Source organism: Pseudonaja textilis, chromosome 3 (genome assembly GCF_049901715.1).
Source record: "Pseudonaja textilis isolate UNSWEBS1 chromosome 3, rPseTex1.2, whole genome shotgun sequence".
Lineage (NCBI taxonomy): Eukaryota > Metazoa > Chordata > Lepidosauria > Squamata > Elapidae > Pseudonaja > Pseudonaja textilis.
The window spans coordinates 73818092-73940517 of record NC_141992.1 but is presented as its reverse complement, the minus strand read 5'-3'; the positions used below and the strand labels follow the sequence as shown (position 1 = coordinate 73940517).

The 122426-nt window shown below is 37.3% G+C and overlaps 3 protein-coding genes and 1 pseudogene across 3 annotated transcripts; 1 reads left to right on the top strand and 3 right to left on the bottom strand.

Annotated features, from left to right (window-relative positions):
- Positions 1–874: 874 nt before the first annotated feature.
- RPF1 (ribosome production factor 1 homolog) lies at positions 875–6662 on the bottom strand. Its single transcript, XM_026700239.2, has 9 exons — positions 6137–6662; positions 5743–5799; positions 4894–4974; positions 4290–4385; positions 3851–4004; positions 3501–3583; positions 3240–3421; positions 3033–3159; positions 875–1282 (listed from the first exon to the last, which is right to left on the bottom strand). The coding sequence occupies exons 1-9, from the start codon at positions 6341–6343 to the stop codon at positions 1241–1243; spliced, it is 1029 nt and encodes a 342-aa protein (XP_026556024.1). The 5' UTR covers positions 6344–6662; the 3' UTR covers positions 875–1240.
- Positions 6663–38449: 31787 nt separating this feature from the next.
- Positions 38450–80923, top strand: LOC113435963 (uricase-like). Its single transcript, XM_087930097.1, has 8 exons — positions 38450–38518; positions 70345–70563; positions 72490–72606; positions 72839–72917; positions 74497–74686; positions 76850–76973; positions 77906–77989; positions 78566–80923. The coding sequence occupies exons 1-8, from the start codon at positions 38489–38491 to the stop codon at positions 78707–78709; spliced, it is 987 nt and encodes a 328-aa protein (XP_087786223.1). The 5' UTR covers positions 38450–38488; the 3' UTR covers positions 78710–80923.
- A 7524-nt stretch (positions 80924–88447) lies between these two features.
- On the bottom strand, positions 88448–121181 carry SAMD13 (sterile alpha motif domain containing 13). Its single transcript, XM_026700117.2, has 4 exons — positions 120962–121181; positions 110492–110576; positions 104475–104586; positions 88448–89669 (listed from the first exon to the last, which is right to left on the bottom strand). Exons 1-4 carry the CDS (start codon positions 121092–121094, stop codon positions 89526–89528), a joined length of 474 nt encoding a protein of 157 aa, XP_026555902.2. The 5' UTR covers positions 121095–121181; the 3' UTR covers positions 88448–89525.
- LOC113435997 (dnaJ homolog subfamily B member 6 pseudogene) lies at positions 100895–101593 on the bottom strand (annotated as a pseudogene).
- Positions 121182–122426: the final 1245 nt, after the last annotated feature.

Here is a 122426-nt window from a genome sequence, read left to right as displayed (position 1 = left end):
GTCATTAGACGTTGGCAATCCTATTTTTATCAACAGCTGCACAAAAAAGTGTAGAGCAGGATAGAAAAGATGTAGCATCTGATAAGCCTGTTTTTCAATTTTAGGCTTATGTCATGACTGCAGACCTTTTTCATTTTGAAGAATGCTGTTCAAGCTTTCTTTATCCTTGTTTTTACTTCAGTGGTTACATTCCAGCTTTCATGTAAATTAGAATTGAGGTATGTGGTATTCCTTGCGAAGTTATCAGTGGTAAATTAATGAGTAGTTTGCTGACAACCATGATTTTGGTTTTTTTTAGTGTTAAGCTTCAAGCCGTATTTTTCAGATATTTCTGTGATATTGATGAGGAACTGAAGTGTTATATATAAAATCTTTTTTCTTTATATATCTGGGGGTCAATTAGTGAAAAAATGGAGAGTATAGTTTACCATTGTGTCCAAACTAGAAACGGCTTTGTTGTATCTACGTGTGTAAACAAATATTAATGCATATAAGATTAATCTGTAGATTAGAATTGTATATGAACTGAGTAATATTGGTCAGATTACATTCAAGAGAACTTTGGTTTTCTTTCACTCCTTAAGGAAGCCCTGTAATTATAGATGGCAGAATTTCCATTATCTCAAGTTTCATTAAGATGGACAAAAAAACCGGGGTATTTTTTATCCCTTTAAAAAATAAGATTTCCCATTTATTTCTTGTATAGGCACTTGTCAGAATATTTCAGTTCCTTATCTAATTTTAAAATAACACTCATTTAGCTTACTGAAGGTCAAATAAACAATAGTTTGTATAGCCACTACATCTGAAATTGTAGTTATTTTTCTACATTAATCAACTATGCTTGAATACTTACCAATATATGGTAATAGTATTTGACATGTAAAATGTTTATTTTTGGCAAATAATATATTCAACACAAAACCTTATTTTAAGATCCAGAACTAGATACTTTAATTCAGAATAAGATATGAAAGAATTAAATTACGAAGCATTATTTCTAAGAAGGATCCATGACTTCTTAATAAAAGGAGATAGTGGCTGATGCAGTCTCTTTCCTCTTACTTGAAGTCTTCTGTTATTATAAAAAGTAACTGAATTTTCAGTCCTGAAAAGAATACGGTCATGGCCATGTTCGCAGGGGTGGGGTGTTCCATGTGTAACCTGAATATCTTCAAGGGTATTCCAGAAGCTTTGTGTTGATGTGATAAATACAAAAATGGCATTTCTGTGTTCATTCTTATAAATGAAATTTTCTTCGGCTTGTGTCCATTTCACGGCGCTGAAAAACAGCAATGTTCATTATAGTTTGCTACAAAAATATAAATATGTGTAAATTACTGTAATATAATTCAGATTATGGAGCAATAAGCTAATACCAAATTATAAGGTTTTTAAGGCATGCCTGGAATGAAAGTAATTACAAGTTAATATATCACAGCAAGCTTAAATCAGCCTAGGATCCTTACACTTCTTACTGCCAATCAAGAACATCTGTTAATAAAGATTTATTGGACATGATCTTAAGCACACAGGCAGTCATCAGACTTAAACACCCCTTCATCTAGGGATATTCCCGTTTTCTGACAATCTTAAAGCCTTGAGCTCAAATAGAAATCTTTTTAGTATGTAAGTGCAAAAGCTTCATTTCTCTCTCCCTCCACACCAGCTTGCATATTTACACAGAATTCTTATTTGATCTGGTTTGATAACCTGTTTTGAAATCTTATTTTTCCAAGTAATTTTAAATAAGTAATTTTAAAATGCACTGTGTGGATACAATACTCCCTTGAAAACAGTATTATTGTAAATAGGCAAGGCTCTCTGACTATATTAAAGGCTGTCTGAACGTTCACAGCACTCTGTCCTCTGTTCATTTTCAATTATATTTTGAATATTTTTCTTTTGACATCTGACTGCATTGTGGCACAACAAAACTATTTTTGAAGGCTAGTGTCTCTAATATAGGTGGGGCATGTGCCAAAAATAACTTATACTGGTAACAAAATTATGCTATTCTTTAGATGCAATTACTGTATCTAAGGTTACCATTTTTGAGTGACTTTATTAATAAAATCATTATGGAAATGTTGATGTGTCAAGTATTTAAAAAATCTCAATTATAATAATAGGTAGTGAGAACATGAGAATAATTCTACTGGATCAGACTGAAGGCCAGCTAGTCAATATTACATTTCACTGAATGCCCACCAAATAAAATTCTAGGCAGTACTTGATTTACAGCCATTTGTTTAGTGAGAGTTTGTGAAGTTAAGACACTGCAAAAAGTGACATGACTGGTTCTCACATTAACTATTGCAATATTCCCAAACTCACAGGATCAAAATGTGTTTATGGCAGTTGCAGTGTACTGTTGTCCAGTGACTGCTATTTATGGCCTTCCCAGCCAGCTTCCAACAAGCAGTGTCAATGGGGGAAGATGGATTCACTTAACAATTATGTTAATGACCATAGCAAAAAAAAAAAAAAGACTGTAAAACTGGATGCAACTTTTTTAATGACCACCTTGCTTAGCAACAAAATTTCTGATTCCAATTGTCATCATAAGTCGAGGACTACCTTGGAATGGAATGTATTGCCTTTGGAGAATGAGAAGAGTTTCTGCCTAGAAAATAACCAGACGAGATACAGGAGCTCTCAATGACTTAATGGTCATAGAATGACATTTAAGGACCCGCCCTACTTGATCAAGTAAAACTGGTGGTACACTAACAGAATTAGAAAGGTTCTGTTAATGTAATCTTAAAATAAAGTAGAATCAGTTCATCTAGTTGTGTTTCCTATGTGGTTTACTTGAGAGGGCTGACAGTAGATTACCTTGCAAAGAGGAAATCAAACAGCCTTCAACTGCCACTCATCTCCACCAAATAATGTATATAGGCAAGACTGCCCTACAAGCAGCATCCGCTATTGGTCACACGTATAAGAAATTTGTAAGGAATTATTTAACTGCAAAATTTAGCCAAATAGCAGAATATAAAATTATGCAATGCTTTGTTGAGAGATAATACCTTGTGAATCCATTCATATTCCCCAAACTTGGAGTCAAAAGTTCCTTTTTGAAGAGACCTTAATTTTAGAGTAAAACGTGGGCCTAGTTCTTGAATGGCCACTTTTTTCTCATTTTTGAAGATGTATCTGTTAAAGATAATACACAACATTAGCAAAGCTGTCGTGCAAAAATCACTTTTAGTATAAATGTTCAAATACTTGCTTACCTATGAAATCTGAAAAAGACATAATCACGCTGATTGTGAAATGTAGCTACTTGTCTGCCAACAAAGTGAGGATCATGAGGAAAGAGAGAAGCCAGCATGCGGCCAATGGAATGGCCCAATCGTGTTGTAAAGTTATTCAGGATTATTTCAGGCTGATGTTCTGTGGGATTTTTCCCTTTTCGCTAAAAGTTAAATGATAAAAACATTGTATTAAATGTTAACATTAACAAGCAGAGAAATTGATTATTGGAGTAAACTCACCTTTATTTCTTTTCGTAAACGAACACTGCTCATCCTAAAGTGAGCAGTTGGACCTTCAGGCAAATGACTTAATACAAGCCCATCTATTTCAAGTATGTTAAGATATAATTAAAGATGTGAATTATAATTAATGCAATTTATGCAGAAAACATTTTCCAGAAAATCCATACTGTAAAACAATTTTTGTACTTTGTACTTCATGTCCAGCTTCAGGTTTAATAAACATGCCATATAAAACATGCCATACAAAAACAAGTACTAAATCCCTTCTCTTCTAATCCAACTGTAAATTTGCTGCTCTAATAGAGATGTGCATACAAATAGCACTACATACTGTTCTTGAAGGATACTTGGTATTTTACGATCTTCATTGATAACAATCAAATCTGTAAAATCCCTTGAAATACACTGTGGAATAATCTTTTTTAAAGCCAGTCCTCTTCTATAGTAAACATGTGAATTTGGAATACACGTGGATAACTGTTCACAGAATCTCACAGTTCTCTGCAAAAACAGAAAAAAGTTCAAGTATAATTAATATCATAATTCATAAGTTTACCAATGACTATCTCAAACAATTTTGGCCATAATACAGCATCCAGACAATTTAAAGCAATGGTGACTGATTGCTATATAATTATTAAATGTTTACTTTTCATTGTATCTTACCCACACACAATCTATTTTACAAAACAGTATATTATAGCTAATATATTCCACAATCCATATTTTAAATATATTTATATTCCTCAATCAAAGCAAATTATCAACCTTAAAAAGTTAATTTACCCCACGAGGTCTGTCAGATGTAGTGATAAGAATTTTTGGAACAGTTTGCCTGTTGAAGTAAGGAGCAAATTCATCTGTAGCGTCATCTAAAGTAACCTGGGAATATATAATAATGATACTTGTATGAAATTGAGGGGATATAGTCAATTTGCAGGAATCAGAGCCCTCCATCTAATGAAAATAAAAATCAATAGCTCTGTCATCATTTATAGTGTACTTGTTACAATATCTAAGTACAGTATAACCCCTAGACTTAAATACAATCTTGCATCAAGCCCTCAAAAAATGAAATTTACATTTGTCTAGGGCAGCATCTTCTGTCAGCAAGTTCCTCAACTTCCACATCAACTAATTAGAATTACATATGCAAGATTTTAAATATGGCTCATTTGCAAGAAATGTTTCAGATAGAAAAAATGTCAGACAAAAGGTTTTTGGAAAGAAGAGTCTGAAGAATTAAATGAAGAAATGGATGCATGAACTTCAAATAACCATCCTGCCGACTGTTACAATATATTACAGAAAGGTGAAAACGTGCACCCAAATTCATTGACTAATTATTTATCTGGCATTTGTTTCCTTTAATATGCTTACAGAAAACTACCTCTTCATCATTTGGATCAACTGTGGTTTCATCATATACACGCTGGTTTTCAATGGTTTTTGGTTCTGGTTTTGGTGGTGCCTATAAAACAGAAGTTGAAATCTGAAATTGATAAATTTCATATTGAACAACTATTCCATTTAAAGAATATTGATATAGTTTAGTAATAACATCAAAAATGCTAGAAAAGGGTAGGCAATTTGAGCTATCAGCTGAAAGATGTATGAATTACAGAACAAAATAAATGGAAGACAGCAGATTACTCAACTAGTAGCCAAACTTTCAGAGTGGTAGTGCAGTACAAATATTAAGTTCTTGAAAAGGGCAAAATCCTTGTTAGGGATCATTAAAGGAACTGAAAATAAAAGTATCACTATTATTAATGCCTTTAAAGAAATCAATATTGCAACCATAGTTAATCTTACAATTCTAATGACATCACAAAGAATACTGTAAACCAGAGAATGCTGCAAAAAGCTGGATTTTGGTCTTATTAAAAAAAATTGAGCAACATTCATATCTTAAAGTGGATTAGAAAAAAAATCTGTCTTTTAAATTACAGATAAAGATATAACTGGGTTCAAAAGAAAAACTAACTGACATCGTCAAACATAAAATGGAATTTATAATTACAGCATACAGAGACAAAGGTGGAAGAGCAGGCTATCATTGATTACCAATCATGATAGTTATACATACATTTAGTACTAGATGAATCAATTCACAGGAAACCTGAAATTGTGTTGTTTGTGGACTCCCCCCACCCCACTAACATAATGAAGTGCCAGAGCAAGTTACAATTGATCTGATTAAGTATCTCTTTCTCAGTCACTCACTCCTCCTTTTTACCTTATCTCCAAGGGCTTCCCGCTCCTTCTTCTTCTTTTTCTTAAGGGCTAATTTTTCCTGCAGGAGTAAGAAAGTTGTACAAAAGAAATTAGATAGGTTATAAAAAAATTAGTCATATGTCACCATACAGAAGAAAACCCATTATGCTCTAAGTCTGGGTGCTAAATATCTATGTCGAATTCTTTCTTCTCAGGACAACAATTTTCTTATAAATCTCTGAGACCCCACCGAGCAACTTAAGAGTCGAAGGGCTCCGTTTCTCTTATTTTAATAACCTCTACTCTCCCTTCCCAATTAATTATACGACTATCACCCATCGTCCCTCCTTACTAATGAACAAGATCGTGCTTAAACGTGAAAGCGACTCAAAGCTCTGCGACCCCTTCCTTCGTACCTTCTTCTGCTGCTGCTTCCAGCGCAGGAACATGAAGTGGCGCCGCTGCTTGTTCTTAATTTCGGAGACGCTAAAAGTCGGCGGGAACGCGGCCTGGTTGGGTTCCGCGGGGTTTCCATGAGCCTTCTCGCCATAAGCTACCTCACTCGTTGCGTCAGCATTAGGTCGCCCCTGAATAGGCTTTCCCTCCTCAGGGCCGGCCGCCATGCCGTCGCTTCTATAGTTGATCTTTCACTTCTTCGTTCTCTTCCGGGTTATCCAGCGTTCCGCCGTTTGCCTACTGCGCATGTACAAGCTTTCCTCTCTCTCTCTCTCTCTCTCTCTCTCTCTCTCATTTATTTAGTTTATTTAACCAAACACTCCTAGCATAATATTATCTCGATATTGGTTTGTATATGCCTTCTTTTTAAATTACAACAACCTTTTTTTATCCAGTCTTTCAGGCAACTCGCCAAAACAAAACAAAAACTACCAGCCAGACGATCGAGAGGTGCACGTGTACACCTCATATATTTGCCGAAAATGGACAAGACAGGCTTGGAGGATAATTTGCGCATGTGCGAAATCACGAAGAGAAGAAACTGGATGTTAAAAGGGAATTCGGGTTTTTGTGTACCTGAATTTCTGTTGCATGGGAAATGAGCCCTGATGTTGAGAGTTATATTTTTCGCTGCCTTGGGAATGGTTTTAAGGATGATCTATTAAATGTTGTACCATTTCGGTTATTATTGACTCTTGGTGACCACGTAGATTTTCTTCATGATAATCTGTCCCCAACTTTTCTCTCTTCCAATGCTGCACCCATAAGCCCCCATAACTGAGTCTACCCACCTTGCTGCTGGTCATCCTTTCTTTCATCTTCCCAGTATTAAAGCTTGCTATAGGGATAAAGCTGAGGGATGTGATGGCTCAGTGGCTAAAAAAGGTCAGCGGTTCAAATCCCCTAGTGCCATGTAAGGGAGTGAGCTCCCATTACTTGTTCCAGCTTCTGCCAATCTAGCAGTTCAAAAGCATGTAAAAATGCAAGTAGAAAAATAGGGACCCACCTAGGTGGGAAGGTAACAGCGTTCAGTAGGCCTTCGGAGTTTAGTCATGCTGGCCACATGACCACGGAGACGTCTTCGGACAGCCCTGGCTCTTTAGCTTTGTAATGGAGATTAGCACTGCCCCCTAGAGCAGGAAACGACTAGCAAGGGGAACCTTTACCTTTATAGAAAGGTGGGTGTTCAGATAATGTGTCTAAAACAGGGTGATTTGAGCCTGGTTGTGCCTTGAGTGAGAACTGGGAGCAGGATCGCCGTCCACAGTATTCTCAAGAGTCTGGAAAGAAAGTGTATCAGTTTGGTGAGATAATTTTCTACTTATTTTTTTCTGGAGAGAACACCCTAAAAGACTAAAAATTAAATTTAAAAGTAAGATGAAAGTGCTTAAGCGGTGAGATTAAGCACAAATTAAACCTGAAGGTTTTGTCTTTCTTTTTATTGGAACTTTGGATTTTGTAAAAAGTTTTCAATTTTTCAACTGGACTGGTCTTTCCTTTTTAATTTTAATTTTTTCCTTTTAAAATAACTCTTTGGAAAAGTTTTTTTCTCTTGTTTTTTCTTTTTAATAATTTTTAGATTCTTTTTATTTTTTCTATTCTTGTTTTTAACATTAGAGGGGAAGGGAAAGGAAAGGGAAATAAGTAGCGCTGCCACCTGGAGGCTTGGATACATTGTTTTCCTTTCTTTCTTGTTGATGCATTTGGTGTTACATTCAAGGACTGCTTTTCATTGAAAAGATACTGGGAAGAGCATGTAGATTGTTTGCAGGTGCTCTTCTGTGGAACTACTGATAGCTGGAGTCTGGATTTGAAATTGAAGAAAGAAGATTGAAGTGACCTTGAAAAGAGAACTGGTAATCTTGTCTTTTTATTTAGTAAAGAGCCTCGAACATATAGTGGCAGTGCTTTGCTTATTGACAGAATTGCATTCTCCCTTTCCTTTTTTTTTCTATTCCCCCCAGTTGGATTTTTATATTTGGACTTGAGTCCTTTGATGCAAGAATAAGACTACTTTTTCCCCCTCCCTCTTCCCTTTGTTTTACCTTTTTAGCAAGGGGAATATACAGATTTCTGTCTTTTTAATTTTTTTCCTAATTTTTTTTAATTTTTTCATCCTTCACCCTCCATTTTATATTTTTTCTTCTTTTCCTTTCTTCCTACATAATTGGAATCAATTCGACTAAGGTATTCAAGTGCCTGAAGATTTTTTCCCTTCCCTTTTTTATTTTTATCTTTTGCTTTTTTTTTTTTACTGGAGTGGCAACTGGCTGCTCTTGCTTTTTCTTTTTAATTTTTCTATTAAGTAATTTAAGATGAGCAGAAAGATACCAGCCTCAGCTTCTTCAATCCCAACTTCTTCTTCCTCACCATCTGGAGGACAACGATCAACACAGGTGATGTTATAACAAGAGAAGGAGAAAGAAGTGACACTGCACATGATTATGCAAGGAATTCAAAGGATACAAGTAAAAACAGATAATATTGAAAAGAGAACAGAGAATATTGAGCAAAGAACGGAAAAGACAGATGAGAAAATTGAAAATATTCAACAAATGATGATGCAATACGAGGACAGAATTAAGAAAATTGAAGAACAAGATGTACAAAGAGATAAGAAGATTGGAGATATGGATACCTGATTGAGTAAAGTGGAAAGAGACAAGGGCAGATCTCTGCGATCATTGGGATGGAAATTGATAGATCAGAATTCTATCTTAGATTTCAAAATATAGAAGAAAAGGGTGAAAACTTTGCTCAAATGATGACAGAAATCCTAGCAGAAGCATTAGAGGTAACTAAAGAGAAGATGATGGATGGAATGGATGATGTTTTTTGTGTCTATACAAGATATGCGATGAGAAATAAATTGCCAAGACAAGTTCATACCATATTTACTAAGAAAATAATTAAATCACAAATACTGCAGGCGGCAAGAGAAAAAACACTAAAGTACAAAGATAAAGAAATAGTGGTACTGAAACAGGTACCGAGAAGAGTGAGAGAGATAAGAAGAGACTATTTATTCTTGACCAAAGAGTTACTTAAGAGAGAAATAAATTACAGATGGCTGATGCCCGAAGGTCTCATGTTTACCTGGCAGGAACAAAGACACAGAATTGATACAGTTGAAAAAGCAGAGTTATTCTATCTGGAATATTTTAGAGGAAGGGAGGAAGATACAAGAAAAGAAGAGTCGTTAATTGAATTTCAAGAGGAATGTATAGCAGTAATTGAAAAAGAAGATGGAGCCGTAGGTGATGTACCCAGAGAACAATTAGAACCAAGATCTACTGGAGCAACAAATCCTTGTTATAAAGTCTAAAATGGATGAGAAAAAACTGATTACAATTAATATAAATGGGCTTAATTCATCTATTAAAAGAAGAAAAAGATTTCACAAGTTAGAGAAATTAAAATTTGATATAATCTGCCTACAAGAAGTACATATTAAAAAACAACATGATTATATATTGAAACAACAAAAATTAGGGAAATTATTTACAGCGTTGACACACTGTAAAAAGAGAGGAGTGGTGTTATATATTAGAGATACAATCCCTGCGGAACAAATATATACAAATGATGATGGAAGGATTTTGATGATGGAGATAATGGACAATAATCTAAAGACACCTTTAATAGCAATTTATGCCCCAAATGATAATCAAGAAGATTTTTACAGGAAATTACATAAGAAAATAATTGAACTGGACTATGCTAATATCTGTCTGATAGGAGATTTTAATGGAATAATAAATGACAAATTGGACTATAAAACACACACACAAAAAAAACAGCAAACTAGAAAGACATTGCCAAAATCCTTTTTTCAAATGGTAGATGAGATAATCTAAAAAGATGGAGAGAGAGAAATGCGGAAAATAAACAATATACCTTTTATTCAAATAGACATGCATCATGGTCTAGAATAGATATGATATGGATGTCAACAGAATTGCTTTCTAACATACAAGACATTGAAATAGAAGCAAGTACCTGGGCAGATCACAATCCAATAACACTTCTATGGAAAGGACAAAAAAAGAGATCTAGATGGACTTTAAATAATATGATATTAAAGGAAAAAGACTTGAAACTGAAAATTGAGAGATAATTGACATTTTTCTTTAAAGAAAATACAAAAGAGGATACATCATTACAGAACCTCTGAGACACAAAGCCTTATACAAGAGGCTTGATAATGGACTATACAAGGAAAAGAAATATAAAACAGAAAAAAATCTTTAAAACATTAGAAGGTGACTACAAGAAGCTGGAAAAAGAACTACAGAAATTTCCACAAAAAAGGACATTAAAATTAAAATGGACATAACTAAACATAAAATGGGGCTAATGGAAAAAGAAGAAATAGCACAAAAAATTAAAAATGCTAGGCAGAACTATTTTGAAGATGCAAACAAGCCATGGCTAGCATATAAATTGAGAAAGGAAAGAGACTCAAGAAGAATAAATCAATTGATAAATGAACAAGGACATGTATACTATGGAAATGCAGAGAAGAAAAAAATTATTCAAGATTACTATGGAAAACTGTACCATCAAGAGAATGTTAAAAAAAAAAAATTCAACAATACTTACAGGAAGCAAATTTGCCCCTGTTACCCAAAGATATTGAAACAATGTTAGAAAGTAACATAACAATGATGGAATTAACAGGAGCTTTTAAAAAGCAAAACATTGGGAAAGCACCAGGTCCAGACGGTTTGCCAGTGGAATTTTATAAGACATTCCAGGAAACATTGAATCTTCACTTATTAGAAATTATGAAGTTATGACAAAGAAGAGAATACCCAAAACGTGGTCAGAAGCATATATCACACTTGTACCGAAGGAGGACACAGACCCACAGCAAGTTAAAAAATACAGACCTATATCACTGTTAAATTCAGATTATAAAATCTTTGCTTCAGTTCTGGCAGAAAGACTGAAAAGATACTTAAACAATTTTATTCATCCTGATCAAAATGGATTTCTGCCAAAGAGACAGATTAAAGATAATATGAGAGTAATCTTGGACACCTTGGAATACTACGAGGCACATCCTGAAAAACAAATGGCTCTGATGTTTATAGATGTACAAAAAGCCTTTGATAAAGTGAATTGGCATTTTATGCTGTTACAATTGGACCAAATGGGCTTTGGTAAAAAATGTACTCAAGTCATAGAAACGATATATCACAAACATACTGCAAAGGTTATGATAAATGGAGAGTTAACAGACTCTATAGATATAAGAAAAGGAACCAGACAAGGCTGTCCACTCTTGCCTCTGTTGTTTGTGTTAACACTGGAAGTGCTGAATAGGAACATCAGAGAAGAAAAAGAAATAAAAGGAATGAAAATTTAAAAAGAAGAGTATAAACTACAAGCTTTTGCAGATGACCTGGTATTTATATTAGAGGATCCATTGGAGTCTGCATCTAAACTGATAGAAAAGATAGAAGAGTATGGGAAAGTAGCAGGTTTGAAAATAAATAAAGATAAAACAAAGATTTTAGCAAAGAACATGTTAGTAAGACGAAAGAAAGAATTGAAGGAAGTTTTGGGGATCCAGGCCACAAACAAGGTTAAGTATTTAGGGATATATATAACGCTAAGATGTAGCACACTTAAGGAGGACAATTATTTCAAACTTAAACAACAGATTGTGACAGATTTGATAAAATGAGAAAATTTACAACTATCACTGATTGGGAGAATATCTACAATTAAGATGAATGTATTGCCTAGAATCTTATACTTATTCCAGACAATTCCAATCAGATTAGGGAAAGAATTTTTTGAAGATTTAAACAAAATAGTGCTAAAATACATTTGGCAGGGGAAGAAAGTGAGAATAAAACTTAAATTGCTACAAGATGCAAGAATAAGAGGAGGATTTGCTTTGCCTAATTGGGAATTATACTACCAAGTGACGAGTCTGATGTGGGTAAAGGAGTGGATAACACTAAGGAATACTAGACTTTTGAATTTAGAAGGACATGACCTGCTGTTAGGGTGGCATGCCTTCCTCTGGTATAAGGGAACTAAAATGCAGGGGTATTTTAGAAGACATATTCGAGAAGCATTGTTTCTAAACTGGGAGAAGATAAGCAATATTTAAAAATTCTGCTATGGTTATCTACTATTGAAGCTTTTTCTTATCCAATAATATATCGAAAGGAACAAACAGATATGGTGAGATATTGAATGAAAAGGCGGAACTTAAATCTATGCAAGCATTGGAAGAACAAGGTGTAAAAATGAATTGGTTTTCATATTTGCAAATACAATCTAGATTTGATAAACGTGTTAAAACAGAAGGTATCTATGATAAGTTGACTGATTTAGATAAAATTTTGACAGGTACTGATGAAAAACTGTATGGACATTTGCTAGAGTTTAAATTAGAGGAAGAACAAGTACAAGAAACAATGATTGTGTGTGGGAAAAATTTTGGATATGGGATTGACTTAGATAAATGGCAAAAACTGTGGTCTCAAAATTATAAAATGACAATGTCAACTGCATATAAAGAAAATTTATATAAGATGTTTTACAGGTGGCACTTACCCCTGACGAGAATTGCGAGGATGTTCAAGAATAAATTGGGTAAATGTTGGAAATGTCATCAGATACCTGGTTCATATTACCACGTGTGGTGAACATGCTCGGATGCAAAAAGATATTGGACTATAAACCACACATGGTTGGAAAAAATGACAAAACAACACATAGACTTTAAACCTGAGATATTTTTATTGGGAATTATACCAGAAATATATTGTAAAGAATTGAAATATTTGATTGTAAATGTTTTAACAGCGGCTAGAATTGTATTTGCTAAGAATTGGAAAAATGAAAAAATATCTATGTGGGAGGAAATTATTAAGAAAATCATGGACTGTGCCAAAATGAGTAAATTGACATTTGAAATTAGAGAACAAGAGGATAAACAATTTTATATGATATGGGATTTATTTTATCAATGGTTAGATAAAAAGACATGGTAAAGAAATAGATCAGTAAGCCTTACAATAAAAGTTAATAGATTGATAAAGAATACAATATAAAATATATAACCTTTGGATGAATGTATAAGATTAAATCATAATGAAAATTAGAATAGCTATATATTCTAATCCATATAAAATGATGGAAAAATAGTTAAATGAATGTTTAATAATTGATATTATATAAGCACAAGCTAGACCGATGAGGTGAGAACTTATATAACTTCTGAGTAATGGTAAAAAAAGGATAGCACAAAAGATTGTAACCAACTGACATAGTATGTATATAATTGAAAGAGGGTTTTATGTTTTTATGTTTTTGTATGTTTGTTGTAAAAAATAAAAACTTTTTTTTTTAAAAAAGAGTCTTCTCCAACACCAAAGTTCAAAACAGTGTGCTGCAATATTTAAATTCAGAATGAAATAAGACATCAATCAAAACACGTTTAATGTTATTTTTCAAAATCTTGCTAATGCAGTACCAGCCACGTTGTAGCAATAGCATTTAGACATATATAGTGCTTTAAGTGCTATATATAGTGCTCTCTAAGTAGCTTACAGAGTCAGCATATTGCCCCCAACCGTCTGGGTCCTCATTTTACCCACCTCAGAAGGATGGAAGGCTGAGTCAACCTTGAGCCTGGTGAGATTCGAACTGTCAAATTGCAGGCAGCTGACAGGCAGCAAAAGTAGCTTGCAGTACTACATTCTAACCACTGCATCACCACGACTCTTATCACAGTTTCTCCTAATGAAATGGTTCCTCAATGGGAATCGTGTCTTCTCATTTGCAAAGTAGGGAGATATCATATATTTAAAAGTAGGGAGATATATTTGGAAATTTTATCACTCAAAAGCCATTATCTTATGTCAGTATTGATGTCTGTAGATGTTTTTTAGGCAGCAGATATTTGAATTGCACTCAGTAACTCAGCCATGAGAAAGTATTCCCACAGCCAAAATTGTTTAATACCTTGTCTCTCAGTCAGCATTTTCTTACCAGAAGAACAGCCCACCTGCATATCTGGGAAATGAATTTAGTCCTGGCGTCCTATCAGCTGATTGACTTGTACGATAAAGGCGTTTAAATCTTCTCAGGAACTAATGTATCTTAAGCAGAGCATCAAATTAAAGGCAATAAAAGAAACATAATATTGTTTTGCAAAATGAGGCATGGTTTTGAAGCATGCTTTATCTGAACAGAAGCTCAGTCTCAAAACCATAAATGCTAATTTTCAAACCAGAAACACGTCAGGTAGGAATGGAAGGTCATTTGAGAGCATCTACAGACTGACTGACTCATCTGAACTGAAATCCATAACCAGCATCTTTAAGCATTTAGCTAATACGATTCTGAAACATTCTAAAACATGTTAACTTTAAACATGTTTAATCCCGGACCATGTTTCTTCCATTATTTGGGTTTTTCTTTAAGGTTTGTGTTTAGACAGGGAGCCAAAATACATGAAATCCCTATACTTATACTACTACTCTTTTATGAAGGGATCCTCAAAAATATACTTCAGTGAGAGGATGGACAAAGATTACTAAAAAAATTGCTCAGCATCCCTGTCAAGCTACAGTTTCTTCTCAATCTTTGGAATATGCCAGCTGTACTCTAAAAGATGAAACACAAACATTATTTGGAGGTATGTTACTTTTCATAAACCTTTATGAAAATGATAAAATACAAATAAAAATGAAGAGGATAGGAAAATAAGAAAAGGAAAAAAAAGGTGTAAGTAAAGAATTTGTTATTTTCAATAGATCAAAAATGGCCCAGATATTAATTTTGATCTTGAAACAACCCGATATTCTCTCAATCTGTTTTATCTACAAACTCCAACCAGATTGTTCAGTTATCTTTATACTTAGCAACAGAACAAAGTCCTGTTATCCTGGGGGGCAGCAAATTAGCTTTAAGGTTGCAGAATTTTAAGATGGCAGAGCATAGAGTTTATTTACCAACCAGCTCGATACCTGTGCTTCACTACGAAACTATGTAGTCGGGCTTAGTTTTTGGGGAGGAAAATAAGGGGAAAAAATTTCTGGCTCTGCCTACCAGCATCCATCAGTATTCATCTGGCTAGCGTCCTGTCAGTGTGTGAGGCTGTTTGGAAACTGAAATGGTGAGCAAGAAGGAGACAGTAAGGAGCCTGGGCGTGGCTTAGCTCAACTGTTCTATACTAGAATGCTGCTTGATGCTGTGAAATTGAAACTGAAACTCCTCTGCTTGTGTTTTGCATTTGGAAGAGATTGCTTTTCAGGTGGGGAGGGGGAGTAGAACTCCTTAGCATCAGAGCGTGTTAATAATAATATAGAAAATACTAATGCTCTGGTGGTCATTTTGAAAAATCCTTTCTTTAGTGATCTCCTAGAAGCCAAGAGGAATATACATACCAAATTTCAAGTTTGGAGTGTTTACAGTTCTGGAGATTTTGTGATGATGCGTGAGTGGTATTTTGCTTTATACGTATATATAGATTGCTTATTGCCAAAATAGACATCTTGTATTGCTGGCACCATAAATTAGGTGGGATATCATTTTGATACAGTAGTCAGCCTGTGTGTACTTGAACATTCCTGGTCCTACTTTTAGGATTGGGAGAGAGCAAGCTAACAGGCTGTGAGCAAAAAGAATTTTACTATAGGAGATTTTTCTGTTTTTATGCAAGCTTGCCTGGACTATCAAAACATCACAGAAGGCATTTCATTGTTACCAAGACAACTTATTTTACATAACAAGGAAGTCACCAGGAACAACTTTAAAAGAGAACAAAACAAAACAAAGCCCTTTATTTATCTGCATGTTAGTACTAGTTTTTCTATATTGTTATCACCAAGATGAAGTCACGAAACGTTTGCAATGTGCATTTCAGGAAAAGCCAGAAGTATTAATAAATTTAATGGTTGCAAATTGGTCTGTCATCAGAGTCCTGAGGTAGAAAAGTGTGGAATTGCTAACAATTATGCTAATTATGACTATAAACTCGGGATGACTTGAAAAGTGCATTATGTGAAATTGTCAGTGTCTCTCTTTTCACATATGATTGGCTATTCTGATTATGCCTAATTTATTCTTTAGAGAACAAAAGGAACATTCAACAAAGCTTCTGAAAACAAATTATTGTTATTAAGATTGACTAAAAATTGTACCACCACTCCCAAATTTGTCACCTGCTTTATAGGCAATGTGATTTGGAGAGATATAACGTGCAATTCAGCAGTGGGATCCTACCCGTTCCACTACTGGTTCGGTGATCATGTGCGCGTGCACATGCATCTAATGTGTGCATGCACCTAATGCATGCATGCAGCTTTCTCCATACCAGCGGAGGCCTGCAGCGCCAATCAGCTGAGAGAATAAAGAAAAGAAATGTGCAGGGGTGGTTGGGCGGGCTTATCCTGTGCGTTTCTCTTCTTTTTCCTCTCAGCTGATCGGAGGCTTTTTCTCGTCCTCTCAGCTGATCATAGGAGGCTTTTTTTTTTTTTTTACTACATGTTCGGCTGAACCGGTCTGAACTGGTAGCATGTCACCACTAGTGGAATTCCTCCCTAGTTTGCAGATCTTCCTCTATTGTGGCAATGGTTGGAGGGCTGATGCAGGCAGTACAGCCAGCCATGTGAGGAGTGGTGGGGAGTGGCAGGGTGGGGGACAGAGCTGAATCACCACTGCGTGCAAGCTGGATACATTGCATCGGCGGGCCGTATCAATCCTGAGGGCCGTAGTTTGAGGGCCCCTGCTGTACATTTTCCCGTTGTAATACATGAGAAAATCTGCAGTGTTTGCTGCTCTCCAAGTTACTCCTGTTATCTGTATTTAAAATTCCACATTCATTGCATCGGAGCAACATGTGGATGATTAGACCTTAACACTTTTTGATGTGACTTCATGTATTCATAGTTACTTTTCTTTCTATTAAATTTTTTCTTTTGCCTTCCTTGTATCATACAAAACGCAGAGCACGTCTAGAACGTGAAATGTAAATTCTGTTAAATGATTGTAGTAATTTATGAACTTGGGCGTCAACAGTAGATGAATTCGTGAGTATCTGCTATTAATTCCAACCCTCTTTTGTTGTTCAAGAAGCACCCTTGAATAGGATAATTGCAGGAATCTTTTCATGTTGAAAGCAATGCAAACTCATGAACATCATTTGATGACACAACAATGAGGCTACTAAAGACTCCTTGCCATAATAGAAATACACAGAGATAAAATTAGCCATCCCATTCAGGGAACTTACATAATAAGGAATTAAAGGAAATGAGAACTAAATTAAAGCTGAATAGAGGACTGGTGTGTCTCCTAGTAATTCAGATAGAATGCTCCGTCTTTGAAGTTACAGTCAGGGGTGGGTTTCTACTGGTTCTGTCCACCTCTGTAGAACTCTGGTAGCTCTGAAGAGCAGCAGACATAGAACCGGTTCTATGTCTGCTGATGTTTTTGCCCGCCCGCCCACCTGGGCTTTTACCTGATCTTTATTTCCTGATTTTTCAACTTCAGCTGCCAAACTAGGCACAGCTGCAGTTAAAAAAACAAGAAAAGAGGGCTGTTTCAAAGGCTGCTTCTCCGCAGGCAGTGTGTTAATGACGTGCTAATGACGATTTACAGGTGCGGGGCTCACAGCAGGCAGGGAAGCTCGTAAATTCCGAACTGGTAGTTAACTCTGTCATATCCCACCCCTGGTTACAGTCCTGAGTAGAAAAAGCAAAACCTTTGCAGCAAATGAACCTCCCAGCAGGAAACAGCTAGTATATAAATAACATGAATTCAGGGATAATTTGAGTCTGGGAAAGGCCCTATTCTCCTCCTTCAGTGATATGGAATTAAGAAAAATTGTCTGCAATATATGACAAAAGGAAGTTCCAAGGAGAAAGGGAAATTAATGTGCAACTATATATTTAGGCTTCCACCTTGTTTGTTTACCAGTGTTTAACTTTGTAGGGCTTACTGCGAATGCAAATGCAAATGACATTATCTGGACTACCCATCACATTAATTGAATAAGTCAGTGGTTCTCAACCTATGGTCTGCGGATGCCTGGCGGGATGCCACAATGTCATTGCAGGGAGCCTGCGATGGCTGGAAGAAAGGTTATAATTTAAATCTTGAATTAAGTCTTGGTGGTCTGTGGCCATGGTCCATGGTCACAAAAGATACTTTAGTCCATGGTGAAGAAAAGGTTGAGAATTGCTTGAATAAGGCAATGTAATTGCAGGAGAAAAGTTTTCTGTGGAACTACTCCAAACTTTTATTCCCTTAAAAACTCTTGGAATAAACATTAGTTAGATATTCCATTTGCCCTCTTAGATATCCTCCACACCGTGTGAACATAATTGAGACTACTTTAGATATAAAGAGTTGCTCCCAGAATTCCACTGTTCCCTATTCAAGTTAGAAGTTATTTCTCCATTTTCCTTTCATTGATCATGGTGAAGAGTCCCACAAGAAGGTTGTTTCCAAAATCACCCTGTTCTTTATAAAAAAGAACCCTTCATCTCACACCTTCTGTCTATGCATTTTGCATCATTTTGGGGGATGTTTACATTTGACATTTTTTGTCAGCACAGTAGATAGGACATGATGCAATGGACCATCCCTGACCCTGTCTGACTTTTCCTCCCCCAGCCTGTTTCTTCTCCAGATCTTTTGAAGTTGCTAATTTTTCAGCATTCTGCTTCTTCAAAACACTTTCAGTTTTTCAGTGGTGTGCTCCTAAGTACCAAAGCAAATAAAAGCCCCGCTTTTGCAAAACGATTACGTGAACTAATCCATGATTTCCACCTTTCAGAATGTGTTTTCAATATATTTATTTTGAAAAAGTGCCTACAAAACAGTGGCAGTAGATCACAGATAACTTTATTTTCTTTTTCAACAGTTGCTGCCTGTTGTTTCTAGTTCTTTCCCAACCCTTCTTGTCCAAATGATTAACTTAGACAAATTTATAAACTTGTCTATAAAGCAGATTGGATGCTGAAAATTATCTGTTCAAATTTGATTTGAAATTGTAAAATGATTGTATGAAATAAGAATGAATATTTCAAGGAGAGGGCTGAGAAAGACAGGATGGAACATCTTCAGAAAGAGAGGTAAGAAGTTTAAAAGAGAAGAGATGGAGCAGAGATATGGTGGAAGCAAGACTAGTTTACAAGAATAGAAAAATATGGAGAGGAGAGATGCTGGTTTAGCTATATTTTTTCTTAAATAATGCCTTTAATTTCTTTGACTTACTTATATTTTTACTCCATTTCTGTGCCCTCTATAAGGTAGGCATGGTAGTTTGATGTAAAATTGAACAATCAACTTTAATAATAATTTTGCCAAGTTCAGAGAATGAGTGACACAAGATCTGGGAGTTAATCAGCTTGTGTGTTTCACTATCCTTGTCCCAATGCTGAACTTGTGGATTCCATGTAAAGTTCTATGTTCTATTTACTTATTTATTAAATTTTTATGCTGTCTATTTCCCTTGTATTTCCCCTGGCGGCTTGCAAGTTATAAAATAAGTAATAACTTCATGGATTGATAAAATTATACTGAAACCAGAACCAAGAGATGGATGGGATGGGGATGTGGCCTTCTTAGCCCATCAGCCACCTCTAGCAGTGAGTACCCCACCCTTGGGGCCCCAGGCCTACAGCCAGGTTTTGATACCCTAACAATTAATATGAGTTTACTTTATTGAGTAGCCCTTGGGCCATATCAAAGTGCAGCATTCCAGACACAAATTATTACTAAAATCTGATAAAAACAATTTAAAATGGAATTGGATAAAATTCAATTTAAAATGAAATTGGATAAAATTCAACTTAAAATGAAATTGGAATAAAATACAATAATGTAATATACAGATAAAATATGATACAATTATATTTCAGTGTCACCCTTACAATCTATCCCAATCAGTCCCACACATGCTGATCTCAACCAAATTATTTTGCTTAAGTACTGTGCTGTGTTAAATTTGTTTTCAGATTCTGGCCAGACATAAGGTAAGTTGTTTTGATATGAGGATCCCAATGGGTCATTCATTTGGTATATAGACCAAGGTACTTGTGTCTTATACAGGTAACCATCAAATAGGACGTAATAACAATTGAGTTAGTTTCAGTTGGTTCCACCAATTTTTCATCTCTTGACATTTTAAGAGATATACCTCAGATATATTGCTGAGGGTATGAAAGTATACATTTAATTTTTAGTACACTTCTCTTTGGAGTTTTGCTCTTTATTTCCAACAGTGTAAGAATACATACTGTACAACTAGTTCATTAATCAAGACAGAGATGCTGGTTGTACAGGTGCTGCTGGGTTCCATAAGCACCAGCCATCATAATCAGTTGCCAGGTGTGAAAGCAGCTGGCCTATAGAAAGCAAGATATTCCTCATCCCTGAATTAAAGTCCTTCTTACTATTAAAATGTAAATTTTAAAAGACTTTCAATTAATTATCGTATCACCTGCATACAGTTGATCCTTTTTGGATGTTATGTATAACTTCCACATATTAACTAATAAACATTTTTGGGGATAAACAACAAAAGGATGATTTAGAATGTTGACTTTGGAAAGTTACTAATGGACTAAAAGTCCAGATGGATTTGAAATAACATTTTAAAATTAATTATAATAATCCTTCCCACGGGAAACAGCTGTTGTTTTGAATTCTTAAAAATGTTTGGACACTAGAGGGAACCAGAAAGAACTAGAGATTGCAATTAAAAGAGTAGAACACTTCACATTTGACTTACTAATATGGAGTGCAACAAAATACTTTATTTTTACTTTACTTTATGTAAAATACTTTATTTTTACATTGGATATATTGAAGGTGATTTGTGAATGATGGATCCAGAAGTTAACTAGAGAGTATTTGCCATTATAGTGTGGAAAGGGAACTTCATGAAGACAGTAGTGTCACAAAAAACAGGAAAAGCCCAAGGGGAACATCAGGTCAGCCAGAAAACAAACTTACTTAGGAAAAGGAATCAAATAAAAAGTATTAAAGAATCCCTATAGACAAAAGCCTAAGTAATTAAGAAAACTAGACAAATAGGAAAAGGAAACAAAAGATAATTTAGAAAACCCTTACAAACACAGGACATACCAAATAAGCAAAACAAACAGACAAAAGACACAAAATATAAATTACAAAAGGGACAGACAGGAGATTGCCACAGAACAAATATGAAAAACGATCTTAAAGCTAAAAGAGATTACAGAAAACCAATAATACAATCTGGCCACCCCGCGGAGTTTGCCTTCCGCATCCTGCGGAGTTTGCCCTCCGGCGGGAATAAAGACAAACTCAAACAGGATTTGAAACATTAGGCACAAATACAAACACTCACACAAAATCAACTTACAAAGGGAAAAAAGGGTATAAAAAACCAGGGACTTACCATAAGAAGCTAGCTAGCCCAGGAACACAGACTTCTTGCTGTTCTCCACCTTCCTGAAAAATAAAAAGATCCAGCTTTCAAGCAGTTGTCCGTATCCTTGCTCCGGAGCTCTCCCAGCGGGAAAGTCGAATCCTCGAAAGAAAGGCATTTTGACACCTTTCAACAATAGATAGAATGTGTTTAAAGGATGTTATAGAAGACAAATAATTTTGATCAGACAAGACTGGTTTGAAAGTGGATTTAAAAATGATACAACTATAAGAATGATATAAAAAAAAGATGCTACACTGGATATACAAATCAAACCAGCTGATGTTTTAATAATTAAAAGGGATATCAAAATAATAAATGAAAGATTGACATGGATAATTTCCTATTGTGAATTTACAAAAGAAGCCTGTGAAAGAATTCATGAGAAGAAACAAAGAAAAAAAATGAAAACAGATCAAGTTGTAGCACATTATTTAAAGGGATTAAATACTTTTTTTTTTCTTTTAACAAAGGAAGGAATACAAAGTTTATTTATATGTTATGTTATCTTTGCTAACCCTTACCATACTGTTGCAATCAGAACTGAGTATAACAAAGCTTTAAGGATTTGTTTATACTTAAGATATAGGATATGGGAAAAGGAGATTATTCATTTTATTTTTTAGAGAAGGTAACAAATTACCAAAATAGCTTATACTTGTTCTTTTTTCCCCCCAAAGTTTTTTTATTTTTATTTTACATACATATCAATGTGTGAACAATATAACACCTTGGTGTTTTACATTTTATATCCAATAACATATTAATAATTATGTGAACTATTTTTCATAATATTATTTCACTCCATCCTTATACTTGTTATGATGAAAGTTATACTGGTTTTCCCTCCTTACTATATTCTAATTTTTCTTTCTTTTCTATTTTTCCTTATTTTCTGTCCTTTTAATTCATTTTATTCTTCTAATTTTTAGCTTTTATCCTTTTAATGGTGATGTTTAATAAAATTATTATTTAAAAAAAGGAAATAGCTGTATGTGAAGGTTTTCAGCCTGGTAATATGAGTTGTGAAAAAGATTCTTACAATAATAATTGATTAGATTAGATTAACAGAGTTGGAAGGGATCTTGTAGGTCGTCTAGTCCAACCCCCCACCCAAGCAGGAGACCCTGTCATTTTCTGAAATGACAGTCCAGTCTCTTCTTCTTGAAAGTCTCAAGTGATGACGCTCCCACAACTTCCAAAGGCAAGCTGTTCCATTGGTTGATTGTTCTGTCAGAAAATGTCTGCTTTTCAGGTTAAATCTCTCCTTGTTCAGTTTCCATCCATTATCCCTTGTCTGGCCTACAGGAGCTTTAGAAAATAGCTTGACCCCTTCCTCCCTGTGGCAGCCCCTCAAATATTGAAGCAATGCTATCATGTCTTCGCCGGTTCTTCTCTTCACTAGACTAGCCATGCCCAGTTCCTGCAACCGTTTATTGTACGTTTTAGTCTCCAGTCCCCTAATCACCCAGGTTGCTCTTCTCTGCACACTTTCTCGAGTCTCAACATCTTTTTTAGGGTATGGTGACCAAAACTGGATGCAGTACTCTAGGTGTGGTCTTACTTGTTGATACAAATAAGTAAGAATTAGCAGTGTGATATGGTTGAAAAATACCCCACAAATGTTATTTTAGGCTGTATTGACACAAATATGTTTACTAATCACAGCACGTATTCTTCTTTGGTCAGATCTCACCTCAAATCTTGTGTTCAGTTCATACTACTACATTTTAAGAAAAATTCAGAGAGACTGGAAAATGAATGAGAGAAAAATAAGGAGGAAGATTGGTAGATTAGGAACCAAGTCTTATAAAAGTAGATCAAGAGAACTGGCCCTGCTTTGCTTGAGAAGGGAAGATTGAATGGTGTTCTGATAGCACTTTTATTATTTATTTTCAAGTATTTAAATAATCTATAAGACAGCCCAAATCATAGTTTGTGTCTCTGGCCAATGTACATTGATTAAAAAATAAATAAAAACTACAAAAATACTAAAAATCAAAAAAATCAAAAATAAATACTAAAAATCAATATTGCAATTCCCAATAAAGATATGGTGATGTAGTCAAGAATGGTATCATAAGCACTGATTCTCACAACAGAGTGGACCCATCTTACTCTTATCATCTTAATCTGATTTATGGGTTAGAAAGGGCTGCACTTCCCAAGAGACTGGTTTTCTTTTTCCTTTTCTTTTTTGTGTCACTAGTGTAAATGATAAACATTAGCATCACTAGAGTTTATCATTTACATATAACCCTGCTTCTGCTAAAATTATATTTTTTTATTCGATTTAAGGATAGATTAGATTGGAGCTAAAGCAGATGTGGTATTCAGCAGGTTCTGACCAGTTCTGGAGAACCGGTAGCAGAAATTTTGAGTAGTTCGGAGAACCAGCAAATACCACCTCTGACTGGCTCTGCTCCCATCTATTCTCTGCTTCCTGGGTTCCAGCTGATTAGCTGGGTTTTCTTTTGTTGCCCTGCATAGGAGAATGGAGCTGGAAAGCAGGTTAGTGGGGTGGGATGGAAATGGGGATTTTGCAGTATCCTTCCCCCTGCCACGCCCCCCAAGCCACACTGCGCCCACCAAGCCACACCCACAGAACTGGTAGTAAAACATTTGGAATCCCACCACTGACCTAAAGAGGCTTTTGTTCCATACTAGCAGGCTTGTAGGCCTGCATTCCTATTGGTCCGGAGAAGCCGGGCCGTGATTGGACAAAACTAAGCGTTCTGATTGGTTTTTATTCGGCTGCCGCGATTGGGTAAAACCAAGTGCGGCAAGCTCAAATGCATGTCATAGGCTGCCTAGCCGCAGCCCGCTCTATAAAAGGAGCTGCCTTGGCTGGGAGTCTCGTCTCAGTATCTGGTTTCCTAATAAAGAGCTGCTGTCACTATTTTGAGCCTCGTCTCTCCTTGGGACCCACTGCCCAGACATAGCAGCTTTCTTCCTACTTTGCACTGGTAAATTTCTTAGAGCAGGGGTCCCCAACCACTGGGCCGTGGACCGGTACAGGTCCGTGGAACATTTGGTACCGGGCCACAAAGAAAATAAAAATAAAATAAAAATGGTGGCTTTCTTTGCCTTCGGTGAATGCTGCTGGGATCAGGGATCAAGGACACAAATGAAAGAAGGGGAGGGAGGAAGCAACCAAAGCCTGTCCTGCTCTCCGGCTCAGCGGCTTCGGTTTCCTCCTGCCTCGTTCCTCTCTCAGTCGCTCTCTCGCTCCTCCACCAGCCCAGGAAGAAACTGCTTCAAAGAAGCCGGCAGGGTGGCTTTTCCTGTTGGCGCAGCTCCTCGAGCGCCCATTCACCCCACCCAGCCACCCATGGTTCAATCCAGTGCTCCATTCTGCCTGCCTGCCTGCCTTCGTTTCTGGTTGTTTCGGAGTAGCTTTGGCTGAGAATAATAACTATTGCGCCTTTTTACTCAGCCGAAGCTGCTCCGAAACAACCAGAAACGAAGGCAGGCAGGCAGGCAGAATGGAGCACTGGATTGAACCGCGGGGCGGGGGGGGGTGAACAGGCGCTGGAGGAGCTGCGCTGACAGGAAAAGCCACCCTGCCGGCTTCTTTGAAGCAGTTTCTTCCTGGGATGGTGGAGGAGCGAGAGAGCGACTGAGAGAGGAACAGGCAGACACCTGAGGGATAAGGCTGAGGAGGCAGGGCTGAGAGGCGGGGCTTCTCAGCCATCCTGCAGGGACTTGTCCTGAGCCGTGGAGAGAGCCGCGGGCCGCTGCCACCCAGCGCTCAGTTTTGAAGGTGCTCCTCAGCCCGGCGCAGTTCCTGAATCTGCAGCTAAAACCCTCTGTTTTAAATGTCCCAATAGAAGAGAATATCTGTTGCTCAGGGTTGCAATGAGGAGGCATTAGCGCTCCCTGAACTTGGTGGTTTGCTGGCAGACGTTTTATTACCCGACTAGGTAACAACATCAGATGTTATCTAGTCAGGTAATGAAACGTCTGCAAGCAAACCACCAAACTCGGACTCCTCCCCTCCCCCCCTCCTTGAAAAAGTGTTGTGTCGTGTGTTCCCCCCCCCCGCCACCGGTCCTTGAAAAAGTGTTTCTGTGTGAAACTGGTCCCTGGTACAAAAAAGGTTGGGGACCACTGTCTTAGAGGACTTTATTACAAACATATGCACTGAGATGAAGCACATCAAAAGTACTTTTTGTACTTATTAGTGAAACCCAATCAGTACCCCTGCCAGGAAGTTATGTAATGCCCGCCAAGGCCCTGATCAGCCACTAACAGTTTCTTGGTGATGTAAGGTTTCCACCAAAATAACCTTACTAGGATTTGTGTGTAAACTGGTCCCACAAGCTTAAGAAAGCTGTGCTAAGATTATGCTATTATACAAAATTGACGCCAGCCTTCTAATTATTTCTTTCAAATGCAACCACTGTGTAGCATCACTGAGGATTTGTGTTTATACTTTTAATCTAGCCAGTAAGTGTTGCTGACTACGCCTACCACGTAGAAGGAAGCAGGGCCTTGATTATGCTAGAACTGAAATGAGCCACGATGACATGCTTTTTGGACCATCGTTTGCCCCGTAGGGAACGTAGTTAGAATGAAAAATGTGGGTGTGTTTTTCCTGTATTAATGGCAGTGGTTTTTTTTCCCTATAGCATTTTCCCATAAGTGCAGGATTTACTTTTTTTTTAAGTTCAAGTGTTGATCCAATAGTTGCAATAGGAATTGACCAACCCGCTTTGTTGACCAAACCTGATATTGTGAGCAATGAGTGACTGACCCAAAAGTCATCCAACAAGCTTTCATGACTAGGGTGGAACCAGAACTCACAGGCTCCTGGTTTCTTCTGGTGCCTTAACCATTACACCAAAGTGATATTTGCTTCCTACTCCCTTTAAAGTTCTTTTAAGCCAGCTCTGCACTTTTCTCCACTTCTGCCAACTTCAAAAGGCTGAAGACAGAGAACCAATATCTTTCAATCTGACCAATGAGAGAGACTCTTAAAGGAGGTGCCCTGATTTCACTGCAGTTTCAAATGCCAATTTTAGTTTCAACCCCTGAGTTTATTTATTTATTTAATTTATTTGATTTGTCAATCGCTTACAAGATAATAGGTATAAGTATAAACATGACTAAGAATACAGAAAATAGGTATGAATAAATGGGGATAATAGGACAGGGACGGTAGACATGATTGTGCATGCATAAGTGCACAATTGTGCCTACCGTCCCTGTCCTATTATCCCCATTTATTCATACCTATTTTCTCTATTCTTAAGGTTAAAAGAGTGGGGGTTAAAGAATATAACAACAGAGTCAGGTAGTGCATTCCAGGCATTGACCATTCTGTTGCTGAAGTCATACTTTCTGCAATCAAGTTTGGAGAGTTAACATTGAGTTTGTATCTGTTGTGTGCTCTTGTATGTTGTGGATGAAGCTGAAGTTATCATTGACTGGTAGGACATTGTAGCAGATAATTTTGTTTACTACGTTTAAGTCCAACTGTAGGCAGGGTAGTTCAAGATTGTCCAAGGCCAAAATTTCAAGCCTGGTGATATAGGGTATTCCCTTGTGAGCAGAGGAGTGTAGTACTCTTCTTGTGAAATACTACTGGATTTGCTCAATTGTATTAATGTCCGATATACAGTGCAGTTCCTGGTGTAATAAAAATCCTGCCTTCTTTGCAAATGGGAAGAAAAATGATCAGCTAGTACTCACCTCCATTCATGTTTTCAGTGCCCATTGGGTGCATTTGTCAGACCATTTGTTCCCCCCAAATCTGAATAACAATAATTTTTCATATAAAAAATAATAATCAAATCTTCACTGCAAGGAAATATCTTTAAACCCTAATACTTCTATTTCTCTCAAAAATCACTGCAAAGTGTGAAAACAAACAATTTCTAGCAAGGGGAAGAGAGTTTACTCCAATCTTGGCCAAATGCTAAGAACCCTATGGTTGGATGCTAAAGAAGAGAAAACAAGGGATTTTGCATGTATCACCACAGTTACAAATAGTAAACCAGCTCAGTCACCCAGTGGTGACAATGAACAAAGAACACAATGGTGCAGCACAGATCCAGGAAGACGTAGTGCCAAAGCCCCATCTGGAAATCATGTTACCAATATATTTTTTTGAACATTTTTTTATTTATTTAACTTATATGACACCCATCTCTCTTTCCAAAATAACTCTGAGCTCTGGATGACAGAAATCCTTTGTAGTGTGTACAGTATCAAATCCAGTATTCTCTATTTCTGATTATACCAATTTAGATGCATGCATAAACACATAAATATACATCAGGATAGAGAATGGGCTTTATTTGATTGCTTCCACTGGCTGTCTTTGATGGACTCAGCAATATAGCAATATATCCTTGTCAATTTGAATGTTTTGAATGCTTTTTTTTTGTGTGTGGTCCTGTAAGCTGTCAGGAGTCACTTGGATAATGAAAAGAGTAGCATTTATATTTAATAAATAGCCACCCATCACTACTATATCTATCTATCTATCTATCTATCTATCTATCTATCTATCTATCTATCTATCTTTCTTTCTTTCTTTCTTTCTTTCTTTCTTTCTTTCTTTCTTTCTTTCTTTCTTTCTTTCTGTCTTTCTGTCTTTCTGTCTTCTTTCTTCCTCCTTCCTTCCTTCCTTCCTTCCTTCCTTCCTTCCTCCCTCCCTCCCTCCCTCCCTCCCTTCCTTCCTTCCTTTGGAGAGATTGCTATTCCAGGATGGGTAAGCCAAGAGAGTTACCAAAAGAGGTCTCACATCAGAGGTATCGCGATGGGGGATGTTAGAAGAGAACAAATGACACAGGTAATGGCATGCTGTTACAATGAAAGCTCCTTCGGTATATGCATTGTGATGTTGCATGCACTTATTCAAAGGGTAGAACTTACATCTCAACTGAATAAGGTACTTTCATCATTTCAATTACATCCAAATGGACACCTCTACCTGAAGTTCCAAATCTGGGCCAACAGAGTGGCCAACTTGCTATCAGCAACTTGCTATCATACACAACTAAAGAAACAATAGCGCTCCCTCTCCCTCCCCCCGTCTCTCCCGTTGTATCTTTGCCATTAAATCTGCTAAAGCTAAATTAATCACTCCAGTGTCTGCTGCTCCCCCTGGGACTGTTTGCCCTTATTCCAGGAATACATTTTATTGTATGAATAAAGAAAATGTTGGTCTAAACAAATCCAATCATGCTCTGGCTCATAAGATGAGATGAATTAATTAATAATTTCCTTACCTCTTCAAAGAGACCTACAGAGGGTTGGTAAAAGTGAAGGTTCATTTCTATGGCTGGGTTGGTGTTCGGGCGCGCCTCCTGGAGACTGGAAAAAAATGAACAGACATGGGGGACAGATAGGAGAGACCTCCTTTCCATAGTTTTAAAGTCTCTGATTGCATCACTGTAGGTTTTCTTCATTAGCTTGGAGAATAAGTAGAAAAGAAATAGGAATAGAAAATGACAGTAAGAAATACATGCAAAGCCTGGTTTCTGGAATACTGTGCAACAGTTTTATCAATATTAGCCATAGCAAGAGACAATTTCTTATCTAATGTCTTAACTCTCTGTGTTCTGGTTTCTACTCTCCCCTTGTATGCATGTGTGTGCACTGGGTAGCATAACACCAGCTGCATATGCTTGGCTGAGGATCATATGACCAGAAAAAAAAGGGGGGGGCAGATATTCACATTTTGAGCTACTGCCCAATTGCAGTTCCCAAAAGGAAGGCTTTATTCTTTGTTGTTTAAACTGAGCTGGACATGGTTCATTTTGAAACCCACATTTTCTTTTGCCAGTTTGTTTCTCCCCTACCGTACGCTAAATTTGGTCTGCTTCGGTTCAGTTTTGGACAATTATCCTGCAGATGGATAATCAGACAAGAGTTTGAAGCCAATACAAAGAAAGATGATTACCCACCTAATCCAAAAAGAAACCCCAACCAAAATCCAAGACAGAGAACAAGAGAAGGGCAAAGCCCTCCTCCCATATATAAAAGGCACTGCAGACAAAATCAGCAAGATCCTCCAAAAACACAACATTAAGACAGCATTCTGCACAAGCAGAAAAATATCCACCATCCTAAGAAACCCTAAAGACAGAATCAAGTTAGAAAACCAAGGAGTATACGAAATCCCTTGCACCGCCTGTCCTACCACATACATTGGACAAACCAACAGAAGAATAAGTGCACACATTGAAGAACACAAGAACTCAGTCAAAAAAGAAGAACCGACCTCTTCCCTGGTCCAACACCTCAAAGCCACAGGACATGAAATTGACTTTAAAAATACCAGAACTATCACCAAAACCGAACACTTCAACAACAGAATAATCAGAGAAGCCATAGAGATAGAAAAACGCCTACACAGCATGAATAAACGAGATGATACCTCCCGCCTACCAGCCATTTGGAAACCCGCCCTCACTAACAAATGAGTACCTAACATGAAGAATGACACCAGACCCACACCCACGAGGGCCACACAAGATGCTACCAGCACACCTGCATGTAGAAAGCAGACTCACACCCACACAGAAGATGAGACATGACCACAGACCAGAAGCCATACCACAGCTGCATCACTACCCACTTCAAACCCCTCCGACCCATACATGAAGCAAATGGACACCCACCATGAAGATGCAGCACGACCACGAACGTGAAGCCAAACAACAGGATCACAGCTCACCAGCTCAAATCCCCCGACAACTAAGACTAACCTGAGCACAACCAAGCCCCCACCTGAACAGAACACAACCCCCACTCAATCAGAATACAGCCAAGCCCTCACCCAACCAAGTCACACCCCCACTAGCAGTTAAAAGGAAGAAGCAGCTGCAAGCTCACTTTACTCTGAAAAGCACAAAGCTGAAGACACAAGCCTGAAGATGACGAATGAGATTTCGTTGAAACGCTGCCAAGATACTTCCAATTTTACGCGGGAGAAAACCCAAATAACCAAAGATCCATATATATGTGTGTGTGTGTGTGTGTGTGTGTGTGTCTTTCAGCTTTGTTCGGGTATTCTCCCACGTCATTATAGCTGTGCTGTGCTGTGCTTTTAAAGTTGTAGCAATGTTTTGGCAGAATCTCATCTGCCATCATCAGGCTTCTGTATTGTGTTTGTCAATACAGAAGCCTGGTGATGGCAGATGAGATTCTGCTGAAACATTGCTACAACTTTAAAAGCACAACTATAATGGCGTGGGAAAATACCCGAACAAAGCTGAATACGATACATGTAAGTACTGTGAAAATTTAAGAATATATATATATGTTTTAAAGTTTAACCTGTTTATTTATGCTGATCAAGCTGCTGTTAAGAATCTAAGAGATGAAAAAGCCATTCTCAAGGGCAGGTCTGTACAACTTTCTACATGGATTCATGGGCTGAGATGGTGTTTCTATGCTGATATGCTATAGAACATGTCAATTGTCTAATTCTTCCAAAGTCATTCTTGTTTCAATCCCCCCCCCCCGCCCCCAAGGATACTGGAACAGATATGCTAGTGTACAATTCCAGCATAGTGGATTAACAATCCTGTAATGGGATCATAAGCCAAACCAAATCTTAGCCAACCAGGCAAGAAGAAAGCTCAGCCAGGTTCAGGATCTGTTGGAATTGGGACATTTTATCATAGATTATCGAGTATGTTACTGAGCCAGCATGCAAATAGATCGATGAATAAATAAAAGAAACACATAAACATCTGTCCCTCAATAACTTTAGAATAGAATAGAATAGAATAGAATAGAATAGAATAGAATAGAATAGAATAGAATAGAATAGAATTCTTTATTGGCCAAGAGTGATTGGACACACAAGGAATTTGTCTTGGTGTAAATATTCTCAGTATACATAAAAGAAAAGATACATTCCTCAAGAGTCGAGAATCATAAGGTACGACACTTAATAATAATCATAGGGTACAATAAGCAATCAAATCATACTAGGAAACAATCAATATAAATCATAAGGATACAAGCCACAAAGTTACAGTCATACAGTCACAAGTGGGAGGGGATGGGTGATAAGTAGTGATGAGAAGATTAACAGTAATAGTAGTGCAGACTTTGTAATAGTTGAACAGTGTTGGGGGAATTATTTATTTAGCAGAGTGATGGCTTTCGGAAAAAAACTGTTCTTGTGTCTAGTTGTTCTGGTGTGCAGTGCTCTATAGCATCGTTTTGAGGGAAGGAGTTGAAACAGTTTATGTCCGGGATGTAAGGGGTCTGTAAATATTTTAGCCTAATTCTTAGCAGATGGTCTCATGAGTATGAAATCTGTAGTGAATTGCAGATAAAAATAAAGAATAAAGAAACCATTTGAGAGCATTTCACCGAGGTAGCCATCGTCGGCACCATCTTGGATCCCATCTATCCATTCTATCTTATTTACTTCTTTCACAGACTTCAAAACAAATCTCTAAGCATCAGAGATTGGAGTGCATAGCTGTCGGAAGACAAGATGAGGCTAGTCTAATAATGTGAGACTTGGGCACAGCCTGTTGTACTTTACTTATTTACTGTGCTTATGTACCACCCAATCTGAGAAGACTCAGAGACGTTTACAATGCAGTACAGGTAGTCCTCAACTTATCACCACCACTGAGCAAAAAAATTATGTTGCAAAGTGAGAAATGTGTTAAGTGAGTTTTGCCCGGTTTTATGACTTTTCTTGCCACATTTGTTAAGTGAATCACTGCAGTTGTTAAATTAGTAACATGGCCGTTAAGTAAATCTGGCTTCCCCGTTGACTTTGTTTGTCCGAAAGCCGCAAAGGGGATCACATAACCCTGGGGATGCTGTGACCGTTATAAATATGAACCAGTTGCCAAGCATCCAAATGTAAATCACAGGTCCATGTGGATGCCACGATGGCTGTAAGTGTGAAAAATGGTCACTTTTTTCAGTGCCTTGTAACTTCGAATGGTCACTAAGCAAACTGTTGTAAGTTGAGGACTACCTGTAATCATGAAACATACAATTGCAACTGAAAAATCACAATTAAAATCTGAGTAAAAACATGCATAAACGCCAGGCTTCCATTTTGTAATCCAAGGAGCAAATCTCTCAGAGCTCAGGATCACAGCATTTTTAAGGAAGAAGGTTAAGTTCATAACAAAAGGATTCCATCTTATTTTCAAACAAGCCTACATGGATTCACAGGCAGAGATAGTATTTCTATGTGGATATGCTATTGAACGTCAATTGTCTAATTCTTCCTTATAAATAGGCAATTATGATGGCAAAATTCTTATCCATTTGTTCACATTCTTACTATGAGGGTGGTTATCTTCTCATGGACAGAATGTTTCCGTTGACTATTTTGGTAACTACTAATTTTAGCTATGTAAGAGGTAGCTCTTAAAATCATTTGTTCAATTTGTGTTAATGCCATCCAAGCAAGACAACATTTTAAAAGGGCTTTCAAAAAGTTCATTTTGGTGGTCTTCCCACAATGCCTGGGCAGGTGCCACTTGTACTACTGGGTGGAGGCTGTTCTCCAAAATGGAGGTTTGCTGTGGAAAAGATCTACCTCTGTGCCCTACCTATCTTGCATCAAGTGCTGAAGAATACATCCTTAAGATACCTAGAAGCCAAGAAATGTCACTCTTGCATTTCCAGATGTGAATTCTGCACGCAGATAACATATGCATGAATATATTCCTTTAAGACAAGGGTGTCAAACTCAAGGCCCAGGGGCCGGATCCGGCCCATGGGGTGCTTAGATCTGGCCACCAGGCTGCCCTTGAAATAGTGAAGGACCAGCCCTCAATGCTTCTGCTAGAGAAAAACAGAGCTCGGGAAGGCTGTATATGGCTTTCCCGAGCTCTGTTTTTGCTGGCAGAGGGTTGCAGGAGGTTGTCGCAGGGCGCCTGTTTTCACTGGCAGAGAGCTTGGGCTACCACAGGCAACCCCGAGATAAGGGATGTCAAGCTGGCCATGCCCCCCTGCCCCTCCCCCTGAGGTCAAACACAATCCTGATGAGGCCCTCACTGAAATAGAGTTTGACACCCCCGATTTAAGAGTATCTGGAGATAGATGCAAAGGCTCATTCCACCTGAAACAACCAAAGCCTCTTCACTGCTGTCATGTCTTCTGCCATTATGACCTTATACGTGACAGATTCCTCTTATACGTGACAGATTCCTATTAGACTATTCAAAACTCTTCCTGGAACTCTTGGCTAATTAGGCCAAAGGATTACTAAGAAGTATGGTTAAGGAGCTCTTTAAACACATGTTATGGTATTGAGAAAATGCATCAATATTTTTCACAGATGGTTCAGTGAAAAAAACTAAATAATACTTCACAGAACACCATGCCTTCAGTGAAATTCAATTCCTGGATGACCACTAAGAGGTATTGCTCCCAAAGACGATTAAATAGCATACACCTGTTTATGGCTATTAATGTTTTTAAATGAGAATTCATGCAGTTGATTGCTATTAACTATATACAAGTTTACAGTCTACATCTGGTTGGCCACTGTAAAATAAGGTACAATTAACAACATTTCAAATAAATTAAATTCACAAGGGAAGAAGAAAACCACAATACATTACCCCTCCTGGATATTTGCATCAGCTGAGGAACTGATGGGAAACTAGAAACACAAGTCTAATGAAAAACAACCCACACTAACCAAGTGCTCTATGCAACTCTATGCAACTTTATCAAAAACATATTACATACTGTAGCTACCCAACAAATTATTAGATAAATGTGCAATTTCCCCTCATCATTTACAATATTAAATACACAATTCTTCAGCTGGACCCAAATCCCACGTATGCTAACAGTTAGTCCATTTATTTTTTTCTTCAAAGATTTTTTTGTCATATTATTCTAAATAGTAGTTAGAATCAAGACATACAGACATGGAGATGGAAAGTTGGCAATATGGTAGCATGTGCTGGCAACAATACCTTGTTGCAATCTTGAATTCATGTCAAATAATTACTCAGTTGGTTTGGTCTGCCAATATTCTTCTGAAATATTAATCTAGTCTGGAAATGGTGTGCCAATCACCCTATAATTAAATTATCTTAATTTCAATCAGCATTACTGTTCTTAATCCTGTCTCTTGTCTTTCTTTGGGGCATATGCGTTTTAAAAATGTTGATTGAAAGCAGTCACATCAAGAAAACTATGACATCAAGCTAAGGCAGCCTTATTTCTCAAAGCTATAGTTCAGATGCTTTTGCAGTTTTCTGATTCAAAAACATCCCATGAATCATTGCAACAACTAATTTCTGTAACTGATTCTTTCTTCTTATTAACAGAAAAGGCAGGGAGGAGGTATAATGACAACAGTGTCCTTCTACTTTTTGCCAGTTTGCAACCAGAAAAGGTGGTAGAACTTGTTGGGGTGCACCAACAGAAGCAAACAATTCTCATGGTGTAATTCTTCATATAGATAACTAGGATTTGCTTAGGTGCGGCATTTTATTTACCCCTCCCCCATTTTCTTGTTCTCAGTTTCTGATAGGATTATATTAATAAAATGTGATTTCTTTTTTGAATATCTGAAAAAAAAAGTAATACCTTTAGTCATGGGTTTTTCAAAACATGCAGAGCAACACTGACCAAATAATGAGTTTTGAAACAAATGCTGTTTAGCCAATACTCTTGGGGTGACTTGAATACAGCAGTGGCTGTTGAATATAGCAATAAGTCTCTGTCCTCAGCTCCATTCGACAGTAAGGATGGACTGATAGGAAGAGGTAGACACACATCCGCAGTTGAGTTTGTTTCCTGCTCATTGTATTGTAGGAAATCAATACAGTAATGACTTCTTTAAAAAGGTTTTTGAAATAATTTACTAACACATGTATACTCATAATTGGAATTTGAAAACAATATTACTCTGGCCCAGTATTCAATCTCTGCCCTTATTTATTTATTTATTTATTATTTTATTTAGTTTGTCAAGCATGTATGAGAAAACAAATACAAAGTAAGAACACAACATAAAACATATAAGTATAAACAGGTATAAGTATATATACATAATAAATGAGTACGAATAAATGGGAACAGTAGGACAGGGACGGTAGGCACACTGGTGCGCTTATGCACACCTCTTTACAGACCTCTTAGGAATGGGGTGAGATCCATGGTAGACAGTTTAAAGTTTGGGGGTTTGAGGATGTAACAAAAGAGTCAAGTAATGAGTTCCAGGCATTTACCACTCTGTTGCTGGAGTCATATTTTCTGCAATCGAGTTTGGAGCGGTTTACTTTGAGTTTGTATCTATTGCATCCTTCTCTCAGTGTGCTGCTATATTTAAAAAAATGATTAATTTGAAACAGTGTAATAGATAATTGACAGCAACGCGTATGCCAAATAGATTTCCTGAAATAATTTTGCCTGGTCTCTGGTGATTAAATAAAAGTTTGCTGATGGTTGCACTGAGAAACATGTTTTAAACCTGTCTCTGACCTGATTCACATCAGCGTTCACAATCTCTTCTTTTCTCCTCCTCTAGTGTGGTTGACAGATCAGAATTATTTGCTTTTTATCAAATTATAATATTATAATAATATAATAATATATAATAACTACACTTGATAATTACATTGTTTCATCCCAGATGTCATTAATAAAAAACCATGCCAGCTTTGTAAACATTAACCATAATTAGTCCATGTTGAGATATTGGCATGCTGCAGTTAATGCAGAAAAAAGCTAAACTTTTAAGTTCTTTGTTTGCAACCATTTTGAGAAGTGACGGGCCACTGCATTCACCCTTATAACATTGACCCATAACTTAAAATTATTGTAATTTAAAGATTATTTCTAATGTTCTTGCAATGTCTACTGCTTCGGTCTTTTTTTGTTGACATCATTTATGTTTGGAATTACCACCCAGAACAACAAGATGCAAAATTTTCTTTTTTCTTTTTCTTTCTTTCTTTCTTTCTTTCTTTCTTTCTTTCTTTCTTTCTTTCTTTCTTTCTTTCCTTCCTTCCTTCCTTCCTTCCTTCCTTCCTTCCTTCCTTCCTTCCTTCCCTCCCTCCCTCCCTCCCTCCTTCCTTCCTTCCTTCTTTTTACCTTCTTTTCCTATTTTCTCTCTTAAAAATTCACAACTCCGAGGAAACCCTGAATCCCCATACTAACGGAAGTAGGCATTGAAATAAATGCATATTCTCCCCAATCTATTCTTATGTCTATTTTCTTATTATCTTATTTTCCCTACCCTGATTTGGGGGACGACGACAGGAACCTATCTTCATAAATTAGGTCCCATCAATACCAATGGCATCATACTATTACTTTCCAGCTAACTGAGCCAACTTTATTATGCAGTGTAGATCAAAATTATTAAGGCAGCTTAAACACATCCAATCTCTGGTCTTGATGCATATTACAAATTCATGCTAAATTGAATGCCTTTACATTTTAAGCCAACATCATCATCTTCAACATCATCTCTGAAGTCCTATCACCATAAATCTACCAAATCTCATCATCATAATCATTCATAATCATTGTCTATACACTGCAGAATGAAGGCTTCTTCTGTATGTTTTCAATCAATACATCTTGAGCAGGGGTGGGATTCAAATTTTGTAACAACTGGTTCTGTGGGCGTGAATAGGTGAGTGTGGCTAAGTAGATATGGCCATGTGACTGGGTGGGCATGGCTTTCTTTTTTTGGCAGCACCCCCCATTTGGGGGGCCTTCTGGGCCTCAGGGAAGCCTCCTGGGGAGTGTTTTTGCTCCCAGAAGGCTTCCCTGGGGCCCAGGAAGGAAACAAATGGAGGGGGCAGGGGGGCGCTGTAAGCCTTCCTCCATTTTTTGCCTTCCTGGGCCTCAGGGAAGCCTCCTGGATGAAGCAGTAACACAGTGAGGGGAATCCCGGCAAAGCTGATCATAGGAACAGCTGATCATTGGGAGGGGGGGAAAGAAATACCTTAAGGAGTGACTGGGCGGGAAAGAATGCAGTCAGTGATATCAGGCATGTATGCAATGTTGCGCATGCGCGATAAGGACTGACTGGGCAGGGAGGGGAGGGGCGGGTGGAGAGGGGCAAGATTTGCTGGTTCTCCAAGCTGCGCAGAATCATAACCACCGGTTCTATAGAACTGATCCGAACCGGTAGAATCCTACCCCTGGTTTTGAACTTTCCTTTGCCAATTGGGCCCACAATACTCTATATATCACTAAAACTTCCATTCCTGTAACCTTTAACTGGGTGAAATGGTTCATCATAGAGTAACAGTTTTTGAACCAAGGTACTTTAAACATGCAAACTTATCAAATGCATCCAAAAGCTGAGTCTGAGAACTCTGACTCCTGTGGAATTGAAATTTGGCAATTTTATAAAATTTTATGGCATAAAAAATATCATAAAGCATATAATACAAAACATTTCCTATGCTAATGTTTGACCATGCTCCACAGTTCAATATGAGCTATTTTTAAGGTGGGTACAGCTCTGAATGTATCCCAGGTAGCACATTAGAAATTAGGTCACTGTAGAAGGCATTGAAGAATCTGGTAAGGAAATAACTGTGAAAGGATCACCCAATGGGGCATGAGTTGTTTAATATTGGGATATTGATAGAAAACTTCCATTGTTCAAATACAAGTGAATTTGTTCCATTGCGTAAGTAATTCCTTTGTTGTCTTGCATATTTTCCTTTATTAACATTTCTGCCTGAGGCAGGAAAACATGCAGTTCTACCACTGAGTAAATTCTGCAGTACTGACATATGTTAGGCCAACCCCTCAATCATTGCTCCACCTCCACATATTATTAAGATGACAGTTTGTATAAAGCACTAGCAGCAACAGTTTGCAGCCAGCTGTAGGTCTGAGTTCTTCTCTGCGTCATCTCCAAGAGTCAAAAATGCAGAGACCTACTGAATGTCCAGTTACTGTAAGTCTACATTCATATCTTCTTCTTCTTCTCCTTATGCAGTAGACAACTTGAGTAGATCTAAGTGTAGAGTTAAATTTCTATACATTTCTGGAATTGTCCTAAAACAATAGCATCTTAATTCCAAACCCATTGAATGTAAAAATGCCTCGGGAAACCACATAGATTATAAAATAGGAATAACAAACAAGTAAGTAAGCAAGGAGTAATTCTAAATGTAAGATGTTATTTCAAGACAGCTTTCCATTTACAAATCCTACAGCACCAGACACCCAGAAATACAAAAATGTAATTTGTGCTCTTCAATGAGTAAAATTTTCATAGAAGAAATTTTGGAAGAAGGTTGAAAGAGTCCACTCAAATATGCTTAGCTATAAGTCCCCATTACAGTGAGAAACAACCCTGTATTTCACATTAACCTGCAATTTATTAAACACCTATTTTGTCAAAATGTAAACCTATTTTTATATAGCATTTTATAGTACTTGTATACATTCTGTGTTTCTATTTGCTGATTATTTCAGATGGTATAGATCTGGTTGGATTACTTTGAAATACAGACTGAACAAAATCCTTGAGCAAGCCTAGTAATTTTTAAGCTATTATTATGACCCACCTGTTTTGAAATACTGTCTTTCAAGTTTCAGGGAAATCTCTGAGATAAAATTCACAGTCTTTTTCCCTGCAAAACCATTTGTATAATATTTAGATTTCTACATTGGATCATTTTTTAAAATAACATTTTAACTGAATTTTAATTTCATAATTACAAATGGCATGAAGATAACAATAACCAATTGGAAAATCTAAAAAAAAATAAAGGTGCCGCTTACATTTCTAAAATAATTCCTGAAGAAAAGTTGTTTTACCTATGAAAGAGGTATTAATATTATTAATACTATTAATATATGAAGAGAAAAAAGATCATACCATATAAAATGTGGGATGTAATTATTCTTACAATAAAACCAGTTGCTGAGCATGTTGCTATTAGGATGAAATACAGGATTATTTTAATTGATGTTATTTCCATAGGATTAGCAATGTGTATAAGAAAATTAAAAATAATTCTTTTTAAGAAGATTCTTGCTTCCCTTATCAAATCAGGGAATTTATTCTGGATCCATATTCTTTGATGCTTCTGAATATATTTTGTGACTGAAACACATATATTTTATTACTTTTCATCCAGACCACTATTACATAATATCTTCTAAGTGTTTTGCTAAAGCCACTGAAAGTTAAACATCATTTGTTCTAGATTCTTGGTTTTTAAATAAGTTCAGCAGATAAAAAAATTAGGCATTTTGAATTACAGCTATTTTCAATTATTTATTGTTCGCAGTTTTTCTATTAAGCACTCATCTGCTCAGTGCTTCTCTGAAAATGATGTACATGACAGGGGCTGATTATCTTGTCCTGCAGTGATATTTTCATTAACAGCCAAATGATACTAATGTCATGCTCCTGGTGGAGACTGACTCTGACAAAGGGCAGAGGTCGGCTGAGCAGTCAGAGGAGGACCCAGGCCCATCCCCTACCCATACTAGGGCATGCAGAGAGGAGGAAAAATATGATCAGGGAAAAATGTGATCTACTTGGGAGGAGAGGGCCATGATCCTCTTCATGAGTTACAGGTTGGACCTGCGTGCTAACAAACTCTGGAGGCAAATTTGTATTTTATTCCTGGATGAGTGTTTTTCCTGGATGAGGTTTATCTTGGTTGGTCTTCTTCCAACAGACTGTACCTGGTTATTTTCCCGAAGTTTGTAATTATCTTGATTTGTCATGGAACTTTCTTCAGTGTGGTTTGTTTTTGGTTTTTGCTTCGTTATCTGCTCTTTGAATTTGAACTGTATTTCTTTTGTTTGGAATGTTATTTTGGAAATAGTTTAATCTTCAACTGTGAACAATTAAACAGCGAAGTCAAGTTGAAGACATTAAAGGACCTTTATTTACGTTTTGTTTTTTGTTATATTTTTGATACACTCTGGGTCATCCCAACTAAGATATCTGTAGTGACTAATCATGTGTACTCAGGATTATATACCACTGATTTCAGATAGAAAACATAATTTATTTCATAAAAATGGAAACAGATGGCATAGTGCTCCCTGACAGTTATAGGCCAAATAAAACCAAACACTATGAATGTTAAACATTATTATCTCTGTTCAATAAAAACAGTAATGGAATTGAATTTTTTTTACTACCGGTTCTGTGGGCGTGGCTTGACGAGCATGGTATGGCTTGGTGCTCATGGCAGGGGAAGGAAACTGTAAAATTTCCATTCCCACCCCACTCCTGCCAAAATGAGATTATGTAATAATCCAACATGATAACTTTCCCCCATCTCCTTGACCAACATTTAGCATTCTGTCAACTGATTAGTTCATGAAATCTGGTAATATACTGTATAAAAATGGTTTGTTCTGAGATAATATGTTGATTGAACCCTGTCATAGCATTTGTAAACCATGAATTATGTTTGTGTATGGTGAAAAGCTAGGTGAACTAGATGTCATTACACAAATTGTGGGTTAGCAGAATTAGTGACTCAGGAATGCTGAAACATTGTTAGTGGTACTTAGGTTGGGCTATCTGAGAAGTCACATCCAGGCTATCACCAGACAGCATCAAAGATGATCGGAAACTCCAATTCTGCTGCCATCTTGTAGTTATCTAGATTTTGAAAGTTCAGCTAATGTTTTGTAGACAACAGATGATAATTTGCCCAAATTCACAGGTAATCCAGCAGAAGAGGGAAAGTTCCAGCAGCAACAAGGAGTCAAGTCTAGACATAAAATGAATTCTTCTCTTCAACCAAAACAAGGCAATTTGGTCAGCAAAATTCAGGTCTCTATTATAAATGTGTATAAACAACAAGAAAGAAGAATTCCGTTAAATGTCTTCTACATTTCACATTCACTTATGAAAAAAATACATTTCCAGTGACAAAATGTTCTACAAGCACAGAATAGTCTTCGGATTTATAATCATTTAATTAACTGGTTAATTAATAACCAGTCTTTTAGTAGTTATAATAGTCTGCTTTGTCATTATTGCAATATACTTGGTGGTTATTTGGGGGGGGTTGCAAAGTATATCTTTTAAATTATTATTATGGTTTTGGTCGCTTAGTCAGCCAAATGTTTAGATTTTATTCATATACTGAGTTCTTTCCAAGGACCTGGGATAGAGAAATGTTGTTTTTGATAGGTTGAAAGATATTTTACATGTAAGATATTCTAAGTAAAGCTGCCTTTTGCAGTTGACTGGTGAGGATTTTGTCAATGCTGATGGTGTTCAAGTGGTGTTCCAGATGAATTGCACCTAAGGCATCTATTACTATTGGTACTTTTGTTTTCTTTTGCCACAGATCATTCTTCTTCTATTTGCACATCTTTGTCTTTTGTGTTTTTTCTTCAGCTCTTCTATTTTGCTGTCTCCAGGTACTACAAATGAAGTCCATTATCCACACTTTTTTGTCTTTCTTATCAACCCTTATTAAGTCTAGGCTGTTATGTGGCAGATGCTTCTCTGTTTGAATTCTAAAGTCCCAGGACATTCTAACTTCTTCATTATTTATTACTTTGCCTATTTTGTAGTCACACCAGTTCTTGCTTGCAGGCAGATAATATTCCTTGCACATATTCCAAAGCACCATTATTGCTACTTTATATGTTTTGTTGTGTGGTCTACGTGATCTTTTTGTAGCTGCCAACTAGGTATTATTATGGTTTGTCACATTACTGCCATTATGTACACAAGAATGTGAAATCACAGCCGCCAGCTCTTTAGCTGGTATTAGCCTTCCTACTCATGGAGTGCTTCCCAAGAACCTAGAATGTTGTAATATATTAGCATAGTCCATGTGCAGATCCAAGCAGCGTGGCCTTTTATAATTGATAGCTGGAGGGTTTGTCACTGCACCTATTTTATTATTAGGAAATTATCAGACAAGAATAAAAAACAATCCAGCAACAATAATATATGCTGACTGGTCAATTCTGGGTGTAGACGTTCTCACATCTTCAAATTGCCAAAGTTGAGAAACACAGCTCTAGAGAGTCCAGTAGACAAAAAGAATTTTCTGATCAATTAACTTCCTCTTTAAATCATAAGAATATTTAACACTTCTTAAAACCTGGACCTACTTATTTCCCAGATATGAATAATTCATTTTTCTTCCATAGTTCATAAATCATAATAGGTGATAAACAGATCTGTCATACCAGCATTAAGTTCCATTTATTTTAGATTCTTAGAGAAATAAATGGTTGGTTGCATTTCAAAAACAGCTTCTTTAACAATAAATGCATTAATATATGTATCTGTTCTCTTTATATCTCTAATAGGGCAAATACTGCCTGAGCTCTTGCTTGCCATTTTAGCTTAGATCAGCAAAACCTGAATCAACTTGTTTTGATTGCTGTAATAGCCTAGGTTCTGAATGAATCTTCAAAGGCAGCAATTAGTGGCTACAGATGTTTCAACTTCCTCTTCTAGTTGCAGGTTCTTTGTCCAAGCCACCCCTGAAGCTATAATCCAGACCTTAATCATGGGCCATTCACCTACTTTCTTGAGGAAAGTAGCATTCCTGGCATGCAAGATGGACAGGTTCATCTCTCCTTTGAGGCAACACGGCACTCTTTCCCAGGGCCACGAAGAGTTTGGGGATCTTCTGCAAAATTTGAACATCCAAGATTTAGGGAAATGTCAGCATGGCTGAACTGGAGTGGAACCTTGGCAAAGAAGAGAGAAAACTTCTCAGGGCTTGTTATTCTGCTATGCCCAAAGCCACTACTTTCTCTCAGCATCCTGCCCTTTATTTTACATATTCCATAATCAAATAAAATTAATGTCCTATTAAAAAAAGGAAAACAATATGTGCCAGTTTCATTTTACCTACCTCGCTCTGTATAATTTTGTGCACATATACTTCCATGTTTTCTTCTTTGGCATTCCTAAATTCTCCTAAAGGATCGGTGTGCACAAACATGACAGAGAAGTCACATAGATTTTAGCATCACTTTAAAGGAGCTGTGCCCTTCCCAGATTCCACAAAGAGATAACCTTGGTTTGTAGTGTTGCAGTTGGTTGCTATGTTTGTATTTCTGCATACCTTCAAAACATCTTTTAGAGATCAAAGCTGAAGCGCAGCACAGCCTTACATCACAACAGCCAACACCTTTCCATGAGTCTCTTTCTGTGGCCTTTCTCCACGCTGCCCCGCCCCCAATATCCATGACTTTTTAAAAAATTGTCTCGCTGGAAAACACGTTTCAAAATTTTCCTCTTCCACTTTCCTAGCTTTTTAGGAACCTTTCATCAAAATGATACCAGGAGAAACGAGTAATAAAGAAAACAATAGGACGACAATGAACTGCACACACAGAAAAGAGAAACCAAAATGTCTTTTTGATATAGCATATTGTATATTATATATACATATAGTATATTGTGGTATCCAACTACCTTTCACAGTGTGGCAAAACGATTAAGCTAATTAAAATGTTGGAAGCTGTGAGGGAGCATTGAAGGCCATAGGGGGAGGAGTCAAGGATCAAATAACTCAAGAGACTACTCTTCTTTTGTGCAGTCTTGTAAAGTTTGGATGAACAACCAACCCTGCATTTGTCAATCTTTCATCTTTGATATCTTTTCCAATTATATCAGAAGCAATCAAGGATTTAGGAATCCACATGTCCTCGATATAAAAGATATTATAAACAAGGCTTAGCAGATAAGAGGCCTGCTGCAGGCTTTCTTCTAGTTAAACCCAAGTAGGATATTAATCTTATCTGATTATGAAATATGTCAAAGGGAGCATGATTTCTTGGGAGTGAAGCAGTTATGCTGGTTGAGAGTTTATAGGAGATATACTAATGCTTACAGAAATCACCAGGATAAAGGAAACTGCTACGTCCAAAGGTAAATCTGTGTTTGCAGAATCTGGACTGTACAGGAAGTCCTCGATTTACAACAGTTCATTTAGTGACTGTTCCAAGTTACAACGGCAATGAGAAAAAGTGACTTATGACCATTTTCCACACTGTCTGACCATTGTCACATGACCGTTTTTATCACATGATAAAAATTCAGATGATTGGCAATGGGTTCATATTTATTAAGGTGACCAACTTGAAAAGGAGGACACAAATAAATGGAAGAAAAAAAACAAATACGGCGATTTACAGATTAGTCTTCAAATATCAAAAAGGAGGACATGTAGGAGGACACTTTTCGAAGGAGGACAGAACTTACAAAAGAAGGACTGTCCTCCCTAAAGGAGGACGGTTGGTCACCGTATACTTATGACAGTTGTGGTGTCCCAGGGTATTTTTTAGGGGGGGTGGTGTATGATTTTTCACCAGCTTTTTGTGACTTTCTGACGAGCACAATCAACGGGGAAGCCAGATTCACTTAACAACCATGTTACTAATAACTGTTGTGATTCATTTAATCACTCTAGGAAGAAAATGGCATAAAATGGGGCAAAACTCCCTTAACGTCTCACTTAGCAACATGAATGTTGGGCTCAATTGTGTTTGTATGTCGAGGACTAACTGTATTTAAGGGGGTAACTTAGAGTGTATTACTTGCCACAAATACAGCAGTTTAGATAATGATTACCAAGAAATAGATTCAGTCTAGTTGGTTTCTCTGTGTAGAGTTGAAGGGGATGTGACTTTATTATCTTCCACCCCAGAAAGCAAAATATCTCTGGCTTTCGCTCTCTCTACCACTCCTCATTCTAGCTTCCGCTCAGTGAATTGATTTTTATTCAAAACAACACAGTGGGGTAGGTTTGTTTTATTTTGTTTTGTTAATGTTCAGATGTAAACACAGATTTAATACTTGGTTTATCAACGTGTTTGCAAAACACGTTATGCCATTTCAGTTGTAGACTTTAAGCAGCTTACAATTAGTAATGCCTTACCTTCAGAATAATTTTATCAGGAAAAAAAAAATAGTTTAACCCAAAGCCTCTCATAAAACTCATGGGACAACACATTCAAAATGTGGACAAACTGGAATACTTATTCTTCAAGGCTCTGCAGAAGAGTGGCATTTTAACCAACCTCCTGAATATTACAGTTAGTCTTCAACTTATGGCTGGTTGCTTAGTGACCATTCAAAGTTACAATGGACCTCCTCAGGGCCAGGACTATTTATGCCCTGGATTCAAAGTTCTCATGGTGTCCCCCATCAAGATTACATGATCATATTTTAGGCACTCAGCAACCGGTCAATATTTAGGGCCATTTGCAGAACCTGTGATGTGATTGTAATTTATGACTTTTTTTTTGCCAGAAATCAAAGTTTACTTCTGGTTTCTGGGAAAAAATGCCCATTGTAGACAATGGAATCATTTAACGAACACTGTATTTGCTTAATGACTTGATTCACTTAATGTGAGCTTCAGAAAAGGTTGTAAAGTGGGATATGTTCACAGGCCGAGCCAATTAATGACCAGCAGTATGACTTATGACTGTAACTCTGGGTGTCATGCCCCTGTCAGAGTCTGAATCCAAGGAGGAAGATGAACAGCTGACAGGGAGTGGGAGTATGGCTCTGTTGGCTGTGGAGGAAACTGGGGAAGGCAAAGTCCCACTGGGCAGAGCAGGGAAGAGGTAGAACAAGGGAGAGGGAGTTCAGAGGAAGACCCAGGCCCACCCGCTCTTCATCCTAGGGCATGCCGGGAGGAACGGAGAAGAGAGCAACGTGGGTTGCGTGGCTTACGGAGGAGGAAAGGGCTCTGATTCCCTTCATTAGCCACACCTGGGACTGAGAGTTTAAAAGAGATGCAAGCTGAGTACAGTGTCTGCTGGGAACAAACATGAGTTTATCTTGTGTTGACTTTGGTTATCTGCATTCCAGGCATCCTCCCAACCATGTTGAATTACTGTCGTTCCTTCACGTTTTGAATTCCTTCTCTTGCTCTGCTGGACTAATTACCTCATTTTGCCTTGATTGAACTTATAGTTACAGTTTTTGTTGACCACATTTTGGACTTGATTCTCTGCAGCCAAAGGCTGTTCCTGGGAGAGTTTTTCTCCAGCCCAGAAGGTAACCAGGACATTGGGGGCAAAGTTGGAGCTAATAAAGGGACTTCTACTGATTATCTGACTGTGTTGCCATTGTGCCACACCCTGGGTCATCACACTGGGCTTGATTCTGGTTGTAAGTCAAGGGCTGTCGTGTACAGGGATAACTTGAGAACTTTGACAGGCAATATGGAGGCCATCGCAAAGATGGGTTTCTGAAAGATGACCTCTCCTTAATTCATGTGGGTTAGGCAAATTTTGAATGGAGTTGAGCTATATAGACTTTTTATAGAATAGCATCATAAACTGCACTTGAAATAAATTAATAGCCAAAGTAATTCCTAGAATAAAGATATAACAGAAAGAAATTAATTGTCAACCTCTGTGAGGTGAACAGCTGCAACTTATAAAGGTACAGTTTCCAGGTTGTTTGCAAGAGCAGATCTATGTAGAGATAATGGCAGTAGTCCAGCCAGGAGGTATCAGAGAATGAATGATAATTGTTAGCGTGTCCTTTTTCAGAAAAAGCCTTGCCTGTAGTTTCCCCTTGCTTCTCTATCAGGAACTCTGAGTCCAAGAAGATTCCAGAATGTGGATCTGCTCCTTATCAGGACTGCAACATTCTTCGAGCTAAGGATGGAGTTGGAAGGCATCTGAAGCAATAGCCATTCCAATTTGCTGAGATTAAACCTATGAGCCACGGTGGTGTAGGGGTTAGGGTGCAGTACTGCAGACTAATTCTGCTGACTGCCTGCAAATCAGCAGTTCAAATCTCACCAGGCTCAAGGTTGACTCAGCCTTCCCTCCTTCCAAGGTGGGTAAAATGAGGATCCAAAATTGTTGGGGGGCAATAAGCTGACTGTAAACCACTTCGAGAGGGCTGTAAAGCACTCTAAAGCGGTATATAAGTCTAAGTGCTATTGCTATTAGCTTGTTCTCCCCATCCAGTTCCTCACAGCTACAAGATACTGGGTCCAGACTTCCACATTTTCTGCTGAGAAAAGAAATACAGCTGAGTATCATCCACATAAGGATGATATTTCATGACAAACTGATGGATAACCTTTCCCATTGGATTCCTTCAGAAGTTACACAATATGGAGAAGATTCAACCTCCCTTCCCCTTCTCCCATAGCTAAAGTAGCTTACTTACAAAAACATGGAACTAATAAAACAGTGCTTCCAACCCCAATCCTTTGCCAATGGCTCAGAAGGATACCATGGTTGACAATACTGAAAGCTACTGAGAATCCAGATGGATCAAGAAGTCTGCACTTCCTCTATCTATCCAGGGCCTACCATACGTCACTCATAAGAGTAACCAATGTGGTTTCTATCCCATGTCTAAACCTGATTTCTAATCATAAGAGATCTAGTTTAATGTACTTTATCTAAACCCTCTATAGTTGTCTCACCACTTTCTTCAAGCTCACCACTTTCTTCAAGTGCAAGTTAGAAATAAGACGGAAGTCCACATTGAATGGCTTGAGAGATGATCTCTAGAGAAGGGGTGCACTGATGTGTATTTTTCAAGGCAAACGATACTATCCAATTTTTCAGATGCATTCATTTCCCAAAGCCAGTCCAGTAAGTCCTCACACAGTCTTGCACATTCAGTGAAAAACAATTTGGTAGGAAATCTGATTCTAAAGAATAAAATGCAGATGGAGAGATGCCAGCCTATCCATAAGAGGGGGATAAATAGTCTGTTTTGCAAAAAGAAAAAGAAAATGCAAGATGTTTAAACAATGTTTCTGTGCATAAGGATAGTTCTTGAATCACAGCAGTTGCTGAACTTTGAGTATGGCTTCCTATTGTCTTCAGTATATAGCAATCATCTGTGGCTCCTGGATTTCATGCAAGCTTGCGGAAATAGTTCATTCCTTCCTATGTGAAACCTGATAGTTAATTTAAGATGCAATCTGGAAAGGATTCACCAATTCCAGGGATCCTTACACATACCCATGAACACAATGAGACTGCCTTCCATCATTCCAGCTCAGGAGGTTTCCACTTGCTTTACCCCATTCTCAATAAAACATAGGAAAGAAGGTGATATAAACCCTACATAACTCTAACTGCATGGAACAGCTTTCATTAACCATCCCTCACTCATTCAGAGGATTTTTATTCCTATCGCAAATCTTCTGTATCTAGCTCCAGCAACTAACATCCAATAGGACTGTCCAAGAAATGTGAAATCTCTCTGCAGTAATATTTCTGCACAGAGAAACCTCCACACTTTTGATTCTGAAACTATCAACCATCTCAGACATGTTTTCCTCCTTTTCAGGTTCCTAGTCCTATTTCATTCTTAGCACCCCAGATGTAGGACTTTTTCTTCCTTCTCCATTTCTGCCCAGTGACTAGATTCCAATGGTAGTATTTATACCTGGCCAAAGCAGCAGCAACCCAAGAAACATAGTAGTTATTACCTATGCTCAGTCTGCCAATGATCAACATACCAACATGCTTTTACTTGCTGGCTCAGAATGTCATAATTTTCACTAGTACCATCATATGTAGCTATGGCAGTGGCTGGAGCTTTGAAGTGGGTGGAGGGTGGGGGGGACACCATTCTGATCCCTTCCTAAGTCCTTCTCAGCCTTGAGCATTCAGCGTTAATGATAGGACACAAGGTATCGACTTTAGAACCTTCTAGGTGGAATAACAAAAGAGGCAGACAGTAGTTTCAATTTGCTGGGACATTAACAATGTCATGGCTCACATCTTTGGTGCCATTTGCTTTGTTTGGTTTGGTCTGCAGGAGCTGTTTTATGAAGATCAATGTTTCTGTAGTTCGTTTGGTGGTGGGAAGCTATAGGTTCGTACCTATAGTGAATGGTCACCAACCTTTTGGACCTCGGGGACCACCAAACTCATATCATAATTTTAAATCCCAGAGACCACTAACTGGTTCTGTGGGCATGGCCTAATTTGTGGGTCGTGGCTTGGTGGTCATGACTGGCTGGGCATGGCTTGTATGTAAATATTATAAATATTTATATAAATATTGAATTTTTTATAAAAAAGAGCAACTTTTACCAAAATCCGGCAAAGCAGGCAGGCAGATTGAGTTGCTCACAGAATCATTCAATGATCTATATATCTGCCATCGGCTAGCTCAGTCTCTCAAATTTGCTTGCTGTGAGTCTGCACTGAATAATAAAACCTTCAGACCTAAGGGAGGTTCGGCTGTGCTTAAAAGCAGAGCCAAAGATCTAAAGACTAGCTAGAAAGCAAGAAATCCAACCATTTCCTGCTTCCTAGCTAATCTAAATCTCCCCAGCACAGCAGAACAGCTGATGGTCAGAAAAAGGAAAAATAGCAATTTAGCAGGCAAGTTTGCTGGGTAAGGAGTGAGTCAGTAGGGAGGGTTCCCACAGGCCATGTGGGTGGTGCAGCCTTGTGTTTCTGCGCAGCCTGGATTAATTACTTTGGGGGGGGGTGCTCTGGGGGTGAGATTTATCTGCAACCCACCAAAAATTTCTCACGGCCCACCAGTTGGCAACCACTGATCTAAAAGACATCTGTTATATATAGCAGTATTTTTTAACTGAAAGACTCTGGTGAAATTCTGGGTTTAAAAATAATATACTCTACAAGGGAGGTCAGTGATTTTTGAGGTTGTTCATCAAAGATGAGTACTTGGACAAGGGGCACTGCAGGGATATAATTTTCCCTATAGTAGTGAGGTTGTTGTTTACATTTATTCTTTTGAAACCAAAAAGGCTTAAGACTCTGTCCACTTGCACAGCTCTCTGAAAACTAAACAAAAGAGGACTAAATTTAGTATGGAGGTAGAATATGGCAAAAAAAAAAAAAAGAATTCTAAAAATAATAATCTGCATGCCCCTTAACTTTTTTAAAAATGTAGCTTCTACAGATCTACTTTTTTAAAAAGTACAGGTGAAACTCGAAAAATTGGAATATTGTGCAAAAGTTCATTTATTTCAATAATGCAACTTAAAAGGTGAACCTAATATATGAGATAGATGCATTACACGCAAAGCAAGATAGTTCAAGCTGTGATTTGTCATAATTGTGATGATTATGGCTTACAGCTCATGAAAACCTCAAATTCAAAATCTCAGGAAATTAGAATATTACATGCAATCAATAAAACAAGGATTGTACATAGAACAATATCGGACCTCTGAAAAGTATAAGCATGCATATGTACTCAGTACTTGGTTTGGGCCCCTTTTGCAGCAATTACTGCCTCAATATGGCGTGGCATGGAAGCTATCAGCCTGTGACTCTGCTGAGGTGTTATGGAAGACCAGGATGCTTCAATAGCAGCCTTCAGCTCTTCTTCATTGTTCGGTCTCATGTCTCTTATCTTTCTCTTGGCAATGCCCCATAGATTCTCTATGGGGTTCAGGTCAGGTGAGTTTGCTGGCCAATCAAGCACAGTAATCCCACCTTCACTGAACCAGGTTTTGATGCTTTTGGCAGTGAGGGCAGGTGCCAGGTCCTGCTGGAAAATGAAGTCAGCTCGTCTGCGGAAGGGAGCATGAAATGCTCCAAAATCTCCTGGTAGACAGCTGCATTGACCCTGGACTTAATGAAGCACAGTGGACCAACACCAGCAGATGACATGGCTCCCCAAATCAACACAGACTACGAAAACTTCACACTGGACTTCAAGCATCTTGCAGTGTGTGCCTCTCCATTCTTCTTCCTCCAGACTCTGGGTCCTTGGTTTCCAAATGAGATGCAAAAGTTGCTCTCATCAGAAAAGAGGACTTTGGACCACTGAGCAACAGACCAGTTCTGTTTTTCTTTAGCCCAGGTAAGACGCTTCTGACGTTGTTTGTTGTTAAGGAGCGGCTTGACAAGAGGAATACGACATTTGAAGCCCATGTCCAGGATCCATCTGTTTGTGGTAGCTCTTGATGCACTGACTCCAGCCTCAGTCCACTCCTTGTGAAAGTCCCCAACACTTTTGAATGGCCTTTTTCTGACAATCCTCTCCAGGCTGCGGTCATCCCTGCTGCTTGTGCACCTTTTTCTTCCACACTTTTCCTTTCCACATAACTTTCTATTAATGTGCTTTGATACAGCACTTTGGGAACATCCAACTTCTTTTGCAATTCCCTTTTGAGGCTTTCCCTCCTTATGGAGGGTGTCAATGATGGTTTTCTGCACAACTGTCAGGTCAGCAGTCTTTCCCATGATTGTGATTCCTACTGAACCAGACTGAGAGACCATTTAAAGGCTCAGGAACCCTTTGCAGGTGTTATGGTTTAATTATATAATTAGTGTGGGACACTTTGAGCCTTCACAATATTCTAATTTTCTGAGATTGTGGATTTGGGGTTTTCATGAGCTGTAAGATAATCATCTCAATTATGACACATCATGGCTTGAACTATCTTGCTTTGAATGTAATGAGTCTATCTCATACATTAATTTCACCTTTTAAGTTGCAGTACTGAAATAAATGAACTTCTGCACGATATTCTAATTTTTCAAGTTTCACCTGTGTGCTCTTTTAAAACAAAAACTAAAGTAGACTTGCTTGCATCTTTCTTTCTTTGTCAGTGCTTAAGTGACTAGTGACTATTTCTTACAATAAAAACACTAGCTTATACAAATCAAGTGGGTCAACCAAAAGATTTACATAATTAATACCCCCAAACAATAATTTTCTATTTGGAATAGTTGAAATTGCCACTAAACTATAGGGATTAGTCCCAGTTCAGTGATTTGGGCGGTGGGTGGCATAGAGAAATTGGATAAGATATAGTCATTGAGGCCATTCTTGAGAGGTCAGTCAATCAGAACAGAGCTGAAAGGGACCATGGAGGTCATCTAGCTCCAGCCCCTGCTCAAGGAGGGGACCTAAACAATTCGAGACAATTGACTGGTTAGTCTCTTCCTAAAAACCTCCAGTGATGAAACACCCACAACTTCTGAAGGCATCTGGTGGTGTTGCTGTCTATCCCACATTTTTCTAGCTTACTAAGAAGTGGGTTGTGGTCTAGATTGTCAAATGCCTTATTGAAAATTAAGTATATTATGTCCACAGCATTTTGCTGATCTACAAATTTAGTTATTTTGTCCTTTAATGCTATGTGCCAGCTGTAATTTGGCCTGGGTATAAGGATGATATTCTGATAGCTTGCAGATTAACTACAGTGTTCCAAGTCTAATTGTCTGGGTTTCCCATTTGGCTCATATGCCAGCAAAAAGTGACTAAATAAATGAGGAAGCCTCCACTGATCCAGTGTTTGGTGTTACACCCAAACTGGAGTCTCTCTTCACAAGTAAAGAACAACCTAGCCAAGAGCCTGACACAGGTGAAATTCCAAAGCAGGAGGCCTCTGGTAGGATTGTCCTTGCAGCAATGAGCAATAAGGTGCCTCTTTGCCTTCAAGTCTTTAGAGACCTATTCAAACATGGCATCAGTGCTTAACTGGTTCCTGGTTCTTAACTCAGCATCAGAAAAATCACTGACTTTGATTTCACTCCCTAGTAAGCTTCAAAGCAGTTTTTTTAAATGTCAAATGTAATGAATACAACAACCATATGAAAGACTCTCTTAGACAAATCTTGATCAATAGGAAGCCTCTCCCAATATTATCACTTGTTTTATAATCTAGATGAAAGACTAATTGTTCTTTACAGTGGAAATTATAAGCCTTCCCAGGAAATGAAAAAAAAAAAACCTGGGAATACAGTGCTGTAATTAACAGGGAAATTTTGATATAAAATGTTGTACAAGCAGAAACTTGATACAAGCAGAAACCCTTCCATCAGTAGGGGCAGAAAAAATACAAGGATATAGGAATATTGATATAATATGGCACCAAAAGCAAATCCTGTTGAACTTTTCTTAATGGCAGTGATTTGCTTTGAGAATACCTATTTATTTTTACCATTTTGTTTTATATTTTACCATCATGATTAACTTTTAATATTTCAGCAGTTGTCATTACAGAAATAAAAAACAACCACCAGAAAATCCTTCAAGTCAATGAAGAAACTGTGTTAAACTTAAGCTCCTCTGCCATCTTCACTTCATTTCTGCACCTTTATGCTTACCAATGTCCAAACGATGTAATGTTTTCTTATCTTGGAAAAAAAAATCCAGTGTGTAGTGTAGGAACAATGCTCATTAGTGGTACATGAGACCAGAACAAAGAAGGGAATCATTAATAAAATGCCTGGAATAACATGGTCCTGTGAGAACAATGGAGCTCTATGGAATCACATTATAGGAAGTTTTTTTTTTTAAACAAGTTTTATTGATTTTACAAACAAACAAACAAAACAAAACATCATTAAACATTAAAAACATAAAACCTCTTTCCATTGTAGATCTTTACAAGGCAGGTAACATATTGTTTTATATCACGTACTTATAATTTATCCCATTTCCATATAAACACGTAAATTCCCTTTACCAAATTCCACATTGTTTCTCTTTAGTCATTATTCAATCATATTTCCTTTCTGATTTATCTGCTATCCAGTCATCAACTTTATATTTTCCTCTGGCTTGTTTATAATTATTCTCATCTAGTCTTCCTCCGAGATTTTATTATTTAATTCTTAATTAAACACACACACATAAAACATAGACATAAAAACATAAAACTTTCTTCTAGAAAGTAACTTGGCCCCAGATTACCTCTTTTTGTATGGACTCAATTGAATTCACTATTCATTATAGGAAGTTTTATGAAATTAGGAGATCTATCTATCTATCTATCTATCTATCTATCTATCTATCTATCTATCTATCTATCTGTCATCTATCTAATCTATCTATTTCTATAAATTGTGCTTAAGGCTTTCCTCCTGTAATTTAGGATTAAAGGGGAGGGGGAGGGTTTAATCACGAAAATAGCATAGAAGGAAAGGATGAAATAACTTGGCTCCTGGGCTGCAATGGTACAAGGGGAGACAAGAGCCACAGCTAAGATAATGGTCTAATAAATGAAATTGGAGTCTGAAGGAGGAGAGGTGGCAAATGCATCTCAGATCAGCTGGGACTCAGGAGGCAGAGAATAGATGGGGGTGGGGCCAGTCAGAGGTGGTATTTGCCGGTTCTCTAAACTACTCAAAATTTCCACTACTGGTTCTCTAGAACTAGTCAGAACTTGCTGAATACCACCTCTGAACTAGGAACCTCCTGCGGACTATATCAGAAGTCTTACATGGTCACTAGAAAGCAACTGCTGAAAGTGCCCACCTATTAGTTGTGGTGAGAAATTAGTAGCAGCATTTCTGTGTGGACTTTCCTTCTTGGCCCCCAGCAAGGAGGTGCCTTCACTGTCCAGGCTTTCCAGAAGCTTGTTAAAACTTAGCTTCTCTAGACTGCCTTATAGGACTGATTAGTGTAGAGTCACTGTGCCAAGATGGCATATATAATTAGGATTACTAACAATTAATTGTGTTATCGTTTTCCAGCTCCTGACAATCTTGTTCAAAAGAAAGAAAATTTTCCCAGTTTCTTTTAAAGCTGAAAAGATTTATTGAAAGAAGTTAGGAAAAACGAACAGTACTTTGATTGCTTTCATTTTCCAAACCAGTTTATCACCCGGAGTGTTTTTAGTCAGTGATTTCTTTTTCTGTTTTTTACTCACAACCTTATGTGGACTGATCAGGAGGCTGTTCTCTTAACCGATAATAGAGGAATATGATATTTTTTTTATCAAACTCAGAAAATGTTATTTCATTAATCCTGTTTGTGTTATTTGAATTTTATACGAGAGTCCAAGTAAGATTGAGCCAGTAAAACAGTGAATAAATCAAAGAAAGAAAGAAAGAAAGAAAGAAAGAAAGAAAGAAAGAAGGAAGGAAGGAAGGAAGGAAGGAAGGAAGGAAGGAAGGAAGGAAGGAAAGAAAGAAAGAAAGAAAGAAAGAAAGAAAGAAAGAAAGAAAGAAAGAAAGAAAAGACAGATAGATGATAGTGCAGATCACTTTTCCCTCTCATCATGAAAGCAAATACAAGGAAGAAAGGATGAGTAGATCACCTGGAGGAAGTACTGGTTGGGTCAAGGGAGGTTGTAGGAATTGTGAGGATCACAGCCATGAAGGATTGTGGGAAACTGTTTCTGAGAGTTTGGAAGGTGAGCAAACAAATGCTCTACCTCATCATCCTAGCTCAAGGCCTGGAGAGAAAGAGTCACCTTTTAATGTTCTTTTAAAGGCTAGTCAGGTTGTGGTGATGTGGATATCCAGGAAGCTGTTCCAGAGGGCAGATGCTATGCCAGTGAATGCCCATCCTGCATCCTGTTTGGTGAGATTGCTTCATTGGTGGAACCAGGAAGAAAACCAACCATGCCGAACCTTGCAGGGCAGCCAGAAACCAAAGACAGTCTCTTTAAATAATTAGGCTCCATACCATGTTAGGGCTTTAATGGTGAGAAGCAAAGAGATGTGGAACAGTGTTACCTTATTATGAACAATTATCTGTCTATGCCAGGGATGTCAATCTGGCAGACTGTGGGCCGCATGCATCATGCGCAGGCCACGCATGCCCCAGCTCCACAAAGGCAAAAAACGTTGCGATATGTTGTGACACGTCACATGATACGATTGAGTTTGACAGCCATAGTCTATGCTATATTTCTCCTCCTTTAAATTTCAATAAAGGTTGAGAGATTAGTTGCTGATACATGGGAAAACAGGCCCTGCTCTCTTTATCCTCTTTCTAAATTACCTTACTTTGCCCAGAGGAAATTAAATATTGCTTGATAATTGTAGTCACTTATGGTGGCATAAGTCATACCTCTTCTGCATCTTGTATTAGGCTAAAATTTAGCCCTTGACTAGTGTATAGGTAGTCTTTAACTTACAACCAGTTGTGATATTCATAAAGCAGGTCATCATGTGGCCAACTTCATTTTACAACTTTTTGGTGATCATTAATTGAAGCCCCATGGTTGTTAAGTGAACCTGTGGTCATTAAGAGAGCCTGTTGTTTGCCATGGGACATTTTTTGCTGAAAACTGGAAACAAATATTAGTTTTCATCAAAATCATCGTAAACTACGGTTATGTAACCATGGGATACTCCAAACAGACATAAATATGGGCTGGTTGCAGAGGAGCCAAAATGCAGTTGTGACCAGTGGGGGTTTGTGGCCATCAGAACTTTGGAAATGGGTCATAAGTATCTGGGGGGGAGGTATCATAACTTTGAATGGCCACTAAGCAATTAGTCATAAATTGAGGACTACCTGTGCATATTATATTTTTGGCTTATGGTACTTCCAGATGCCTACCTAACTCACCTTTTTCAGTATTTTACATTTTAAATGTTAAAATGAAAGAAAAAAGCTGAGAAAAGCTAGATGGATTTGCAAATGTAGCATGATATTATCTGGATTCCTAATAAAACATTGGGAATAGTTAAGATGAAACAATTGCAATACAAAATCATTGCATGGCAGCCTTCATGTTTTTCTTTGCCTTTTTACTGCAATGGCACTCTGAATGTTAAAGCTTTTTCTTGTCTTTGCTTCATTTGCACGTCTTGTCACTTGGCTTTGGTCCTGTAAATTTGCTTGAGCTGCTGTAATGTTTGCCCCAGAGCATCCTCTGTTATGTTTACTCCATTTCCAAGCTGGATTCTATAAATATGCTCTCTGATCCAGTTCTGCCAGGTTTCATATATCATAGTCTTTGGGACTTAGAAAGAATATTATTCAGAAGAAAATGATGTAAAGAGAAAAAAATAATTAGTAAGGATTAAGGATTAGTCTGTTTTCAGAGGCTAAAGTAGCAAAAGAAGGTATGCATTACTCAGGATTAACCATGTATTTGACAAGTATTATGAACATGTGGGTAGCTTCCAGGAAGTGAACAGATATTTTTTTCTTTAGATGAACTTCAGAAGCATGAAGAAGAACAGGAAGTTTGTTTAAGGCACCTCCTTCAAAAAGCCACACCTTTTCACATGGCAGCCATGCCATTTCAAGAAAATACACTTTTGCATTACACTAGCATTAAACAGACAGGACAATAAGGACCATGCTGCAAATTGCTGGCATCTCCTTAACACAAACATGTATTTTCCTGGGATTACACGGCTACAGCGCCAACCTTGGAAAAGCACTTTAAAAAAGGTGATAGATGTAATGAGTACACTTCTATTTCCAGAGTGTGAATCTGACTACTGCACATCAGTAATTGTTATTATTTAAGTTAACGTTCATTACTTATCTCTCTTTTATATGGTGATTTTATTAAACACAGCAGTAAAAAGTATAAAGAACTGTACAAACTAAAAAAAGAAAGAAAAATAAAAAATAGGGAAGAAAAGAAAATATATATATAAAGGAATGATTTCTCCTTCATCAGAAGCTTGAATGATTTTTGTAATTCATCATCTTCTTTTAAAATATAATAAATGATCTATTCTTCCCATATTCATTCGTTTATTAATTAAATGCTTAAGACATCTATTTCCCCTATAAGGTGAATCCCATTTCTTATCTATAAAGAAATCTTTAATTTCACTTTACTATTCACTTCTGGACAGCAAAGATCCATTAAGAGATAACAATATATCAATTTTTACCTTGATCAAATGAGTTTTAACAATCATGATATTTAATCCCTTCAAATAACGTCCTAGAATTTCATTTTTCCTTTGTCCCTTTTCATAAAATTCTTCAAAGTCTGTTTGGTAAATCCTTTATTATTGTATATCCCTTTTAATTCAGACATCAGCTGGTTTCATTTGTATATCCAGTGTAGCAGCTATTCCATATCATTCTTGTAGCCTGTCATTTTTCAATCCACTTTAAGATGAGTTTCACTCTTGTCTGGTAAAACTTGTTCGTCTTTCATATCATATCTATAGATAGGGAAAATTGACTCTTAAAATTAACTTCTGGGTCCATTGTTCAAAAATACCTTTCAATGTCCAATGTTTAAATATTTTGCTTCCTTCTGTGTCAGCAAGCCAAATGTAAGTGTTCTCCTGCAATTGTAATCTTTAATTCCTTTTGGTTCCTTTAGTGTCCAGCCTTCTTCCTAATTTTTTAAATTCAAAACAAAAGCATTATCCCATGGGATGGATTCATATAAATAATTTTAAAAAATTTAAAAACTTATCTTTTTGTAACTTCTAAAATCAATGTTCTTTTGATATTTGTTCCAAAACTACTTTTTTTTCTAAGTCTTCAAATTTCTATTTGAAACTTATTTTGTTAAGGATTGAAGGAAAATCTCCTATGCTGTAAAACCTGCCTATAACAAAAGTTCCTAACAACTGAAAAGAAGTTAATAAGCAGGGGTGGGATTCAATTTTTTAAACAACTAGTTCTGTGGGCATGGCTTAGTTGGTGGGTGTGGCTTGGTGGTCATGTGACTGGCTGGGCGTGGCCAACTCAACGTCACTCACATCGAGGCACACATCTCCTTGCCTGGCCTCTCATGACTGTGGGGATGCTGCAACAGTCGTAAGTGTGAAAAATGGTCATAAGTTGCTTTTTTCAATGCCATTGTAACTTTGAATGGTCACTCCACACAAGCAAAGTAGCAGCAAAGGAGGAGAAAAAAACTCCAGAGACATTCCTGAGACAGGAAGTCTAGTCCTGCCAAGAATGTAATAAGAGTTAATGGAGAGGCAGTTTCCGTAAGCAACACCAGAATGTTTCCTTCCTGCCTTCTTTACAGGATTAGGCCAGTAATTTCTTCTAACAACCAGTTCTCTGAACTGCTTAGAAAGTTAACAACCGGTTCTAGCAAATAGGTGTGAACTGGTAGAATCCCACTCCTGTTAATAAGCAAATTTCCAAAGGGATTACAAAAGAAAATATATGAACCCAGTGCTCAAAAAGCAGTGGTGGGATTCAAATTTTTTTACTACAGGTTCTGTGTGCATGGCTTGGTGGGCATAGCATGGCTTGGTGGGTGTGGCTTGGTGGGCATGGCAGGGGAAGGTTACTATAAAATTTCTATTCCCTCCCCACTCCTTGGGGAAGGTTACTGCAAAATCCCATTCCCTCCCCACCCCACTAGCCTGATTTCCAGCTCTGTTCTCCTGAGCAGGGCAACAAAAGAAAACCTACCCAATCAGCTGGGACTCAGGAGGTGGAAAATAGATAGGGGTGGGGCCAGTCAGAGTGGTATTTACTAGTTCTCCAAACTACTCAAAATTTCCGCTACCGGTTCTCCAGAACTGGTCAGAACCTGCTGAATACCACCTCTGTCCTAAAGGCACCAATCATGGTTTGAGCAAGAATGGCTTTCCCACATCTCGCAGGCAGCTTTAAACCAGCCAGAGATTGTTGCCTTTCAGTCTTCTTATGAGAAGCAACTGTCTGGAGTGCTTGTTGCTAATCCCAGGTCCTACCTTAGTCTGGAGAGGAATTATGAAAAGCCAATCTATTCACTGGCAGTTTACTTTGCTGTGGTGGGCTGCTCTACTTTTAGTGGAACCATCTTCAGTTCATCCCCAATTCCACAAAATTTATTATTTCTCCCCATAATGGAAAAAGTATACTAAGTGATACATGTCTGTTTTGCTTATGACTTAGGAAATAGCACATAATGATCAGCTTTAAAACCTCTGTTCCTTATGGTCCACCCCCACAGTTCTTCAGAGACAGGATTTTTTCAAATGTAGGATGTGAGGAGTTTATGGAGGGGCACATGGCAACCTATGTGTAACTATATCATTATGCAAATGCCCTGGCCTATGTACTTTAGGGGTGCATTTATGTAAAGAGCAACTTATGGGCAACTATGTCATCTTCTGCATATTGTGAGTTTATCATCATCATCATCGTGGCTTGCTTTGTTGGATTTCCTCTGTAAAACTGCACACCTGGCCTGCTCTGTTGATCCTGTAGGTGGGACCTCTTGGTACAAAAAATGTACTTATTTGTAGAACACAGAAGAAACCTGAAGGCATTTCAGAAAGATTTTCTATGAAATATAGAAACTAGTGCAACATGGACTTGGAGCATGGACCTGTCTCCAGAATCTGCCCAAGTGGCAACATTGAGTGGAAACTGCTCTTCCTGAATGTCCTTTCCTCATGATGGTACATTTTCCAAGCCCTCTTTCTACTACAGAATAAAGTAGATGCAAGAAAACCAGTACAGTCGCTACAGTTAAGGTTGCCAGCCCATTCTGGTGATGATATAAATACCAAGTGAAGAAAATATGCTAGAATAAGCAACTTATTTCCCTTCATTGCAAGCTGCCCTGCCCCTGCTATTAGTAAAATTGTCCTTAAAAATGAATCAGGTTATTCAGTTTCAGAGCTTTTGACACTATGGTAGAACTGTCAGAGAAAGGAAGTAGAATCAGTTGAGAGTTGATGACTGTTGGAGGACTAAACAGAAATGACGGGGGTTAAGAAATAGCTAGCTCTGATTTTCCTCTCCTGCCCCACATTTGTGTACCAGGAAGAGAACAAGAGGCTAGAATCCCCCATCTGTGAAATGTAGTTGAACATACGTGCAATTCTTAATGTTCCTCTTCTCCTCAGGCTTGGAATTATAATGCATAATTATTTTTTTCTTTTGATCAAAAGGAACAAGTCCTCTGTGAATCAGTGAATGTTTTGCAATTAGTCATAATGTAATGACGTGCCTAAATTGCAGAGAAATCTAATTAGATTTCAATAACCTACATTTCATTTCCTAGATTATTTCAGGCTAGTTCAAAAGCCACTTTAATTTGCTCGTTATTTTCCCTAAAGAGATCAGTGTTTGAGTTTCATCAGATTTATGTTCAATGCATCAGGGTCCTCAGTCCCATACTTGATCTCAGGGGCTTGCTATCTTCATTTCAGTTGCCCAGAGAGGCAGCACAGAGCCAAATAAGAAATAACAAATTACAGGCAGTCCTCGACTTATAATTGAGCCCCAAATTTCTGTTGCTATGTGAGACACTTGTCAAGGGAATTTTTGCCCCATTTTATGACCTAGTTACCGTGGTTGAGTGAATCACCACAGCTGTTAAGTTAGTAGCATGGCTGTTAAGCAAATCTGTCTTCCCCATTGATTTTGCTTGTCAGAAAAAGGTGATCATATGACCCCGGGACACCCTAACCATCATAAAAATGAGTCAGTTGCCAAGCACCTGAATTTTGATCACATGACCATAGTCATAAGTGTGAAAAATGGTCATAAATCAGTGCCATTGTAACTTTGAATGACCACTAAATGAACTGTTGTAAGTCAAGGACTACTTGTAATAGACATATACAACATACTTCCAAAAGCGCAAGAGGAAGCATTCATTATTACTAACCTTCCTTGAACTTCACTTCCATTTACAGTCAGCTATCAACAAGGCTCAGTGAAACTACAAGAAACAAGCGGAAGCAGTCAGTAAGATGCTATACTTGAAAGAATATGAATTAGAAACACAAAGGAATTCCAGGTTAATTTATTTCTTTATCTCAATGTTCCCCAATCTTGAGACACCATCTGGGCATGTAAATATTAACACTCAGACGTTTCAGAAAGGGATATGGCTAGGTGAAAATTGAGAAGTTTGAAATCCACATTTTTGGAAGATGCCTGATATATTGACTTTCCTTCAAGATGCTCCCTATACCACACTTTATTCCTTCTTTTTTTAGATTTATAACAGGCTATTGAGGTAAGTTAAGATGATAAGTACTCCATTTAAAAAGTTAAAGTGATAATGCAGCACTTTTTATTGAATTAGTAACTGCTGTCAAAAGAAAATGCATTCTCTTGAAATTCCTAGATATCGTAATCTTAAAAAATACTATGTTTATATATTGAATATAAGTCAACAATTTCCCAGAAAGAAAAGCAAAGAAAAGCTTTGCCCACAAACAAATAACTGCCCTTGGTCCAGATTTGTGATGGTATCTTATTCATACAACATATAGAAGTAATTGGTGCTACAGACTGATGCACGTACACAAATGAACCAGGTTAGTATGTCTTGTTCATCCTGTATTTTTACACCACAAAATGATGTGGTTACATTTTTCTACCCTCCAGCATGTGTTTAAATAAGATCTTACAAAACACCTTAAAAGGACAATCCTGAAGGGAAAAACTTATGGACCCATTATAAGAGAAATTAAATTCAATATAAGTTTTACATCACATGATCTAATTGTCCTCTCTGTTTTGATACGGTTGGACCAGATGCTGCAATGGTTACTTGCATTTATACATTTTAACTTGTTGGCTGAATGTGCATTTTAATAATTATGAAGCATTGTGTTGGGATATTTTTGTATCTGGTATTCTAGTCTATTCTAGCACTAGATGAGCTCTGAGAGCATCCAGATTGTTGTTGCTGGTCATCATCATTGTTGGCGAAAGGAAAGCAGGTAAAATTCTTTGGCCTTTAGCAGACCCATCCTTTGATGCTAGGTTGGGCATTTGGGGATAGCTACAGCATAATTAAAGAATAAACCAATCAGCAAAAAATCTGCTCTTCCACTTCTGTAGGTATTGTAAAATCTTTACTCTCAGATGAGTACATGGATTAATGCTGATTTCAGCCTTTTATTAGCAGTACAGTACCAGGAAGTTGGGTTGGGAAACCCTTTTGGGAGTGCAGATGGCATTGACTGTCTCTCCATTTGTGATCAAAGGACCTTCACTCACAAAACTTTCTTTAATCTTACAATGCTAAAAAAATCTGTGATTTCCAAATAGATCAGTTGCTTTCATATTCGGATTGCTAAACAAACAAAAAAGAGCAATATAAATGTATGATTACATTTATTTCTAATGCAATTAAACAAAATATGACTGTCTTGTCTGTTACATATCAAGATGTAATGATATTAGGGAATGACTTTGGGATACAGAGAGAAGAGAGACAGCAGAGCAAACAGTCAAATAAAGGGAAACAGCCCACAGCAAAGCAAGCTGCTCAGACGAGACCCTCCCTAGTTTCTTGAGGTGTACTGTAAGGGGAGGGGGACAGAAAGGGAAGGGAGACGTACCTCAGATTTACAAGATTAATACAACTTTGCATTAAACTACAATTAGCTCATCTGGCTGTTTCCCATCTGATCTACTTTGCAAGGCTGACACAAAACAATTAATTCTATTGCTATTTATGTATCTATTTCAATATATCTCAATCTTGAGAAGTTTAAGATGTGTGGACTTCAACTCCAAGAATTCCCCAACCAACAACCTATACAAGTACAGAATGCTGTGTTTGCTAAGATATGCTTCCTTTCTCTGTGGCTTTCTATCTTCATGAAAAATATCTTCCACACAACGGAAAGGAAAGGATGATTTTTCTGGGCATATGAATTCTGCATTCTTTGAGCCTCTCCAGATGAATGATGGTAACTCAGTAAGAACCAGACCATTGTAAACTGCCATGCGAGCTCAGGAACGATATTATAGGAAGTTAAGTTTCCATTGTCCACAGCCCTACATATGATATGCTTGTCAGTTCTCTCCACCCTTCTCTGAGGAGAAATTCCCTTTAAGATGTAGATGAGGTAATATGTAATTTTCATACACAAACCTGTACAACGAGAGATGTTTTTGCTCCAGAGTCTTTTTTGCATACAGTCAGGATTTCCTGAGAATCTCAGGAGAGGCGTAAAGATTTAAAAACAGATTTTTTTATGTTACCTTTTATATGAGTTGAAAAACTACCCTAATAAATGTGCTGATCACATAAATAAATTAATCACCAGCCCTGGGCACTTAGGCAGACAATGTACAATTATTAAAATTGGGCAATGATATGAGTTAAAAGATATGCTGAATAATGGTGCTGTATCTACAGTAGGGAAGATGCGTACAAATAACGAGGCAAGCATTGAAATTCCCTCATCCATAAGCTTTCTAAGGGGTTTGAGAATTGCTCAATATATTTGTCAGAAGCCAACATAGTGTCCATGTTTTTTTTTACTTTTCAAGAACTCTGGATTGAAATAAATAGTACAGAAAAAAGGAAGGAAAGGGAAGGATTATTTCTTCAAATGAGGTGACATGTTCCTGGCGCTTATTTGTAGATTCAGGATGGAGATTCCAGACAGAATAAATGGATTTTAGGGCAGAAAGCAGTGACTTATCTCAGTGTTTCTCAACCTCACTAACTTTAAGCCATATGGACTTTAACTCTCAGAATTCTTGACTGTGGAATTCTGGGACTTGGAAATCACACAGCCTAAAGCAGCATTTTGAGTGAAAAAAGCAAACAGAATATCAGATTCTTACAGCCTCTAGCCTTAGCAAAGCATTTTTGTTCTGGAGAAAGATAAATATTCTTGATGGTTAAGATTATATCTGCACATCTGTTTAGCTCAGTGGCTCTCAATCTTTTCTTCATCATGGACCCCTTTAAATACATTTTGTGGCCACGGACCATGGCCATGGACCCCCAAGACTTAACTCAAGTTTTTATCAAGCCTTTATAGACCTGCTGTGAAGACATTGTGCCCCCTGCCCCCCAGGAGTCTGGGGACCACAGGCTGAGAACCACTGGTTTTTAAAATGAAATATCAAATTACATTGTTTTACTTCCTAACTTCTCTAGACAGACATGTTCCAAGTTTTCTTGGAAATAGATTGAGGCCTATGTGATATTTTATTAGCATTCATTGGACAAGTTACAGGGTGAGCATAAAAGAGACATACCCTGACATTCCAGTGTACTATTCAATTCAGTGATACACATCCAATCTCCAGAGAATGGCTGGGCACAAAACATTTGTGGGATCTAAACCAAAGGTCTCTGTATCTGCATCCTACTGGAAAATTGCAGCTTGTTGGCTTCTGGGAGAAGAAATGGTGAACTGAAGATGATTCTGCTAAAAGTGAAACCAATGACTGCAATGAAATGAAGAGATCAATCCCTCAAAATACCTCTCTGAAGAAGACGACTTGGGATCTCCCACAAGTAGTCCAGACTCCAGACAATTGCACCTTGGGAGAAGACCGCAAGCCAATGGTTTCCAGTGGATCTATTGTTTTGGGAGAATGCCATCTCCATCCAAACCACAGTCAAATCCTTGATGAACACTGGATTTGCATGCTTCCTTTCCTAATTACTTTTTGAAATTGCTTATTAAGCAGCTTATTGGCTATTAGAACCTTTAAAAACAAAAAGGCTTTTTTTGCAGTACTAGATGAGTTTCTTTCAATCCTTAATGAAAGAAGTTTTAAATACGAGTTTAAACTTTAAAAAAAATCATTTTTTGGAATAAACAAAAAAGATTAGAACCCTGATTTTAGAAAGTTAAAAATGGACTGAAGGTCTAGATGAATTTGAAACTACACTTTGAAATTAATTATAAGAATCTTTCCCATAGAAAAATGCTATTGTTTTGAATTCTTAAAAAAGAATGATAGGATGGGACTATGAAGGGTGGACACCAAAGGAAATCAAAAGAATTAAGGATTACATTTAAAGGAGAAGTACTTAAATTTTATTTACTAATACAGAATGAAACAAAATACGAAGTTGGAAGACTTTGTGAACAATGGATTGAGTAGTTAATTTAAGACTATTTACCATTATAGGTAGACTGAGTTTCAAACATAATATGGAAGAGGAACAGGTATTACCAGACAAGATTGAAACTGATTTGAAATAATAGAAATAGGATACAAGAATGATATGGAGAAAGATGTGACTACACAGGATATACAAATGAAACCGGCTGCTATTTTCATAATTAAATGGATATACAAATAAGAAATCAAAAGAGTGACTTGGATAACATTCCCATCATCATAACAGAAACTTGATAAAGTTTGGAAGACTTTTAGAAAAAAAATGAAACAAAATCAAATTGTAGGACATTGCTTGAAAGGATTAAAAGCCAAGATTGTTAAAAGTATAAGTAAGGAATATAATGTTGGTTTATTTGATCCAGGTTACAAGAGATATATTGTTATATCTGGTAATCTTTAATGGACTTTTGCTGAATAGACTGAATGATGAGATTAAAGGATTTCTTTATAGATAAGAAATGAAATATGAGAAGAGAAAATTTGTTGTAGTTTAAGAAATTGAGAAATTGAGTATTGCAGGCTAATTCTGCCCACAGCCAAAAGTTCATTCCTGACCAGCTCAAGGTTATCTCAGCATTCCATCCTTCCCAGGTCAGCAAAATGAGGACCCAGATTGTTGGGGGCAATTTGCTGACATTGTAAACCTCTCAGAGAATGCTGTAAAGCAGCAGTCGCCAATTGGTGGGCCGTGAGAAAATTTTGGTGGGCTGCAGAGAAATCTCATCCCCAGAGCACCCCCCCCCCAAGCAATTAATCCAGGCTGCGCAGAAACACAAGGCTGCACCGCCCACATGGCCCGCAGGAACCCTCCCTGCCCACTCACTCCTTACCCAGCAAACTTGCCTGCTAAATTTCTATTTTTCTTTTTTCCGACCATCAGCTGTTCTGCTGTACTGGGAGATTTAGATTAGCTCGGAAGCAGGAAATGGTTGGATTTCTTGCTTTCTAGCTAGTCTTTAGATCTTTGGCTCTACTTTTAAGTACACCAAACCTCCCTTAGGACTGAAGGTTTTATTATTCAGTGCAGATTCACAGCAAGCAAATTTGAGAGACTGAACTAGCCAATGGCAGATAGATAGATCATTGAATGATTCTGTGAGCAACTCAATCTGCCTGCCTGCTTTGCCGGATTTTGGGTAAAAGTTGCTCTTCTTTAAATAAAAAAAATTCAATATTTATATAAATTTTTATAATATTTACATACAAGCCATGCCCAGCCAGTCACATGACCACCAAGCCACACCCACAAATTAGGCCACACCCACAGAACCAGTTAGTGGTCCCTGGGATTTAAAATTATGAGTTTGGTGGCCCCTGAGGTCCAAAAGGTTGGCGAACCCTGCTGTAAAGCAATACGGAGCAGCATATAAGTCTAAGTGCTATTACTATTGCTATTTCTTTAATAAAATTACTATTTAAAGGTGGTAGCTTGTTCTATTTATTCTTTACAGAACTGTAGGAAGGTGAGAAGACATTCCCCCCTCCCTTCAGTAGCTTTGAAGAAGATTCTGCTTATTGCAGGATATTGGCAGAATTTCCCTTTGAAACCATTCCTTGTAGTTTTTTGGTTTTTGATTTGCTTCTGTGAGCATGTTTCTGATTCTGGTACCTCTCTCCTTCCATCTTACCATTCTATATTAACTATAACTTTTCAGAAATACTTCAATACAAATATGAGCAGATATGTTAGAGAAGCATAGTTTTCCCCACCCTTTATTGTAGGGAAAATTTAGATTTTGTTAGATTTCCCAATCTAATGAAATTAAGACTGCAACATCCAGGACCTCCAGTACAGCATGCTGGCTGTAGCATTTAGAGCAGTGGCCCCCAACCTTTTGGGCACCAATTTCATGGAGATTTTTTTCTGTGGACCAGAGGGGGCATGGTTTCATGTGCTTCCTGCAGATGGGGGTTTGCTTGTTTGCTTGGACCGGTTTCTGGCATGCCATGGCCCAGTGCCAGTCCATGGACTGGGGGTTGAGGACCGCTGATTTAGAGTTTAGCCCAAGACATCTGGTAGGCACTTGATGGGGAAAACCATCTACGAATAAGTTATCTCCAGAACTCATTACCTTTTTAATGATAAATAAACTTTGGTTTATCGCCTAGAAACCCAATGTCATATGAGAGTAAAGCATTTCCAGGTAACCAATAAAGGCATTTCTTGTGGGAATGTTATGTGGGAGTGATAGGATGAAGAGCCATAGCCAACAGATGAAAGGCAATTTCACCTACAACAGGAATGTGGAGGAAAGTGGCTTACAAGAGACACTTCCTAGTTTCTCTACCTGTAGAGGAGATGGGTGGTGAGATAAGAGAGATGTGCAACATACTGTTAATGTAACCTTACAAGAAAGTAGGGTTACCTTATCTCGCCACATGCTCTGTTTCCTCGCAAGTTGGTTTAATGTGATTTATTTTTAAAAAATTATTAATCTTATTTGAGATTGGGTTATATATAGTAGTTTCATCCTTCCAATTTACCAAAACACTGAATAAACAAGTAAAATGTCCATTTGAATAAACACAGCTTCAAAAGAACTCTGTGATATGTATAAAAGGACAAGACTGAATAAAATTTCCTTGGAGGAAACAAACGATGAATGCTAAAAGCATACTTCATAGAAATCTTCCTTTGATGTAATTCCTTTTGGAAAGAACTAAGCTTTGAAGAAGAGTGATAGAAAGGGAGGAAAGATTTGACATTGATGCTTTATGACACTCCTGAACAATCGATGCTACATTAAAAGGACTGATGGTCCTTTTATGGTGGTAGGATAAGTCATCCGAGCAAAATTAAAAGGCATTTATTTTTGTGTAATATAGCAGTATGAACTGTGTATGCTGCAAGAAAAAGGTAATTGATATATTCAAGAAACAATAATGGCAATGGACCAGGTGTTAACTTGTTCTAAACATCTGCGGCATTTTTAATAGTCTGAGCTACTGTTTTCCAAAGAAATAATATAGCTTTATACAGGAGCTTTACTATCAAAGTGGAGTTGCTCCTTAGGCAGAAGATGTCAGGAGGCAAAAAGCAATGTAAATTGTTGGAGGACAAATCTATGTGCTACGTGGCTGTCCATTATCCCTCTAAATTAACAGCCGGATGCAGCTGCAACCAAACATACTATAATGACATGTAATAACACACCCAGCTGTGCTTCAACTGTCTATTCTGATTAAGTGCTCTGTCTATGCCCCCTCTCGTCCTTCTGTAGTAAGCAGCAAATTTCCCTGACCCAATCCTTTCAATTCTAGCTGCAAAAGACAAAGCGTGTTTGCTTTACCCACAGTCTCTCCACGTGCATTCAAAGATGCTTTAAAATTGGGTATGGCAGCTGTGTGTTTAAAGCAGGCTTCCCAACATTTCTTCCACTATTTGGAAGTATTTATTCACACACTATTCCAGGAGTGAGTGGAAGGATGAGAAAAACAGGATACGGGCCAAGAATCCAGGGCAGCTTCCTTGCTCAGGCATTGGCATAGCTTAAGTAACAAATACATACCAAATGCATCAAACCTTTGGAGAGAATCTGGATATAGATTAAGTAATCTTCCTTCAACAACAATTTTCCTTGAAGCAGCCTAGTTGAAGGTGTAGATAGAAGAAATATTCCCTGCCTTAAAAAACTGGGTTTTCCCTCAGGCATTGGGTTAAATGGATGACTTGAGTTGGTGGGAGATATGGATAGATGGCTTGCTTATTTATTTATCTATTTATTCATTCATTCACTCATTCATTCATTTAATTTATTAGATTTTTATCCAACTTTATTACTTTTAAGAATAATTCAAGGCAGCAAATATACTTAATACTCTTTTATCCTGCTATTTTCTCTATATCCACAGCCCTGTGAGATGGTTTGGGTTAAGAGAGAGTGACTGGCTGAAGGTCACCCAGCTAGCTTCCATGCCCGCCATACTGTTATTCTTTTAATTTTGTGTAGCTGCCCAGAGTTGGGCAACCTAGAAATTCAAATAATTTATATAATTCAAATGAAGAAACAAATAAGGTTGAAAACGTGAGTTAAGGGACAGCATACAGCCATAGTGTGGCATAGTCCCATCTTTCTTCCATCTTGTGTGTTCAAAATTGGAACATTTTTTGTAAAATAAGATGATTCTAAACCCTAACCCAAATTTGTTTGAACCAGATTATCATTCTGTCGTTTTAATGCTAAGCTGAATGGATGAAAAAATATGAGATTATGTCTGTGCATTTTCTTTATTTGAACTAGCTTATGTCTTTTTGTTTTAATGCTAAGCTATATGGACAAAAATGGTGAGTTTGTGTGTGTGTTTCTTTATTGCAGCCTCTGGAAGTAGAATATGTGAATTCTGAATATGGAAAGAACGCAGTGAGAATCCTGTACGTTAGACGGGAAGGCCAGGTACACTGCATTAAAGAACTGGCAATTTCTGTACACATCAGACTCAACACTGTGCGTGAATACTTGAATGCCGACAACTCCAGAGTCATCCCTACAGACACCATAAAGAATACAATTGAAGCCCTGGCCAAATGCAATGGGGTAGGTTGCAAAACCATTCATCTTATCTTGTAGCAAGAATTGGATTGCATTTCCTCTTTTTTTGTCATTTATAGAATCTGTCTTCAACCAAAGCAATAAACAAAAAGATGTACTATGTAGGCAAAAGTTTCTAAATTAGATGTGGCAGCATTTTATGTTATCTTGCTTGAGTTTTCTAATAAAAACTCCAAAACATAGCTTGGTTGTCTAATCTGCAGTGCTTATGATTTTGTTATGCTTATTTTTAAAAAGGATCGTCACTAATATTTTCAGGTTTTGAATCATTCAAAATTCAAAGAGCAGCAGGACACAGGTAGCAAAGTAGGAGATGCTGCCTTTTTATAATACAAAATCTATATAAAATTCAGATAAACAAAAAAGAATGAAATGAATTGATTTGGCAGAAGTCAAGATTTAAAGTAAGTAAAGGGCTTTAGTTCAATGAACTCAAGGTTCACTGCTCTTTAAAAAAAAATCCTGTATAAAATTTACTTTTATGTTTTTAAAAAAATGCTAAGAATTTCAACAATAGCTTATAATGGCCAGTGGGGGGTTAGTGGTTATAGTTCAGATTTCATCATTTCCCATGAAAATAGCTTTGGGCTGTAGCCAGTATGATAAATCTTTTATTGAATTGAATTGAATTCTTTAATGTCATTGTATGTATATACACAGTATACATACAATGAAATTCACATAACACCCAGAGACCAGACCCAACATGCACACACACGACAATCCCCAAACACACACTCACCCGTCAAAATTTCCCGCCTCCTAAAAAATACACAACAGACCAAGTAATACTGTCCAACAACTCACTGATGGCAGTCTTTAAGTTCATTGTTAAGTGCAACTATAGCTCTGGGATGAAAACTATTCGGAAAACATGTGGTCCGAGTTTTAATTGTTCGGTATCTTCTGCCAGTTCATAAAGATTGTAAGCAGGATGGGAAGAATCTCTGAGAATGTTGTGCAACTTTTTCAAACAGCAAGATTTGAAGATGTCATCAACGGTTGGTAGCTGGAGCCCGATGATATTCTGGGCAGTTTTAATTATTCTTTGTAGAGCTTTTTTGTCCACTACAGAGCTGCTCCCATACCATACAAGAATGCCATATGTCATGACACTCTCAATAGTGTTGCAGGAGTAGGACAGAAGTAGATTTATCTTCCTGAACATTCTCAGGAAGTACAGCCTCTTCTGTGCCTTCTGCATGTTAGCATTCATAGTCCATGAGAGGTCCTCCAAGATATAAGTGCCCAGAAATTTAAAACTACCAACCCTCTCCACCTCCTCACCATTTATGTACAATGGTAATCTTCCCCCTGAAGTCAATTATAAGTTCTTTAGTTTTTTTGGTGTTAAGTGTAAGATTATTTTCTTTACACCACAGTGTCAGCCCTTGTACTTCCTTTCTATAAGCAGATTCATTGTTCTTAATAATGTGCCCCACCACTGACTTATCATCTGCAAATTTAATAATTGTGTTGGTGTTATACAATTGGGTGCAGTCATGTGTGTACAAAGAAAATATATGTATGTATGTATGTATGTATGTATGTATGTATATATATATATATATATATATATATATATATATATATATATATTAGTTTTCTTAAGTTTTCACGGGTATTTATATATATGGTATTCAGCTTTGTTCGGGTATTTTCCCACGTCATTATAGTTGTGCTTTTAAAGTTTTAGCAATGTTTTGGCAGAATCTGATGATGGCAGATGAGATTCTGCTGAAATGTTGCTACAACTTTAAAAGCACAACTATAATGACGTGGGAAAATACCCAAACAAAGCTGAATACCATATATATGTGTGTGTACTGTACCTATATATATGTACAATCTTAATTCTAAACACTGATTTGAAGATGGAACCTGATCATATCTAACACCTTTTCTCTTTAGATCAGAACAATAGAGGAGTTTGGGCTGGATATCTGCGAGCACTTCATTAAAGCCTTTTGTCACGTGGTGTATTGCAATGCCTTTATCCAAGAGGTTCCCTGGCAGCGCCTAGAAAAGGTATAATGAAGCATACATTTGGGCCACATTCCCTGCACAAAGCTAGGGAAGGGACAATGGCAGGGAAGAAATATGGCATATGACGAGGGCAGGGAAAGTTTTAGTGGTACAATAGCTTGGCATGGAGAGCAACAGTTCATGGCGAGTGAGCGCTTTCATTTATTTGTATGAATTCCAAGTGCAGGGTCAAATAGTTTATTTGCAACTTCAATATGTCATCCTTAATTTCTAGGACAATACTCCCCATGCGCATGCTTTTCTCTACAGTTCTGAAGGAATTCGGTTTTGTGAAGTGGAACGGACTCAGGACAGTAAGGAAATGATTTCAATTTTTTTAGTAGAAACATTAGGTTCATATCTGCAATGGTAGCCTGTAAACAAGATAAATCCATTCATGTTATTCTTGAAGACCAGAACCAATATAAAAAAGCAAGTAACAAAGCAAATACAGACTTGTACCCTTTTCTTGAATATATAAATCCTGCTCTTCCATTCTCAACAGTGAAAGCTTCCCTGGGTGACTTTGGCTGGTCAACTTTCTCTCAGCACAGTGTACCCCATAAGGTTGCTGGTCTGGGAAAAAGTTGGAAGAGATATTGCGATGTATTCTGCTTTGAGATAGGAAACCAACCAACGAACCAATCATTCAATCACTCAAACAATATATTATAACCCTGTATCTTCTTGTAAAATCTACAACTCCTTCAGAAGCTGCCAGTAATATACTATGGGATTTATCTAGTATGATCATTTTAATACAGGTAGTCAACTTATGACTTTAATTGTACCTGGAATGATGGTCCTACATTGTTGTGGGTCACCAAGTGACCAGACTTGAATTTACTATAGTTTTAGCAGGGGGTTTAAGTGAATCATTTTTATCCAATGCACATTTTTTTTGCCAGAAACCAGAAATAAAATTGGCACCAAGTGACTGTGGGATGCTGCAAATGGCTGTAACGGTGAACCAGGTGCCAAGCATTCAAAATATGATCATTGCACACATGCAATGCACACACGTCTTTTTGTGTGTGTGTGTGTGTGTGAGAGAGAGAGAGAGAGAGAGAAAGAGAGATGTAACTTTAAAATTGGTGGGATGTAGCTTTGGGGAGGTTTGTTGTAACTTCTAATGCCTGTTAAGTGACCGATCGTGAGTCAAACATGTAATGTTTGTAATCTTTTAAAATGCTATTTTAATCTGTGCAATAATTTGGTTCTTAACAATTGATAACTCCGGATATCAATGGAAAAAAAAGCATAAGTAAACATATAAACTGCACATGGGCAACAGAATCTACAATAGGCTACAGCCCCTTTTGGTGACAATTACTCTGCAATGGTAATATTTGAAATCAGAACTGAACTAAGTATTTGGATCAATCCAGAGCATGTTGAATGATCTTAATACTCCTCTCAATTCCTATAATTTTGTGAATTTACAATAAAATTGGAGCCTGTAAGAAAAATGATGTTGCCTTAATGATATGTGCTTTGATTTACTAGGCCTTTTCATAAAAAAAGGGCAAATTTTGATCTGTTCAATCAAAGCAGAGACTTAGCTTCTATACAAATTAATCCAAATATGCCATGCCAAAACTGACACACAGATTTCCTTTTAAACTTATTTGGCCCCTGGCATCCATTATTAGACTTCATAATCAGGAATATAATACATTTTAAAAATTTGAGTTCCCAAGAATGTTCGGGTTTTCAACCAGCCATACTCAGCCAGCACAATTCAATGCATGCTTAATTGGAAATAAATTTCATTGTCCTGGTATGCAAGTTGATTTGTAGATATCACTGCATCTTTAGGGGAAAAAAGCTCTATATGTAACTGTGGAATATCATGTCTTATATTAAAATTAATTCATGCTTTTTCTCTCCTAGAGCCTCCAATTGTTTTTTCTGGCATTAAGGATCTAAAACTTATGAAAACAACCCAATCTGGATTTCAGGGCTTTCTTAAAGAAAGATACACCACACTTCCAGAAAGGATAGATAGAGTGTTGTCTGTGGAAACACTCATCAAATGGTGCTATGGTGACTGCTTGGATGGCCTTGATTATGATTCCATATGGTAAGTAAAACTTTCTGTAGGGATTCTCCTATAAGTAATGGGGCCTCTGAAATGTCTTTACAGTGGAGGAGAGGGCTTACATAAAACAAGACTAAAACTAGCAATAAATAAGAAGATCTTTTGCTAAGGAGGTTGTGATAAAATTCCATACACATAGTCCTCAACTTGCAACAGTTCATTTAATGACCATTCAAAGTCACAAGGTAACTGCAAAAAGTAACTTATGACCGTTTTTCACATTTATGACCATTGCAACATCCCCATGGTCAGTAGTGGGATTCAAATTTTTTTACCACTGGTTCTGTGGATGTGGCTTGGTGGGCATGGCAAGGGAAGGATACTGTAAAATCTCCAGTCAGAGGTGGTATTTGCCAGTTCTCCGAACTACTCAAAATTTCCACTACCGGTTCTCCAGAACTGGTCAGAACCTGCTGAATACTATCTTTGCCCATGGTCACATGATCAAAATTCAGACAATTGGCAACTGACTCATATTTATGATAGTTGCCGTGTCCCAGAATCATGTGATCACTCTTTGAGGCCTTCTGACAAGCAAAGTCAATGGGGAAGTCAGATTCACTTAACAACTGGGCTGTTAACCACTAGAGATTCATTTAACAGCTCTGGCAAGAAAGGTCGTAAGATGGGGCAAAACTCACTTAACCAATGTCTCACTTAGCAACATAAATTTTGGACTCAATTGCGGTCAGGAGTCAAGGACTACCTGTATTTGAGGATCATTTTGACTCACAGTACTCTTGACTTATTTTTTCAAGCATTTTATTTCTTGTGGTTTGACTCCATTTCTTTCAAAATAACTTTTTAAAATTTGTAATAACTAGATTCTTTTTACATTAAAAACTGACCGAAAATAATAATTATGTGAAAGAAAAAAATGAACAAAGAACAAAGCCAAAAGTACAGAAAGAAAAGGAAATATAAAGAAATGTAAAGATTTTTTTTATAACAACTGTTAAGGATACATTTAAATTAACCTTTTCCTCTAAGGTCATATAACTTTTTCCTGTTATCTATTAAGTTTTCTAGTCACCAAACCTATATATCATAATTTCAGTTTTTTTCTGTCTCAGGCAAAAAAGTCCAAAAGGGCTTTCCAATCAGCATTAAAATTAATGTCTTTTCTCTATTCAAAATTGTCAATTTTACCATTTGAAGAAGTTCTATCATCTTCACCATTCACTCTTCCATTGTGGGTATTGTCTTATCTTTCCACCATTGTGCATATAAAAGTCTTGCACTTGTGTTGGCTAATCAAAGATTACTGTATTTAATTCGTTATTTTTAATCAATTATCATATGTGGTCTTCTTTAAGGTAAATTATAACATGACCCTAAGGCTAAGTCCTTTAATTCTCCTTCGGCAGCGAAAAAACAGGCTGCAGAAGCAGGCTCTGGATTGATGTGCGCCTGGCCTCACTTCACTATCAGAGGCCTTCCAGAAAGCCCTCTGCAGCCAATAAATAGGCTCTGGATGGACATGTGTGGTGTCTCATTGGCCTCATTTTGCCATCAGAGGCCTTCCAGAAAGCCCTGTGTAGCCAATAAATAGGCTCTGGATGGACACGTGTGGTGCCTCATTGGCCTCATTTCGCCATCAGAGGCCTTCCGGAAAGCCCTCTGCAGCCAAGAAACGAGGTTTGGATTGATGTGTGTGTTGCCCCCAGCCTCCGTTTCACCATCAGAGGCCTTCCAGAAAGCCTTCTGCAGCTGATAACAGAGCCGGAGCTCTTTTATCGTCTGCAGAGGGCTTTCCGGAAGGCCTCTGATGGCAAAACGGGGTGACACACGCGAGCAGCAGCTGCAGAAGAAGTGGGCTGGCAGCCGGCTTCTGCTGGGTGGGGCCTGTGCTGTTGCTATGAAGTGAGTCAGTAATTAGAAACCCCCCCCCCCCCAATAAGACCTGGTGCCTTTTTTGGTGAAAAAAATATATATAAGACCGGGTCTTATTTTGGGGGAAACACAGTAATACATTGTAATCTCTTGATTTCCTCAGTGTGAAAATTACCCCAGTATAAAGATAATAGGCACAGTACACAAAGTTGACCAGTAATGCCCATGTGTGTTGCCTTGCAAGTATAGTTTTTACCCATTGTAGTTTGATTCCAAATGCTGTACGTTGTTTTTTTTTTTTTTACTTTAAAGGAGAACTGCTCACGAAAGTATCCTTGATGCTTTTGCTGGTCCACCAGAAACAGGCCATTACTCACCTTCTTATCAGAAGACAGTCAACTGTATTCAGACATACATTCTGGAAAGAATCCCACAGGCCAGTAGCTTTATTTCATTTGGGGCTTTCAGTGTGTTATGCTATGTTATAGTTATGGAGACCATTCTTTTTTTTTTAATGATTCCCCAATGGACAAAGGCAAAGATATTACTCACTCTTCCTATTTCAGGGCCAAACACCCTTTAGGGAAGTATGGAACGTATATACTTGTACCTGAAAGAAAGACCATTTCCCCCATCTACTTTATAAAGGAAGGATCTTCATCTTAGACTGGCTGAAAATAAAGCATAGTAGCAGAGGCTTTTCCTACCTAATCTGTTTTGGTGAAATTGTCTTCAATTCAAGATCACTTTTAAATGCCATAAATTAAAACCCACTCCATTACAACTAAGAAATGACAACTATGGATGGTGTTGCCATGAAAATAAAGAACATTTTACTGTACATTTCTGAACTAATACTTTCTCAGTATGAAAATAGATTTGATCCACTGAAATGTTGGCAAGGTTAAAGGCTTTTTTACAAATGGAATTTTAGACACTGAAAATAGCTTGCTGTTGGTAGCTGGCAGCCTAAATTCTGAATAAAGGTTACCTGGAGAAGAATATCTGATGGGCCAGGGTAGTGTAATAATCAAGGATGATGGACTAGATCAGTAGAAACTCAAGTTCAAGTCACCCTCACCTATGAAAACTCACTATATGTCTATGGCTAGCCTCAGCAAGCTCAATTTCTATAGTGTGGCGAATAAAATGAATGGAGAACTCATTGCAATCTTTCTTTAGCTCTGGAAGTAATGGCAGGATATAAATTTAAGTAAATAAAATAAAATATTTCATATAATTCAAGAAACCATCAAACTCAAAAACTATAAATATCAGGAGTCAGTCTACTTTACTGAGTTTATCTGTTATGTTAAATCTGTATAAATGATTTCTTAATAAGTCATACTGGTATTTTTGTATTTTCAGATTGAAGAGGTAGAAGTGATCCTGTCTAACATCCACTATTCAGTGACAAATTTAGAAAAACTGGGAATAAGCAATGACAAAGAGGTGAGAATTACTTTTTCTTGGTCATCCAAACTACAGTATTTATTATTGTGGATTGCACACTGGGAAGAGTGGGATCATTTAATACAAATTTAATTGAACCTACTTTGGGTCACTTAGCCTCCAAACAAAATGAACCAAACACATAAAAAATAAAAAAATTCTGACACCAAGAATTCCTGACACTGGAAGAAGACGATCATGGAAGTTATTTGAAGAAGTGGAAGAACGTCTTCTCAAGATCTGAATTTACAGGAGTAAACCTGAACAATCTTGAAGCCAACGGAAGATTAGTCCAGATTATCTCCTGGTTCCATCTATTTGTTGAGCTTATTTTACTAGCTACCTGGTCTGACTAAATCTGAAAAATGATTATTATTCAGTAAAGCACAACCCTGACATTTTTATTAATAATCTAGCTCTTTCTGAATTACTGGAGTCACCTAGGAGGTGAAATCCAGTCGAGTTATATCCTTTGTGAGACTATGCAGGAAGAAACATTATCCTGCTTTCTCTTTTGATAATAATGAAAGTCTAAGTTAGAGATATGATTCAAATGTATGCATCTTTCCTTTCCAGATTTTTACACCTCAGGAGACACCATTTGGTGCTTGTGCATCCACACTGCGTAGGAAGGATTGTTCAAAAAACCTGCGTCATATGCCAGTAGACTGCAAACCCCATTCTTTTATTGGGTGGAAATTTAGCCGTGGAATTTACTGAAGACCCCATTCTTTTCTGAGAATATCATATCATGTAATACTGAAATTATACCAGCAGACATCACTTACTCCATGATTTTCTCCATGTTACCATAGAAAGCCAGTTATGGATGATTATTTCCAAGCAGAGTTTCAAGGAAATACTTAATGCACTTCCTTTTTTCCCTCTCTCTCTTTTGAAAACCAACACCCAAATACAAAGCACTCATCACAACACACAGTAATTGTATCCAAACCTAACCATGATGAACCATGAAATAATTGTCAATTACAGTCCATTCTACAGTAACATAATGCAGTCTGGATCCAATTTAGTAACATTGCAGGATTTCTATATCAATTAACCGGGGCTCATCAAGTAAACAGATGTGCTATATGGGAAGCACCAGTAGCTACTTTCAAATTATTATTATTGAGTTTTTCTTCATTGATTTTGAAAAGATGAAGAAAACTGTACGCTAAGACCCCATTACTTTCCTGAACTGACTAGCACCAAAGATCTAAATTTCTCCTACCCGAAAATAAATTCTGTATTGCCTATGTAAGTTGAATTAGACCAACTTTCTACAGTTTTGCACACTGTAAAAGTTATGTAGTGGGTCAAAAGTTCAGAAAACGCCTACCTTAACTCTGCTGGTGTGTCTCACGAACATACCCTGGACAAAAGAGGCCTTTCCAGACCTCCTCTCTGAACTCTCCCCTTCTCTAGACTTTCTCTGGATCCTTCAAGGCCTCAGAAAATTGTATGAGAATGCTTGCATGATTTTTGTATGCCTCAGAAACTGTGAGAAAGCAAGGCCATGCAGCTTCCAGAGGGTCTGGAGGCCTGGTGTATCACCACAAATGTCTTTTATAGGTTCCCTATCACCATCATAGTATAACTGTGACGGTTGATGGACTGGCACTCAAGTGATACAAATGTGATTTTCATGCATTTTACTTTCATAACCAAACAGGGAATGCATGTGAGAAGGTAAACAGTTATGCATTTATATAATGATAAAACACACTCAAACTACCATCTAGCTCTACTCAAAATATATGGATGCTAAATATAGACATTCAATTTAGTCAAGAATAAATAAAATGAGTGGATCCCAAATTAATTTTTATAAAATTAAGATTTCAGAAGATCTAATTCCAGATGAAAGGACTCAGATGAAAAAAACTATGTTTACAACATTAACTGCAGACCATGTTTTTAACAAGGCTTCTTATATTTAATGAATGTAAGTAAGATTCAATTTATTTCCTTGCATTAAGTTTCCTACAAGCAAATAGTTTTACATATATTATAGACAGACACCTGTAAATTTGATACAGAAATTCTGGCTGGCAACTTAAATTTCTTTATCAAATTTGAAACTGATTGCCAGACTGACTACCTTCCAAAATACTTTAGTAGCTTACCATATCATTTAAAACAATTTGTTCAATAATTTTCCACAATTTTTGCTCTGTGGATAGACAATAACCTATCATCAGATTTGTACTTCTTCAAGTTTATAAAATTGAAATCCAGCATGTTCTACCATCAAGGAAACCTATGCTAGGTTATTCATACTTGTATCTTCGCAGCTTTCCTTCTCTTATACCATGTTATCTTCAAAGAATAATAGATCATCAACAAATCTGAGATAAGCTTTCTTTAATCCACTTTCCTTCCCCCCAAAATTATAGGCACTATTTGTAAGCTGCCCAGAGTCACCAGTGAGTCGGTCACATATAAATTTAATGAATAAATAAAAAACCCTTTTTCATTTTAGACTTCATCCTTTGTAGTAGGAAAAAAAGTTGTCAAGGATTTCAATCATTCAGAACAGGACTTTTCATCACATGCAACATGGAAAAATTTTATCTAAATGTTTTTGTTTACTTTCCTTTCCTTTATAAGATATAAGTAGTTTTCAAGTTTCTCTTGCTTTCTGAGACCTGTTCTTTAGGGATAAATGTTCTAAACTGGAAGAAATGAAAATATCTCCAACAATGGGTAAAGAATTTCTAGGTGCCTCTTCTGTAACAGATATTTTCTTCATTTACAAATTTCAAGACAGCAGAGAAGGATATTTACCAACACCTTTAACACCTGCTTTTTTGAGGGAAATATATACTAATGTTGTATCAAGGAGGTAAATATAGTTTTGGCTGTAGCAACAATTATTCCTATTGCTTTTTAATATGTACTTCTTGTAGGCAGATTATATCAAATTTTAATTTCTCTAATTTATGGAAAGTTTTCCTTCTTTTAATGGAGGAATTAAGTCCATTTATATTAATTGCAATCATTTTTTATTCTTCCATGGTTATATTTTATAATTAGGTTTGGCAGCTCTCGTGGATCTTGGTTCACGTTGTCCTTTGCTTCCTCCTTTCCATCTACTGCACCTTCCTCTTTTTCAGTCGTCATTTGGCAGTCCTCTTGGAATTCAATTAGTGAAATTTCTTTTTCTGCCTCTTCCTCTTTCCCTCTGAAAAATTCTGTATAAAATGATTCAGCTTTCTCAATTGAATCAATCCTGTATCTCTGTTCTTGCCATGTGAACATTAAACCTTCTGGAATCAGCCACCTATAATTCACCTCTTTTTTAAGTAGCAATTTTGTCAAGAATCGGTATTCTCTTCTCATCTGTCTCACTCTTCTGGGTACTTGTTTCGAAACCACAATCTCCTTATCTTTATATTTCAATGTTTTCTCTCTTGCCACTTGCAATATTTGTGTTTTAGTGGCTTTCTTTGTAAACCTGATGTGAACTTCTCTTGGTAGGCTATTTCTCATTGCGTATCTTGTGAAGACTCGATAAACCTAATCTATTCCATCCATCATCTTCTCTTCACTTATTTCCAAAGCTTTAGCCAATATTTCTATCATTATCTCAGATAGATTTTGTTTTTTTTTCTTCCTCTCTCCACTTTTTCATCGGTTTTCCCTGTTCTTTGTTCAATGTTCTCTGTTCTTTGTTCAATGTTCTCTATTCTCTTTTCAATATTCTCTGATCTTGTTTGAATGTTTTGAATACCTTACATAATCATCTGCAGGGTCACTTTTTCTTTTTCTTGTTCTTTCTCTTGCCTTAACATTGTCTGTATTGAACGTTGTCCTCCAGATGGTGGAGAGGAGGAAGTAGAAGTTGAAGAACGAGTAGTTGTTAATTTCCTACTCATTTCAAACAATTCAAAATCTTCAGGTTCTTCTAGACCTTAATCCAATTGTGAAGCAACCAATTGCGATTCCAAATAAAAATAGTAGGGAAAAAGAAGCCAAATAGCAATAATAATAAAAAAAGAAAAAAGAATTTCTTCAGGTTCTTGTATACCTTAATCCAATCGATTAGTTAGATAACAATGCAAATTCAAAAATGAAGGAAAAAACCATAAAAATACACAAAGGAGAAAAAGTTGTAAAATCCTAAAAAAGACAGAAAAGTGAAGAATAAAAAGCTAAAAAAAGGAAAAATTCTTCAGGTTCTTCAACACCTTAATCCACTTAAGAGGTCTCAAATATAAAAGGCTGCATAAGAGAAAAGAAAAAAAAACCAGGATGATAAAAAGAAAGAAAAAACCAGTATTGGAGGTAGATGGAAAAACAAAAGTACCAGAAAGGCAAAAAGAGAAAAAGAAAAAAAGGCTACTCTCTTAAAAAGAAAAGGAAGGGAATCATTAATACTAAAACTTTTCTTTTAAAAAACAAATGTAAAAAATTAACTTTCAAAGACAACCATTAAAAAAAAAAGCAAAGACAAGCTCCAAAGAACTAAAAGTCCAAATAGCTATTTCAAAAAGTAAACTGTTGAGGAGGGGTAACACAGCTTAGGAAAAATCAAGAAGACACACTGCACTTTGTTTAGTTATCCAAGGCTCTTTTTATAACACTCTTCTCCAGAAACTTATGACTTTTCTTTTCCTATAAACTTCAACACCAGACTCCAGATGTTGATAGAAACCCAGAAGAGCACCTGCAACAATACTCTCCCATGTTCTTCCCTCTATCTTATCAAATAGCAATGTCCTTGAAAAAGAGTCTCAATTCTTTCTTTCTCAGCTTTGTCTGGTCACAAGAGAAATAGAATATTTCCAAGCCTCTAATTGGCAGTGTTACAAAGTTTATTTGCTTTCACTTTCCCCCTCCTTTTCCAAGCAAAATGCAATAAGAATTAATAAAAAAAGTAAAAGATATTTTTTAAAAAATAACTAAAAGGGAGTCTCTAGCCTAAAATGGTTACAAAATCACAAAGGAGAAAATAAAAATAGATGGAAAAGAAAAAACCAGTCCAGTTTCAAAATACAAGATCATGTATAGAAAATCCAGCAACGAGAAAAAAGAATTACTTCGACATTCCTGTTTAAAATTACTACTTAATCACTTCTTTCAAAACTTTTACAGATTCTTTCTTTTCCTTAAGGTGTCCTTTAAGATCTTAGAATAAAGAAAAAGTTCTCACCAAACTGGCACACTCTCTCTTTCTGTTCTCTTCCGTTTCGGAGCTGTCCCAACTTCAGCAGCTTTAATGGCTGCCTCTTTGCCGCTGGCAAGAAGAGCTTCTCTTGGAACTACCAGGGACTTTGCAGTATCCCTGGGATCGACAAGATGCACTCTTCACTTTCACCGTCTCTTCAGGATGGTATAAATCCGATACGATCATACAGGAGCAAAGATATCGGCAGCGATCTCAGACCTCCAAGATTGCATGCCATATCGTCGCGATGCCAGCTCCGCCCTCTTCAATATATACTAATGTTGTATTCTTATGAAATGGGAGAGTTTGATTAATATGACCTATTTGGGGGGGGGGGAGACTTGTTGGCCACTTTACAATTTGGGGACACGCCAAAGAAAATCTACATATTACTATTAACAAGTATGAAAACTGCCTTCTCAACAAGGATTTTAATAAAAAAGCCCAGAAGACTCTCCAAAATATGAGTTATTTAATCTCAAATAGCATCATCATCATCTTTTCTGTTGTTCAAACTGTGACTGTATAATTGAATCTGTTTACTGTTTTAAATTCTATCCTATCTTTCAATTAAAGAATTACTAGAATTAATATTAGAATTTTTCAAATGTCTTGTTTCCTTACTATCAGTTTTTCGGTTTTAAGGTTTCTGAATTTCTAGTTGTTTTATGGGTGAATAAAGAGCAAAGACAAAAACAACTTGAATCTGTTCATTCAATTAAATATGAAACTCTGTAGGTATCAAAACATAAACATACCATTAAAGATTCTAGAGGCATACAATTCCTTACTTATCTTGCAAAGGTGAAAGCAACAAAGCTGAGCTGATGAACTTTTTATTTACCATATGGCATTGGTACATGAAAGCTAAGAATCTATAATGTTATTACAGAGTAGAGGTTTGGCTGCCTAGGATTATTGTTCAGTTCATACTCATGCACTATTTAGGATGCACCATAGGGGGAAAACTAGCTCTACACCCAGAGAAACCAACAGCATTCTGCAAGTATGTCAGCAACATCTGGAGCTTTTTCCTCCACTGATTTTTGCTTCATGTTCAGACCAGTGTTGGTTAGTCCCTTTGAAGTGGTTGTTTGTCCCATTGGTTAGTCCCATCAAAATGGTACCTATTTATCTACTTGCATCTGCATCCTTTTGAACTTCTAGATTTGCAGGAATTGAGGTGAATGATAGGAGATCACTCCCTCACATGGTGCTAGAGCTCAAATTTCTGGAAGGCGAAGACCTGACCTTCTCCAGCTGACAAATCCAGCATCTTTAAGCTGCTAAGCCATCATGCTTCTAGCTCAGGAGTATCAAACTCACGGCCTGTGGGCCAGATGCGTTACGTGCTGGCTATGCCCACACCTGGTTTAGCAAAGGGGCGGGGAAAGTATCAATATGTTACATGGCGATGCTGTGATGGTGCGAGTTTGATACCCCTGCTCTAGCTGATGAAATGAAATGAACGATAGACAAATGGGGGCAGCCCATGCAGTGTATTTTTTGTTTGATATTCACTTCTCCCTTTCCACTTGATGAAACTGTGAAGTTGTACACCTTGGAAGTTCAGAATAGCCATCATTCTCTTGTTATGCTGACTCTATAAACTACTTAGAGAGGGTTGTAAAGCACTATGAAACAGTATATAAGTCTAAGTGCTATTGCTATTGCTATTTTCATCTCATGTCTTGGAAGACCTACTAATAACAAATATGTTCTGTCCTGCCTTGAAGGTCTTGGCCTGAAATGGAAAAGAAGCAGGAATGGGATTCCTTCACAGAAGATTTTTTTTTTTTTTTGAAAGATTGGAACAAGACAAGAGAGGAGGCATTCTATAACTTACTAGGTGTGCTGTGAGCAGTCATTGCCTTGGGTTCCTGGGCTCAGCATTTGTCTGATGACATTAGCCCTAAAATAGTCCACTGGCTAGGAAGGCTCTATGCATGTTTAGAAATAACTTTGCATAGTGTAACTACTCATGCTGCTACTAAGCAACTTGGGTACACAACTGGAGACTCAATGATGTGAGTGTATCATCTAAAAAATTGCCATCGTAAGTTTTAATAAGATGAAAAAAAATAGTAAATACTCATGTTAACTATATTTAGCTAATTTAAATTAGCTATATATTATCAAAAGCATGTTAGTGGTTAAGGCATCAGGCTAGAAACCAGGAGACAGTGAGTTCTAATCCCACATTTGTCACAAAACCAGGGTGATCTTAGTCCAGTCACTTTGTTCAGACCTAGGAAGGAGGCAATGGCAAACCACTTCTGAAAAACCTTTCCAAGAAAATTGAATGGAACAATAAACTGAATTAAGGATTAATTTTTGATCAGGTCACACATATAGTTTCAGCCAATACCCAATAATCTGGGACTACACATTTCAAACATGGCTAACTACAGTGTGCAATCAAAACTCACCTTAGTGAAAAATTCTAACAAGTATAGTGACCTCATTTACATGTACCACACTGGTCCAGGATGGGTGAAATTGCCAATTTGGATGTCTTGAAGCCTATGCAAGCAAACTATTTATATCACAAGATTGTTCTAAGGCAAACGTTACATTAGCATTCTGAACCTCACTGAATAGAATACTAAGGAGAAAATTTTCGATTTATCCTCATCGAAATCCTATGATATAACTTGGGCTGTTTGTATATATGAATATCTCCAAAGTCATTTCATGGTGTTATAGCTGATTAGAAACCTGGATCTTGGCCATCCAAATCATGGCTAACCTTCTAACCACTACTCCAGAGGTGGTATTCAGCAGGTTTTGACCAGTTCTGAAGAACTGGTAGCAGAAATTTTGAGTAGTTCAGAGAACTGACAAATACCACCTCTGACTGGTGATTTTACAGTATCTTTTCTCTGCCATGCCCACCAAGCCACATCCACAGCACCAGTAGTAAAAAAAAAAATCGAATCCCACCACTGCACTACTCCATTCTCTTCTTTTTAACTCCTTTCTCTCAAGATTGCTGTTGTATCGAAGGTAATAGAACAACATAGCTCTATTCACACAACAACCTTAAAATGGTTAGCGAATTAAACTGCTTCTATTTTCATGCAATTATCTTGAGTTACAAGCTAGTCAAACGAGTTTGTTCACACAATTCCTTAAGGACAAAATACAACACCCAAAGGAAAATGAATTAAACCCAGCACATTCTACAAATATAACCCATTTCTGTAACTTCCCAATTCAAAACAAACTCAGATTTGCAAAGAGATGGGAGCTGTGCCATTTGCTCATCCCATTTGGAATACCCTTTCTGGGTTATTGGGAGTCTTCCACCCTTTTTAAAGAAAAACTTGGAGGAAATTCTATTTGATTTGAAATAACAAGTCTGATTTGGGATTAAGAAAGACCTTGACCCTCTCCCCTCCAGATTCCACCTGTGAAAAATATTAGTGGCGTGTACAGACATGCAGAAAACTTTTTATATTCTCTCATTTGCTTAGAAGGCCAATTAGTTTGTTAATTTGCTTGTTACTTGTATGTATAGCTTATGCATTGGAGACAAATTTCTTGTGTGTCTAATCACACTTGGGCAATAAAGAATTCTGGGTCTATTCTATTTTGAAATGTTTTAACTATAAATATGAATATGGTTCACTATATCATTATATTGTACATATAGTTCTCCTGTATATACAAAATATCATGCAGACAATAAAGGCAAGATTCTCTTTAAAAAGTACATCAGCTAAACATCTTTATTTCCATGATTGTCACAGATTCTTTTTTTTCTACAGTCTGCTCATCTTCTTTTCTTCTCTCTTTTTTCAACACTTCCCCCTCAACCCCAGTTCCCATTAACTTTTCTCTCTTTTCTTACAAGGAATTCTCCAGTGTATCCTTGTTGTGCTTCAATAGTGTGCAAGTGATCTGCCACCCCATGGCAAACCTCACTGGGCATCCTAGGACAGATTTTCCACATATTCTTGTTTTGTGGCATTAGCAGGGATAATTTTCACTCCTCACAGCTGATAATGGAGCAAGCAGATTGCTCTCTGCTGCCAAATTGCTTTCCTTAGCTATTACATGGATATAAATTAGATTGAATTCAATAGAATTTAGACTGAGTTGTTAGCAACTTTCCTTTGATATCTTTATAACATGATAGAACTTGAAACATTCTTGTCCAATGAGTCTTTAATTTTATTTAAAGCAGAGTTTGTTATGTCATCTCTTAAGCTTTGGTGAGGAACTGTGCCTGATGTGCTCAAATAACACTCAATTTTTATCGTAAGTTGCTGAAATATTCCATCAAGCCAGCAGTTACATGTAAAAATAAAAAGTAATTCAGGGATAACATTGCACTTAAGCAGTACATTCAATTAATGCGTAAGAATCATGTTTAACCTATAATTTCTTCTTGCATTTCTCATGATATCTCAAGCCTTTATCTTTGAAAAGTGGCACTTAGAGCCAAAGGCTGATATTTCCCTTTTAAAAATCTGCTGAAATAAAGATAAAAGGCTGAGATAATTACAATTGTTGTCACAAATTGCTATTCACCAATACTGTAAGACAATTTCACCATGAAAGAAATTTGCAGAGATTAGACAGAAAGTTTTTACATTCTCACATGGTGACATAATTCTAAATGGTGCATTTTTATTGATTTAGAAATGACCTCACATTTTATGCCTCTCTAGCTTGGAGGGGAAAAAAAGCCATCTAACACAAAATACATAGGTCTAAAATTTAGCAAAATATGTGAATGTCACATGCTGTTGAGTATTCAAAAATCTACAACTTGCAGTGTTATATGGCCATGTCAATAAGATAAATTGCTTACCTTTTGAACTGATTCTGTATATTATTATTAGTATCTGTGTGTTCTAGACAAGCTCCGATATTTTCAGGTAGCTCAAAAAACTAAAAGGTAACTTCAGGTAGTTCAAAAATACTGTTTCTCATAATAAATTTAACCAGGATCAGAATAAAACTAAACTTTTGATGGCTAGCAAGGAGTGGATTATTAATCTTCTTGGCGATCAAAAACCAAAAAGGATGGAATAACTACGAAATAAAGTCAATGAAAGAGACAGGCCTGGAGATTGTATTTATAATTTCCGCTTTTTCTTAAAGTTATCTTTTCTAGATTTCCCAAAGTAAAACATTCTCATAAGTGGAAATAAATTTTTGCATGTGTTCTTAAAAGAACAGAAGTCCTATCAGCTCAGTTGAGTCTATTATTAACATGAAAGACACTCAGTAAAAGACAAGACTCTTCACAAGAAAAAGTCAAAAAACAAACTGAATCAGAACAATAGGTAATATCTTTGTTGATGCAAAATATCTGCAATTAAAATCAAGAATTGGTTGAAACAGATTGAAACTACAGGTCTTCCCTTAGCAGGGATTCACAGTTGTAAGATAGCATTCTTTAGCTTTCCAGAAATAGATATTTGGCTCATGAATCAAATTACATATTAATATAATTCTTTACCACACAACAAAATGCAGTATGTAAAAATATGCAGGAATTTACATTTTTTACACAACTGTAACAAAACGTTTAGCAAATAAGTTATAAATTAAAACATGAATTTTGTTTCACAAAGCAGTACAAACATTCTCTAAATTCTCCTTCACAGAACACCCTTTCAAGATCAACAAAAACTTACGAAAAAAACCTTTACAACCTCTGTATGTAGCTTTTGCCCTCCCCAAAAGGTTCAAGGAAATTGGCTGCACAACTTTAAAACATTAGTCTTGAACAAACATTAGTAAGATAAAAATAGGTGCTCCCTCTGGAAAAAAAGTTATTTTGGCAAATTCAAAACTTGTTGCTAATGTTATGAAAGAATTGTGATTTTTACAGAACTTCTAGAAGTGTCTCTTGGTCTTGTAACACTTTCCCTATTTTCTTTCCAAATTAGGAACAATTCATTTGAAATAAAAGGGATCTGTGCAAAGATATAACCGCGCTTTAGTGGGCCTTGTGCAACAACAGAGGTGTCATCCTTCTGTTTTAAGCAATAGTTTAAAAAAATCAAGTGTATCCATTTTAAATATTTCTGTTTTCAGTTACAATTTTGTGACTCCACAGAGTTACTAAAAAGAAGCATACTGAACTGATCTTTTGCTTGAATAATGAGAAATTCTACACCCTACCAGTTCATTTATTAAACAGCATATTGCTAAAGTTATCCAATAGGATATGTATAAATATAAATATATATTTATTTCAGTGCCATTTGGTTTAATTTCATTATGCACACATACAGGTTTTGTGTTGTTGTTGTTTTGCTTTTAATAAAGTTCCAGTGCCAAAAACCAATGCTGCTTGTTTATTTTGAAGAGCAGGAAAAAAAGACGGTCCAGTTTGAAAATCCACTATAGTGAACTGTTCTTCAGATGCTGTGTCTGTAGAGGCTTTACATGATATTCATAGATCTTCAGTGCAGGCCCCAATTTTAATGAAAGTCCAGTGAGTACATCATTCCTTGTCATCAACAGTAAAGACTTCCCATCAATTTCCTAAAGCAAAAATGAATAAAAGCTTAAAACAATCTAGAAATGGGGAATAGATTCAAAAGCCCTTTTTATTGTTTATTTTTCAAGTTACCTAGAACATAGAGCATTTTTTTTAGTTTCAACAATATTTCTTGTTTTAATCAAAAGGACTGTAATTCTTGAATCTAATGCTGTTTTCCCTTCGGTTATGCCTAAGGAGAATTTGAGGCCTTAAGCAACCAGCATCTTATCCCAGAAATACTGAATCAGGTTCATTAGTCCAACTAGCAACTACCTTGCAGGGTTTCAGGCCAAACCCATACAACCCAATTTTCAGCCCAAAATTTATATTGTGAAGCGAGACAGTTATTAAGACAGTTATTGCCCCATTTTGTGACCTTTCTTGCTACAGTTGTTAACCGAAACACTGCCATTGTTAAATTAGTAACATGGTTGTTAAGTGAATCTGGCTTTCCCTCTGACTTTGCTTGTATTAAGGGTACAAAAGCTGATCTTATGACACTACAACCAATATAAATATGAACCAGTTGCCAAGCATCTGAATTTTGATCACATGATCATGGAGATGTTGCAATGATTATAAGTGTGAAAAACGATTATCTGAAAAATGTCTTATAAGGAAGACAGAAAGGGGGACTTTCTAAGGGGACTTAGAAAGTCTTAAATAAAGAAAGGTTGTTGACACTCAGAGGAAAAAAGGAAAACTGTTATAAATAAAAGAAAAAGAAGAATGATAGACTTTCTAACAATTTTATAATTAAATACTCAGTTGGAATTTTGTTAGTATTCCTTTTTAAAGAGAAACATTTTATATCTTAGGTCTTCATATAATGATTTTCTTAAAATTGTTCACCAGGCCCCGAGTAAATGAAAGAATAAAATGTTCACCGACTCAAAATACTATGACAGCAGGAAAAGAAACTGCTAAGAGATATGATAAGATTTCTTATCATTTTGGTCCCATATTTGGTAGCAAAATATTGTATTATATTTACTCACCTATAAACTTCTGTCCAAACACACCGAGTTCCCCTACAGTGCCCAAATTATCCATAAAAGACAAATCGTAGCATGAATAAAGCTTGATTACAATTTGCTGTTTCCTGACCTTTAAAAATATACAATATCACGGGGTTTTTTGTTTTCATTTTTAAAAAAATTAAAAATTCAAAAAATATTTTTTAAAAAACAAAGTCTTGTCAGCCCTCCTGGATAAAGTAGACATGGAACAAGACCAAATGAGCTAAATCCAGTGGTGGGGTTCAGCCAATTTACACCACTTCGGGAGAACCGGTTGTTAACTTTCTGAGCAGTTTGGTGAACTGGTTGTTGGAAGAAATCATTAGAGCGGAGAACCGGTTGTTAACTTATTTGAATCCCACCACTGGTAAACAAGGTTACGTTAACTTATAAGTCTGAAGGTACAAACTTCCTGCTGGCCACTTTTAACTCCTAGATCCATTAGAGCAGGTTTTCTCTTTGACTTGTTTACCGACTGCAGGTTCCTGCCTCTCTTTTTCTGATGATTTCCTAAGCAGCATCTCTTCTCCTTTTTCCTCAAGGTTAGCCATGTATTCCATTACAAATCCTTACCACATTCCCGGCAGTGTGGGCTCTCAGCAGAGATTCCTGCTTCTTTCAGCACTTATTTGAGATGAATATGAACCTCTGCAAATCTGCAGTCCTGGGATCATTTCAGAAAGTTGCAAAAGAAAGCAGTCTATGGAGAAAGTATGATGCAACTCTAAAGTGAAGCATTTTTCCTATTAATTGAATATAATGAAATAGAGCCCTATTATATGTGTTGCATACAGGTAATCCTCATTTAGTGATTACAATTGGGGCTGTCTGAACTGTAATTTTACTTCAGCTTTCCTTTATGTCACAGTACTGGAAGGTTACCACTCCAAACAACTAAGGGAATCCAAATAGTGAGGAGGGTTTCTGGAACCTGTCTCATGAGGAAGCTGAGTAAAAGGGCAACTCTTATAACCCTTTCCCCCACTTTTTGGAATGCTCACCCCAGTGATGGAATAATTAGCAGTAAGAGAATTAATGTTTGTATTTACATTCATTGGAGAGGAAGGGATTAAAAAAAACTAAGCTAATCAGGGCATGTTAAATTTTTTAGCTTTCAATTTGCAAACATTAGGGGTGCTCAAAAGTTGTGACATGCCTTGGAGATTGTAAAGGTATTTTGATTACTTTAATATAATTTAGATGTGCTTGGTAAATAACTACAAAATTATCATAACTTTTCAGACCAGCAATTCCCAAGCAAACAATTCAGATCAGCAATTCCTCAGTACCATCAAAGAACATTATTCTGTGTGCAATGCGCTGGGTAGAAGATATCTTTATCATTTCACTCCAGAGAAAGGCTCAAAAACAGGAAAACCTGTTCAAGTGATTGCAGATAATCATGAAGAAGAAAGGCATTGACAAAAGCTTGAAGGCCACTGAAGGAGATTCTACAAATGTTAATACTAGTTATGAAGGTGGTGCCATGCACTGGGTACAGGTCAAACCAGAGCATCCACTCTGTCGGAGCCAATTGACTGGTCTGAAGGTGTATATGAGCCACCTTTGACGTGCAAACTGACTACAGTGGAAATAAAGTTTATTGATGAACCAGTGCAAGTACCACAGTGGCCTTGTCATACCCAATAAATAGAGAGACGTGTGAAACAGGTCACAGAGGCAGCAAGCAGAGTGTATACACATGAGAAATGTGAGGGTTATATCAAAGGCCAAGAAGCAAGTCAGCAGCTGATGCCGAAGAACAAATCAAAACAAAACTTGATGAAACTCACTTAAAGATTTTTGTAACTCAGATAATTGCTTTCTGATGTTAGTTTATGATTCCGTGGGTTATTTTTTGCTTAGCTAGATTAAGATTCATGCAGAAAAAAACCTTTAATTTTTGTAGCACAAGGTATAATAATAAAGAAAATAAAGTTAACAGTGTTGGTGGGGAATATGATCAGACATGGATCTACCAGATCAAAATAAACATTATGCAATTGCAAAAAAATACTGCAGATTTGAATTCTTGGAGTAAAAACACATTTTTAGAACCCTCACTGAAAAAAAAATGCAATAATTAATTTTCACACCTTTAAATGACACACCCTACCAGTGGTACATGATGGGCAATACACACAGAAAGGAATGCGCTAACAACAACTGTTTGCCTAGTATGCTTGCCATGAGCTACTTAGGAGTTGAAAGAAAGCCTTTAGTGTGAAACTAATTAAGGTCTTGTCCATTTCAGGCAACAGCTGTAAGCTGACAGGAAGATTCTAATCAAAGTAATTAATGTGACAAAGCTGAGCTTTTTAATTTGTGGTTTGCACTTTTTAGGGACATATTATGCTTCAGAGAAAAGCTTCTCAGGAAGAGATAGGTTGTTTAAGCAATCTCTTTGTTCTGTATGTGTCAGGCCTCAAGAATGACATGTGGAGTTATCTCTGAGCAGTTTCTTTATTCTTCTTCATTGTGGGCATAATCTTGCCAAACCAAAGCAACTATCTGAATAACTATATACTCTGGGAACTGTTAGAGAGGAGCCATTTTAACCTGTCAACCAAGTTTTCCAAGCTCCATTGACTCTTTGTCTTCTGGGAAGCAGCTCCCCCCTCTCCTGGAAATCCAGACCAAATTCGCCACATTGGGGTAGGAGAGGTCAAAAAAGGATCAAGCATAGGATGTGTACTTATTGACTGCAATTGCAAACACATTACATAGAGACCGATGTTGCAAAGGATGTAATTGCGGACATGGCTTGCAAAGTTACTGCATGATTAAACAAGGATTATCTGCATTCAGTAGTCAAGTATGGGTCTGTACTGTTCCTAAATTAATGATATACCATCCAGTTTGTATTTACTCTTAACAAAGATAAACCTTTATCAGGATAATCTATTCCAACATGGTCTCTCAGGACTCCCAATGCCATTCTAATTGAATCTATCTACCTAGCTGCTGGTGGTTGCCTTATCTTCCCTTCTACCTCTCCCAGCATTAGGAATTTGTCAAATAAATTGTGCCCAGCCCTAGTACCAGTGTCTTGAGTTAGAATTCAGAATTGATTTGCTCTTGGATTCATGATTTTGGCTACCCACAGTATTCTCAGCAGAAGATTAATCAATACATATTCTACTTTTGTTTGCCTTCTTCCCCACCCTTTGGAATGCTCCCTACAATGCTGGGATAATTAACGAGGAAGAAATTAATGTTTGTATTTACTTTCATTGAACAGGAAGCAATTACAAGAGAGTAAGCAGACACAGAATGAGGAAAACACCAGGCTGTTTGTGTAGCATGCTCAGGGCTGTCAGCACCATTATGTTGCTATTGATGTGTATTGTCCACTGTGTGAGAAAAAGGGGGAAATGACAGATCAGGCACAGGACAACGCATACTGGCAATCACATGATTGAGGGATGCTGCAAGGTTGTAAATGTAGGCATTAATTATAAAGTTATTTCTTCAGCATTGTCATAACTTCAAATAGTCAGTGAACAAACCAGTCAGCAAGGGAGACTACCTCTATTATAATTCTTTATTGTTTTGTAGTGATTGTCTGCATTTCTGCAGCCAAATATGACAGTCCTAATTCATGGTAATTCTATATTACAGTCATCCTGAATGCAATGCCATGAAAAATTTTGGATCCAGAACTCCTAAAATTTCCACTCACGGATATTAGCAATTCCAAACTTCTAGAAATGATCAGATTTCAAAGGACTTCTGTAGTTTATCAGATTCAACAGGCATAGGTCTTAACAAAAATAATAAAGTCTAATTAATAAAGCTAACCTATGAAATTGGGTGTGTCAAAGATTAATCACTGGCCAATTTCTGTCCTTCTGAAATTCCATTTAGCTAATATTTATTGCAAACAATTAGGAAAAAAGTAACACCAAAACGTTTTCAACCAAATCTTAAACTTTTCACTATAAGCTCAGCAACCAAAATCTTATCAATACATGTTATGGAATATTTCCCATTAACTGTATTGGCAGCATGTGCTAGGTTATGACAAAATCATGCATGTGAAAAGTAATATTGACAAACTAAACCTGGATTTACTACATACATACATACATACATACATTCATTCATTCATTCATTCATTCATTCATTTATTTATTATGTTTAAATGGCCATCCATCTCACAAGAAGCAACTCTGGACAGTAAAACAGTCAATAAAATAACATGTATAAATGAGACATGCCAATTAAGAGACCTGTCTACTATCGGACCTTTCAGATTGCTGAACAAATAGGATGCATTTTTTTAAGTTGCCAAGTCATAAACAAGAAAACGAATTATGTAACTATATAAACAGCAATTGAAAACCCATATATTTATTTGTGATGAGTTTAGGTCAGGGTTCTCAAACTCCTATAAGAAGTGCTCCAGGAAAGATTAACTTTTCCAAACAAATGTCACTAAAAATGCCACATTATAAATACTAAACACTTCTGATGTCTCCAAATATAATAGTAAAGCTTCCAATGATTTTAAACACTTGAATATTTAAGCAAGAGCATGTATTTACAACTTGTTTCTAACCAATTCATACAATTAACTAAATCTAACAAAATGATTATAAAGATTTTGCAGATATAGGCAATAACCTAAATATGGAAGATATGCATGGACATTTTGCCCACACATGCAAGTTCTCTGATACTTCCTTCATGGCACATGCAATAGGAAGCTCCTGATTAACCAATTTCCTGTTTTTTTTAAATTGGGGAACTATGCCTACAGTTTCAGAGAACCCTAGGATATCAAACCAGTTTGAAACTTGTTTAAAATGCCAAGTTTGTTCCAAAGCTGGTAAGATATTTCCTGGTGAATGAAATGAGAAACAATATTTAATAGTTATCTGGAGGCCCTCTTGTGTGTTTTATATTACAAAGGGTGGAGCAAAACAATATATGTAGTAAAAGGGATAATTTAGATATACTGAGTTACAACACAAATACAGATACCATAGATGGGGCAATAAAAACTGTTCATGTCATTTAAGGAAAAACATTGAGGAACAGATCTTACTTAGGATAATTTATATATCCAAACTCTGATATAGTGTCATGATCATGGAAGTAATAGTTAGTTCTATGATGCACTGGTCAGACCACATCTGGAATACTGTCTCCAGTTCTGAACATCATACTACAAAAAGGAGGCTGAGCAAAGAGTGCAGAGAAAAGCACTCCTATGAAGAGCGGTGAAAGGAACTTGGACTGTTTAGCTTAAAGAGAAGCCTAAGGGAAGTCAAGAAAGAAGTTTCCCAATATATGAAAGGATATATGAGCATCCCATCCCACCACGCTGTTTCAGATTGTTCAGCACCAGGATGCATTTGGTCTTCTGCGGTGCTGGATGAACCGGCCATGCAGAGTTAACGCTGCTGCTGTAACAACGAAGGCTGAGGCACGGGAGGAGTGGAAGACTGAGCTCCTGACATCCTTCAACGGTTGGGAGCTGGGGGTCCCCAGGATCGATGCAGCCAGCCACGATTGGCTATTACGCCCCTCCCAAGTGTTCCCCTGCCTGTATCTAAGGCGGATCTAGTTGAGGGGTGGCGTACTCCCTATGAGATCAAGGAGTGTGTGGGGTGCCGATCACCAGACCACCAACAAAACCTGTAAGGGAGCCTGCCGGGCCCTGGAGACGATCAACCACGTTCTGCAAGTTTATGAGGTGACGCATGATGCCCGATGTGCAGTGCCTGGATCAATTCCTGCGATGGCAAGGCCTCCGTCCAAATGTCAAGCCCAGCATAATATCCGGCACTTCATTCATTAAACCAGATTTATTTGTGGAGGCAATGAACCAGCTCGGGGTCGTGGATGTCTCCATAGTGTCCAGTTACCGAATGCGGGAGACCAGGGACATCAAGGTCTCCAAATACGGACAGCCTGACCACGTCACCGATATTCAACGTTGGGCCGCTGTTTCGCCTTCTGTCTTGGTGCACCTCCCTGTCATCCTTTCTAACTGGGGACTGCTTTACAAACCATCTGGCGCTGAGCTACGGACTTTGGGCTTGAGCTGCAGGGATTGTATGGACATTGGTCTCCTAACCATCACAGGCTCGCTCAAATGTTATGATGTTTACATGCATGGAACTGGGAAAGGTTGAGTCCGGATCTTGGGTGACATGTGATTAATGACACTGCCATAAGCGGCGTCTCCTCTAGTGTGACCATCTTTAGCGAATTTTCACTCTCAGAGAGGTTCACCCCTCTGATAATTTATGATAAAAAGAAACCTAAGGGAAGTCAAGAAAGAGATTTTCCAATATATGAAAGGATATCACAGGCAAGAGGGAGTAGATTTTCTCTCCCCAACACAAGAACCACTGGGCAGAACCTTTATAGAGATCCAAACTTGAACTAAGGAGGAATTTCCTGACCATGAGAACTATTAAACAAAGGAAAAGCCAGCCTCCTGAATTTGTAGGTGCCCTATCCCTGAAAGGTTTTAAGAAAAGATCAGGCAACTATTGGTCCAGAAAGGTATGAGAATTCCTGCCCAGTGCAGGAGCTTGGACTGGAATCTTCCAAGATCCCTTCCTATACTATGATTCTATGATATAGAATATGATATATATTCTATGATGACATCTACCATTTTCCATGTGCTAAAAAATTAAGAAAGGATTCTTACACGTTCTTCTTACATCAATCCTCCATTATCCTAATAAGATGGAATTAATTACTCACAAAGTTGGAAGGTAATGTCCTTGGTTCCTACATCTGGGAACAATAACCCTTTTAGGTGCATGCTTGCATGCTACATACGCAACAGCCTTGGTTGTTAGAATTGAGCAAGAGAATGAGCAGATGCCTATCCATGGATAATAAGCAGTGGAAAACTAGAGGGTGTTATGTAGACTAATCCAGTGACCCCCAAATTTTGGGCACCAGGGATGGTTGCACAGAGTAAGGTTTTCTAGCTTCTTGCATGTTATGTGTTCAAACTGTTGCTTCAATGATGGTCAGTTGAATTTCTTGTCACAGTTCATCTGGCATCTTCTCAGCAGCTGTCCAGCAGTTCAAACTTATTTTTTACTTCAGTTGCATAGGGATTTTGGAGATGTCTAGATTCTTTTTGTTGTTGCATAATTTCACTCTGATCTTAGCCATCAACAATTCATGATCTAAACTGCAACTGGCATCCAGATGTATCTTGTCAGCAATGATTGGACTGGACCATCGATGGATGCACAGAATATAGTTGATGTGATTATGGTGCAGTTTATTTGGCATTGTCCAAGTGTATAAGCAACATCGGTGCTGTTTGAACCAGGCATTCATAATTCAAAATCAATTTTCATGGCAAAATATTGAACCAAATTATCACTTGTATCATTCTTCTCCCAAGTCTAAAGCTGTCAGCGATGCCTATTTCTGCTTGGCTCCCAATTTTTGCACTGCAAACAACCAAGTGTGTAAACAATATATTTTGGGGGGCATTTGTTTTAGCACTTTTTTTGTGCTGGCATACAAGCTCTGTTTCAAGCTCTATTGCACCAGGTGCTAGGACATAACTTGGACAATTGTGATGTTGAATGGCATAGATTTGGATAATATGATAATTAATCATTAAGAAACTTTCCACTGCTTAGGCAAGTTTCTTGCTTGTGATAAATTCCATTCCATTTATAACTTATATTGAATTAATTCCTCAGAATAGAAATATCTGTTGTCAATCCAGTGCCACTCATTGATGCCAATGAGGTTGATTTTGAACCTGGTCATCTTTCACTGGATATCAAATTTATGTTGGCTCATTTCTTGGACATTCCACATTACCTTGGCTCATTTCTCGGACATTCCATTGTATATAACTTTAATTCAAATATTTTCACTATAAAGTGTATTTATTAAATTTTACACACAGGGCTTATAAGCCATTTCCTTCTACTAACTCTTAAGTGACATACAACTCCCTAATACACATCGGGGATTAAAACTGATTACTTTGAAAAACAGTAATTAGAAATGTTCCTTTTTATTGTTGTTAATTTTATTGTGAATAAATATTATACATAAAAACATCAACAATAGTAAAAAGAAACCTAATCTCAAAACTGAGAGGCTATTACAATGCACCAGTTACTCTGGCTTGGTGGAAATTTTTCTCAGTTTCCTAAATACTAGAAGGAAGGCTTGATCCACATCAGGAGGAGTGGTATTTCAGATCAAAATGGCAACTGAAAAGGCATGGTTGGTGTGGTCGCTGGAAGTGAGTCTCTTACTGAGGGGACACACAGTGGCTCTGACCTACTGGATCATATCATGTGAGCAAACTTATTGGCAGAAGGCAGTCTGAGCTTGAGCTATAGCCTCAAGAAGAGCTATAGGTCCAGAAGCTCCCCCAAATTGCAGACCAACTGCACCCAGGGGTATAATCTTATTCAGAGTTAGCAATGGAATTTCATTGAAATTAGCAGTCCTTCAAATTCACAGCCACTCTACTCTTTACATTAGGACTGAGTTCCAGCCTGTTCTTCCAGCCACCATCCTCTCCAATTTACAACCAATACCTCACCACCTAACCATTCTGCCAATCACTAGGTCAACAGAGGGATCCTCTTTCTACAGGTAGTCCACAGCTAACATGGTAATTAGTATCAGGAACTCTTGTTGCCAAATGGTCATAGTGGGATGTCACGTGACTCTGCTGACTTACAATAGTAGTTCTGGCAGTTTTTGTTGCAATTGTTAAATGAATCCTGTGCGGCCATTAAGCATGACATCGTACCACACACAAATTGCCACTTGCAACCTTTTGCCAACTTCCCCACTGACTTTGCTTGTAGAAGTCCAGCAGCGAATGTCACAAATGGTGATCATGTGACCATGGGATGCAGCCATTGCTGTAATTGTGCAATGTGCCTGAATTGTAATTGCAGGGGCGCTGCAATGGCCACAACTTTGAGGACTGGCCATAGGTCTTCTTGTTCAACACCATTGTAACTCCAACCAGTCACTGACTAGTTCTTGTTAACCAAGAACTACCTGACTTATCTATTCCCCTATCTGTCCCACTCTCACTAAGGTCCAAATAGGAAGAGTTCAGTTTACTCCCTCTATAGCCTTATAATCCTTTCCTCTTCCAATTTTTTTATTCTTCTTTTCTTGTCCTATCAGTACATTATTCTAGCCTTCTAAACACAGTATAATTTCTCTAGTAAAGTAATCCTTATCATGCAGTGCTTGCAGAAAACCACAATTAGCTCTTTTCCCGGAATAGATTAGTACTCTGGGAAGCAGGAACATGAGTCTCTCTCTAACCCTAGGCTCTTGTCAGCAATTAAAAAAATGATAATATACTCTGGCAGATACAGTCACCCACAGCTATATTGGGGCTTAGTCAACAAAGGCCAGACTCTCAATGTTTGCTGATGATGATCTTGTTTTAGGCCTAATCCCGCACAGAATGGCTAAAATCAATCCAGTCCAATTGCTTACTGTTTTTCCCAACACTTGGAAAATATAATCTGCTCTGGCTAAACACCCACCAGCAGCAGCTACAAGGTTCAGACAGGGCTGCCACTAATACTGTTTGGACAGTCCTAAAGCCAATCCAGCTCATCTCTATCACTACCTCCAAGAAGCCCTGACACCAAGGGCAAGATTGGCATTCCCAGGCAAGGTTGATCATTTCTCCATCTTCTGAACAAGTTCCTCTCTCTCTCCTCAATCTCAGCTTCTTAATCCCCAGCTACTCCAAATGTCCTTTCTGGTACCACTGCAGCAACATTTTTGACCACTCAATCACTTTGATTAACTTTCACACTTTATAATAGATTATTTGTTGTTTTGCTTTTTCTATTTTTTTAGGGTTTTTTTGTTTTTATATTTTCTAACTTTTAGGATTTCTGTATTTTTTTCTCTCTCTAAATTTTCTATAGCCCACCATCCTAATGCTGGTCTTGGGCCAAAATAAAGGTAGATTGAGTGATCAATCATGATGTTTCATATAGTCCACATAACTTAAAAGTCACCAAGTTTGAAAGAGACTGTCCTAAAAGGTGGCATAATTCCCAAGTGTTAGTGTATGTGTATGCCAAACTAAGTGAGTGCCCAAAATCCTGGGAAGAAATAAATGTATGTCAATCTGGTCACATGCAAAACATATGTTTTAAAATAATTTCTAGCATAGCAGCTGTCCTTACCTGGAATAGCCTGAAAACACTTCAGTGACAGATGGGATCTTCATCTTTTTCAACACTTCCTTTGCCATTCACTATTGTTCTCTTTGTGATGATTTTCTTGCCATCCACAATTTTGCTGGTTGTGATGATGGAGCGGAATTTGCCATTTTTGCCCCTGTTTAGAGACGTGATGGAGGAGTGAGAGCAGCTCCCTGGGATGTTAGAACCAAAGGAAGTGAAACCAGTTCCTGCAATGGGGGAGACGCCCATGATAGAAACCGAAAAGCTCCTGTCAGTTTTGCTTCTACTTCTGCGGGGATTTAGCTGAAGCCCAGAAAAATCTTCAAACAGATTGTCAAAGATATCTTGAGAAAAGGAACCCATACCCATCTTTATGTCCAGGTCGGGTCCGAAGAAGCTGAATTCAGGGTCCGCCTGTCTTCTCCCATATCGTTTGTCCCCATGGCCTGTTCTCTGCACATTTCCAACTCTATCTTGTCCTCCAGCAGGTTTTTTTTCATTTAGCTTCTTTTTGCTGCATTGGTCATAGGCATCTCGTTTTTTAGTATCAGATAAGACCTCATACGCTTTAGAGATCTCTACAAATTTCTTTTCAGCTGCTTCTGGGTTTCCAGGATTCTTGTCAGGATGTACTTTTAAGGCCAACTGTCGGTAGGCCTTTTTAATATCATCTGCAGATGCAGATCTTGATACTCCTAAAACCTCATAATAATTAACCATCTTCTTGAAATGTTGATAACAATAGTCTGGTCTGAGACAAGTAACTGAACAAGATCTAGAGGCCTTTCTGGAGTTCTGTCAGTCTCACAGTTGAAGTTTAAAATACATTTGAAAGCAAACAAAAGAAACATCCACTCAGAAACCCCTGACCCATAATACTGTTAAATATATGATATTTCTACATGCAGTATCATGTCAGGGCTTTTGGTAATCTTAACTGGGGTAATAACCAATCAGCTACAGAGAAGAAAACTGTTGATTTCAAAATTATTCAAACAGTTCCCTGTGAAAGATTGTGACATCATCACTAGATAAGCTAAATAACGGTTAGATTTTGTTCATTTGCATACTACAGCCCCATTGGCTCTGGGCTGGATTTAATTTATCCTACATGCAAATCAATTACAAGATATGAAAAGATCCATATTGTTTCACAAATTCACCCCAGTTTATTACCAAAACCTACAAAGCTGTAAATATCAAGCAGAGGTACAGCATTCTGGCAATTGAATTTGTAATTTTAGTGAACGGCACATCTGCAAAAAAGAGACTATGGAGATGAAATTTCAAATTTTGATTAAAATTTATTTGAAATTTCATCTCCATAGTCTCTTTTTTACACTGGCATGAAAATCTGAAGTTGAACGGAGCACAGATTTTAACTGAAAGGAATATTTCAGGTATAAATAGTTTTTGCCTTTTTGGTGGTGGCAGGGATTGGCTAATGTTTCCATTTTGTGTAAAAATCTTTCCATTTGCTGATTTTCATAACTTTATCTGCCTATGTATTTAAAAATTAAATGACATCTGAAGAAAACAAAACAATTAAGCACGCGTGCCGTTTTAAATAAATATCTTGAATTGACATCTCTTGATCCCATTAACTAGTCTCTTTCAAATGCCGTTTTAGTAAGATGAGTATCACGCTTTCCAAGTCTGTTTCTAAAGGAGAATGTTTGTCCTCAGAGATATTTATTTCAACCAGCTTAGTGGAGGGCAGATCAGCAGTGCCAATCCATATCAGCCCTGTCACCATTAGAGTACATAAAGGCCTCCATGTTTTATGTAACTTTAATAGCCAAACATTGCAAGAACTCTATGGTGTCACGTCTATAGAGATTCTCAATCATCCAAGTCATGTTTGTCCCAAAGGTGCTTTAACAAAAGGCAACAGGACTTTCTTGTTTTTTTCCTTGAAAATATTTTGCTTCTCATCCAAGAAGCTTCTTCAGTTCTCCGAATACTATGTTCTAAATTTTGTCAGTTGAAATTTAATCAGAAGAGATTTTTAAAAATAAAAATAAAAATGGACATTATAGTTTTTAAAGTTTCTAATATAAAAAGAAATACGTTATTAAAAATGGATTTTTTTAATTAATCACAGAAGACAACGATTAATTACTGCAAGAGAGGTGCACTAAATACGCTCAACCCCATTAACGTAATTCTGGGTAGTAAACAGTTGAAACTTCACTGATCTGTTTTAAAAAAGAAAATCCCCAGTCAGAGTAATACAGCGGTGAATGTATTTACAAGTAAAAAATAATAAAATTCACATAAAAATCCATACAAAAATAAACAAAGTTAAAAAGACAAGCGCTCGTGTAGATCTTCATGTTAGTTGACAGTGCGAAGCCTTAATTCTTCTGAAAACCCAGCAAAGTGAGGACCAACTGCACCTCATGGGACAAGGACATATGAAGCATCTGAAAACTGGAGGTTTGGTTGGAACATTTACAATTCCTTATCTTTGGAAAGTTGATATCACAAGTCAAGAAACCAATTTTGGGATCCTGTTTCAAAACTTGGAGCTGATGCCAGTTCCATTACTCATCCTGCTGTTTTCCTTGCTGAGTTTCCTTAGCAATAAAATCTGAAGGGTACTTAAAAAGAGCACTCAGTTAATAATGAGTATAGAGGAATAAATAAGTGCTGCTGGATTAGCATCTTTTCATTAGATAGTTATAGCACCTAGTGACAATTACAGATAGTCCTTGACTTACAACCATAATGGAGCCTACACATTATGGTCCAAAGTCATGACAGTCATAAAGATCATCCATATCACCAAACAAATTTCATGAATTTCCTTTTTTGTGGCAATCATTAAGCAAATTCACAATCATTAAACATTCACTATGGTTTGTTCATGCCAAAAACTGAGGTAAACAATGTTTTTCAGCAAAAACATCGTAAATCACTGTCACATGGTCACAAGATACTATAAATAGACATAAATGTGAGCTGGTTGCGAAGCACCTATAATGTTGTTATGTGACTTCACCCCCCACCGGCTGTTAGAATTTTGGAGCTCAGTTGTAAGTATCTCTGGGGAATCTACCATAACTTTGAACAGTCACTAAGACTACTTAGTCACTAAGTTATAAGACTACTTGTATGTAGTGAAAAACATGTCACCTCCTCTTCTTTCATTCATTTCAGATGTGTTGGTGCCAACCTAAGGAAGTCTATCAAGGGAATGACCAGACATTGTCTTGGTAACATTGTGTAGATGATTGACATTCCCATACTCATTTTCTACCATGTAGCTCAATTTTAAAGCGCCAACTAATTCATTCCTAATTGCATTCATTGAGTGCTTATTTTATTTACTTATCGCATTATTGCTCTATTCATTTATGAGTTCAGAGTACAGGCAGTGTGTGTGTGTGTATGTGTGTGTGTGTGTGTTTCATTTTACTCTCGTAACAAACCTGTGGGGTACATTGGTCTTAGCACAACTGGTCCAAGGTGACCCAATGTTATTAAGAGATTTGAACTTGGATCTTTGCAATGCCAAAAATATGCCTGTAATGGTCTCTACTCTGAAATCTCCCAAGCAGGAAATTAAAAGTAAAAAGCTTTGTGCAAACAGACTTACCTGTTCTTGAAAAGCATTTGCTTGTTCTTCAAAGCCCACTGTTCTGAAATAATTCACCACATCTGTAACTGCCCAGTCAGCTGGATCAGGAGGTCTTCCATTCTCTACCAAGCTATGGAGTTTTAAGAAATTCAAATAAATTGAGCATGGACATAGAAACTAGCACATATGCTACTCAACTGTTCTCTCAAGAAAAAGAAAACCATCAGGGAAAACCATCTTACTTGTTGATATAACCATCTTTTAAAGACCTTTTAAATTACCTTCTTTGTATGTCAGCGAGTTCACTCTAAATCCTACCTCCTCAAAATCCTAAACAGCCATTGTCAGTTTGGTATTTGTTGGACCAAATTCCTACCTCAGGGCTGCTCTCCCCTCTCAGCAAGCCAGGCCTGGAGGAACGCAAAGAATTGTGGGTGACCGCCGGAGAAATGTATGTTGGAAATGCCAACACACATTTCCAGCACACTCTCCTGTCCTGAAGTAGGATTGAGTGGAGGGGAAGGGAGCAGGAGGAAGGGTAGGAGGGAAGGAGAAACCTGACTGGGTTTCCTTTGGCATGGGGTGGGGTGGGGGGAGACCAAATGCCTAAACCAAAAGACCATTGAGGAAGATGGGTTCCTAATAACCAATCTGTTTGTGCAGGTGAGAGCTTTTCTGGGCTTGACACACACACCCTTCGGCCTCCACATAAGGAGGGACCTTCTCTGCTTGGAAGTGGCGGGAGAAACCTGGAGCTTAGCCGGGGGGGGGGGGGAGTCTTCGTGTGTGGAGGCAGAAGGGGGGGGGTTGCCTGGTTATTAGGAGCCCGTCTTCCTCAGCACTTTCAGCCTGGCCCCCCTTCCATCCCCAAATCCAGACAGCCACACCTGGCAAAGGAGAGAGAGGTTTCCTCTGACTTGGAGGAGATATGAAATGACAGGAGACCGGATTGGGAGGGCTCTACTTTCCTTCCGTTTGAGGGGGAGCCGGTTCCTCTCCGTCCATATCTTTCCAGTCTCCAGGCCCCTCTTTCTTCTCAGAGAATAGAGATGCACCTCCTTTCCCTTTGGTCTGCCCCACAACTATGATTAAGCATTTATGATTTTGTTATAATTAAATAAGCATATATATAATAGTAAATTTATATTTAATATAAAAAATAAAAATGTTATATTAAATATATTATTTTTTTTAAAAAAATGGTATTAGGTGTCCTCGGGATTTAAAAGTATGACTTTGGTGGTCCCTGAGGTCCAAAAGGTTGGCGACCCCTGATTCAGAGCAGAGATGGGTATGCAGACTCTGTGATAGACAATTGTAAGCGAAACATTATGTGACTGTGATAAGACTTAAGATGTCATTTTGCATTTGGTTATTAGGTGAGACACAGTGGGATTCTACCAGTTCACACCTATTCTCTAGAACCGGTTGTTAACATTCTAAGCAGTTCGGAGAACCGGTCGTTAGAAGAAATTACTGGCCTAATCCTGTATGGAAGGCAGGAAGGAAACATTCTGGTGTTGCTTACAGAAACTGCCTCTCCGTTAACCCTTATTACATTCTTGGCAGGACTAGACTTCCTGTCTCAAGAACTTCTCTGGTATTTTTTTTCCTTCCTTTGCTGGTACTTTGCTTGTGTGGAGTGACCATTCAAAGTTACAACGGCACTGAAAAAAGTGACTTATGACCATTTTTCACACTTATGACTGTTGCAGCATCCCCACAGTCATGACAGGCCAGGCAAGGAGATGCGTGCCTCAATGTGAGTGATATTGAGTTGGCCATGCCCAGTCAATAACATGACCACCAAGCCACGTCCACCCAGTCACATGCCCACCAAGCCATGCCCACCAACTAAGTCACGCCCACAGAACCGGTTGTTTAAAAATTTGAATCCCACCCCTGGTGAGATGTCTGCTGTTTTTACTGCAAGCTTCTCCATTGACGCTATCAGTTGGAAGCTAGTTGCAGAATAAGCAAAAGAGAAACCACCTTTGCACTTTTTGTTTTTTCTATTCTAGTTTCTTTCTTTTAGTTTGTTTTAGTTTCTACTATTGCTGTATAATTATAATACAATTAATTTTTAAAGGAAATGGTTTTTAAAGGAATTGCCAGCAAGGTGATATCTAAGATTTCTTACTCTCTGCACTTGACTTCTGCAGTTATGTATTCTGTTATCTCTACAGAAACATTCACACATGCTTACACACATACCCAGTACAGCTTTCTCCCCCCTTTGCTACTTGCCCTTTCCCTGCTCTTCTGTGCAACGATCTTTTTTTAAAATAGCTATTGCAACAGGAAGTGAAAGAAAGCCCACAAAGCACACCTTGTAACTCTTCAAACAGGAATGTGCTAGCACAAGCATGGAAATAGCAATTGCTCAATTCCAGATGTGCAGTCTGCACATCATCTACATGTTAGCTCCAGTGGTAGGATTCAAATTTTTTTACTACTGGTTCTGTGGGCGTGGCTTGGTGGGCGTGGCATGGCTTGGTGGGCGTGGCTTGGTGGGCATGGCAGGGGAAGGATACTGCAAAATCCCATTCCCTCCCCACCCCACTAACCTGCTTTCCAGCTCCGTTCTCCTGTGCAGGGCAACAAAAGAAGACCCAGCTGATCAGCTGGGACTCAGGTGGCAGAAAAGAGATGGGGGCAGGGCCAGTCAGAGGTGGTATTTGCTGGTTCTCCGAACTACTCAAAATGTCTGCTACCGGTTCTCCAGAACTGGTCAGAACCTGCTGAATACCACCTCTGGTCAGCTCTCCAGGGGTAAAAAGTTTATCAGTGTATTCCTATGCTAACTTGGTTCATACATGGGCATGAAACATAATTTTTAGCTGTCCAACAGCAACTACGTTTGGATGCTAAAACCCAATTCTTTCAATGATCTTAACCTCACCCAATGTAGTACTTATTACTTTGAAGCCAGCATAGCCAGAAGTTAGTGATAATAGGATTTGAAATCCTACACATCCAGAAAATATCTGGTTACATCAGGCTATTTTAGAAATATGAAACTAAATAGACTAATATTATAAAAAGTCCTTATATAGTGCTGGTGGAACAGTACTTGTAATTTACTTAACTTTATCCAAACTTCTTAGAATAATATGATTTGAACCAACCTATATGATAGGAGTATCCAAGGCCACCCACCCCCTCGAGAATAATATAATAATAATTAGATAATCACATTCTACTTATATGTATGCGTTGGGTTGTGTCTACTCTCTTGGTGATTGCTCTAAGTTAATTCAATGGTGTTTATTTTTCAGAAAATGTATACCAGATTTGAATCCAATCAAATCACTAGTTTTTAGGATTAGGGTTAGTCCTGTCATTGATATACAAAATGAAAAATATAGAGACCTTTAATTATAAGTGTAAGTGATTAAATGGCTCTGTCTTTGAATAACAGTGCAATGATGCTAATTGTTCCCCCAAATTAGTTGTAAAATAAAATTTAAAATGAACCTCCATAGTATCTCTCTAGCAGAAACTAAATCTTAATTCCACACAATGTTGTGAATATACTGTACATGGGAGGTAACCTGAAAATGTATCTATAAGGCTTATATGATTTAATTTCAGGTTCCATCCAAGAATCATATAGTTGAATACAAGTTCACATTTCCACCTTGTGCTACTTTGTTGCTACAGTGACACCTACTGGCAAGCAGTTTAAAATACACCTAAAGGAGGCCATGAATTCTTAATTCATCTTTCACTTGCTTGAGCTTTCCTCAAATATATTGGGAAGAATGGACAAAGTTGAAGAACTGAATTTATGTTGTTTACCATGTCACCTGGTATCTAACACCACCAAGTCTTTCAAGGGGAAAGACAGCTTGATAGTTTCAATTCCCTGCCTCAGACGCTGCTTGGATTTTTCTCTTGCTTGATTGGATATTACGCACATGGTATGAAGAAAACAAGATATGGAAGGTGGGGGAAATGCACCTTTAAAAAAAAGATCCCTTTTGCACAGTTGAGAGGTTGGAGGTTTTTTTTATTACAGAACTCAAAACATGTAACCAACTGAAACAATCATGAAATTATTTTCGCTCCTTGTTATTTTAGATATGTGAAAATTTATTTAACCAATTTTCACAACTGAATTTTTGGTTTACCAGTGGGGCTGTACTGACATTTATATGGCACTATACTACAACGTTTTCCGTTTTCTTGTAACACTGCTGAGCTTGTGGATGGGTCTTCCAATTGGTAAGAATTCTTGCCCTTCTGGTAACAGAGTGATCAATATTCTTATCTGTTTTCAACACCCAAACCAGAGTTTCAACCTTTTGTTCTGGGGGCCTGTAACAAACTCCCTCTATTACTTCAAACCGAGTTATTTTTTCTTAGAGCTCCCCCCTTTTTCTTTACGTAGATAATGAATGTTGACTTCTAGCTTTCTCTGCACTCTTTTCTGCAGGCAATAGAAGGTGAAAGTGGGATTGATCCTATCATTCCATTATTTCACTCTTGAACAGGTATGCTCTTCCTGTACTGCTGACTAAGCAACCTTGTGTTACTGAACAATTTTGACAGAGATCACTATGACAGCACTGCTATGTTTGGCTGTATTAGAGAAACCACAGTGAAATGGTGACCAATGAGCCAGATGAAGACCCAGCGAGGGGAGAGGTGTACCATAGGTGGTATTCAGCAGGTTCTGACTAGTTCTGGAGAACCGGTAGCGGAAATTTTGAGTAGTTTGGAGAACTGTCAAATACCACCTCTGACTGGAGATCTTACAGTTTCCTTCCCCTGCCAGGCCCACCAAGCCACGCCCACAGAACTGGTAGTCAAAAAATTTGAATCCCACCACTGAGCTGTACCCAGATAAAGGGAAACTGGTTACATTTTGCTCCCATCCACGAGCAGGCACCTGATTATATTTATAAATTAATGAGAATTCATAACAAGTTTAAAACACTGAGATAGTCACAGGATGCTCTTTGGCTTAAGAGGAAAATGACCACTTTCACGCCATGATAGTTCCTCTGTTATGGAAATATGAAAGAAAAAAACAAAACAGATGCAAATGGCAAGTCCCCTTCTTTGGCCACTGCAGCAATATCCAGTCATAGTCCCCTTCTTTGGCCACTGCAGCAATATCCAGCCATCTGAACACTATTCAAGAGAGGGAACAACGGCAAAATCTCCAAGATGCTCTTCTTTCATCCTCCCAAATTTTAAAAAGCTGTTTAACAGCAGGAGGAATGCCAGCTTTGGAGTCAGACATTTCCCTCTTACAACCACAACTACATTTAATGTGATTGTGTTTGCAAAGAACAAAACAAATGCATATCATATGAATTAAAACTACAGATGAGGCAGAGTATTAGCAATTACCTTTTATCTCTCTTTTGTGTGAAGAGGTGGTGAGAGGATTGTTATTATTTGTTACTTGAGGACTGGCAATCACTTCGAAGGTACTTAAGTGATGTCATTATTAGTCACCTAGAGAGAACCTGGTGGGCTCATAGCAAACCCTGTATGCTCTTAAGTGGTAGGTTGTCAGCATGGACTACTCCACCAATCTTTTTGTTTTACAATTGCTGATACACTCCATGACACCCCCTTAGTAAATAGGCTCTTTAAACACTCAAAAACAGTGTTTCTCAACCGTAGCAACTTGGAAGATGTGTGGACTTCAACTCCTGGAATTCCCGAGCCAGCCTGCTAGTCGGGGAATTCTGAGAGTTAAAATCTATACATCTTCAAAGGTGAGAAACTCTGCCTTAGAAGATATACTTAAATGTGTATCAAAAGGTTAGGATTACAATTAAGCCTAGATAGGGATGATATAAAATACTCAGAGATGCTTCAGACATGTTGTCCTTAGTCCGACAAAGATTTCAAAGTCAGAACAAACTCCATTTGTACTGATTATATTGCGAAGTTAGCAAAATAACATTTTAGCAATCTTTCAAAATAAAACTACGGCTGTATGCCATTTTTGGTACCCAGAAGAATTAAACTTCAGCTCTGTAAATCAATATATAACATTTCAGTGGACCACTTACTTTTCTTTGTCCAGAGATCCATTTTCCTCGTTTTCCATGTCAATGGACAGCATGGAGATGTCAGTGGGGTCTTTTACGTCAGGAACTAAATCAATAAAGAAAAAAAGTCCATATGTTTACTAGCATTGTAGTGAATGTTGTAGAATGTATTAAACTTTGCTTTTCCTGAACTGTTTTTAAACAGAGAGAAAGAACAGACACAAGAGATTTTCACACTGCGTAATTTTAAAAGCAACTTCAACAGAGTTTAAAGAAAAGGTCTTTAAATAACCAACGAAGAGTTTCTAACAGGTTGCATATTAATTCATTTTAGCAAGGATTTTCTTGGCCAAAAAGACAGTGGAGAGGTTTCTGCAAGTTTTTATCTTTTATCCATTCTTCACCTGCACAGGTGAAGGCATTTCTAGACATGTCATGAAATCAGCACCTACATTTCCACAAAACATATTTGTATTTTTCTTTAAAGTTCATCTTCTTTTTCAACATTTGGCTCTCTACTAAATTTGGTGCTCCGGGCAATGGGATGGGCTCCCCCTAGCAACAGGTTTGACAATAATCCTGAAGAGATGAATGAAATATGAGCATTAATAGCAGACTTTGAAATGACTCTAAGAATAAGAAGGCAGAGAAAGCACGCAGGGCATGCCTTCTGGAATTCTTTCCAACTGCTTAATAGCAACACCATGGTTATGAGACCAGAGGATTGGGGGTGGGCTGAAGAACAAGGCAATCAATACTGTCACAAGTTTCTGCCCCTCTGCCTCCCTTATAAGGATGTATGGAGTTGTTTCGTTGTTGTTGGGTTTTTTTTGCAGGTCCTGGTCAGGAGGAGTCCATTTTCAAACTCAGTTTTGCTCTGATTAGCTTCTCTCCCACATCAAATTTGGTCCCACTCTATTTTTGGAGACGACACATTAGACATAGTTCTAATCCCCTGTACATAATTTCTTTCTAACATTCTATTGATTAGAAAGAATGAACATGGGTATAGAATAGATATGTGGTAACAATATACACCTCTTCCAACGACCTATTCCATTCCATCAAAATTATGTACTTATACAATCCCCTTTGGAGGATTGGAGATATAGTTATCCAAGTTTACAGGTGAGATTATTCCCAATATTGTACTGAAGTCAGTCTGAAATCACATATCTGAAAGGTAACCTGGTTGGAGAAGATTGTTGTAACCCTTCCTCGTTTGCTTTAATAACTTCTGTTATCCTTTTCTATACCTTTTCTAGCTCTACCTTATCCTTTTTGAGGTTTGGTGGCATCACTTTTCTATCAGAATCTTTCCAGATCCCATACATATCATGTGATAAATTTATTAAGAAATAAACAAACACTTTTATTGTGAGAACTAAAGTAACATGAGCAGCTTATTTGAATACAGAAAATCCTTCAGTTTTCCTACACAGAATGCAGTTACGGGATCTCTAACCCACTGCCATCAATATTTTCTACAACACCTCTTATTTAGCGGGAAAACCCCAAGTTAAATATGAGTTATTAAAAGATGCAAAGGAAAGAAGAGGATTGGGCTTACCAGATATGAAACTATATTTTGCTGCCGACTGTTAGGTTTGGATGAAAGAGTGAGTACTGTATTGTAAGAGATAGGCAGCTATTGGAGTGTGAAGTCACAATTTTTAGGTGGCAAGGTTATCTGTGGTTTCATAAAATTAATATAAATGTAGACTTTAAAAATGAACACCAGGCAGGCTATTTTTAGAATATGGAATAAATATAAACTTATATTCTTCTGAAAACAAATTTGTGGCATTCAGCACAAGAAGCATTTTATAGATGGGAAATAATAAATAAACATAAGTAGTTAATGTATCATGATATATTAGAAATTTCTCAGGAGGACTGCAAAATGAAATCAAGAGATTTGATAACAGGATACCCTTGTCAATGGTTTTTATGAAAAACTTACAAAAAGGTAAAAGTGAATAAAATATGTTATGGCTCGGAACAGAAGCAAGACCGAATTTGAAACAGAATTGTACAATGATGAATGTTATTGCTAAAATGTATTAAATTTTGTTGAAATATGAGACAGAAGAACAAGGGGAAATGAATGATAAAATTGGCTATAATATACAAATGGAAAAACATGAGGTTGAAAGGACGGAACCTTGTATCAGGTTTTAACTTTAAAGAGCATTTTTATAAAATAAAATAGTATTTGTCACCAGAGAAATGGTCTAGAATGTATAAAGGCACCTTGAATCTTTTTATGTGAACATAAAAAGACATTTTATCATGCTCGACAGACATGTAAAAAAACAAACCCAAAAAACCTCAAAACCATAAGATACAAATACATTAATTCAGAAAGTTTTAAAAATTAAATAATTGAAAGCAGAGACTTTTCTTTGTGGGCTAATAGATAAGGAAGTAAAAAATTTCATATAATTTTCTTTTTAAATATGACAACTGCAGCGAGATCATTTTATGCTCAGAAATAGTTTAACACTACCCACAAATAAGGAATGGCTGGTAAAAATGATGGAACATGTAGATAGATGAACTCACTTTGATCAGAGAATTCTAGACTAAGAGATAACTTTGAAATCATATGTGTATTTGATGCAAAGGAAATTAGAAACTTCTATTTTTTATTTGTTCTTTCTCCCCCCCACCCTTTTTCTTTGTTTTCTTTATTCTGTATTAGTTTGGGGGTAATTTTCATGTTCTCTTTTAATGAAATATATATAAAAACACCTCTTATATAGGGAAAGTATCTGTTTTCTTGGTGAACAGCATTCAAGATCAGGAAATTTAGATTAAATTAATCTAAATTAATTTCCTCAAGCCTTTTTGTATAATTTGAACCTCAGGAGACTTATTTAATTAAGGTAGATGGATGTTTTCTAGCCATTTACCGTACTTCTGTGCCCTGAGCCCCAAGTTCACATCTGTGTGTCGTGTGTGTGCTTGTGTGTGTCTATTCTATTAATCGCAGGTTCTTTTAAGTAATCCCACTGTTTTGCATTTTCTTTCCCTAAATAGCACACCTATCCTCGCCTTGATCATCATCTTACTCCAAGCATGATCAAAGAAAGCCATTTTAGCATTCCTAAACAAGTCTCAGCTAAACTGGGCCTTACTTTTCCTACCACTATGTTTTGAATAATCCATTTTCTCTTTGATAATATTTCTACTTGTTTAAAAATGTATTTTTATTAATGAGTCCTTCATGGAGATAGGTCCGTTTTTTTTTCCTTTCCACCTGTACTAATTCTTGATAATACCAGTAGTTCTTAAAAGTGGTTTTTTTTTTTCCTATTTAATTTGGAATCGTGGATGCTTTGGGGCTTTTTTCCCTGAACTTCTAAAAAACCAGCTTTCCAAAAACCCAATGAATTTATTCACCATTAATATTACAAATTTCCAAACGGCATGGACATTCCCTCTCTCCCTACATATTGCTTATAGCTCCACTTTATCAATTACTTCATCCTAGTTGGTCAGGATTAAGTTTTGGCAGATCCCTTGTTCTTTTCTCCAGCTGGGAGCTGAAGCTATCTGCAAATTGACTCTAAAACATATTGGATATCTACATCCTAACAGTTTCTTCCAACAGTGTCAGTATAGTTTGAAGTCCCGCATAACTATACGATTCTGTAAAAGTATTATCTTCTGTTGCACGAAAAATGCTATTTCTACCATTAGCTCATCACTGTCAAAGTTTAAAGGCTGCTGAGTTATGCACATACAGTGCCAGAAGAAATATAATTAATGCAATTTCCCAATGACGTTTTCTTTAAGCCAATGCAGGAAGCTGCTAATTTAATAATGTAACTAGAGGCAAAGGAGTCAGTCCTGTGACAACAGCCAGTTCTATATTAATTCTTTTATCTGGCATTGTCATCACTCAGACCTGAAATATTATGATGATGAGCCAACGGCTCACTAGAGTTTCTTGTACTGTATTCTCACCTCTCTCTAATCTGACTGGTTGACAACTTCTGATTTTGACCTAAATTCAGTTGCTGTATCTGGTGTAACCTGGCCTATACTTTCTCCCTACAGTGCTTGGGCTTTACTTTTGGACAATAGAAGCATAATTTTAAAACAGAGAAGAAGCAGACAAAGGTTTGATTTCATGGCATTGTGTTTGCAACTATTGTTTAGCCATTTTAGTGTCAAAACAATGCTATCTGCAAGGACAGAATGGAATGGGATAGAAATCTTTCCAGTATCTTTAAAGCAGAAAACTGGGATTGCTTGACAACTGATTCTCTTGTTTCTTTCTCCAGATTACTTTCTGGAAGAACAGCAGCAAGAGAAAGGAGACAGCAATCACAGCTCTGCCATTTTTTTAAGTCAGTGCTGGCACGAAAAACAAAAATAGCGAAAGTATTTTCAGGCAAATAAGAGGAAAGGATCCAGAAAGATGAATAGGTTTTTTTGTTCCTTGTCAGTAATTTTAGGGATGCCACAGCTTCATTAAGTCTGAGAAAATGTCGACTTTTGCCCTTGGACTGGGTGACATGTCTGAGGAAGTGTATTTCCACACCTGTGAAAAAGCAATGCTGAAGCGATTCTAGAGAACTTTGATACAGATCCAAACAATAATGGCAGGAATCTGAAGGGAGAAAATACCATATTATGGTTTTGACACTCTTTTTCCATCTGGGAACTTGGAAATTATCATTTGAAAACATAAGATTTTATTTTAGATCAAATCTAGATTAGATTCTAGAATTATTCTTTTAATGCCATTCTAACCTAGGCGCTACCTGCCTGACAATATAGTAGCCTTTGCTTGAATTTCTGCCTTCCTCAGCCTAGTACATCTTGTAGCATCTTATAATTCTGTATCTAGAAAGGAAGGGAAGATGGTATTGTATACGGTATCTAAAGGCCTATTTCACAGATGAGGGAAAAGACTTCATCTTTGTGGTGCCATAGTATATGATTAGATTTCATATATTAAAGGAAGGTCATTAGGAAGAAGTAATGATAAGAGCATGTCTAGTTTAATTGTATTGTTTTTCTATACCTGCATATTACTGGAGAATTTGGTCTAATGGTTAAAGGCACCAGGTTAGAAAGCGAGTTCAAGTCCTGCCCCAACCTGAAAGCCTGCTGGGTGACTTTTTCTCTCCCTCTCTCAGCCAACTCACCTCACAGGGTTGTTGTGGGAAAAATAGGAAGGGAAAAATAGGAAGAGGAACGGATATTAAGTATGTTTTCCACCTTATTTATAAAAATAAAAAGATATAAATAAATATATACATATCGATAAAAATAAGGTGTATGATTTCTCTCCCTCACTAGAGATTTTCAAGCAGGGACCAAATATACCTACACCTATTAAAGTATACATTAATTCCAAATTTTGGGGCACCAAGCAGCAATTTGGATAAGCTTGCAAGTCTTTCTCCAAATTCTGTGGTTCTGTATTTTGTAACCATAAACACATATGTGTGTGCTCACTGTTTTCTTGGGAGCCAAAAGAAAAAAGCACTGCATTTTTTTTAAAATTCCTTTAACAAGAGGCAGACACGATGTGGCTATTTAGGAAAACATGATTCAGAGGTTGTATTCAGGTCTTTCTTTTATGTAATGTCTTCACTTACTGTAAAACCTTTCCTAGCAAACAGAAAAGTGAAAGAAAATATTTCACTTGCTATGTGTCTGACTGTTTGAAGTAACAGAGTTGAGAAAGCAAGTTAAAAAATAGGGCAATTCTTATACTTAGAAATTAAAGAAAACCATGATAGCCTTAGTTGCAGTTTCAATAAAATTCCTCCTGTCTTTTCCAGAACAGCACACGGAGCTCCAAAAATCCAGGATTTGCTTATGTTTATGCAACCCAGGAGAGAAGTTTATTTTATCACTTTACACCCCAAGCCACTTTCTTTGGATTGTTTTTTTTCTTTAACAGTAATCATGTTTGCTAGTATGAAGACTCAATAAAAGCAAATGGTTTAAAGAGATTTAAAAGAGCAAAATAATATATTTTAATTTTATTCTGTAGATAGAAGATATACAGTTGACTTCTTTATAATGCTCACTGACCAGATTATTTCAAACTGATTCACATTCACATACCCCTAAGGATTGTTAACTATGGCTGTATACACATTCCTCAACTGGTATCACATCAAGAATTTTATTCACTGTATTCACTTGCATAAGAGTGAGATATGAGTCAAGGGGAAAAACCACTTCTTTAAACATATGTATGTAGAAAACTGGAGAACCAGTTTGATGTAGTGGTTTAAGTGAGTTCTAGTCTTACTTTAGGCATGAAAGCCATCTAGAAGACTTTGGGCCAGTTACTCTCTCTATCCAACCCGTCTCATAGGGTTGTTGTGGAGAAAACAGGACACAAAAACATCAAGTATGCATGATGCAAGTTGACAGAAAATAAAGGCAAAGAATTAACAAAAATTAATAAATACATAAAAATAGGGTTTTTGAAGGGAGAGAACTCCAAAACTTAAGATATGCTTGCTCCCATAGAAGTTTTCCATTTATTATTTACAAGTAATCTTCAATTGCTGACTGCTCATTCAGGGACCATTCGAAATTAAAACAGCTCTGAAAAAGATTTATGACCAGTCTTCAAACTTGTAAATCTTATAGTGTCCCTGATGTCACAATTCAGATGTTTGGCAACATCATGCAGTCATATGATGACTATTTATTACCGTCACAGCCAGCTTCTGAGAAGTCAATAGGAAAGCTGGCTGGAAGTTGCAAGTCATAGATATTGCGCTTAATGACCCACAGTGATTCTCTTAATGACTGTATCGGAACTGACGTCAAAAATTTGGTGGACTCATGTGATGTTTCACTTTATGACTGCATCGCTCAGTGGTGGAATTCTTAGTCCCAATTGCGGTCAATAGTGAGGACTACTTATAATTTTTCCATCTTGTCTTCACTGTTGCCATATACCTTATGTGTGGAATGGGAAGGACATGAACTGGAGATATTGACTACATACTTCTGCAGCTGTACATACAGAAGTCGAAGGAAAAAGCATTATTCATTTTCTTAGACACTAATTATCTGCACTTTAAGTGCAAGCAAGCAAGAAATTTGTCAAGAGCCACATTAACTGTTCCATCATGTGTACCCAGTTCTATAAGGTTGCATTCTAATTTGGTTTTCTGTGATCCTTAAGTTTTCCAAATATGGCTTTAGTTTTTTTTAAGAAAGAACAACAGCTGCTTGCCCAAACAATCAACAGTGTTGTTGAATACTTATCACCAGTCAAGATTCTAGCTTCCATCTGCTGTGATGGCAAACTGTGTTGTGCATGGAAGTTCCCGCCTTCTACAAAACTCCATCATCATGGCTGGTGAAATATGGGACTTCAGGGAACCAAAAAGGCCCAGCAAACTGTCCCCTGTGATCGGAATCCATGCCTGTAATGCTCTTACTCCACATAAGGCAACTTATGATCTGAAGCCCTATATTCTTTTTCCCCATGTTCATTTTTTCTCTCTCTCCAATTTTGAAATAGAATTCTGCAAACCTGGAAGTCCCCCTAACTTACTGATATCTCTTTCATGTACCGGAAGGGAGGGGGCAGAGGCAAGAGAGGAAAATTTGACTGCATTAAAAGGTGCATGTAATGCTTGAACACCAGAAATGGAAGGAGAGATGAAAGGAAAAAAAATGTAGGCACATGCTGAAAACTCCATTTTAAAGGCACTAAGTATCTGGAATCAAGAGTCCACTCACTAAAAGAGGTTAGAATAGTTAAAAATTAAAGAAGCTGAAGTATAATATATCTGGACAGCATCTGTGGAAAGAAGGCTGATTTAGAATTTACAATGGTAACAGCAATAATTTTTTCTCTTAAAGGGTTTCCTAAGCAGTACTTGAAAACATCATTAAAAACAAATAACACTCAACTTTTAAAAGACAACTTAAAGAACTATTTAATCGACTCAATAACAAAGCTGTAAGACAAAACACACAATTGTCTTTGCTTAAATTCTGTATTATTCTTTCTTACTACTTTGGTTTCTATAGTAGTTTTGAATGTTCAAAGTACTTTACCTGAATTTTTTTTTTTACAATTACTTCAAGGATAAGTAACCATCATGTTATGTATTTGAGATTGGGAAAGCTGAAACCTCCTGTATGTAGCCCCCAGTTTGATGTTGTGTGCACCTCCACTTTCCAAAACTGAAACACTGGGTAAAGCTGCTTGTGCAGCACTCAGTAACTTTTCTGAGTCTCTTCTTGAATTGGGAAATGATTCTTTCCATGGAAGAATCCATGGGAATTCTGGCCAATGGAGGAATGCTAAAAGCAACAGTTAGCAAGCACCTTGCATTTCCCCTATCATGGTCTACTTTTACAGTGCAGAAAAGTAGTTTAAAAAACCTGACCAGCTATTTGGGGAATGGTGGGGGTGGGGAATCAAATTGTCCTTTGCTCCAATGTAAAAAATAAAATCTCTTTCTAATGAAGTCCCAGTATGTGGCCAAGGAAAAAGTGCTGCTCACCCCACCTGGTAGTCTTTGGGCTACCCAATTCCCTGGGACTGCAAAGAGAGATAAGAGATGATTGCTTCTCAAATTCCACAGAAAGCTTATGTCCAGGGGAAAGTGATTTGCTAGGCAGTTTCCTGAGAGCAGTATGGATAGAACAACAGACATCTGAATAAGTAATTTCCAGATTCATAACTTTTCTGCCTCAGCCACTATATGGGTACAAGAATAATGAAAAAAATGGGGAAATTGTAAATAAAGCTGAATGTTAAAAGTATCAGGACTCAGAATTGTCTGAAAGTGTTTTTTACTTTCTGATAAACTGGATTCTGCTTACACTGTACTTCAATAGTGGCAGCACTTAGCTGATTTTGACTTATTTCAAAAAGCTAAGCAAGGTTGAACATAATAAGCACTGGATGGGAGACCACCAGGAAATCAGGAATGCATGGTTAGCCCTTAGATGGGAGGCTTAAATGGGCTTTACGTTTGAGTGGAAAATCAAAACAATGTTCTGGTAGAAAGCAATGCAAACAGGTTTCATATTCCCAAGAAAACTACACGACTATGTCTATGAGGTCATTAGAACCTGACTAGACAGACGTTATATTTTTACATTGTGACAAAAGACATATTTAAGAAATGCCTCATCCTCATCACATTTCAAAGTTGAAGCTTGTACTGAAAACAGACTTTAAGGATGAAGCACCAAGACATCTTGCAAATCTTGCTTGTAAAAATTCACATTGTGTAGACACAACTGTCAGTAATGTAATCCTCAATCTTCACCCCTATCCTCCCACAAAGAAAGTATCTGCAATACAAAATAGCATCTTGAAGGTTGGCTGCATGTGCTTGCATGTACGTTACACTTTGGCATATAAAGAGAATGCAATTTTTCCTCGTACAGCCTCCGTTTATTCATTCAGAGGTTGCTCAATTTTTAAAACTAGCCTGATTGCTCAGGGTTTTTGCTGACAAAATACTTGTAAACTGCTTAGAGATGGTTATCCTTTGATTCAATTATTTATCGTTACTCTGGTTCAGGAAGGTACCATTCATAAAAGCAAGAAAAGATGTGTAAAGAGAAGAAAAACTAACTTGGAGAAAATTTGAGGTCAACTGCCATGTTTGATGCTACCCACCTGAACCTTAGCCTACTTAATTTGAAAAATACAGGTGTGTGAGAGATGAAGAATTTTATGGGTAGCTCTCCACCTGCAGTGTCCAAACAATTTTGTTTCTCAGACCATCCTTGGCAATGTTGTAATGGTTGAAATGAAATCAAAGCACAAACAATTTTCCTGTCATTTTAAAATCATAGCTTAAAGTTTTTCTGTTTAGAAATTATATCATACGTAATTTGCAGTCTTATTTACCCACTAAAAGATGCAAAGCTTTGCATACCCTTCAAAATGTCAGAATCTGCTTTTGAAAGAAGAAAAACAACTTCCTAATCCATTCTGGACAAACTTAAGAGGGGGGGGAAGCAGTATTTTAACTGGAATGCAAAACAGGACTGAAATAAACAAACCAAACACCTCACATTTTTCTCTTTGCAATGACTTTAAAAGACCCCAGTACTCTCAAGGGTACCTGCTAATAAAAATGATAATGCAAATACATTTTCCCCACATTAAGACTGCACTTTTTTGCTTGTTAATAAAGATTTCCTCCAAGAAAAAAAAAATACTGTAGCAAGCATTTACGTTCATGGAGGAAAAATCACTACTGGTGTTTTCACAGCTCTCAGGCTGCATATATTTCTTTATCCCTTTGGGATCATCCTCAGTGCATCACTAAGTCTTGCTTTTCCAGTTTCGGATTGGTTAAATTTCCCTAAACACACACCAATATAAAACATGCCTTTTGAAAGCAGCTGCTTCAGGGCAATGCTCACAATTAACTAGATCAGAAACAAAGAAATGGGGGGAAGAATTAAAAGGACGGAAAACATCCCATTCTAAAGAGAGCAGCAGCAGAAGACTTCACTTACCTTTTCTCATATATACATACATATAAAGCCTGCAAAAATATTGCCTTCCTCTCAGCACAGCAGCAGCCACATGCCGAGTTCCAACTAGAACACCGAGCGGCCAATCAGAAGAAGCTGTCATGGAGGACGGCATGCTGGGAATCGTAGTCCAAAACTCCAGAATAGACCGTTTGGGAATAAATCGTATTTATAGACCCACCATTTTTGTGTTTGAGGACAGTGAGTGCCTCAGGCTGGATTAGCAGGTTGGAGTTACAATTCCGAAACATACCTCCTCGGGTGTAAAACTCCATGAAATCACAGCAGCATCTTGCAAATAAACGTGCGAAAGGACGGGGTGTTAAAAAAAATAATAATCAACAAATCCGTCCATCCTTTACTTACGATGAAGTCATATTTTAAAAGCACACATTTATAAAGCTACGAAGTAAAACCTTGCACAAGGAAGGAGAGGGAAAAAAATTAAGGCAAAGGATAGCGTAGGCGCAACAGTGAGAACTTAAAATTATTCCCCCCCGAACTTCACCCTTTTGTCTTTAAAGGGAAAGGATTATTTTAGTCCAGAAAGAGTGATTCGCAATTAATTGAGAAGGCACTATATGCACCAAATTTCCTTCCAGCATACTCACTATTTCTAGTAATACTAATATTGTTGAAAAGAAATCAGTGTAGTTTATAACTGGGAATGAGCAGAGGTGATGAGAATATAGCATGCAATTGGTTGAATATACTTCGTTAAAAACAACGGAGCAAAGAAGTCAAATGCATTAAGAAGCCAAGAAAATCGTTCCATTGAAGAACTGCAGCAATGACAAATTTACCCAGCCTAAATGCTTCCCCTTTCCCTCTAGTTAGCTAAATAAAGTTGGAATTGTTTTTCTTACCTGTGTTCATAGATTCCAGGGTGATTGGAATTGACTAGTGTAAATAGCTTTTTTCAGAAAGGAAATGGGAGAATTTCCCTCTTCCTTAAACCAGATGGACACTATTACACTTCCCTGGGATAATGCTGCTATCCCAGAGCTGCTTTGCCGGAGTAGCCCAAAAGGGGTGTCATAAAATCCTTAATGGAACTAAACTTTGTTTCTATGAGCATCCTCTTTCCACCAATGAGCAGTCGGTTGTTTCTGCAAAACTTACAAATAGGACAATGCAGCAACAGGCCTCATTCCTAAGAGCTGCATTTGTACTTTGTATTTTAGCCTAGCATTTTTGCAAAAAGGTAATTTCTCCCTTGAGTCAAACCTGATACTTGATTAGATCAAGAGTCAAGTGCTTGATGTAACAATGTTGTGTTGTTTTCTTAGCAAGAGTAAGAGCGAATTACATCTGTACAATATTGTCTTATTTTAAGATTACTTTCCACTTCTCAGAGTAGCTACCAGTGGTAAGTGGTTACAGCAGTACTGCAAACTAACCTTGTCCGAGTTGAAAAAAAACTAGTCAACTTATTAGCCTCGTTGGA

Excerpts from the sequence above, each read along its gene's own strand:
- SAMD13 (XM_026700117.2), bottom strand. The coding sequence starts at position 121,094 with ATGCCGTCCTCCATGACAGCTTCTTCTGATTGGCCGCTCGGTGTTCTA. Across the intron at positions 110,577-120,961 it reads GTATGTATATATGAGAAAAG|TTCCTGACGTAAAAGACCCC; the intron begins GTAAGTGAAGTC and ends TTATTGATTTAG. Across the intron at positions 104,587-110,491 it reads GGATCTCTGGACAAAGAAAA|CTTGGTAGAGAATGGAAGAC; the intron begins GTAAGTGGTCCA and ends AAAACTCCATAG.
- RPF1 (XM_026700239.2), bottom strand. The coding sequence starts at position 6,343 with ATGGCGGCCGGCCCTGAGGAGGGAAAGCCTATTCAGGGGCGACCTAAT. Across the intron at positions 5,800-6,136 it reads GGAAGCAGCAGCAGAAGAAG|GAAAAATTAGCCCTTAAGAA; the intron begins GTACGAAGGAAG and ends TTACTCCTGCAG. Across the intron at positions 3,584-3,850 it reads TGAAGATCGTAAAATACCAA|ATGGGCTTGTATTAAGTCAT; the intron begins GTATCCTTCAAG and ends TACTTGAAATAG.
- LOC113435963 (XM_087930097.1), top strand. The coding sequence starts at position 38,489 with ATGCAGAGACCTACTGAATGTCCAGTTACT. Across the intron at positions 72,607-72,838 it reads CCTGGCAGCGCCTAGAAAAG|GACAATACTCCCCATGCGCA; the intron begins GTATAATGAAGC and ends CTTAATTTCTAG. Across the intron at positions 77,990-78,565 it reads GAATAAGCAATGACAAAGAG|ATTTTTACACCTCAGGAGAC; the intron begins GTGAGAATTACT and ends TTTCCTTTCCAG.